The 133,771-nt window shown below is 41.1% G+C and overlaps 1 protein-coding gene across 1 annotated transcript; it reads right to left on the reverse strand.

The window, feature by feature from the left end:
* Positions 1-9,139: 9,139 nt before the first annotated feature.
* On the reverse strand, positions 9,140-69,681 carry KLHL14 (kelch like family member 14). Its single transcript, XM_083854424.1, has 9 exons — positions 69,622-69,681; positions 67,158-68,140; positions 53,071-53,192; positions 26,325-26,414; positions 21,777-21,855; positions 15,527-15,717; positions 15,202-15,360; positions 12,317-12,474; positions 9,140-11,858 (listed from the first exon to the last, which is right to left on the reverse strand). The coding sequence occupies exons 2-9, from the start codon at positions 68,093-68,095 to the stop codon at positions 11,718-11,720; spliced, it is 1,878 nt and encodes a 625-aa protein (XP_083710550.1). The 5' UTR covers positions 68,096-68,140; positions 69,622-69,681; the 3' UTR covers positions 9,140-11,717.
* Positions 69,682-133,771: the final 64,090 nt, after the last annotated feature.

Consider the following 133,771-nt stretch of genomic DNA (forward strand, 5'->3'; position numbering starts at 1 on the left):
ACATTCAGATCTATATAAAGCATTTTGCTAAGTAGCTTTAATGACCTAACATAATCAAGAAGATTTCTGACATTCTCTGTTATGCTTGCACCTTTGGAAAGATTTCTTTCTTTTTTCTTTTTTCTTTTTTCTTTTCTCTCTCTCTCTCTCTCTTTTTTTTTTTTTTTTTTTTTTTTTTTTTTTTTTAATTAGAGGCATTCAGATGTTTCAAATGAAGACAAAAGTATAATATTGTGAAAAAACACAAAGCCCTCTCATCTGTGATTGATGGGAAAGTATTAAAAATGTTTATTGTGAATGCTCAAGCTATTATAGAGAAAAACTACAGCCTTGCCACATTTGAGAATCAAATGGCATTACTGCTGACAGGGATCACAGGTGTGGTTCTGCTGTGATGTTGGGAGTCACCACTGAGGGTAAGGGAAGGAGGGCTGGGTGCCCTTCTGTGGAGAAAGACTGCATCCTTTTTCTGATGTGTGCCCTCCCTTCCCTTCAGGGTGGCCACCCACAATGTGTATGTTTGCCTGTTTTTACATTTTTTTCTTCATTACTCATAACACTGCAGGCATCAGGGAAGTGTAGCAGTGGTGCTAGCAGCCATCCCACACTGCCTGGGATGCTTTAGGTCCTGAACTAAACAGGGCTCATGCAGCCAGGAAGCCCAAGTCTCTGCTCTGAAATCCCTGTTAGATTTCCGAGTGCCTGACATGGTGAGAGGAGGAAGCACCAGACCTGGCTCCCAGTAGCTGTTAGTGATGCAGCCTGCACATGGCATTTATTCATGGCAGCACCTGCAGCAGCCCTTTGGACACCATGAGGCTTGTGGGGACATGCTGCACATGCACATGGGAGCCAGCAGGGAAGTCAGTCAGTGCTGCAAGGAGGCTGGTGCTGGGCAGAAGTTCTGAGAGAATGATGCCCAGGGCAGTTCTGTGATCTTCAGGACATCCTGAAAAAGCACAGGCCTTGCCACAGCCCTTGGGCACCGAATTCACCATGAAAATATTTTACCTTAGGCTTGCTTTTGAACACATCCTGTTGACTCATTATTTCCCAGAAATAGTCTTTTTTCTTAAAGTTTGTTGACTCTTCCGGTCTGATAGCAAGGCAGCAGCTTGGCAGTAGAACTGCTAGAAGTGCTGGTTCCAAAACCCTGCCTTCTTTTCTAACCCAAACTCTTCCCAGTGCCACTGCAGTGGGCACCAGTTTCCAGCCCAGAGGTGGCTGCACTGAGGTGATTGGTGAAGTGATCCTTATATATATCCTTATATATTTTTTCAATTCTCTGAAGTGCCTTGAGGCATGCAAAAGGCACTATATAAATCAATTAATAACAGTATCAGAGGTCAGTCAGCCAATAAGAATACAATTTAGTTTAATGAGAGATAAATAAGACAGACAGAGTGAGAGGGAAAGGGAGCTACAAGGCTACAAGCTGGCTCTAAGTACTCCAGCTCCTGGCTTTATCACGGTGATCATCAGAAACACAGAAGATAATTGTGTCATTGCCATTTCTTAGTCCAGTGTAATATCTATTACTGGTTTTGATGTCTTATTCAGCTCTGTACCAGTATGATTTTAGGAAGAGTGTACATTATTTTCATGAAAACAAATATGAGCATGAGGAAGCATTTTTCCCTTGCGTGCAATTCCTACTAAAGAATTTACATTCTTCTAATTTACTGGTTTACTGCACCACTTAGTGCACTCCTGAGATGTGCAGAATGTCCTCGCAGTTAAGAATGTGCAGATGAAATTTACCCTTTTTGCACTGAATCACTCACTCTTCCCTTGGAAGTCACCATGCTCTTTCCTCCCTCTAAATCTCCTTTAACCACTCTAATAAAAGAACAGATTGTTCTGCACAGTTACAAAATGGATCAAAAACGGATGGTTGGCAGTTTATTTGGATTTTAGGGTACTTATATATTTTTGTAACCAGTCTGGTACTAAATAGGTGAATGGAAAGACACTGTTTTACATTTGATTTTTCCATTTATATGGGACTGTGGATGTAGGAATGAAAATTCTCCATTGTAGACCCAGACAAAAAGCTGGGCTACACCACCCTCATCAAAGCAGTATTTGTTAAGTTGCCAGAAGATGCAGAGAACATGGAGCAATAACCCTGAGGGGGGCATGACAGGGGATGGGGGAGGCCTATGTGGCTAAACAGGGAGGTGTTCCATGTTTGTGCCACAGGGGAACACAAGCAGCACAGCCCATCACTGTGTCTGTGTCCACATGGACCTGTTGGAATGCACTGACCAGCGCCTTGGGCCCCACTGCCCTGGCTGTGAAGCCTGAAGAGCTGTCAGGGAAGGCAGCAGCTCCTGTCCAACCCCTGCATGTGCCCTTCCCATGGGTTTGGAGGCAGCCTGTGCATTACTATGCATTGGTACATGGAACATTGCTGGGGAATGTTCCAAGGCTCGGTAGTATAGAAACTGCCATTAGCAGCAGAGCATGAAACATGTATCTAAAGCAGAATTAAGCACTATGAAGCACTCATGGTGAGCAAGTCCATAGCTGTAGGGCAAGGCTGACTTGGGTTCAGATTTGACACAGTTTAGTGTAGCATCATTACATGCAGAATTGTCTCACCTGGTTATTCCTAGAATCTTCTTTTTTTTCAGCTGTGCCTGCACTCACTGCATCTCTCTTTGTCTGGCAGTTCCTACATCATGCTTTAGGGGGGTACTTGTTCAGATAACCTGTGGCCATGGCAGAGGGAGGCAAAGGAGGAAAACCGACCTTCCTAAAGCTCTTTCACAAGAATCCAAAGCTAAATGATGCTGACTTCAAGCACATTAGCACTTCCAATGTTGTGCCCCCCAAAATCTCACTTCTATTTTTGAGTCCTTTCATGTGCCTCGAAACAGCAGCATGTTCAAATCTGAGGCTGTCTCCTTCACACTTAGGTAATCCATTTTCAGTCACTCAGACCTGGACATGAAAACATTTCTTCTGCAGGGAGGACTGCTCTTTGTTCTCTCTCCCCCATGCCAAAAAAATCCAGCCCTGAACACTGTGACAAAGGATTAGCTCAAGCTGAGGCCAGGCTTTAATGTAAATAGCCAGACAGAGAACAGAATGGCTTCTTTTATCAAACTTAACATCCCAAAGCTCTACTGATTTCATTGTCATTATGGTGGTGATTAATTTGACCCAGAGTACTGCCACCCACTGTTAAAGCCTTCGCTGCATCCCTGTTGATAGCTCTCATGACAGAGATTACAGTCTGCCACTGCGTTGTCCATAATTAGTACTTGTCAAAATGAGATTTGCCTATGGTAGCCCACTGCTCATGAGAAACCCATTCAAAATTAAACATGCTTTGGAAAACAGAGACAGTTCATCCTCTAATTGGAACCAGTAAGTACAGAATGACAACTCTTTTTCTTATCTGTTAAGTGTTTTTCAGGTCTTATAAACGATTTTGTGAGTTCTCTCCATAGCTATCAGTAAGTGCCCTCTGGTGAAGTATGAGGGTGTCAATCCTGTTCTGCATCTGGGTCCTAAAATGTCTGCACAGTTAATTCCCCAAAGCAATGTCTTTAAATTACTTCATCTGAAACAGGGACACGGTCAGGGCACAGTGGCAGTCCCTGACACTTGGCCAATGCCAGCCCTGCTGCCCATCCATGAGTGACGGCAGGTCCTGCAGGGTTGAGCACAGCCTGGGGAATACCATGAGTGACACCAGGGAGGGGGCATTTGGAAGAGCTGTTGCTTATCTCCAGGGAATGGAGGAGAGAGAAGGGAGTGAAGCCACATAGCCCATGGCCTGCCTGATGGGCTTGCATGGAAATGGGATGTTTGTAGTGACTTGGATGTGGGCAAGTCCAAAGCTTCATTCATCGATGCTTTGGGTTGGACTAGGCGTGAAGTCTAATGCACAATTCACTTTACAGACCAAGGCTACAGCCCTTTGGATTTTTTCCCCACTGTAAGAGGAATAGACAATGCTATTGCAACCCTGAATACTAAGATTTAGTTACTAGATCCAGTATCACTAAGGATTGCAACAAAAGGTTTTCTGATTAAACTCTGAACTATAGGGCCAGGGATGGAATAAGTATCCACACTGGAATCAACTGAAGTTGATGTCCAATGACATTTTTTACAAGACAAGCAGGAGTGCTCATGTTTTTCACAAGCATGAATACATCTATCTATGGAAATAATTGCTCTGAGCAACTGCCTAAAAACAAGTGGAGGTGATCCAGAGCACGACACCCTTGTGCTAGTCAAAACACACTGTTGTTAGAGAAATATATCTTTTCAATTCAGGTACTGGAAATGCTCAGCAGCTCTTGAAACCACTGGAATATATCATGGCAAAAGTGAATGCTTGGAGAATAATTCACAAGAGGTGATGATGTGCCAGACATAATTCTTCACCAGTATCTTTCATTTTATTCCACTAGAAGAAGCAAAAGAGATTAAAAGACATCAGTATTTTTTTCAGAGTGCCCACCCACTGATTAAAGTGCCACACTTTCTTACAGCAGGTTAATTAATCTTCACACAGTCCTGTATGTAAACTCCACTCACTAAAGTTTATTGGATTCTCTACCTGGATCTGGCACAGCCAGATGACAGCTTTCATCCTTATCTTCAGTGGAAGTGCTGGTAAGAGGGGGACATTTTGTCTTGAATAGTGCCAAAATATCAGTCTGATCTGTTGTGACCTGGGCAGGTTACAGGGATGTTTCCTAGGGATGGGAGGACCTCATTGCAAAGATTCAGTTCATTGCAACCCTGGGCTACATTACTGTAAGTCAGACAGAAACCTCCTGGTCACTGTGCAGGTGAAGATGTGGGCCAGCTGGAGATCAACTAAAAAGGGAAAACCAGAACTGCTGGTGCATATAAATTCCATGGTCAGGGAGAGATTGAGTCACAGGCTTAGAGAAAAGTGAAGACTGGTAGTCTCTGGGTTTGCAAAAAAAGCTGTTCCAGAGTGGGAATAAACAGTTCTCCTGTTTATTCCACTGAAAGCAGGAGAAGAAATAGCAGCTTTGAAGATTCTATTGTGTGTTGCAAAAGTTTTCGAATATTTAATTTTGGACTTAAATTTTTGGAAAATATTTGTTTTCTATGTTAGGTTTTTTTTTTCCCAGGAATCACCTCTTTAAACTAATGAGACATTTAAGCTAGACATTAGGAAGCATTTTGTGATGATGACGGTGACTCCATCCCGTCACACATGGCTACGAAGGTTAGGCAAGTCAGCAAATGTCTGCTGGGAGCGCGCTGGACATGGCCAGCCCCGCCGGGCCGTGGGGGAGGCAGGGGATGACCTTGGCAAGCCCCAGCCAGTCCTGCTCCCTCTCACTCCGGCAAGTCTGAAGATTTACTTTCACCCTGAAGGTAATCAGTCAGTCGTGATTTTGACCTACAGTTTAATGTGCTCTCTTGCTATAGTTACAGACATCCTCCTTCTGGTTATGCTCCCTGCTGTGACTAATGGCATCTTTGCAGTTAAAGAGGTGGTTTTTAAAGAAAAACATCCAAGTTTCAGTGCTGTTACTGAGTTAACAGTTTTAGCAAAAACAATGGCACAGCAGTCCTTGCTATGGCCTATGAACTTGTCATTTTCTTGGTGTAAATGTGTACATGTATATTTGTATACATTTTGCAACACAACTACATACACAAGGAAGCAACAAATTTTTTCTGTTAGTGTTTATGAAAAGGATGATCAGTGTTGGTATTCACTAGTCACAGTGAAGTAGCTTTTAAGTTCAGCCTCCATTCATACAAAATAGTCTTGGTCAGCCAAAGTTTTTTGAAAACTGAATTATTTTGCACAAATGGAAACAAAAATGGAAATGAGTTTGAAAAGATCAGGGACTGAATACCACACAACATACTGATATATTAAGGAAGCTTTACAAATCTGACCCTGCAACTGTGATTTTCTGGAAGATGTTTAAGAGTGACATGAGAAACCATTTTTTAAAGATAAAACCATAAGGATTTTAATGATATTTTGCAAAATACCTTAGCCATTCCTAACTACTCCTTTTTAAAACACTGTGATTATTGAAGGGAATTCTTCTAACTGAAGAACAGGCTTTTAGCTTTAATGATGAGACCCCTTTAAATATATATATATATATATTATTTTTTTTGTCTGTGTAGATGCTGATGAAAATTTTGGGAAAATGTTACATTCATTTAAATCTCCTTCCCTTGTTTTCACTTTCCAAATAGGTTCCCTGTATTTGTTCACCTCTAAGCCCAATTAAATTCAAGGGCAGCAGATCACAAAAGCTAATGTTAGTAGACCAAAATTTCTACTCTGTGTGGCAAAAAAATCAGCAGAAAGTAGCTCAAGTTTTTTTTTTTCTTTGCAATATAAAACTGCAGATGTCATTTGGATACTAATTGGAGTCATTGTACAATCATGTTAGATGCCCTGTTCTCATTCAAAATGTGGCAGGTAACATAGTACCTATGTTCTTCAAGAAAAGATCAATGACAAAAAGGTAGTTTTCTGCTGCAGGGAGAAGACAGACAATTAGAAAATCACTATTTGTATTCAATCTCTGTTTACACTGGTTGACCACATCTCTTGCAAGTGCGCATTTCTCTCCAGCTTCAGAAATACACAAATATATCAGCACCAGAAGTCTCCTCTCGTTTTAGTTTGCAATTCAGGATTGCTTTATTAATCAACGCAAGATGCATTCATTGAACTGGATTAATCCTGCATAAGTAATTTTGAAATTTCCTGCTGAAGTTATTTTTCATTTCTGGGAACAAATCATTTATTTGGATTTTCATATATCAGGATCACAGAGATTTGCCACAGTCAGATTTTAATTTTAGTTACATCTGAGCTGGCTTATATATTAGGGTGCATAGTTTTGCATGAGAGCATCTTCTAAAATCTGTAATTGGTGTGGAACACTGACATGCACAGAATACATCTGACAAGGTCCAGAGAGTTAGGTTCAGTTTCGCTGATCAACATCTATGCTGCAGATTAACTGAATCTTTTATGGCATTACAAGCCCTCCAGAATTCATTAGTGTGCTTTCCTTTCCTGCAAACCACTCTGACCTCCAGTGCTGCCGTCACTGCTTCCTTGGACTGGACCCGAGAGGCTGAAACACTGACTCCTTTCCACTGCTGCACTAGTAACAGAAATTAAATGTGTATCTTAAAACTGCCCTGGAGTATGTGCATTGGCACTTACCTTGCTTGGCCTTTTAGCACTGCTTGGGATTTCTTTCTCCTTTGTCTGTACCAGAAAGTTCTATTTAAATTGAAATATGGTCTCTCTCTTAAAAGCAAGGGAACTAGAGTGCTTTATTGATGAGTGATTATAATACAATAGAAACCAGTACATATAATGAGATTTGGCATGGATTTTTCTTAGAAATTGGCTCACAGATGCAGCTAGCAGAGGAAATCATTGTATTAAAAGCAGAAAGGGGGACAAACACATGAGGGAAAGCAACGCCAGCTTTTGGGAGGTGGGTGCAGAGTACCTTTGAAGACAACACTGTAATTAATGAAAAGCATATTTTTCAAATGCCCTCTTTGTCATTTTTAAGGGCATGAGTACAGGTTTCAAGTCACCAGCAAATCAGTCTTCTCACACTTCTCGGCCAGTGGATGGGACCATAGCTCAAGATCAGGGAAATACCTTCAGTCACCAATCTGTTATTTTCCAGGTCTCACTCTGCAAAAGTACCTAGGCAAGTTTGTCATGCTGAGGATGAAACTGGGAAGGACAGCAGAGAAAGAGAACCATGTGTCCAGCTCCCAAAGCTGACTCTCATCAGAGAATGAGAAATGGACCGGGTTCTTCCCCCCAAAGCAGCTGGGACCAGGAATTGTGGCTCATCTGCTCTTCTTATGCTTCTCACCACCAGCATCATCTCTCCTCCCTTGTCACAGGTGCTGGCTGAAGTTGGGTGTTTGCCACAGCCCAGGCCTTGCAGAGAGGTGTCACTGGGCATTTGTTTGATAGGTTTTATTGTGCTGAAGTCTGTTCATTAAAGCCTGAACATAGCAACAACTAAGTACTCTGCTGATTTATCCCTCTGCTTGACAGCTTGACCACTGAAAATGATTAGCTGAATACCATCACCCAAGGGTTTATTTAGTTAGTTTCATGTTTACCTCATGTTGTCTTCTATTGAATTTTCTTCTGCCCTTGTATTGCCTTTCCTCTAATTTTTTTCCAGCCTTGCTCCGATATGTGCGTCTCAAAAACCATCTTTGCTTTTCTCATTAATCCTGATTTTTTCTGTGCTCTTGATCCTCAAAAACTTCCCACCTTCTCCTCTCTTTTTTCCTATTTTTTCCTTTTGTTTACTTTGTTCCCTTCCTTTCTAAATCATATTTCAGCCCATTGCTTCCAGTTTCTGCTCTTCATCCTTCTCCCACATTACTTAAAAAGTGCATAAATCTCCCTTCCTTCCTCTGCTGAAATAAACTCATTAATGAAATAATTCTATTTGTTGTGCTATCTTAGTGATATCCAGTACACCTCACACCTGCTATAAACAGGGGGGCCAGTTTGCTCAGTGCACTCCCTGGTTTGCATAGGCGGGACCTGGTCTCTGACAAAGGTTTTTAGGCATGAATAAACAATGCATGAATAGAAACTGGCATTAATGGAGCTTCTGCTTCCTGGTAGAACCGTCAGCTTCTACCTTGTCTTCTCAGCCTGGCAATACCTCCTGTCCCAACTCCTCTACAGTACACCCATGCCAGCACATCCCCTCCAAGAACTGAAATACCCATAGTTAGGAGGGTCAGTTGGCCAGGGGAGGAACATTTTGGAGAAGTATGAAGTGGCCACAACAAGCACTAAATTCCCCAAAGCAAGACTGATCTTACCAAAGCAGGGACAGAGGAAGAGAGGGAACAGCACAAGGCAGAGGCATTTCTCAGGCATGCAGTGGCTTCTCCAGTGAGAGATGGCACAAGGGTGGAGCTTTCCCTGCTGGGAAAATGTACTGCTTTCCCAGGCCAGGCACTGTGCTTAGGGGAAACCAGGCTCACTACATGTTTTACTGCAGTCATTGCACTGACAATCACTGAGTAATGACACTTGGAAAACAATGAGGCTCTTATATAACACCAGAAAATAAAGGAAGTTCACACATCTACATGATAAAAAAAGTTCCAAAGAATTTAATGTAGATATTATTTATACATACACTTTATAAGTAGGAATATGGCAGACAGTTGAATTAGTACATAAAGTTTTATTTAAAGTTTCCCCCCTACAAGCAAGCTTCATTTACACAGTCTAGTACTGTACAAAATTTACATTCTTTGTGTGACTTATTTAGTTAGCATTTTTTTCCTTGGTCATGCCTTCCTGATAGAAAGATTTAGATACAGTCCTCATAAATCTTTAAATTACCTTGGTAAAAAAGAGGAACCATTTAAAAGGACAAGAAGTATCCTTTAAAAATGGTACATTTTAGTAGAGACAGGTGACAGTCAGTGTTCAGTGGCAGACCTTTTAAATGTCATACAAGGTTTCCTCATTTAGTATCTTAACAGTTTCCTTTTTTATATATATTTATATTTATATACTTTCAACAGGAAAGGAAAAAAACAAGTCATGATTGCACCAAATATATTTTACAAGGGATCCCTTGGATCTGAACAATATAAATAAATACAAAACCAACTAAGATTGCACTATGTAGGAGAAATGGATTGAGATTTCAGGATATACACTCCACTTTTATGAGTTCCTTAGTGATGCTCACTGGAAAACTCCCTAAGGGCACATTCAAATATTAGCATCTTCAGATAATTATTTTGTTTAAACATTTTTTTCCAGGCGTGCAGCTACCTCATCAATTGGATTATTGCATTTGTGTGGTACCAGTCTTTTCAGCATTACTCCAATTTTACAAGTTGTGTAATTCTGCTGCAAGCAAGGGAGTTGCAATAAAACTGGACTGATGCCAGAGAGAGACAATCCCATGATATTTGCTCTCTGTTATTTATATTGCTCTCAAGCATCAATATATAGTGTAATTTCTGTGTACATTCACCCTTTTTCTATTTTGCAAAGCAAATAATGAAGTCTTTCTCTCATCTATTGCCTCTGCAGCAGAAATCAACTCCAGTAGCTGCCTGCTCCTTACTTAATGCCCTAGCATTAAGTTCTGTCATATGTGCAGGGCTGAAAATGCAGGATCCCAGTGTCCTTTGCCTTTTATCTGGTGCAGTGAGCTACAACTAGGCAAATTAAAGGCCAGATATTTAGCTGACATAAAGTACATCCATTGGCTTCAATGGAGCAATGTCAGTTTACACCAGTAAAGAGGATGGTCCTGAGAGTAATGAATGCAGCACTAGTAAACCACAGTGGAAGAATTATGCACATACTTTAATGAGGTGCGATGATTATGTCTGTTAACCGCAAGGTGATGAAGAATCGGGCTCAGATTTTGTCACTGCTTTTGCAAAGCCAGGACAGAAAGACATAAACTTAACACATAGACAGTCTGATTTGTGCAAGCAACTATGACTTCATGAAGCAAGTCCTAAATGCTACTGGTCCTGTGTGGGAGCATTCTGAACTCGCTTTGCAATGTGTAAATAATTACACAGACTATAAGGCAGTGGAAAGTCTAGCCTTATATTACTTTGGATCAACAGTAAAACTCTCTCAGAATGCCTCTTAAGATCAACCAGACAGGACTACTTTAACTACTTACCAACATCTCTCCAAAAATGTGCATAAGCATTTCAGAGTCCAAAGCAATTAATTTATGATTAAATGCAGTCTTCTTGTCTTTGGAAAAAACTTGCACAGATGCTGATATCTAGCAGGTTAGTGAAAAGGAAGTAAGGTTTCTGGTGCTTTGTTAAGTGGTCATAGAAATAACTTACTTTACAAAGCCACATTTTAAGCTGCAGGATCCAAATTCTGTTATACTAATGTAGAAGCAGTCATTCCATGTGATTTCAGTGAAATGACTCTGACTTTACACAAGTGTGATTAGAAGAATTTGATCCTAATCCCTAAGCTGCTATTGCAAGAAGTGCTCTGTAAAGCATAGCTTTCATTGTAGTCTGCTTTCTGCTGCACTTGCACATGGGAACTTTGAAGGCAGACTGTATTAGTTGCCAAGCTGTGCAAAAACTGAAAGATATTTCTTTACCTTTTATAATCTTCTGATGCTGTGTTGCTTGCAGAGCATATGAAGTAGTTGTAGGTTAGGATTACAGAGGAGGAGACAATTCTGCAATGCAGTGTGAGCTTTTCACTATTTGAATTCTGAAACATTCATGAAAACAACATCCTCATGACTTCAACACAGATCACATGCAGGTAAATACAATGCACAATACTGATCTTGTCTCTTCAGGCTCTATTTGAACAGTTAGCCATCTTTTTTTTTTTTTTTTTAAAGTTAAATTAATTGTGAGGAGTGTCTCTGCAGCAGGAAAAGTTTAAATCAGTCTGAAATGGCAGTCTGTCAGCATGTAATGTTCGGTGTGTTTTAGCTTCTTGCTTCCTAAGACACCGGCACCTATCTGAGATGGGACAACGCTTGGTTTTTCTTTTCTTTTAGTTTGCTCCTAAAGCATAAACATGGAATGAGGGGTCAATTATGGTAGCTTTGTTTTAACAGGAATTCTGTTCTAATAAAATATTTACGTCACCCGTCATTATTTTCCCAAATGCACTCAGTGTTCGTGTCAGTGCCTCTGGCCCATCACTTGTTGTACGGAACGCAGGCCGGCAATACCACAGTCGAACACGCCGGTCCTGCAAGGGGCTCCGCAACGTCACCTTCCAGTTCTGTCCAAGTCCCTTTCTCAGGACTATAGCAAATAGTAGAAGATTTGTAGGCTCCCTGTAGAAGAACAAAATGTCATATGTGTCAAAATGTCAAATGTGGCTGTGGTAAAATCCAAGTCACACATCAGCTCTAAAGATATTTGAAAGTGATGTGGGGTCAGTCGAACTTAAAAGCTCTTCAAGAGGTTTTATTTTTTTCAGCAATCAGCCTCTGAAAATCGGTCTCATTTACAAGCATCTCATAAGCAGAGATATAAGCATATAGTCCCATCAATCTTTTTCAAAATTCCTTCTGATTTTTAAATTACTCATATCAGTGAATAGCGTGTAATAATAACGACTTATCTAAATAGAGAAGCACAAAGGTGAAAAAACACTCCATGTTCTCCACAACCTGAAGCTGCCCCTGTAGCTAATTCCCCTCCCCTCTCCATCCCATATATGCATACTCTATGGACTGTCCACAAGAACTCAGAAGGAATAGAAAGGTGATTATATAGAGCAGGTACACACCATACTCCAGCTGTAGCCTCCTACAAGGTAAATGCTGTCATCAAGGACTGCACAGCCAGGGCCACTGCGACCCTCCAGAATGGGAGTCTGGAGGATGTTCCACTGGTCACCTTTTGGATCGTAGCATTCCACAAGCATTACATCAAGATGGGAGAAACCTGGATGAAGGCATAAAGAAAAGAGAATGTGTGTTATGACATGCTGTTTTATTACTTATTTTACTGTTAAATTTATTAAATTACAGTTACAATTATATTATTACAATTGTAATTGTTTAACATTTTTCCAGAAAATATTTTCATATACATTTAAGCCAACCTCTGTAACACGAATGCTTTGTTATTTCAATTCAAATAAATCTGTTGAAGCTTTTTACCATTAGTTCTACAGTCTTCTAAAAATCATGAGTCCCTATAAAACCTGACAACATCAGGAAACACTCAGTAATAACTTATCAGTGACATAAGCAGATTCAAACAAAATTCTTCTTTGTCTGTCAGTGCTAATACAAGTTTGAACATGTAGGAAAAGACTGTCCTGGCAATCTTTCTCAAAATTCAGCAGATCCAATCTATTCAAAATTGAACAGATTGAATTTTGCTCAGAAATCAATGTCTAACAAGTCCAGGGAGAGCTTAGACAACTGATGCCACTTGGTTATAAAGGAACAAAGTGCTTAGCATGATGGACATGATGTGCAGGACCAGTTTCAATTTTCCAGCTCATTTAAGGTGTACCCTAAAGCACACAGCTGTGGTAAAGTCTTTAAGGTAACAAAAAAATGTAACCACAAAAATGGTGGTCTCATCTTTCCCTGGTAGGCCAAAAAATGCTCCAAATGACTGCTGCTGTTTGATCACCAAAGGGCAGAGGGGCCTCAGCTCAAGATTCTCAAGCTGTATCAGTTAGTATGAATTAAGTGAGCTGAACACAGACATTTAATACAGAAGTCCCAGTTCCTGCTCTAATATTTAAGCAATTCCCTATTTCAAACTACTTTCTTTATCAGAGCACTGCAGTATAAGTACAGCTTTCTTAATATGCTGAAGTGCTTTTCTTAACCCTTCTGTCTTCTCTTCAAGGTATGACAGCAAAGAGAAGTAAGATTTTTCTGTAAAAAAGTGTATTTGGTGATATCAGCACTTCATGAGGGAGCTGCTTGCTCAAATATTATTTATGTCTGGAATGAATATGAAATAATATGAAATAATTCATAATAATATGAAATAGTTATTTTCTGCTTTAAGGTTTTCAAGGGGCCATAAAAAGGCCACTGCTGTGCACCCAGAAGCTGTCAAAAGCTCTAACAAACTGCAGTATGCACATGACTAGCTGTGATGTGGTAAATGCACAGCTAACACTACTTCACAGTTCAGCTTCACAAAGGAGTGCTTTGCCATGGAGTTCTGCTATTCCCTGCCAGTGGAGAATTTGTGACATTTCATCCACACTTCAGTCCCCTCCCTCCTCCCTGTCCTTGCAGTTCTTCCTTTTATTTCACTGTATAGGAGAAACCATTTATTTCCAAAGAGTCCTTTTACCAGACAGTCACATCCTTCCAGAAGTCTGGATGTTAAACACCTCTCACAACAGTGAGCAGTTCAAGCATAACAAAGGCACCCAGGACAGCAGTTGTAGGGGCAAAAATGCAAGGTTTATCAGAAGTAGATGAAACTGGATGGGGTAAAAAAGAAGGTGGCAGAATAGAAGCAATTCAAGCCTTTGCAAGCCAAAGTATGTGCTTTAGCTTGAGGAGAGCTGTGACAGGTTTTTCTTTTGTGGGAGGAAAAGCCAACACCACGAAGCCCTGAAACCTACAAAATTTGCAGGTGTTCATGTGCAAGCAGCTTTTATCCTCTCCACCTTATAAGGTCCAGTCCTTAAACACCCATCACAGCTGGGGGTGGAGGCACAGCAGCACTGAACCTGCCTGCAGGGGTTTATGCACCAGTACTATTTATCAGGGAAAATTTACATCTGAGACTTTGTCCCTTGCATTCTCCACAGACACTCAGATCTCCAAAAGCAGCATGTGGCTTTACAGTGTCATGAGGACCCAGTGACTGGAGTCAGAAATGACCTGGTCTTACTGGCAGTTAACACTTTTAAATTTTTTTCTTTTACGTTATGTTTTTGTCTTTTGTTGTTGGGGGTCTTTTATTTATTTTTTTTATTTTATTTTAAACATTAAAAGAGAAAGAAGAAAACAAGTGATTATAAACTATCAAATATTATCACAGGATAAAGGAGTAGGAGGTGTGCTTTTTGTCTAACTGGCCGGATTAAGAAACATCTTTAACAGCAATGACATACAGGTATTAAGATAAAAATACCAAATGCCTAAGCAATAGTTATTTTAATATGAGACCTTTTCAAAAGATGAAAACAAGAATTATAATAAACAAGCTACATTTAATACTAATAAGGGATTTAAAGAGCCAAGTCCTAATATTTAATGGCTGGAAGTTTGCTTTTTTTTTTCTCTTCATTAAATCAGGAGCTTGTTTTTGTGTGTTGCTCTGAATAAAGCTCTCTTTAACTGCACATTTTGGAAAATGATTTACAGAGGAAAATATTGCTGGTACTTTTGGGTCAAAGAATAATCTGTTTGTTTCATTGAATTCTTGGTAATGACAAATTGTCCATGCCTTTGAGTAATGGAAGCTCCCATTTTTATTATCTAAAGCATTCATTACTCATATATTTAATGTACTGTTATAATTTTAAAATAATTTGCATAAAATGTTTTTAAAATTGCTGGCTCAAGTGTCCTGTTAAATGGTGTTGCTTGGCTTTTAATGTATTTAACAGTGACTGTCTAATAAAAATAGTCTTTAACAAAGATGTGGGACACTGAGATACTTTTTTGCTATTAAAAATGTGACCTTTCAAATGGTTTCCTCCAATGGCATACAGTCGATCATTCATTACAGCCAGAGTGTGGATTGCTCGTTTTGTGTTCATGTCCTGTTTTCGGGCCCAGACGTCCATCACAGGGTCATAGCAGTACAGCCAGGGGACGTATTCTCCATTGTGAACGCCTCCTGCAAAGTAAATACACATCAGTTAATTAATACAAATTAAAACATTGTGCTGCAGCTGGAACTTAGCTCTCTGGTTTTGAGGTTCTGTGGTGGTTTGTTTTTTTTTTTAATGGTGGTTTTGGGTTGGTTTGCTTGTCGTACAGCAGGAATTACTCAAGACACTGGCCTGAAATATATATCTTGCCATTGTGAACGGCTCCTGCATGGGCTGCCAGGGGTTGTGGTAGCGAAGACACGTAACGCCACTCGTTTGTCTCCAGGTTGTAGCACTCGACGCTGGACAAGTAGCCGGTTTCGTTTCTTCCACCGATGACGTACAAGTTCTTGTCAAGGCGGCAGGCGTAGAAACTGGCCCTCCTGGAGGACGGGCAGAACAGAACAAAACAAAACAAGCCAACAACAAACCAATTAGCCATGTCAAACATTTCTTTCCCCTCTCCAGCTGACTCCTTGAACTAAGAGAGCTGCTCCTTCAAATGCTACATTGGAGAGAAGTGTCCAGGAGCTTCATGTGCTTACAGCTCTCCTAGAGACTGTGGCTGCTTTGCCAAGCAAATTCACAATACTCCACGTGAAAAAATACTTCATTTTTTGTGTCAAAACAATTAGGCACACATAAAACTGCCAGGAAATACCCCTTTTCAAAGCTGATTGTTGCTTTTTCACACCCGTGAAAGATAAAAAGGTGCTCATTAATGTATGGGGCATTACCTTGTAAGGGATATAACAACTCAGTAAGACAAAGTGAAAAATGAGGTAGATAATGTAACAATAATAAATTATCTTGACATTCACTTTCTTTATGGTCCTTCAAGGGTCATTGTTCCCAATTTACTAAGAGAACCACATCATCAAAATTTTTCTTCAATTATCATTTTTTTCTTCTTTCTGCAGTACTGCAAACAGAACAACGTTCCTTATGCTAGCCACAACACTACATTTCCACCCTTTAACTCGAATGAGGTCTGTCTCCATCCAACTAACTCTGAGAAAAGTTTTAGCCACCTCTCTGCTTTTACATGCAACTCAGGTGTGTAGGAAAAGAATTAAGTTTTCTGGCCAGGCCTGTTGGGCATATATTAGTTTGTCTTCCTCGTGCCTCAAAAATTAATGGTGAGTGTTCGTTGCTGAAGTAAAAATTGAGCAGTAGATGATTTTGAGAGACCTTGGTTGGTCTAATCCACTCTCAGGGAAAGCTCCCTGGATCATTCAGCAGCAGGAAGGTTTGCTAGAGTAGCGACCTTTAATTTCAAGCTGCAAAAGAGCACAGCTGGGCTAGGATGAAGAGCTGAACAAAATATTGAATGACGAGAGTCGTCAGTCTCCAGCATAAAATTTTCTCCTGGGTGAAACCAGAATGACACGGGAGCCCAGAAATGAGCAGGCAGGCCAGGCACAGCAAAGTGTAGCTCTGACAGCTCCTGCAAAGCAGGCACTCTGAAGTGTGGCTGTAGCTTGCCAAACCCTGCTCTGTGGCTGATCCAATGCACTCTGGTTTCTGCCCAGATACCTTAATTTGAATGTGGGAGCAGCTGCATATTTCACTCCTGAATCATGCAGTAAATCTTGGGGCCTTGATGGTCACCTGCACCATCAAGGACCTGAACCTGCAGAGCACTGCAAAGCATTTGGATGAGAAATGGTACACACAGAGCACAGCATCCTCAGTGAACAGCTTCAGTATGTCCAACTCCTTCCCGGGCTTCCCAAGAGCCATCCCATGACCAGGTGAGCTAGCAAAGTCTGGTGTGCCCTGTCCCTAACCTGACATCTAGCCAGGCATGTTTAGGAGCATTTCCTTCAGTGGAGGCAGGAATAAGATCTTGCTCTTTTGCACAGCTACCTATTTTCACAAAACTTGTAGCATCCTTTAACATTTTGGAGAAATCTCCGTCTTAGTTAAAAGTGTCTGAGCCTGGCTGGTGATTTATAAGTTGGAAGAGAAGTCAAGCAGACACCAAGAGATACAGCCATGGAAACAGCAGGGTTGGCTGAGCATTCAGGGAACAGATTTGATGCATCACTGCCTGTTTCTGACCTTACTTTTTGCATTTGGTGTACACCTGACAGGGCTCCTCACCAGCCAGGTCACTGAACACCTCCTGTTCACATCTTTGCTTTCACCCTGCCTGCACATGGCCAACTTGGATGGTGTGGGACAGAACCCCTTTCTGAGTGGGGCTGGGAATTCCACCCCAGGGAAGACTTCTGAAAAAACCTGTGGAAATAGGGCAGGAATACAGGCAAGTGTCTTCAATCAACTGATGAATTAAAAAAGACCATTTAATTTATCTGTCAGTGGGCAGATAGAAGCTGATGGCATATTTTGCTCCGCATGGTCGGGCAGCAAATTGTGCATCTATGTTTTTAGCCTGATATTCTATGGAAACAAAGCTAATTTGATTATACTGTACATGTACCCATGTCTGCCTACTGTTGTCTCCTAAAAAAAACACCCCTACTGACTGATTTCACTCTAATTTGACAGAGGCTATAGGTGTTATAGGTAATCAAGTGTGTATAAGCTTTCTGAGAGTATGTGACAGGCCTGAGGCAACACAGCCCACAGTTGCCCCCAAAAGTAGAAAAAAGCTGCAGAGGTCACCTCCTATTAAACATGAGAGCCTGCACAGGCAGGTATACACTTTTCAACCCTCCTGTGTCTAGCAACCACAAGGCGCAAAACCAGAGGGTGCCTCTTGTCGGTGCTCCCACATCCCTTGTTCACCTTCTCTGGTGAACCCATTAACAAACTGCTCTCAGTGTGTTTTGCCTTTTCTTTTTTTTTTTTTTTTCTTTTTTTTTTTTTTTTTTTAAAGTTTAGGTTTAATAAACAGAGGTGGACAGAACTTGCATGCATTGTTCTCTTAACTAGGATTTAACTGACGCTATTCTGTACATGTACTCCTGGTTTCATCCACACAGTGTCACTATAAGGAGCAAAAATGAAAGCATCAGCATACTTCACTCTTCTGCTTGGATGTGAACATTCACTCAGTAGCTTCTGTCACAAATATTTTAAGCTTTTGGGGTTTTTTTAGTTTTCAATGATACTGTGTGTAAGGGCATGCTGTTACAGTGTGCAAAGGCATGCTGTCAAGTGATGACTTTTAAACTGCTGTAAAATATGATTGAGATGAAACTATAATACAGCAATCTTTGCATGACAACTTTCCCCTCAATACTGAGAAGACACTATTCATTCTAATCACATAACTAGAATGTACTTCAGGATATGGACAATAAGACAATTATTTTGTGATTTTCTTCAGGACTTGAAAGTACTCCATGTTCACTGGTCTCCTAAATGCTTTTCCTTCTCACCCCTTCACCCAACCATCAACCCAACCAACTCCTTCTTTCAAGTATACACATATAAAAGGGAAGATTTTCCTCATGATTTTCATGCATGATGAATTTATGCCCTGAAAATAGAACTACTGGTCTGAGGTTTAAAGTGACCAATGCTGTTACTGATTGTCGCAATATCTGGACCTGATTTTCAGAGTTACTTATAGAGTGCATGCTTTGTTTTTTAAAAAATGGATAATCTTAATAGGGGTTTACATTACTATTATTAAAGTAAAAGACTAAAATAAATTGTGATTTTTTTAAATCTCTTTTTCTGTGCCTTTTCTCAGCTCACTCAGCCTCAGAGAGTACACTGATCTTCTCACTTTCCACTTCCACTTGTGCTTCTTCAGAACCTGGTACAATGCCATGCTTTTTGCTGGTCTTCAAGCAAAAATGTTTAACTCAGAATGCAAGAAAAAGCAAGTTGTTTTAAATGCTGTCTTGCCCCACACACCTTGAAAAGCTCTGTGTTGAGCTGGCAAGATGCAACAGTTCTGACTGAGGTGTCCAGCTGAGGCACCACAAATTCAGATACAACTGCTACAAAGACTGCTCCTTCAATAGCCATCATAGTCTAACTCAACTGTTCTGCAAAAACCTCCCTGTTGTTATGGCATCATCAGGCACATGTGTGTTTCCAAAGCTTATGAGTCACTGGCTGGTTCTCTTAACAACAAACTCCTGAAAACAGTACATACTTTTCAAAAGCATCAAATTTGAGATGTTCTTCAAATGAAAAGAAACTAAACTTGGCTTTAAAGAAAACACACTGGCGACATTGAATCCATAAAGGGACTAGACTTTTCTTTATAGCTCACACAGTAAAATCAATCAGATATGGATTTTGGCATGTGAGATAAAAGTTTACTTATCAAATATTTCATACAGATTTTTGACTTGAGAATATACTGCCTGTGAATGAGTCCCACATTCACCTGGCAGTCATTTCAAAGGAGCTATTATAGTCTATCCAGCCAATTATTCTCAGACTAAAATTCCTAAATAGGTTTTGACTTGATGGACCATAATGACTCAGAAAAACCCATTTAACAGTCTGTCTTGTCAATGGTTCCTGCATTATGCCAGCAGAGACAGGGCATGACCCTGTACTCTTAGCACGGGGAAAATAGCCTGGTGATTTTAATGGGAACTTTATCTCACTAAAGGAGCTGGGAAAGAAAACTGCATAAAAGCTCTCTCTTATTTGTATGATCTTCTACAAACTGGGCCAGTCCATACCTCTGAAAGCTCTAAAAACTCTGAGGAAGTCATTAGGACTGAGCAAACAAACGATCAAAAACATTTTAGGAAGTGTGTGTAAAATCTCCTTTTCCCAGCAATAGCCCTAATGCTTAGGAGCCTTTAAAGAAAAACAACAGGCAAGCCTATGAGCTATGTATCCTGAACAAAAGAAGTGACAATTAACATTGTCATAGCAAAGCCCCTTGCAGAAGGAACTATGTTTGAATAGTCCACTGTATTTCAGTCTCTCTGCAAGGAGCTGTGGTGCTCATACATTGCAGTTTATCACGGGTAGGAGTGCAGGGCACAGCTGAATTTTGGCTTCTTGGCTGAAGGCAGCAGCTTCCACCAGAGCACAAGGCCAATCACCTGCCACACAGTTTTCCAGGGAAACACAACTGGCCAATGTGGAGGTGAAAAAATTCCTACTGCCTCCTTTCTCCAACTCTCAGCTGCCTAGTTATGCTTTCTGTAGTTTTGTCAGCCAAATAAATCCAACTGCTCAGCTGGCTGCTGATGCCCCTCAGGAATTCGGCTTGGAGATACCCAGAGGGCCTCACCAGGATTCAGATTAGGCTCCACAGAAGAGGTCCAGCCTCCATACAAACACCAGTTGGTCTCCTAGTCAGTCTCCCAGCTCAGCAAGGATGACTTGGACAGTGATGCCCGATCTGATGCTCGCCTCCTGTCTCCCCCATGCCAACACCTACACTGGTGGTAACTCACTCTAGGAAGCTGAACCAGAGGGCAAGGTGTCCTCTGTTTTAAAGTAAACAGTCACAGCTGTGAAGGTTATCCCACAGGGTTGGTGGGAATGAGGGAGGAGGCTAAGTGCTGCCAAAGTAGGGACTTAGGTCAATCCAACTGAATGGTGAACAAAGGTTCTTCAAAAATTCTGCTGACTCACATTTTACCCCTGGAAATTTGAAAAGACAGCCATATTTCCAAGCATCTCATAAGACACACCTTAAATCACAAGGCTGCACTGAATTCAATATATTTATGACTGCCAGACACCTGAATAGTGTAGACAGTCACTATCAGGACAGGGATTCACAAGAAGATGGGTGTTGAACTGAAGGAAGGACACTGAATGTTTTCTTCAAATAACACTGTAACTTTGGGTCTTTTGCCTTTGACATTCTTCTTACCAAACATGCACAATTCTGTTCAGGTTTATGGGACTTTTTGCTGTCAGGGTAGGATTTGGGATCCACAGTTCAGTTTACGTCATCTTTACAAGTCATTGCTCAAGTTCACATCCACCTTTGCTCTTTGGTACACAGCAAGATTAAAACATGAGCTCCTCTAATATTAATGCATTTACTGACAGCAACTTCACTCAAAGACCACCTAGGATTAAGAGTCCTCTGACAAGTGGAGACAGGTTCAGAAGAGCTTTTCATAGCTGGTGTGGTGAAACAGGATGGAGTCAACATATGAAAGTTTCAGTTCCCTCTAAGATATCTGCCTATAATTACTGCTTGTTTACTGCAAACTCATCATGACACTTCAGTCAGGGAACATGACAGGACTCTATGGAGACTTCAGGAAAATCCTTCAGACCGTACTCAGGCAACCAGTAATTGCTTAAAGTCCATGGCTATTTTGCATGAGTTAGCACTGCAGGACTTGGCATCTGGAGTTCTGAATTTGGAAAGTTTTAAAAATTAGGAGACAAATGGGCTACAACTGCATGCCACAGTTTCATCTGTGTTTTTGATACTTCTATAGGCCTCCTTACTCCCAGAATTAAGCCAAACCTCAGCCGTTTCTAGGATGAGAAAACAGAAATTGAAAAACACATAGCAGGTTTTTACCTCTCTTGCATGGGTGGAAGTTGTATCCAGCTGTTAAACCTGGGATCGTATCGGCTAACAAAGTTTGTACTGTGTTTCCCTGTAAAGATAGATTATTTTGACACTCAGCTGTTTGTTTCATGTATTTAACATCATGATTGTAATATATATTACATACACTTCACAAGTTGACACCTTTTATGAAGGGTTCCCCCTTTTACAACAATGCATGATTACACTATGTGTACAGTAATAATTCAACAAATGGGGCACTGCAAGGCTTGAATTAGCAGTCACTAGCAGTAAAAGCAGATAGCGATTATTCTTGGTCTTTGTAATAAGATCTTGAAAATGTGTATTTAAATTTACTTATACATGCTGTGGTATTTTCACAGCCACAATAAATCACAGTACTAAACAAAATTACTGCCCAAAGAGGGCATCCCCACAGTATCTTCTTTATGACTAGAATTTTGTCAGGTAAAAAAATTAAAGGGAGAACACAAGCTTTTCTTTCTCCTTACATCATCTCTGTGTGGAACATGGCAAAAACCCATTGTGCAAATAACCAGGACCTGCATAAGCCATCAGCATGGGGTATGCAGTGTTTGCACTAGATAGTTTATTCTACCATGTACTTTCAGTGTAAGTTAGAAGGAATTACAGATGTGCATCGAAGGGGGAATACACTCTTAAGAGTTTTATTCCAACTGTGTTAGCTAAAATATGAAGCATGAGCAACATACACCAGCTAACTAGCTTCTCCCTGCTGTCAAGTCCAAGAACTGTGTTCATGTCTTCACGATATTAAGATTTCACCTTATTTTACATGCAGATTGACACCAAAGCAAGAAAACTGAAGCAAGAGAGTGCATGGCAATTTCCTGTAACACCTGAGACTTCAATAGATGAGCATTTTGAAAACAGAAACCTTTGTTTATGTATGTGTGACTAAAAAATTGAATTAGAGGCTTCACAGGCCAGCAGAATAACCTAACTGCATATGTCACAGTTCTATAAATGGTCACTGGGCATTCTACAAGGTGAATATTTTTGCATCAGACAAGCCTCTGCAGGATTGCCTGGCTTTCACTGCTTCATTCCACACTTACTTCAGCATGTGTAAATAGACCATCAAGACTGTGGAGAAGAATAACATACAGCTAGAATTTGTATTCGTAGTAATTTAAGATCATGTTCTACAAGAAAACAGAGAAAGAAACCACACTGACCGCTTTGGAAGTAAACTGATTTCCTCGCCATGTTATAAGCATGTTCTATATGAGGAGAGTAAAGCAGAAGACTGATGAGTAATGCAGCATTTCCCTTCAAATCCAGCATGGTGCCTAACGAGGACCACGCTGAGAGCCACTCAAAGACATGACCATCTCAGCACCATCTCAAGACACAGGGTGAGATTCCCATACTGTAAGGGCAAGTGGTCATTCTGCCACTGTGCTTAGTGAAGTGTACTTCTTTGGCCCATATCTGGATTCCTTTAGTCTACACAGAAAATTTAGAAAAAGAGGCATCAAGAGCTATAGATTCAGTAAGCCACAAAACACTAACAGTAACTTGAACAGGCTAGGTTTCACTGTCTAAGACATTTACTAATCTATTTCAAAAAGCAGGAACTCAAAATAATATAAATATTGATCCTAAGTTTAAACTTCTATTTTTCAAAATTTTTTTTCCTAGGTTTTAATGCTGCTGTATTCACTACATCTTTGAGTCACTGGGACTTCAATGCTCATTAGTTATACAGCAGCTTATTCAGTGTTGTCAGACAAGTCTGTAATTTGGCTGCCCAACACGTGTCATACACATACTCACTACAAACACCATGTATGTAGAAGACTGTAAAGTGCAGGGTAGAAGAAGGGTTTAGTAAGCCTAGAGGGGGGATGCAAGATACAAATCTGGGTCCTTCACAGGAAGGGAGACAGAATCAAACTTGAACAGGCACAGAGAAGAGCTACTATGGCAACAGGAAGAACAGAAAGTTTACCTTATGGCAGGAGACAAAGAACTTGGCCTGTAGCACCTAGAAATACAAAAGCTGAAAGGGGATAGGGAGTGTTGTCTGTAATACTTTAGAGGAACAAATCTCAAAGAGGGGAAAAACTGCTAAACTAAAGGCCAGCCTTGGCATGAGAACAAGGTGATTTAGACAGTCAAAGAACACATATTACTGGATATCAGAATAAGACTCCTAGTAATTTAGAGCAATTGGATTCTGTAACAGCTTTCCAACAGGAGTAGTGAGGGCTAGAAACCCAACTGCTTTTCAAATGTAGCTTAGAAAATTTATGAAATGGGACTATATGATGTCTGTGATTGCAGGAAAAGGACTTGGTGACCTACTTAAACTGGCTGGTATAACTGGTTTGACTGCTGTTTAAGTCTGGACTTCAGTTTGAAAGAGAACTCTACCTATTTTTTGCCTTGCTCATCATTCAGGAGATTGAAAATGTTAGGCTGCACCTGTTCCGTCAGAACACAGAACTTGAGGCAAGCGAACAAAAATCAAGATTAGCAAATCAGGATGATGGGACAAAAGGAGGCAGACACTGTTCTCTGCTCTGCAGCCATGCTAGAAGGTGATGGGCTCTGAAGGTTATGAAGGTTGGTCTTAAATCCATGCCTATGTTGTACACCCTACTTTCATCAGTGTTTACTCATGCGAGAACCCCTTGTGAAAGGCATAGCTACTGAAGGACATAAAAAAGTGAGAAAAAATGTCTCCCATACTTTCTGGGTTGTCAGGAAGTCAGCAGAGCATGAAGAAGGCGGGAACACTCCTTGGGGTCCACACAGTTTCTCAAGAACCAGACAGTCTGATGGCTAAAGCAATGTCTTTCCATTGCCACCATCTCTAAGACAATTCTTTACACTGGAAAAACACCTGGAGCATGCTCATTTGAAGTGGAAGCTTTGTAAAGCCTTGGCAAGATGGTTCCAGGTAGGTCCATCTGAAGTCTCTCCTCTGCACTGAGGATAGCAGACAAAGGCCTTTACATAAAATCAAGTGGGCATGTGTGAGCTGCCCCTATGTAGCTGCACATTTAGAGCAAAGAGGTTTCAAGAAAGAATACACTCAGCAGTAGCACAGGATGTAGTTTATGACTTCAGGTCACTTTCAGTGACAAGTAAGATCCATTTGATAAAGAGACCAGTACAGCAATGCTCATACCTCTTTTATTGCTATCTTCTCTATGGAAAAAAATCCCAGCACTGGTATTCACAGGACAGGGAAATTGGTAGATGTCTTCAGCAACATCTTCAGCCCAAGGAGTTGATTCAGATCTAGGCAAGCTTAGGCCTCAGGTACTATTATCCCACAAACAACTATGTTTGACTCCTATCTCAGATGCAAGATATTTACCCCTTCTACCATCCCTCCATCACCTTGCAAGTCAGTTTCCACATCTTTAAAATGTGAGTAATTACATTTTTTTCTTTTACCCTTCACGTGACACGGCCATTTAATTATAAACTGTCTGAACAAGGTTTGCCTATTCATATGCCTACCACCAAATACAAGAGGGGCCCTCACTGGATGGATGTGGCCAACAATCCTAAAAGAAATTGTCCTTAGTGATACTGAGCTGTCTCCTGCATAAAATAAAGGACATTAAACAATAGAACTAAGGGGCCCATCTCCTAAGACAAATAGTGATATTCTTAACTACACCAGAAACATGCTTATAGGGCGGCCTGGATTGTTTGTCTCAGGTTTTTAGGGAGTGAACAGATGTAACAATTTTCTATAATTTGGTTTAGTGCAGATGCTGAAATGGGGCATTCACAATAAAATATATGCAGTATATGTAATTTCAGCTGGATCCTCTGGTGTTTTAAAGTAAAAATGTGTACCTGCAAGCTGTTTTATGGTTTCTCAGTCATAATTATCTCTGTTACACAGACTGCTACAACTACAACTCTTTCTTCGTGTGCAAGCTTTTTAACAATGTCTTGACAATTCTGTGAATTTTGCAAGGCATGGTATTCTCCTTTTGCTTTGCTCAGAAGCCTGTTAAATTGTTTAATTTCTCTTTGCGGTAAATTTATGAAGTAATCAAATCAAAGAAGGTAGCAGCAGATAATCTATATGAGAAGCTCTTGCACAAGACTGAAAAAAGGATCAGTTTAAGAATCTCAAAGTCTAGATAATTAACACATTAACAACTTGAGCTGAGAGTATCTTGTTTGACAATAGAAAAGAAGCATTCATCTACTGCAATTGCATTATTATATTATGACTGGAAGGAGCCTGGAAATGAAGGTTAAAATTCTTAACAGCTGCTGCCTGGTGTATGCACTTGAAAGAGTCTGTTCTGCTGCCTGTGGCATTTCTCAAGGGATGTGGGAACTGATGAATGACAGAGATGCTAATGCTAAAGTATCAGATATTTATTACATCAGTATTGAAGAGTAGCCTTTACTAGGTTCAACAATTAGGCTGAAGGTCCCCAAAATCCCCTGCTAATTACTACATCAGCTGACCTGACAGGCAGGAAGGAACAGGAAGGCAGATGCTCCCTTTGGCTTTTAGTATTCTATACATACCATTAGGGTTCCATTGGTCTTCTCCTCCCAGCACGAACAAGAAGTTTTCCACTTCCACGACACAGTGATGGGCACTGTTGTATGGCATAACTGCAAGCAAAGCGAGAATTCTTTGTTAGCTCAGGACACTGATTTTATCAAATATTTCCTCTTTACCATCTGTATGAAATAATATGAGAATAAGTCACTCCAGGCATGTATGAACACTGAGTTAGCAGCAGACAAAGCCACTTATTAGTAAACTTATGCAATTCAATTTTGCAAATAATTAAGGAAAAAAATCAGGAATTCTGGTTCCTCAGTGCCCCCTCACCTGCCCAAGTACCATACATGCTGATCTAAAAAGAACTTGTAAAAAGGGGTGAAGTTGCATGATATGTCCCTGAAAATAAGCAGATGCTAGGAATCCTAGTATGCTAGAAAACATTAAAAAAACCCCTCAGCCCAGCTTTGTTCTGCTGGTAATGTTTCCACAAGAAGAGTCAGTACGTTCAGTAGCTTTCTATTACACAGCAATGAACAAGCTGCATTTCCATACAGTTTTAAGTTTTTAAATTAAGGTCCTGCTGATTTAATGCCTTTTCCAAATGTATACGCTTAATTTCCTGTACAATGTCATTAGCAGCACAATCACACATCTTCTATTCATCTAATCAGGAAGCCCTTTGTTAACAAAGATCAAAACTGTGGCATTAGATTTGCAATATCCCTTTTTTAGGGGGGGAGGTATCCTCATTACTGTAGACCTGCTACAGATGCAAACATCTCTTTCTTAACATTTACATTTTCCACTGCAAATGCTAAAACACAAAAAACAAGGATTACATGTACATAATACACATGTATTACTGCAGTGTGCCATACCCACTATAATGATATTATATGGAAAATGTGAACTTATGCAGCATTAGTTACTATACCACATAGAGGAGTTTTGGCCCAGTGACACCAGTAGGAAAAATGATGTCCTTGTTCAGCTCATCATATGGGCACCTTAAATCTAGGTGAGGACAAATGGGGAGGTGATGTGCATGTACAGGCAGGGAACTTATTGCTTGACACGGATCAACAGAGCACTTAGGAAACCAGTGCAGTGGGAAATCAATATGACTCAGGGCCAGCTCTTACTTTGTGCTCTTTTGCCAATGCCAAAAAAAAAAAAAAAAAAAAAAGAAAAAAAAAAGAGGCAGCCTATCTCACACTTGGATTATTTTGGGTGATATATCTCTCATTTCATTTGTTTTATTATCTTTTATTTTTCTCAGAATGCAGTTGTGCAGTATAGCATATGCAAATAATAATAATAAGAAATATGCACAGCTTTGCTATTTAGGACACATTTTCTTAAAGATCAAGTGGGCTCATTTAAGCTTCTTACTGAAGTTTTTGCCGAGGCAATGATGAATAAATAAGGTATGTTTTTTAGTTCCTAGTAAAGGTCCAATATCTTTTTCATAGTCTGTGCTCTTACAAGTCATGTAAGTGAAGCAGTTCTTAAATTAGGCAGCTAGGTAGAGTGAAAGTTCATTAATTAAGGTTATTTGTTACTGATTCAATTTCTATTAACTGGGAACTAATCTTATACTAGACACTGCAAAAGATTTTATACTACCTAGAGATTCCTACAGTAGGAGGAAGGAATGAAGTCCATTTTTGCTATCTTTTGAGACACCATATCATCATTATTTAACTCTTTAGCCTTAGACATTATCCTATTTTAAAATCTTCTCTCTCAAAACCACAGAACTTTTCTCAATTTTGTGGATGCTTGTAGTAAATAAGGAATTTGGCCTCCCATGAGAAATTTGCTTCCTTCCTTAGATGCTTTTTGGGATCCCTCCTCTCAAGAAGAGACTCCCCAGGATCAGTCTCACGGCTGCAAGTTTTAAGTAATACAGTGCTCTATTATGGTTTCCAATTAGGTCCAAACTGGTGGCTGCCCCCTAAACCTCTTCTGTTGGTCAGTCAGTTTGGAGAGCTCCAGCATTTATAGAAAAAGCTGTCTGCAGGCAGCACATATGCATATTTTTCACCCTGTGTTTTCACTTTTATAAACATTTGTGTTTATCCACCATATTGACACAAACAGAGTAGAGGTAGAAATACTTCTTTAAGCTTTTCTGCTGTTCCCATACATATAAGGTATGCAATATGACTCCTGTAATTATTATGATAATTAAACCTTGAAAACTAATGGTTTAATCCTGGCTCCTACTGAAATTGATGGCAACATTCCCACCGATACAGGATTGGGCCCAAATGACCCAAACTACCATCCATAACTCACAGGAAAGTTTAAAGGAAGCTTGCCTTAGAAAGGAAGGTAGTATTTGGCCTTCAGAAAGAAAGGTGACTGCAATAAAACACTGCAGACCTTTACTGTGACCTTTGTTTCTCTCAGAGCTTTGGGGAAAACTCTGTTCTTAGTCTCATGAATCTACCCATGGGGCTGAAGGGAGCTGGACAAAACAGGGAGGATGGAGCAACACTGTGCACTCTAAGAGGGAAAGAATTCTAACTGAGAAATCAACCACCTCACAGATTTTCTCCTTGATCCCTCAGAATCAGGAGTTATACACAGAAATCAAAACTATATGAATGAACAAATTTTTTTTCTGCTATAAAATGTCCCTTGAGAACAGAGAAAACTTGCACTAAAAACTGTGATTCTTGTGAACATACACCCAGATAGGACCTAACTTTTCATAGACAACAGTTAAAATGAAATGGCAATGAGCATGCTAAATTCAGAATCTAGTAGAAGAAATCTTCTCAAACTCCCTAGGCTTGCCAGGGTGTAACAGGAAGAATTTGGCCCATCACACAGTCTGGCCAGGCTGCTGCTTTCATTAATTTTATATGAGTCTTTGTCTGTTGTTTGGCTTTAATAGTGTGAAAATCCTATCTTCTCATTTTTTATTTCAACTCATTGGAACACCTGCCTGCCCCACAAAAAGGGTATTAGAAGAGAAGTTTGTACGCCATGCTCAAACACAGCCCGGCGTGAGTTTTTAGCGTGTCAGTCAGTGAGTTAGAGGGAAAGGGTAAGGAGAAGCTAATCAGGATGAAATGAGATTAAAGGCTGTCTAATTTTACAGCAACTGTGATCCATCAGCCACTGTGAAAGTGACAGTGGAAATGAATGATGGAGACAGACAGGTGGGGCTGTACATTTCACTGATTTATCCTCAAATGCACTGGGCCTTATTTTATTGAGTGAACATGACCGCATTTATCATGACTGTCATCTAAACCCACTTCCCTCCATTTAAAAAGGTCACTTTACTAGGAGGGAGTAGGATAGAGGCACTTTCAAAACAGATTTAAAATTTAATAACACATGTTTATAAAAACCCTGTGCAAAAATTCTTAACTTTATTAAAGACCGATTTAAAAAGAAGGCGAAAACACTATTAAAAAGAGGAGAAGATAAAAAAAAGCCATGGTCATCTGAGAAACATGCCAAGGTGATAGGTGCCAGGGAAATATGTGAGATAGATGGATATAAATAGAGTGGTTGGAATGGGCAGAAACCACCTCTCCAAAGTCCCTGCCCTCACACACATTTCCCAAAGCTCAGGATGCCCATGCTTTCCTGCACCAAGAGAACAAACAAGTGCAAACAGCCCTGCTGAAGACAGCACTCCCACCAGCCTCCTTCCCATGCATTTGATGTATGATTGGTAGGAGACACTCGGTAAGGTGGAGGGAATTTCTCAGGTACAGATATGAAACATGCAAAGCTATCTAGGTCAAAACCAAATGGAAGATTCATACTTAAGAATGATCAGGAAGGTAGTGGAGTCCAAGACTGCAGTGGTGTTTGCTAATACTTTACTACACAAACATCAGTGACATTGTGCAGGAGGTGATGCTCAGTTGCTCTTCAGATACAGATGCAGGTGGAAGACACAGCAGCACTACATATCAGGATAGATATCCCAAGAAGAAATTCCTCACATATGCCAAAGTTCAGCTAATAAAAAGTACCAGACAGTGTTCTGGGACCTACTTTCAAAATCAGAGACTACAGGTTATAGCCAAATGCTTATGAAATCAAACACTCCCAATTATGAAGCCTGTGAGGTCAACCAGAAGCAATGATGCTTCAAAGGCACCTCCATGATATACCTCACATACCTAACAAACAACGTGGGCTCTTTGTCTCACCTAGTTTTGCTTAGTTTCTGGCAATTATTGCACATTTAGGAAATGGCATCTGGTTGTTCTCCATAAATTAATTGAAGGGTCATCAGTTCCTCCTTCTCCTTACACCTTCCCGTGTCTACTGTTGCTTCAACACTAACTCCCAGGGAAAAAGGGAAAACTGGAATAGCGCTTCTCAAGACAGAAGGAGAATGAGATCTGGTCCCAGGAGATATGAAATCTGTGATACAGGCTCTGCTAAAATTCCTTTCAGAAATTCTACTTGATTCCTCTACACAAAAAAAGCCCCAAAAAACAAAAAACCCAAACAAGCAAACAAAAACAACCAAAACCAAATCCAAACAACAAACAAACAAACAAACAAAAACCACACCAAAACCAAGACAATGCCCAAAACAACTCCAAACCAAAAAACCCAAAACCAAACCACAACGACAAAAATTCCCAACCTCATAGATTTTTCATTGCCCTGAAGGAGTCAGCTGCTTAAGATACAGGAGGTACTGTTAGGAAAGCCAAGAAATTTCTTCCTCAACTACTGTACAGCTTGAGCATAGCCCCTTCAAGACTCAGTACATACCAAGAAGTCATGCTCAGCATCTCTAATCACCTGTGCAGATGATGCAAGGGAAGAGTGTGTTTCCAGAACAAAGATGTCATTATCAGAGGACATACGGATCCAATAATGACCTTCCACACTATTAACAGCCTATCATGTTGACTACATAATATTCAACTACTGCTTCTTGAAAACTAGTTATTTCTACAGCTCTGAAGAGGGCAGTGCAATGAGAGATGTCTCTTTCCAGTACAAAAGGCACCTACAGACTCACTTTAGGAGACTGTGATTTGCTCATGGCAGAGACGCGATATTCATGCAGAGACACAATATTCATTTCATTCCCAACCCTACTGGCAAAATGCTGGGCAGACCATAGCTGCTCCAATTATTTCCTGAGAAAAAAATATCAGATACTGTTCACCTTTTTTGTGTTTCATACATCATTTGCAGAAAGACTATGCATTTATTACAGAAGGTTACTTTTATTTCTCACCAAGGAGGTTATATAAATAAACACTACAATTCCTCTGTGAATTGTTCTCTTCAATTGTTTGTTATTTATTAACTGTGGGGAAAGGCTGACCACAAGAAGTATTAAATTCTAGCCTTGGTGAATGTGGTGGTAGTTTTGCACTGGCTTTAAAGGCATCAGATATTCATCCACTGGCATCTTCTGCTCAAAAGATAATGACAGGAAGTTAACAGTATGACCAACATAGATGGAAAATACTCCTGTCAATATTCCTGGCCAAACTGCATTCTGTCACCTCAAATTCAAGGAAATACATTCAAGATGCTTTTTCTAGTAACACACCAATGCCAGCCTTGAGTCTGAGCTCAACTCAGTGGGGGAAGCCTGAGACCATCCAACAGTAGTTACCATAATCAGAAAGTCTTATGATGAAACACTGTGCCTCGAAGTTATTTTTGAGGGAATATAACTGATACAGTTCTGGTCCAGCTGCACCACTGAGAACATCACCAGCTCAGCTGGAAACTTCACCGCCTCCTCCTTCCCATGCCAGCTTTGTGGCAACTTCATTCAAGCCATCAGAGGTAGAATAGGCACAGAGCTGCTATGTTCATCTAGGATACAGTCCATACTTCTACTGAGGATACAGGATAACATAAGCACCAAGAAAGAGTTATCTAAGCAGATCAAAGTCCATTCACAATACAGTGAATGACATTTTATATTAATTGTGGTCTTTCTCATTTTGAAGATATTTCTTAATGATTTTTTTTTCATTCAAATGTCAAGCATTATTCTTTTATACACTTTCTGGAGTAACACCAGCCAGGTTTTTCCAGAGGTCAGGAAGTTTCTTGGTTTAATTGTTTTAGTGAGCTAAAATTGTCATATGTGACCATCTAAAATAAGACACTTAAATTCATGCTAACACACCAGATCAGGAAAACATAACATCAGGAATAGCTGGCGTACTCAGCTCCTTCCTGAGATAAATTGCTTTAAAGTTACTTGCATGCAAGTTCTGAGTAGAGACCTGTCTGTTTCCATGGGTGAAATTCACCCTATGGCAGAATGTTCGATTGGGTTTTCAGCAACATATACATTTGGCTGTTTGCATGAACAAATTTCATCCATACATTTTAAAAGCTGCAAGCACCCACTTGGATTTCATTTGAACAAAGCTGCCTACTTGGGTCAACAGTGATTAAATAAGGTGGATAAATACTGCACTCCCACCTTAAAAACTGATGTTCCTGTATCAAAAACCTGACACAATTTTCCCCATGAAGTGCATAGAAAACCTATACACACTCTGCTGTGCTCCCCTACTGCTTTCCCCATGGGAATGACTCTGTGCATCTGAGCTGCTGATGCAGGTCTGAGAAGCTCCTGTAAGTGAATACACCAAAAATCCTGGCATAATTTGGAGCAGAAGGTGTAATGCATAGTCCTGTGGAAAGATTCCAAGTGAGAATTTTTCTTGGTTTATTTCTCTCTGCTTACCCACCTACCAGCTGAAGGTTGCCCCTCACCATGCAGATGCCCCACAGATTTCCACAGACTATTTATCAAGAGACACTTGTCCACCACCATGAGTTGTGCAATGTTATCTCAGTGATGGTTGCTCCCCAGTAGAATATCCTGTGCACCTACTCAGGCCTGGGTTTACAATTGCTGAAGTGAAGCCCAACATGTATTCCTGGGAAATGACATCTTGTCACATCTTAACAGTCTCATGATGTGACATTTTGCACAACAAAAGCTTCTCATGGACGAAATGATGAATAGTCCCTGATGGGAGAAAACCACTGCAGAGTTGCTAGAAAGCTCTGGAAAGAAATACTATTTTGTCCCAGTGGGGGCTTTCATATTCTCCAAGATGTCAGCTCAAGGACATGCATTCCCTTCTCCAACCGTGCCACGGAGCAGAAAACCATAACCAGGAATTGTGTCTTAACACCCAACTGCTTGTAACCAGTTGTATTCATTTATGGCCCAATTTCTACCTGACCTTGACATGCACACATTCTCCTGGTCTCCTCTGAAAGGAACCTTTCAAGTTCAGAACAATCACAGCCCCTCCTTTTGTTTCCCTGGCTGGATCCTGTTGATGCTCCCTGGGGACCCATGTCTTTAAAGGCATTCATCACACGCAGCAATATCATACTTGGCCCCTACCACCCCAGAACCCAAGTCTTCCACAGTCTTCTCTCTGTCTCACTACTTCTTACTCTGCTCTCAGCTCTTGACTGACATATATTTTAGAGTTATTTAGGGTTTTGTTTCCTCCCACTAACTCTCAAAGTCATTCCAAGGAAAGAAAAAACTCAACATGGAGGAAGGATATACCCATATTTCACCCTATTAAAAAAGCAGTTTCGATACACCTAAGTTTGTTCATAACAGATAAAATGCAATTTACTGCTAAAATTCATCGCTACAGATTTTTCAAAGTTTTCATTTTGAATACTTAAATATTTGCAAATAAAAGGTTTTGTTTACAAGGAAGTCCAGCCAATACCTAAAGCACTAGACCTAAAGCAGAAGGCAGTGGAAGGATATGTGCAATGCCAGTCACCTGGAAAAAATCTTTCTATCCCAGAAGATATATACTTCATATGGGTATCTGAAGAAAAGTCTGAAACTCCAACATACTTAACTTCCAGCATGGCTTATCACAGCATGCAGAAGCAGGACTGTCCACACAGTAGCTAGACAAATACATATACAGAAGGAAGCACAGGAATTGAACCAAATAAATTAGCTAACACCAAAGACTGATTTCTCCAACAGAAACAAGGCAGAAATGTTTCTCTTCTAGACCTCTCTCCACAGCTGAGCTCCTAAGGAAGGGAGAGACAGACCCACAGAAGATTTTCAAATTCAGGGCAGGAAATAACCTAGGCAGCAAAACCACATAGTTACTTAAAATGTGCACAGATTTACTTTGTAAACCTATACACAGAAGACAAAATCAGAATGTATAGCTGAAAATGATTCATTAATCGATGTGGACTAAACTTATGTTAATTTTCTTCTGCTTTGTATGCAAACACTACTGTTTAATATTTTCATTAAAAAAAGCTGTGAAAAATGTGTTGTGATGCCTACTCATAACAATCCAGAAAATTCACTCCATACCAGTATTCATACACCTGCGTTCTCAAAACCCTTTTGTGGATTTAGAAAGCATCCAGTCAGGAAACAGACAGAAAACCACATTTCTCAAAACTGAATACCAAGCTGAATATCATAGCACAAGTAGCTGCTATTTAAATCAAAACATGTCAAAATTCATGGGTTGAATCATGTTCACATGGAATAACAAATAATTCACAAATCACACACTAGTGCATGGTCATGGAGTGCTGACAAACAGGATGAAAGGTCATCACTGCCAGATTCAACACAGACAGAAGACTAAAGTAAAGCTGTTGTGGTCAATACTAAAGACTTAAAATATACCTAGCTGTGTATTTTATAATATAATAATATATTTAATATAAGTATTCTCAAACAGCTTGCATCTTTTGTTGAAGACATTTATTTTGCAAAGAGAATTGTTCAGGAAGGTATCATTTTCAGTTAGTTAGGTGAAGGGAAGCAAGGACTGAGACACAGAGTCTGCATGAACGAAACTGGGACTCACCGTGCTAGTAAACACAGCTTGGACCAGATTCTGGTGGAGACTGAATTGAAGAAGGGAATGAAACTGAAATGGGCAGGGATGGATCAGGACGGGTCAGAGGGGACACAGCGAAAGTACTGGGATTGAAGGAAGAGACAGCAAAATCTGCAAACACAGCAGCACATACTGATCCAGAACTCTAAGTCCTGCAGTCTTCACATTCCTCTGCTGTCAGCACATCTGGGTGGAACCCAGTCAAACTTACACCCCCTGGTTTGCAGAACTTTCTTCCTGAAGGTCCAGTCCCATGACACCAGCTGTCTGTGGAAACTGCCACTGCAAAAAACACTTCAGCCCCTTCTTGTCTCAGGATCCATCATTCTTTGTGATGGCCAATGCACTCATGAGGCCAAGACATTAACAATCAAGAAATGACTCTATTTTTTTAAGATGCATTGAATTTAACTCTGATCTGTTCCCCTCTAGGCTTCCCTGCCAGGCCACACAAATTGGAGTGAGCAGGAGTGCAAGGCCACGAGAAGAAGGGAAGGACTGATGTATTAGCAGCAGCACCAGTTTGGATCAGCTTGTAATGGTTGTGTAGCTACAACCTCAGCACATAATACCAAGCCATTGAAATGGGTTTAACCCAGGGTTGCTGTAGCCCTGTCTCTCTTACAGCCCAGGCAATCCAGGCCACTCCTCATGCTAGTATAGTCTCTCCTCAGAACTCCCCAGTGAGTCCTTTCAAAACAAGAATCTGGCAGAAAAACGATCCTGAAAAACAGAACGTATATTTTAATTTTAGTTCAAGTTGGTTTTTTTTCTACAGCTACCCATTTCTCCTGCTCTGAGAACACTAATGATCTGTGCTTTATTTTCAGAGCCTGATTTGATCTCTGTGCTTGATACACAGGACCACTCTGTGCTCACTGCTGTAACAGAAGTAGGTGGGAGAGGCCACCTGAAAAGGATGGTCTGAGAGGTCTTGAAATAGGCACCTCAAAATAAAGAATACCTTTTACTTAATCACATTGCACCTCTGTTCCTCATCTGCAAACTGGGAACAATGACAGACCATGCTCCTCACAAAGAGGATGGTACAAAACTACCACAGTGAATGTCCATGAAGCAGCTGGCCTCTGTTGTTGTGAAGTCCGTGAAGAAAACCTTGTGCAAACATTCTGTCTTCTGAAGAATATTTCAGAAGCATGTGACAGACAGGATCTACTTGCTGAGCACCAGAGGAGAAATGCTGTGAGCAGAAATTCAGTGCAGTCCCTTCTGTGCATTGACGTGTAACAAAGAATAGTGTGTGATATCATTGGAGATTTTATCTTAGTGCTTATGCAAACACAGGCCGAATTAAGGTTGCAGAGGCAGCTTAATTCTCACATTTCTTAACTCCAGAGGGCTTAGTATCGCCGTGTGTCTAACACTGTCTGCGAGCTGGGTGCGAGTCCCCGGTGCGTGATTCAGCCCCGGTCTGACAGACAGCTGAACACCTTCCCGCTGCTGCAGCATCTCCGGATCACCCACCAAGGCGTCGCCGAGTCCCAACTCTACGGAGCCCGTGGCCGGAGTTGCAGAGCCTTCCTCCTCGTCCTCCTCTTCCTCCTGCTGCTGCCGCATTTCCCTCCGCCGGCAGTGTGAGCCTAAGCCACTAGATGGCTGTGCTCGGCTCCCCCCTCCCCGGGGAGACGCGTTTCAATCATCTTTCGGCTTCGGGTTTTGCAGCCAACCAAAAAAACAAAAGAGGTGAAACGCAGCACAAAAAAAAAAAAAAAAAAAAAAAAAAGGGGGCATAGCCAGCTTCCTCCCAAGCAGTCAACTTCTGCTTGTTCCTCGTGTTCGGCGTGAAAGGGAAGAACTCAGACGGAGTGCACAACCCCCTGTGCATCAATCCTGGCGGATGCTGAGCCCCCGCTGCCTGCAATGGGCACGGCAGGTGCTCAGGCTTTGGCACGGGCATCAGTCATACCTGCTTTGCCTCGTCTTGTCTCAGCTCCCCGAACCCAGACTGCGCAAGGATCAGTCAGCGATTTCTCTGGCAGTCCACACACATCTGCTTTTCTACTCCACGCGCCAGCCCCAGTGAGATACAGCAGGCACAGTTCCCGTCCCCACCAACACGCCGCCAAATCTCTCTCCCTCTCTCTTAAAAATGATCTGGGAGCTGGGTAAAAACAACACGCTCCCTTTTAGCAAAGAGTGTGCTTCCCCATGACAGGGGTAAGGAAGAGGAAAGAGGATGTGAGGAAACTGCAACACAAAAAGATAACCACGGAATACAAGGAAAAAAAAAATATTTTCTAAAGGAGTCAGGTCTTTTCCAATGGAAAGAGTGCTTTACTCAGTTAGTCCCCAACTGAACTGCATTATGGTGGCCAGATTACAGCTCTCTTCTCATCTTCCTGAAGAATGATCTTTTGGGGAAGGCATGATGAAGCTGAAGCATGTCTAGTCCATCCAGGAATGAGCGAGGGACTTGTATTTACCTGCATTTCCATCGCTGCTGAATTATGCCTTTTCTCACTCTTCCCCAACAGCTTATAAGAAGAATTACCCTTTTGAAGGCACCATCCATCCCAATAACAATACTTATATTAAACTTGTATAAAAAATACAACCAAACACTCCTTCTCAACATCCAGCTTCTTCCAGCTTCCCACAAAAATACCAGCATCTGAGATTCCCTGCACAGTTCCCTCTCATGACCTGGCCCAGCCTTGTAAGCTCCTACAGACTCCTTCTCCATGGCCAAGAGAAGGAGAGCAAAAAGACAGGATGATTTTGAAGTCAGTCTTTTCCTTGTATGATATGAATGGGGGAAGTCCTCCTGCTCAGCATAGGAAGACTACCTGAGATTAGCTGCTGGGGATGCTCCTAATACAGGCAGGGGGAACCACACCCCCCGTTCTCCTCTTTACCCCAGCAATGGAGCAAGATACAGACAATACTGCACAGACTGATCTCCCTGCAAGTGTCTCAGAAATCACCTTGAAAGAGCCACATGCAGGGATATACCCAAGTGGCAGTGCAGCACTTGGATTTCAGAGGATTGCACTTTAGTTGTGAACTGGGAGAGGAGCACAAGCAGACAGATATGTGCCTGCCCAACAGTGTGTCCTGTCACATACCCTGCAGGTGAAAACTTAATTTAACTTTCATTGCCAATGAATTTGGACTTTCACAAAGAGAAGCAGATGTGAAAATGTGACAGAAAAAGAAACACAAAGGAAATAAAATAAGAAAGTGCATTTGAGCTGTTGTTTTTCTAATTCATTGCAAAAATGCTGATAAAATGTGCAGCACATCACTGCTGGACATTAATGCAGACTGATCCTGCCTAAGGAGTTTGCAGTCTTTATATAAATTAATAGATAGTGTATAATCCCAAGTGCAGTGCATTTGATCATATATATTAATATGGAGACTGCTGATCCACATCTGGCTAAAATAAATGTGTTTTTACACAAATTAGGTTACCACTGATACAAACAGTTTTGGTTCATACTACAGAGCACAAACAGATGATCAACACCGTTGCTTTGGTGCAGCACTATGCTTGAGGAAGTCACCACTTATCAGCTTGGCTGTAGTAATTGCTGCCAGCCTTTTACAATTAGAAGAAGCCACTAACTTAAACTATCTTAAGCACTGATTACATTGTTTAAATGAGCACATTTTACCTTACATTTGTAACCACTTAGGAGCAGTAGCAGGCACTGCGGCTCAACTATTGGCTGCTACCTTGGGGAAAAGCAGATCAGCTGGATCTCTTGCAATCCGTTGGCCACAACAGAATTACAGAAGATCTAGACTCAATAAACTTCCACAGGTGACGAACAAACAAAAAAGCAACCTACTCTTTATGGCAGTGTACCCTGTTTATACAGTACTAAAACTCTGAAGTTTTGCACTGACTGTACATATCCCAAGAAGCAGTATGGAATATTTATTGCAGGAATAACTTTGTTAAAATTCTGTAGAGTCCTTAAAGTGAAACTTTAGCCATTAAGTCTACAAAGACAGCTCCATGCGATCAGCTGTATGTAAGCTTTCAAATGATAAGTTCTCTGATTTACTTTGTTTTCTGACATAAGTACTTTTTGGTGTTCTGCTACATGTGGGACATCTGAACGACTGCAGAAACCTTTTTGGGACACTTGGGACTTGCTGAGATCCATTTCACTGGATCTTCACAAATAAATTTATTCCTATTGCAGCACCAAGGTGCATAAACATAGTTTTGATAAAAATGAATACTAAACAAATGTAGTAAATTTTTGTCTTCAAATCGTATTACCTTGAAGGCTTAGTTATTTGTTCTCTACTCTACAGTACAAGTGCCGATAACCCAAAGCATTTTCAAAAATTACAAGCCAGACACTATATCCAAGACACTACATATGCTTGATGCCCCTTCAATTTACTTTCCTCAATTTGCTTTCAATTGACTTTTAATTTTCAACCATAAGATCAAAACCTCCCATTTGAAAACAATCAGTTGAATCACACAGCTTTGTCTTAATATACTAAATGTGCAAGATCAGAGATAAAGTTGTTGGCAACACAGCTAATGTAACTCTGCAGCAAGTTCCCTGAAGTAATCAGAATTAGGTACTCAGTTACGCTTTATTTGGGCCCATGACAAAGGGTAGCATTATTGTTGTGCTCTGAGGGGAGAGTCCCACGGTAGAACTGTGAGTACCAAAATTGTTATGGTGTGGTGTAGTGATAACTGAACCAACTTCATGTTACTGACCTAGCCCCAACTGGTGTGCTCTCAAGTTCTCCTTTGTTTTAAAGGTCCCAGTTGGTCAAGGGCCTGAGCTCAGTAGGTACTGTATTCATCAGTGGCAGGAAAAAATGCATTAAAAAGGCATATATAAATGATCAAAAATGGGTAAATTGAGTATTTCTTCCCAGATTTTAGTATCTGTCTTTGAGTTGCTCTACTGGATAACCACAAATCATTTATAAGTAGAACAGACATTAAATTATCAATACATTTCATCCATAGATTTCACAGAGTGATATGAATTTGGTCCACACCATTCTCTTTGCTTACTTCTAATAGCCCAGACTCTCCTTTGCCTGTGTGTTGTTGTTTTTTTGTTTTTTTTTTTTCCCTGCTATACCTGCCTGACATTTTTGCACCAGCCTCTGGAGGCCACCCAAGAAGGATTCCAGCTGTGGACTCGTGAGCGTCTCTGGTGTCTGCCCTCATTGTCCAACCCAACCAACCAAAACCAGCCACTCCTCAACCCCAGCTGCACCCTCTGTAGGGCTCCCAACACCCCAAACTGCTGTGCAATCATTCATTTCCCTCTTTGGTGGTACTTTAGCAGCCTTGCTTTTGTGAAGAGGAAGAGGATTCCCATCCTTGCCTTTGCACCCCTGGGCCACTCCAGCAGCCACTGAGGCCTAACCCACTGCACTCTGCAAAGCCTCTAAGCCTCAGGGGAAACACAGAGCCCTCAAGAACATTTTTTGCAGACTGCTAAAAGGCAATTAGGGACTTCAGAAGAAGAGGTAAAAAATCATGGTATCAAGGTGTAGCTTCATTCCCATTGAACAGCACTGCTTTGTGCCATGTAAAGCCAGAACATTTTTCCCTCCATTATTTTGTCTGATGACAATGAATTATTTTCCCATACCGAAAGTTTCAATTGAAAGCCCTGAAGTGACTGCAACTACTTCAGGTGGGCACCAATGCTTTATCTGGGGGGAACCCCTTTCCGTGACAGCCTTGCCTCTCTGAGGAAAAGCCAGGCTGCTAAAATAAAGCTGCTGGAGTGAAGCCAAATCATGGCTTCAGGAAAACGGATGCTATGTCAGGGCTTTATTGATGTTGTAAATCTTTGCAGTTAAGAAAAATCAAATTTCTGAGTGCTGAAGTGATCATTTCTTGGAGCAGTGCTAGAGACAGCATGGGAGCTGACAGAAGGACAGTGGCTCCAATCTTGCCAGGTGAAATATGTCCTGGTGCAGAAAGCCCCTAAAACATCCTATGCATTAACAGGACTTAAGCTGGAGGCTTGAGTATTGGATAAACCCTTACATGGGATATCTCTGCCCTGAACATGTCTCTCTTTGCTGGAGCTGAAGTTAATGGGAGCCGGTAAATGCCCAGCTGATTCCAGCCGTTGTGATTCTGCTGAATAAAACAAAGTTTAAACGAGCTTGTGCAGACATTAGTGGTAATGCAGCTGGGAGACAAGGGCTGCACGGGGACTAGCTAGAAGCTGGGATTTGGACACCACAGCTCTGTGCTACTGGCTGCCATGGTACTTAAAATAATTGCAGTCCTCTGGAGAGAGTATATAGATAAACTCTGTCCTATGTTAATACACCATCATATAGAGTTGTTTACAGGCAGTACTTAGTAAAGTACTTAAGCATGTATTTAAACAGGCTGCTGAACATCAGTATGATTAATACTTTGCTGTATTAGAGATATAATATGAATACATTTTTCTGCTGTTGCAGTTTTTCATTATATACACTTATAAACTGGACATAAGGATTTTCTTTCTGTTTCACATCCAGCAAATGAGTTAATTTGAGAGTCAAATTCTGCCTTAGTTATGCCTGCATAAAGCCTTTCATATGTATGAGGACAGAAGACTTATTTTTAATTGGACTTATTTTTTGTTAGTCTATAATCAAGAAAGAAAACAAATCTTTTGTTTTTTTCTTTCTGATCCTGCAGCTCTTTGACATTCCTTTCACATCACTTCAATCAGAAAAGTATCGTTTACATATGGTGTATATGTTGTGTTGGTTAAGGCCATGCACACACAGCAGCTGCAATTCTTGACCAGCAAGCAAGCAGCTGCTGTTGAGTGCAGACTGGAGCCACACACTTTGTTATTCTGCATGTAAAACTGGGTGGGGGGGAGGGGGGGAGGGAGGAGAAGAGAAGAAACATGGCTCTTACATCTCTCATCATGGTAATTCTATTTAAATATATTTTAATGATTTCTAACAACATAATTTACCAAGCCTCCCCACCTCAAAGTGATGCAAGCACATTTCTCTCTCAAATTTTCCTATGCTGCTTAGCCTAGGAGGAACATTTACCATATTCTAGTAAGTTTTGGAGTCAAAACTTTTCTCAATCCATACCTATATATACACACACATATATATATTTAAAATAATCAAGACTCAAAGCATTGGCCTACTCATATGCATTAATGTCATCACTGCAGAACCATCACTTGAATTTACTTGCAGTTTCTGCTCACAAGGAAATAAGCTTGATTTAACAGTTTTAGCCACAGTCATCTCGAGAGTTGAAGACTTTCCCCCCCTCCAAATTAAAGCTAAATCGTGTGCATTAAATACATTATCTACTTGTAATAAAATGGGAATATTTAAAATGATTCAGTCACAGATAATTTGTTGCTGCAAACGACAGGCTCACATCAGCCACTGGCCGCTCTGAGCGTTTGCTGAGCCCAAGGAATGCTCAGGTAGGCTTACCCACTCCATGGAAAACAGATGTTTGCACTGTGGAAAAGATTCCTGCTCCTGTTTGTGGTCTTAAGGATCCTGAGTGGGATCTCCCATGCCAAACAGCTGGAGTGGGTGCTGTGTTTGCTCACCCACCTAAGCCCTCACATACAGGTTAGTCCAGGGCACTGCAGCAGGAAACCAGCCACTATTCCATGCCAAAAACACAGTTTATTTCACACTCAGCCCTGCAAAAGCCATTCAGAGTAATTCTCCAGAACAGCTCTAGAGGGGCTCAAAGGCACCCTTTTCTTTCAGCCTGGGGGTAATCAATTCACAAGCAGAGGCAGCACAGCTGTGGGGCAAGGAAGCGCAGCTCATACTACAGCTGTCTTTGTTGCTCCTGCCTGGCAAATATGAAAAGAGACCACTTGTCTAGACTGATGGGAAAGCATATGTTAAAGCAATTAATTAATTTGCCCTAAAAGATTGAGGCCAGGCCAGGATTTGTCCCTTTCCCAGTGCTCAGTCTGATTGTAAGCAATGGGACTTCCACCATTTCCCATGGGAGATTATTCCACAACCTAATAGATCTCAATGTCAGGAAGTTTTTTCCTGATATTCAGCCATAATTCATATCCATGAATTATGAGCTACTGTCGACATCACATCCATTGAGGCATTCCTAGAGCCTGCTTCATTTAAAATTATATGCTCTAGTTATGCAGGGTTTCTGTGTACTAGGGCAAAATGCTTTTTCTGCAGGTTAATTCATTACTATTCAATTTGTTAACACTTTTTTCCTCGGTGTGAACAGTCATTCTGCAGTTGCATACCCTGTATAGTAGCACAATCCCCATTTGGGAGTAGAATCACAATATATAAATATGACAAAACAACATACCAAAACCCATCCCTGTAAAGACATATTACTTTTTTCCTGCAAATATTCCAGCATTCAGCTAAATCAAAGCAGTAGCTTATACAACACCTGGTATGAGACAGAAAGCTTAGAAAAAACCCTTCTCAAATATGTAATAAATTTTATTTCTGTCTTAAAGAGAGGGAAGGCAGGGGAGTAAGGGGGGCAGTAGGGAAGGGGAAAAGGATGGGGAAGGGAGGAAGGAACTTAAACTGTGAGAAAATAGAGGAAAATTGAAAAGAGAATGACTTCCTATAAACAATGAGCCTCTACAACACAGTAAGAACATACAACAGCAAATGAAGTCGAGGATGCAAAATGTTCACTTCTTACCACTAAAGCAGTTAGAAAAATGGAGAAAGCTAAGGCAGGCTTCAGAAATCTGTATTGCAAATAATTGTGTACAAAAAATTTCTGAGAAGGAAACTGCTTTTTAAGAGCATTTGAGAGGAGAAAATTCATGAAATGTACCAATTTCTCAAAGAAATCGGAGGATTTCAATGAGAATTTTTTATTATTACATTTTACCCAGCTAGCAGTGTTCTGCCATCCTGTTTGCAACCCATTTTACATAAATGCCACATTAGCCACTGGAAAAGGAAATGTTTCCCAAAGTAAGAAACTGGAAACACACCTGAGTTCATTTTCATCTCCATATGTGCCTAGGTCCCATTATTGCTATATAAATCCCAGAGCAAGTATGTAAGAATAAATACACAAATTTTACCTGGAATCACCTAAAAACCAGAAGGCAATGTTTGCAAGGAGCACTGAATTTGCACAGTGACATATAATTCTGTGTTAAAGTTATTCCAGACAGTTGGTTTTTTAGAGACAGTGGCTAAATAGTATTGAGGGACCTACACAAACAGGTCTGGTGAGAACATTTTGGCAATGTAGAAATTCTGTGACTTTACTGAAATCTGTATCTAGCCAGGAGGGACATTTGCTTTGGGCAGGAGAGAGGACAACACAGCTCCCAGTTCCTACTGGACCAGATGTGTGTACACAGCAGACAGATAATGTCCACAGGCTGAGATGGACTCAAAATGTTGCAAAGCCTCAAGGACGGCATTAAGCACACGTATCTACATTCTGCTGATTACCTGGTGAAGTCATAGCAACTTGTCATTTGTAGCTAGGCAGTTTCTGGTTTGCAGTTAGCCTTGCAAAGCTTGACAAAACTTTCTTTAGTGGAGCTGTGAAGTACCCCTTGGGACATACATGAAGAACTCACAAGCTAAAAAATTGTGTTCTAACTGCAACCCTCTTCCACAAGAGATGTTGAGAAGAGAAGGGATGTTCTGATGTGACTATGGTTTTGCAAAAACACTTGAAATATTTTTTTTTTATTTTGCTTTGGAACTAAGCAGCAGAAATTGCTGCAAAATGGAACTGTCATCCTCAAGCCATCTGTAAAGATATGTAACTCAAGTTGAAAGATGACTCGGAAAAAGGTAAGCTCTGTGATCCAGGAGGAAGGCTTTGAGCCAAAGGTTCTGATGCCCTTGCAAGGATGTAGCAAGGAGTGGCATCTCCAGGAGCCAGCACCTTTCTTTGTAAGGTGTCCCCACAGCAGCCTGACATCATCATCTGCTGTGAAAATGGCACTGATTGTGGGGTAACTCGGCCTTACATCTGCTGCCTTCTTACTCAGCTCTCCACTGCCTCAGTGCTCTGCCTGAAGAAGAGGCACTCCTCAGTGTTTTAGAAGGGGGTTGCGCCCTGGTCTCTCATCCCACTCAGGTTTTCAACCACAAAGGGTCCTGGCTGAGCACAGGCAGGGAACAGGACATTCTGGACTCTCCCTGCAAGTAACTGTTTGCCAATGGCATTTTTGAGGATGAAGATCAGTAGGTAGATTCAGGCATCTTTGTATATGCAAGAGGAAATTAACAGCCTGGTTTCCACAGAGGTGGGAGTTCACAAGTTCATAACAAAAGACTGAGAGCAGCCAAGAGAAGCTGAAAGACTGTTGAGAGCTTTAGCACAAACAGACTGAATGCAGTGAAAAGAGTTGTTTCAAAGATACATCACAGCAAGATGTGTAGGGACAGGGAACACAGGAATAGAAAGCTATCCAGAATTTACAACACATCATATTTACAAGTAAGGCACAGGGAATGAAAGAAACAATCAAGTAACACTTGTGTAAACGGAGAAGCTGACGACATTGTAATCAAAAACAAAAATGTATACAAAGAGGGCTGACATTTCTTGAAAGTTATCTCAAATGGCAGTGCAGAAGAAAATAATCTTTAACACATAAATAAAGCAATCATTGTGAGAACCAGCTACGTTTTCATCTGCTATGTTTGACTCATTCTCAGACTTCTGTCTTGCTCTTGGATATGCAGGCGTGCGCCATTAATGGCACTTGCACAGTTGAACTCCCACGCATCACCCTCAGAATGGGAGTTGTGGTTAACCTCTGCTATGTCACATGCAAAAAAGTACTCTTCACTGTATTCCTGTTTCTCACTTCTATATTCTTACTTCCCTCTAGGTGTAAAATGTGTGGCTTATTGGCAGTGTGTATGCCCACCTTGAATTAATCTCCTAAATCCAGGCTTAAAGCTGGATAGTCATACCAATCAGCCAAGTTTTCTGTGTGTGAATCTTTCTTCCTTTGTGACCGTATTTTCCTGCTTCTGAACCTTTTAAAAGGGCCTAAATATAAGGAAGAAAAATATAGATGGAATTTATGTTTAAAATTACCTTTCAGTGCAATCCATGTGTTTTTTTAAGGAAGACACATAGAAGCATGTGCACACGTGTACATGTACAATTTCTACATACATCCACCACATTTATTAAACCTGTCTAGTGGGTAATATAAAGACTACTGGCTTAGCAATATGCTAATGCTTGCTCAAGCTTTTCAATGCAGTGCTGAAACCATCCTTGACACAGCACTGAAGCAGAAGCTGCAGCATCCCCAACTGCTGGATAAATTGAGTAAGAGAGATGAAATTTATCAGGGCTGCCAAGAAGTGCTCATCAAGATACATTTTTTGACTAACATAAGTGTGCACTATTCTCACAAGTACAAATAAAAAAAAAATAAAAAAAAAAAAAAAAAAAAGAAAAAAGGAAGGGGAGGACGAAATTAGAACAAGCATTTATCAAGACAACCTGTCCATCTGATTTCATACATTTTTTGCAAACATCACTTCTTTTTTTCAGTTACCAATTTTTTGGGGGTAAATTGAAGGAGGAAACCTTCACTTCTAATACACTATCATTCTTCAAAAAAGTAGAAGCTTTACAGTGGATGAATGTATTTACTTGAAAGACACCACATTTCCAAAGACACAATGTGTGCTAGGCATCTAGTAGTACTCAAGCTGACACTTAAGCCTTTGAAAATTTCTCCCAAGAACCTCTGATGTGAGCTATAATCATACTGTTTGTCTTATAAGTAGCCAACCTGGAAAATAGAAAACTGGATAACACACTCCAAAACATGAAGGATTGAGAACTTCTCAGAGACTCCAAAGACATTTCAGATAAAGAGGAACATGAGTTTTGTTATTAAATTTGCTCAGAAAAGATGAAGTATCATTCAGTATAGGAAAGGCTGATACAACTGAGCACCATAGAACTGCCAAAGAAAACATGGAAAAAAGAAATATAACCTATTCCAGCAGAAAAAAAATGCAGACTGGGAACTAGAGTGTCCCAGGTTCTCTGCTGATGACTTTGAAGTAAACCATTCTACTTTCTTTTTACTTGACTTCCCTTCAGATAAAGTATATAAATAATGATGTTCAAAGGGTTTTGAGAACCATCAGTATGCCTAAACGGCGGCTGACATGCAAAAATGTTGTTACTGCAAATAACAAGAGGACTGCTGCACTATCACAGAACATATTCAAGGGAAATTTAAAAAGTCAAAATGACAGAAATAACATATGTTGCATTCAGACCCAACTACCTGCAGGGGGCTGATTGCTTAATGTAAAAACGAAAGCACAGCCAACCTGGGGATGGAAGGAAAAGGTGGACTGCCTTTATCAGAGCATCAAGGATGGAAAGGCTTCTGGCTGCTCATTATGGTCAGGGAATCAGATGAAGATGACAACTCTGTGTGATTGCTGCTGGCAGGAAGGAGAGGGATTGGGAAGGAAATCAAAGTGCCTGCTTCATTGTTTGTCTTTACAGATGGACCAAACACAGCTGACTTAAATATATCTAGCAAAGGGCAGGAAGGACATGACAAACAGAAAAAAAGACTAAGGGATAACTAGGAGAAGAAAAAACCTGAAAAGAGATGCTGGTCATCCTGACTAAACTCTCCAGTCAGGCAAATTTCTGGACAATTTCCCTGTCTTTACAATTAAAAAAAAAAGACAGTTCTCATTGGACAATGATGTTGGCCTTTACACTGGATTATAATCCAAACCTAGTGCAACCCATAAGCATAAATGCATCATGGCCCATACACATATTTGCCATTATTGTGACATTCACTGAATTCTCTCTGTGGTTCACCCATATGACGTGGTGAAGTAGGGAGGTTAAGCAATGTTACAATTAACATCTTATTGAAAAACAAAGTACTGATATGAAACAGTATCTGCTGCAGCTGCAGCTTCACATGGATGGAATATGCCATTAAGACTTCAGTAATGCTTCCAACATTTTACCTTTTGTGCTTCGGAGAAAAAGGAATTTTAGATTGAAGCAAGGAATTGCTGTATACTAGAAACCTGTAAGACACAATTTCTCTTCTAGTCATCGCTTCTAATCAGACAGATGGATAAATTGCTATAGAAAAAAAACACAAAAAAACCTCACCTAAAACAATGACTGCATCATTTTTATTTATTTCTTGCATTCGCTGTTCACATAGCAAGAAATTTAATTCCAGTTAGATCATTCTCTTGTGATACTTTTTTCTTTCATTTAATATATTTTTAAATGCTTAGAAGCATTGTGACAGAAAAGCATGTATTTTTTTGCCCTGGTTTATACTCATCATCCTTACCATTACAACAAGACAAAAGCATTAAAGTAAAATTAATCATGTCAAAAGATTTTAGCAAAAACAAGGGAGACCATGCATAAAGCATCGCTTTGTCTAGTGTGAAGTCATGCTCTGATTAAAAACATATAATGAAAGTGAAAGTAATACATCATTGCCTTAGCAGTAGGGTTTTTGGGAAAGCTATGCAATTCTGAACACAAAAAATCTTTATAGGCTCTGGATTTTGCAATTATTATAGAATAATTCTAACAAACAAAACATTGTTTCACTTCCTTAAGGTTTAATTAATCTTAAACATTGTAGTTAAAACAAACAACCAAAGGAGTTCTAGAATTAAATATGGACTCCAGGCAGGACCATAATGAAAACCTAAGCAGCAGTGGCTGGTTCTGAGCAGTGAGGCATGAAGTGGTGACACAGAGACCCACCCCCTGCCCCACATCCGGTAAGTAGTTATGAAGACTACAAAATATCATGGAATAATGAAAACCCATTAGTAGAGGAGAACTTTTGCTGTTACTGAGGACTGTCACACACCCATCAGGTGTCCCATTTCTGTCACTGGGCAATGGTAGCCTGTTGCTGCTATGTGACCTATCTAGTACTCAGCTAAAAAGTGAATTGGTGTTTGTGCACATGTAGGCAAGCCTGAAAAGAAAGCATGCAGTGAAGATATTTGCTGTACTTTGCCAAAAAGTCTATAAAAGCCTCAACTTTGCTCAGGCACAACTGTGCAGTAAGTGTTTCAAATTAAACACCAATGTGCACATTACGATGTATTAATATATGATAATAGTATCTGTAATGTATACATACATAATGTATGATAATAGTATTTATAATCTCAGATTAGGATTGTGCACATATCAAGCAAAATTAGGTGGTAAAAAAATATTCATAGAACACCATTTACTTACTCCTTTTTTTTCCTCTTTATTCTGCCTCTACGTTGTCAACACAGAAACAATAACTCTCTGAGAAATACCAGACAGGAAAAATACACAGTAATACTAGACTGTGAAAAATCTACCAATCCCCTGAGCCATAGCATTCTTGCCTATAGATGATGACATTAAAAAATTGGAAATGGGTGCATGCTTCCCCTCCTCTCCTGGGTCTATGAACAAGGCAAGTTGTTTTCCTGATACCTTTCGAATTACTCCCATTAGTACTGATGCATTTGGTGCTTTGGCTATCCAGGCAGAGAGAGGTGGGCAGGATCCCCTGCCAATAGATCTAGTCTTGTCTAGGGAACAAAATGAGATTGCTCCTCTGCTGAGCTGTCATACTCGACAGCTCGTGCTGCTCCACCTGCAGCCGTCCTTGCAGCTCCAACTGCAGTGCCATGGAGTCAGTAGTTCCTGATGGTTGATCTTCTCCTGTTCCTTATGCATCACACAAGGCAGGACACAGAGCCTGAAGCAACTGAGTGCTGAGAAGTGAGCCACTGTCTGTGCTGAGAAGGAAAAAGGAAACAGGCAAGCAGCTCCCTCTCAAATGGGTCTTCAAGCCCTGAGAGTAACTGCTGAGGCTCCTCTCAGTGGAGAGTGACAAGAGGAGATTCAGCCTCCTCTCATCCACCTCCTCCTCAATGGCCTTGCCACTGCACTCAGGATCGAGCGTTTGTTCCTTTCCCACCATCCCTATCCCCAAATGCCACTGGCACAGAGAGCAGAAAATGAGGAATGTAAATGGGTTTGCAGGAAGGGAGGGGGAATTTCTGTGCACAATTACACTGGATCAGTAAGCCTTTAAGTGCAAAATGTGGCATTTTGTTGGTCTGTGGGGGAGCCTACTGGCAGCCAAAATGTTAAAGAAAAACTCTGTAACAGGAGGAAATCAAATACACCTAAGGCGATAATAAAATAGAACATCTTGAAATACCAGACTACAGGAACTGAAATTCTTCCCATCACAGAACCTCATGAGCAGGACATAGCTTTTGCTCTGTCCCTATTCACTAAGGAGCAAACCCCTCATTTGCACTGACAAGTTGAGAATGAACTGCAACTTTGGGACTGAAAGCACTATCTAAATAAGTGAAAAAAAACCCCAAACCAAACAGAATAAAATCTTCTACCTTTGCTACTGATTGTATATCTCTGATAAGACAACAATGGATTAAGACAGAGGTAAAAGAGTAAAGAAAGAAAACTCCTTCCTCAACTGCAAAAAAAAGTATATAATAAATATAGAACTATGCCCTCTAAATTCACAACCCCCCTAAATGTCATAGTATATTGATTCTACACCATGGCTGCACTGAACTACCACTATGTTTTAAGCTTGTACAGCTTGTTGTCTTCCCTAAGACTCTTCAGTCACAGTTCTTCAAGTCCCTGCATTCCTATGCTGCAGTTCTTCAATGTTTCACAGAAAGGACAGAAGATCTACTTGGACTTATGTCCCATTCTCTCTTAAGTTAAGAAAAAAAAGGGATACTTGAAACTCTTATTTCAACTGTTTGTTTTTTTTTTTTTTTTTAAATAGTTATTGCTACCATTTTGTAAGTAGTAAAATATTTTCTAAGAAATAATGCTTGTTAACACTTTGTCTTTTTCAGTGTGAAAAGACAGGCATCCTCCTCTATGCTCTTCAAACTTTAGCTCAGGCCAAGAGGGCATCTTTTTCTGGCAGGACTTGCAGGATTACTCATGTTAAGAGAGGGCTGTGTATTTGACAGCTGTTATCTCAGCCAGACAGATCCTGGGACCTTCAGGACTTCCAGTGCTGAGCAGCAAGCACTTGAACCCGAGCTGGCCTTGCTTGTAGCCACAGCACAGAATGTTACATGCACTACCATAATGGAAAGAGAAATTTTCTTCCCTATTTCTGAAGGTAACACAGAAAAGAGTAAGTTCTCCACATAAAATTATTCTGAAATACCTCTCAACACCACCACAGACAGTTCACCAACAGTTACTCCAACACCAGAGATGGACATTTAACCAGAACATTAAAGTGTCCTGCCTCTGGTAGTTTCCCACAGTCTTGGAGACCACAACACAACATAAATAACCAAGAGCTGAATAAATCCCATTCTTACAAAATCTGACAATCTACAGCTAGTTAAGATTCAGAAAAAAGCTTTTTACTTTAATTCAGTTAAGAGTTCAGGTGCTGAAACAAGATGTCCATTCCTCCTGCCTCTCCTGTTGAGCCACTGGATTAAACGCCGCAAAAGAAAAAAAAACACCTGGACAATTCTGCCTTAGGCAGTATCATTGATTTTTCACTGACTTACCATCTTCAGAATTTTCTTAGAAGTAGTGTACAGAGGTGGGTAATGTAACTCATTTATCTGAAAAATGTGAAGCATAATATATTCCCTAGCACAGATGCTGTAAACTTTTATAATGTACACTTCATATAACCTTTTGTAATTGTCATTCTTATACAACACCTTCAACTATTAGTCCCGGTCATCTACCTAAACAGTCTTTATGTGGCACCACTTTGTGAAAGGCTCCTAAATTTTCCATGGGAAAAAAAATCACTCTGCAAGGGCATTGTTTCAAGTCCCGCATCATAGCAACTTAAAAAAAAAATTTTCATCCTAACATGTACATGTAATATTAATGTGGATGTATGCCATTATAGGGCTTTGGATAAGGGAGAAGAACAGAATTCTGTAAAATGTATTTTACCGGGGGAAAAAAAAAAAAAAAAAGTAGGTCTAATAGGAAATCCAGGTTTTACCAGTTGTCCAGTTTTAGAAGTATGGCTTTGATTTATGGATCAAAATTGCTCATTTATTATTTTATCTATACTGCTTTGGGCAATTTTGACAGTTAAAATTTAGTTTTATTGACCAATGCAGCCAGTTTAGCCACAAGGGGACTAATGCACACACAGCCTGCTGCACTCAAGAAGCTATGATTTGATTCCATGACCAAGTCAGACTGGGAATCACAACCAACATAACAATAAGTTCCAAATCTCGATGCTCGAGGCAAAATACTTACTCTAAAACCAATCCACTATTAAAAGAAGGTGGGAAAGAATTTTGTGATAGCAGCCTCCATGCACTGTTTATTGTAGCTGATATATTCCACCAATGCTTCTGTCAGCAATGGACGCAGGGTAGTACAGAGGAAACCTTTCTTTAATGATTGTGGACAACAGATAAAGCTGGAAGAAGGAAATGAAAATGCAAAAGAGAATCAAAGATGTGCTCTAATACTATGGCTTACCAGGGATCTGACTCTTGAGAAAAATGTCTTGAAAAAACTGCCTTTTTTTTTTCCTAAACCAGATTTTATTCATATATACATAAATATGCATGGGTTCATGTTGCAGCTTGAAAGACTTACAAGTTTACTTAAGAAAAAACTTACTGGAATGATTTTAAGCCAATGTTAATTTAGGCCTATCCTATTATAAAATTAGCATCTTCTGCAATCTCAATTTATTGCTCCATTGTGAAGCCCCTTGTGATACATAAACAAATCTCTGAAGAGAAACAAATCAATAAAGTGTCTAATTTGATTAACCGTGTTTTTAAATTCATCAAGACAACTGTACAAAAATAAACCACTTACTTGTCAGTATTTTCCACGTCTTCTTTTCATCATCATAATACTGAACCAAATTGCTGGGTAGCCGGTCAGGTCCGGGAGGCAATCCTCCAACCAGTAACAGCATTTTCTTATTGGAACGAATTCTTCACCCAAAACAAGAGAAAAGATGAACAACCACATTACTGAGGAGTATTTTTAGTGGCAACAAAATCATAACCATCAAAAGAATGTTCACTGCTTGCAGTTTCCTATTTCATCTTTTTGTGTTTCTTTTCCCAATCATGTCTCAACAATTTCTTGAACCAAGCAGAAAAATGATCAGAAAAGCTGCGTATCTCTCTACTCATGGAATAATAAGCTTCCTTTATGCAATTTGTTAGAGGTTCATTCTAGAACGACCTTTTTCTTATATTATCCCTTTAAATCATCACTCTTTACAGCTGAATACACATGAAATGCTCTGGAGTTGTACTAAGGTTAAGCATTAAAGTTGCATGTCAAAAATCGTATTAGTCAAAATCATTATTATAAGCCATTCTACACTCAAAGAACCTTGAAAAAATTAAGGTTATGCAGAGAGTTTGTGAGCCAACTCTTTAATCACACACTGAACTTCAGATATATAGTTTAGTACAATTAGCAGCATTGGGCTAATGGTTATGGGTTAAATGCTACTTACAAGCACTTTTGTTTGTTTAATTTAGTCCAGACTCTTGCTTTCATTCTCCCCCCCGGCTCTCCCCCTCGTCTTTGCTCTCCCCCTGTGCACCACTGGCTATAGCAACACCAATTGGTAAAAATGAGACTGTGATGTTGTTGTGAGCCTCCCCAGAGTGGAGCCCTGCCAATGCTTGCCACTGATCCAGCGGCATGAACCTGCTCAACTGTGCAAAGTCACTCTAATTCCCTCCCTCTGTTTTTCTACCTTCTCCCCCAGGGGGCAACCACTGAAAGGAGTGACTACCCACCCATCAAGAGCTGGCAATTCGCTGCTATTAACCGTGACCGTGATTCCCAATCTGCCTGGCAGTTCTTAAGAACAGGACTGCAATGTCTCATCTGCAGTAAAAGTGGTTATCTGCACCCTGGCCTCCAATGCCCCACCTGATGAACATACGATTTCTCTGCAGCATTAAGGGATTTAGCACAATTGTAAGTGAAAACTGGAGGGGAGGCCCAGACCCCCAGATGAGCCCCGATGCTTTAATAGTCACTTTGCATATAATTGAACTTTCACCAGTTATACTTAGCTTGGGTGAGATAACACTGAAATAAAGGTCTAGGCTCAAAACGTTCCTGTTAGGGAGGAAGGTGACGTCACCTGGAAAACATCCATCCATATGAATGACTGTGCAGCGGGACCACAAATTTGATGGAAAGCACCCTTGTCAAACACTGTTTTTCCAGGCATGACAACACCCATGTAGCACTCTGTGTGTGTGTATCTGTGTCTGCAGCAAACTCCCCAGCCAAGAAAGGCACAGAACACCACGAACCAAAGCCTGCCACCAGAGATGCTCATGGCAGGGCCAAAGCAGCAACCAGGAGCTCCAGCCTCAGCAGGGCACTCCAGCAGTGGGAGCTTTACAACTGAGACACGCTCATGCCTTCACTCCAGTTGCTACCTAGAATGTGGTGACCCAACGTTTACATTTGTAGCAGGACTGCATCTTGTCTTGAGAAGAATGGGCAAAATGAACTAGATTGTGCTGTAGACATGCACCAACGACAAGGAACATCCTTCAGGAAGGGAACACACAGCTGAGGGCTCAATCCACACAATGCTCCAGAATAAAATTTGTCAAATGGCTGTCCCAAAGACAACCATAGGCTACAGATACACCTATGACAAGGATGGCCAGGGAACCATGTGGCCTTATCTGTTTTTTAAACAGATTTAGTGCTCAGAGAAGGTCATGAATTGACAGTGGATGAAACAAAACCCTCAGTGCAGGAGCAGGAGTTAAACCATGGGGGCAGTGACACTGTCCCATGCTGTCCTCTCCCTTGATTCTCTCCCGACTTGGGGAGAGCCCCTGCAGTCCCTGTCTTTCTGACAAGGCAGCTCTTGATGCCTGCACTGCACCTGCTATGTGCTGTCAAATGAAGACTGTTACCTGCCCAGCAGACTGTGGCTGTGTAGGATACCAGGAACCGCCTCATGATCACTGTCAGCACAGATTCCATAGTGAGACCAAGCTCTGGGGAAAGCTTACTAAAGTACTGCCAGCGTCTTTTAATGTTCAGTCTCCCCAGCAAAGTTTTTAATGAGAGAACATTTGATAAAAACTATGCAACATGGGAGTATGATAAACTGGTTTTGATATGAGTTAGGGATGACTGCACATGTAACAAGTGGCAGAGCAAACCAGAGCCATAAGTCAGTTATGCATGGCCATCCCTAACGATAGAGAATAAATTGTTTATTCCAACCCTCCTGTGTTGTATGTTATATCACAATCAACTCCCTGTGCATTGTAAAATTCAGAATGCCCTTGCAAGGTTTACTTGATAAAGGAGTTTATTTTGATTTTCATCTTTCATCTGTAAAACTCCCTTCTAACTCCAAAGCACTGTGAAAATCCAATGAATGGCCAAGGCTCAATAGTTAAGGTGAAGAATGAAATGTCAGATATAACTCTGAGTTTCCAGACTTTGGCAGTTGCAACTATCCTTAACATTACTTTTTCAGCTAAGCAGCCTGAGAAGCTACTGTTTCTTGAGAAGGAGCAGTGCTGCTATATTGGTATGCTTAAAAAATATTAATTTTTTAAATATGTTTAAAATGGGAAGAAACAAGAACAGAGACTTTTACTAAAAGTTTAGTAAGAACTTAATAGTCAGCAAAGTCTCTACCAAAAGCACAGGGAAATTTCACATGGAAAAGAAGAGATGGGTACTTATACTCAAAATATCTAATTGATCTGCATTGAGAGCTCTTCCAATGAACCAAGTAAAGATAATACAGTGGCTAAAGACATGCAGGTTTTAAAATAGTATGTTTCCTTGGAGCCAATCTGTTTTTTAAGTTTTAATGTGAAATGTTGCAATTTAGGTTTTGAAAAAAAGATTTTCTTTATTATGTTATATTTATGTTTCATATCCACTAAGCAAAACTGCTAGAATCTTACAATGCATTCTAAAATATGAAAAACATGTCAATGATCACTGCTTATATGCAGAAGACTTTTCCAAATATTAATAAAAATGTAATTCAGTGAAACATTTTGAAGAAGACAGGATTTAAAAATACATATAATACATTGAGCAAGATAAGACTTCCCCCTTTCTTGTATCATTACATGTTTTGCTATTCGGATAAGATTATATTGTGAAATGTTCTTCATTATACCTGACTCTTTTTTTTTTTTTTTTTTTTTTTTTTTTTTTCACAGTCCTTATTTTACAGTCTAACATACCACTCAGTTTCATGCTGTGGTTCACAGGGTCCCCAGCAAGGACTTTATGATCACTTTGTATTCCATTAACAGTAGTGGGTCTTGGTCAGGGAAGGCTAAACCGTGGACAGGCAGGCTGATGTCATGGCAAAAAAGTTGAGATAAATTCACTCACATGTTATCTTGAAAGCATTACTTAGACTCCAAAACTCTAGTTCTCACTGATGAACATGTACGTGTTGTTATTATTCTGCACACACTTTGCAGTTTCTGTTCGGCTAAGATTTTAAAACACTTAATTCACCTTAATTAAGTTCCTGGGTACCTCATGTGGTGTGAAATTTATTTTGTCTACTTACAAGCCTGGAAACCAAAGTATATTTCAAAGTCGACATTCTCAAACTTGTGTAGTTTTCCTCAGGCAGACAAACCCAGGAATTTGAGTACTCACAGAAGTGGCTTCATTTCCAGAGATACCCATCAACATAACTAAATCCTACTCACTTGAAAGGTTGCAGCAAATGCCCATCAGCTCTAAAACTCAGATCACCAGTCCAAGGTCCAAACTAACCATGAATATTCATGGCAAGAGACTGAGCCTAAGAGAGTTCATAGACTCACAATAAATCAGTAGAAAAGGCTCTAAGAGACCTCAGCACTCCTGACAACCACTCCTACTCTTTTGCAACCTTGATAGCCTTATGTTAATAGAAAATGCATGAATGGGAAATACTCTTCTTGTACATTGTTTTTCTTTATTAACGTATCCATCAATCTTGCGTGGGTTTTCCTTATCTGGGCAATTAGTAGAAGTTCATTCTACAAAAGCTGGCAAGAAAACAAGCCTCAACAACAAGTTTGCTCCAGACTCTTCCAGTTTTTCAACAATGCACTAAGGCTCTGCTCTCTGCATTAGGGAATGCAAAGAAAAGGAAAGAATAAAACCATGAAGTGGCAATCCTGTGGTTCTTAATGCATCCAGTGCAGTGTTACATATCAGAAAGAGAAATGCATCTTAAGAGATACAAGTGATCACAGTCATCAATGGGAAAAAAAAAAAAAAAAAAAAAAAAAAAAGGAAAAGACTATTCAACTATACTTTTCTCTTAACTCAGGGCTATAGTAAACCTAGAAGTCTGGATCATTAATTGTCTTTTCATATAGGCTATCACCATGGCTTTTAGTATGGAGAGAGCTGGGTAGCTCTTCAGAGCAGGGACTTGACAGATAAGGCATCCTTGCTCCTGCTTCAGTGCTGACCTTAAACACAGCAGAGCCAAACTGAACTCCAGCTGTTTGCTCACTGAACTCAGGCACAAACAAAGCCAGCCCTAAGACCAGCACAGACCCAGCAAGGGCAGGTGAATGCCTGGTGAGTTTTATTTACATCCTCATATCTCATTACATCCAAGGATTTGAGAAGCTAGAGTCTGACAGTGATACTGTCAAAGTAAGATAAGAATCTCAGAAAAGGGTGCTCTATTAACCTGCAGCAGAAACAAATTATTTCAGAGAGGCTTAGATACCAACCGTGAGGTAATAGAAAAAGAGATACATACTATACTATCCCAATCAACATTTCAGTTGCAGACCTTTTGTTTGTCAGCAGCAAAAACTTAATTTCAACTTCAGAAACCAGGATGGTCTTTAACAACCCTTTTCTTTACAAAAGGTATTTGGAGGGGTGCTATGTTCAACAAAAATGTAGTTGACAATCTAGCTGCGGTCTACAAAACTGAACAAATGTTGCAAGTGTCCACTTGCAACAACTTGCAACTGAAAAAAATGTTTTGCCGTGGAGAACATGGGATGTGATCTTCAACAATTACCTTCCCAGCTCCTGGATGGGCATTTCAGTGCAACAAAAGTGTCATATGAAAATTGCTTATTTCAATGGATTTTGGCTTACATAGTTGACTGCAAAGATAGCCATGATTAGTAACACATGTTTAATAGAGAGGAAATCTAATTATCCGGGAGTTTAACGATGAACTCAATGAAAGCCATAAGGTACAATGTAAAATTTATTTTGGACAAAGGAATTTTGTGAGGTTTTGTTATCACATAAAATGAATTAACAAACATCATAACCTATAGGTGAATAGGCATCCAGAATCTCTTCCTAACCCTACAGCACTGCTAGGGAAAGGATCTGAGTTCTCACAGTTAACAGTCCTGCATAATGTCTTTCTCCTTATGGATAAAGTACAAACATTAAGAAAGTCCTGATTTTGTCAAAATGTAGAGCACTATAAGTCTCTTGCAAATCATGACCAATAAATTGTTTAGTTCTTCAGTTCAAAGAATGTTCAAAAAATTGCTGAACGTATGGAAGCTCCTTTATGAATGGATTTTTTTGCCTCTTCTAATTTGCACCTATTGCCCCAGGCACACTAGAAAGAATGTGAAAAAAAAATTCTAGAAATACTGAAAACCTGGAAACCAGTCTTATCATGAAGATTTTAGTTTTCATCTTTTCATTCTCCATGTAGGGACGCTTGGCAGAAGGCCCCAAGTACCAGTTTTCATTGCAGCAGAGAGAGCTCACAGTAATGTTCACTGAAAGATGATGCTCATTTAATACATGCTGCTGACCACTGACAGAAAAAAGTTTAGGAAGACAAATACTAAGCTGACAATGATTTGCTGAAGACATTGACTATTGGTTTTCTCCTCTGAATCTACTAGAATTTTTTTTAATACTTAAAAAAAAAAACAAACAACCATAGAAAAGAATAAGTTAATGTTTGATTTAACAGTAATCATTCCTTTTCCTGCTAAAAGCAGAAGTCTAAGGGTAAGTGAATATTTTATCTGGCAGGCCACACTTAACTGTTACAAAGTTACCTTACAAGTTTAAAGTTCCATTATTTCTAAAGTTGTCAGGCAATTTCCCACACCCTGTATTAAAAAAAACTTAGAATCTGTTTGAAGCCCTGAAAACCCCATTTTTCTTTATGAAACCAATCCCACTACTGTTGATCTCTAAGTTAATATTTAAGAGTTAGTTTGCAGCTTCTAGCTGGAAGATTTTCTAAAGTCAAAGTCCCTTCCTTTTTGGGGTAAAAGCCTCTGATGTAATAGGGTAGCAACTATCCTGGAAGAGTGACATCTATCCAGTGCTCCATTAGGAAGAACACAGAGGAGTCTCCTTCTCATCTTTGCCTCCTTGCACTGCCAGATCTGAATGTTTAAGATATCCTTACTAGCCACACACTGAGTATCTGGAGCATTGTAAGAGAGGTGAATTCAAAGGAATGTTACTAGCAAAGCAAATTGATGAATGAGACACAAAACTTCCCATGTCATGAATCTTCCTGGTAAAACTACTCAAACAACAGACTTTCCTCACTGATGGAAGTTCTGAAAAGCCTTTTAAGTAATTCCCTTTATCCTGGATACAAAAAGTCAAAGCTAAGTGTTTTTACAAATTGCTTTCCCTTCCTCAGCTCATTTTGTTTGGCCTTTTTTGGGTTTGGTTTGTTGGCTGGTTCCATTGTTTGGGGTGTTATTTGTTATTATTTTTCTGACAGAGGTTGTAAAATGGAAATGTTTTAAAGAATGCTTCAAAGTCATCAAATAATATTTTTAATTTTTTCTCCCTAGAAAATTTCAACCAATTCTTATTTTTTGATTTCCAGACTGTGGAAAGTCAAGAAAGTCCTTTTTTGTTTGATTCTGTGTCTGATGTCCATGTCAACAGAAGGTCTCTGCATCAGAGGCTGTGTTCATTCCAGCTGAGGCTCCTTCTCCTTAGGAAGCCAAAGGAAAGAAACACACCTTGCTGCCAGCTCACTCAAGGTATGACTTGTTACCTTTTCCACTGGTTTGTTTGGGTTTTGTGTTTGTTGTTGTTTGTTTTTTTTAAACTGAAAGAAGGCATCATTTGGGGAATGCAGGAAGAACCAACTGTGGCACCAACTTCTATTTACTTCCAGCTTCACTGCAAACCGTCTGCTTCCATTGAACTTGGCAGCTGACAATATTTGCTCAGTTCATTGTCTGCTTTCCAAGAATACAGCAAGTGTTGACTACTAAGTACTAGGCATGACGGTCTTTAAAGAAAATTTCAGGGAAGCAGCAAAAATGAAAAATGATGCCAGGAAGCATCTACCAATAGTTTTCAACTTTCCATAGTCTTAAATTTCTTTAGATGGCCCTTTGGTAAATGTGCAATACCAAACAGAATCTGTTTCAACAAAACCAAATGGGAGATGTTTAGAGAGCAGGGGAATCCAGTTCAAACCCTTTTTTAGGATTCCTATTCCCTGCACAATCTTTTCAGGCCATGCTGAGCAAAGGATAATAACAAACCTTGCTCTGATTTAGAAAACATCTTGGATTTTTAAAACACAGGAGTTGTTTGAAAAGATGAAACAATGTTTTTACAGATTATATGGGTATTATCATAACATGAGTTTAACAGAACCAAAGCTTTTTCCTGGCAAACTATTTTTTGTTGATTTTGTGTTCTGTGTTAGCTCTCCTCACTCCCCTTGCCCCCAAGGCTCCCTGTACTTTCTCTTCAAGTACAAATCTAAACAATTACACTACCACAGCTCTGTTCCATTTACTGCTCAGCAGCTACAGACTCAAAACCTCCATATTCTTCTGCTATAAGGGAAAAACTATAGTGACCCCAGGCCACAACATGCCCTCTAAGACCCTCTCCTTTCTATCTCTTCTCTCCACATGAAGGGGATGCATATCAGGCAAAGAGTGAATTGAAAATCTCAGACCAGTAGCCAAGACACATATGCCTGATGCTCACCATGATCCTACAACACTCCATTTGTAAAAGGTACGCCTTAAGCATAAACCATTCCAGGAGGATTTTGTCTGAAATGGGACTTCCTTGTCTAGAAGGCTCTGCACCACTCATGACCTACATACTTCCCAACAGGACAGAGATGGATTGTGTTGCCAAAGGATGGGCAAGAACAGCACAGGAACTCATGGGGGACAGCTCTCCTTTTAGCGACCTGCATGACTTGTAAAGATGCTCTACAGACTGTCATAGGTGGTGGAAAGGGGCATTTTTGCTCCAGCATTTGAGAAAGAAGTTCCTGTTTTCATAGGCACTTTGTCATCAGTTTGAGTGGCTTAATAAGATTACTTGTTTTTAAGCTTAGTTTAATTTTCCCTCTAGACCAAGCTGTTCTGAAATCCAGTGAAAGATTTCCCTGCAGAAAAAGAGTTTGGAGATGCAGATACAGGTATTCAAAGCTGCTTCAAGTGCTAAAAAGGCATGGTGACAAAGCCAAGGAGGAGCACAGTTCAGCAAACTGCAGCCTTGGAACTAAGGATCCAAGCTCAGAGCAGCGGGGATTGGTGTGTGAGAGGTCGGGGGCACTCAGGAGTCAGGGAAACAGAGGATTCCAGAGAGGGGACAGATAGAGGTGAAGTTCAGTAGACTGGATCTGGGGAAGAGCCCTGTCATCCAAGGACATAGATCAGGAGGGACTGCCAGTTTACAAAGGACACTATTCCAAGTAGTGCCTCTGACTGGCAGGGCAAGTATCCACACAATGTGCCTGGCAACCTTTCTTCCTCTGCAGCTGTTGAAAAAATGGTTGTCCATAAAAAAGGCCATTAAATGTTCTTCATAAATTATGTTTCTCCTAACAAATCCTATAACTGAACCACAAAAATAGCTATCACCTACGCCTCTGCAGCTTTTAAGGATTTTACCAGCCAGGACATATGTGCCTTTAAAAAGGCTCCCAAGGACTTTCCTGACCCACAGAAGTCTTTTTAGGATAGTGTTGTTTCCTCTGTCCATAATGTGAGCTCCAGGCCTCCCACCCTTTTGGAAACTCCACATCTCTCCACTTACACTTCAGCATGAGCTTGTCTCCAATGGTAAATGAATGCATATGAGGCAAGTAAGGAAAGTAGGTGAGACTAACTAGGATTAAACTGACTACAGGTCTGTGGTTCACTACCCCACAGCCTCTAACGAGTCAGTCTCCCTTCTGCAGCTCAGCTGAGAGAGTCCTGGCACATGTATAATTTCCTGATATTAATTCAGGCACATAAAAACTGATCCAAAGCTCCCTAAAATAAACCACAGCCTCACATCCACTTCATCCATACTGTAATGCAAAACTTAATAATTCACATACATACTAAGGTATATTTTTCTTATCAGGATGTAAATGCAGGATCTGTAGTATTTATCACTTGCAATTAATCATGAATAAGAATATTAGTTAGAAATCCAAATATTGCTGTTATGATCACACGGGGACAGGCAGGTGGTTGTAACCAGAACACAGAGAGCATTTCAATTAAAAAACATACATTCTTTTAACAACCACCAAATATGTCCTGCCTAGAGTCTACAAAAATCTCAGCAGAAAAAGAAGTTAAATTGAACTACGGTCTGTGAGATTTGGAGACAAATAGTGTATGCAAGAAGGAAATTATTTAATTGCCAAGGGATGTAACTGGTTTCTTCAAATTTTCAATCTCCTCTGTAGAAAGTAAAACAGACCAGGCATACATGGCTTTCACATAAATCCCACGGTCTCACACTATTCAGCACCTAACATTTTCCTTCTTCATCAACAGTTATCATCTTCCTACTGAATGAAAACCGTTCGTATAATCTTCATCACCCATCACTGTTTAATTTGCTATCACTCTCACTAATCCTGCCTAACACTGAACAGTCTGGATGACACCCTCTCTCCACTGAAATGAAATTAAAAAAAAAAAAAAACAAACAGCAAACCAAACCATCTCTACAACTAGCTTTAAGAGGACCAGAATTTGCACTTCTCCCCAAGGTCTGGCAGTCAAGGGAACAAAAGTATAAAAACCAGCTGGGTCTGTACATGCTGGGACTTTGCTGAACCCATAAAACAGCATGGGCAGGCTTAGCCTTCTTATCTCTTTGTCTCCTTATTTCCCCCCCCCCGCTTTTTTTTTTTTTTTTTTTTTTTTTTTTTTTTCTTTTAATTCTGTATTTTCTGCCTAGGACTATTCCTATCTTATGTTAGTTGATTGATTCCCATCCATTTTTCCTCCCCCAAATCTGAAAAACCATTTCCAGAAACTGCAATACTCAGCTGTTATTGACAACAGATGCTGTTTCTGCCAAGAATTAGTGTTCCCCCTTTTGTTTCATTTGCTATCTTCTTTTTATCTGCCAGGGTCTTGTTTTGCTAGTTTCCTTCCCTGTCTGGTATCCTATCATTACATTTTTCTCTCTTCAAAAGTATCCTTCTCTCACCTCTTCCCTCATTTGTACTTTCTTGCTTCCACTACTTATATCCCATTTCTTCCCTAGGGTATCTCAGCTCCTTTCTCTTCCTGCATTTCTCCCCCTCTCCCAGTTTTACTTCCCTCAGTCCCCTCTGCCTTCAGGTGTGCAGCTGTATTTGCTGCTCTGCCAGCAGATCCTGGGAGGGGCAGACCAGCCCAAACACACTTTGCTGGTGAGAGCAGCTGCAGGTGGCAATGCTCTATCTCCAAACTTTTAAAAAATTGAAAACACATACCATGTACTATATAAAATACATTATATTACACAATAAAGCACAGAGTCATTTTAATCAACTTGGTACTCTGGTGAAGATCCGAGAGTCAAACAAATGTCTGGAATATGAACTTTCCTCTATCTAAATGGCATTTTCTTCCCAGAACTACAGAAGATGATACAGTACAGAGCTACGTGTCTCTTTCAGGGACAGACAAACATAATTTAAACCTAATGTTTAGGGTCACTCACCCCACTCCAAGTTGAAATCAACTATGATTTTTCCTAGTGACATCAAAACTGACTGTGTCTCTGAGGCTTTAACAGCAGCTTGTATGCTGAGGCCCTGGTGAGATGAGGATCACTAAGCCAACAGTATTACTAACTTTGCTCAGAGTTGAGCATCTGATTAAATGTCAAATCAAAGCCAAAACACCCATCCCCTGTGGTGAAGTCCTAAACCTCAGAGTGCACAGCAAAGCTCACAAGTCAGGAACATAATTCCTCAACTTTTTAAATTCTGATCATTTAATGGTTGTACCTTGAAAATTAATTTTACAAAAATACATCAGGACATTGAAGCATTACCTTCTCTTAGGAAATTTAATGAAAAACCCAACTCTCTCTGTAGGTAAACAGTGTTTTTCACTGCAGCACAAAAGACAACTCAGGTACTTTGTAGCCCCAGCATCACTTGCAATGCAGGATCTGAATTTGTGGCACAAACATTAAAAAAACCTTTGCTCACCGAGCACAGATTGGCTCTTGTGAGCCCAAATCTCTTTCCTCCACAGGATCAGCTTTATAGCTACATTTCAGAGAAAAATCAGCATATTTTGAGCTTCCCGTTACATTCATTTCCATTAACTAAGAAATAGAAGTAGCCCTGACACCTATGTACTCCAAAGTGTGCATATGGATGTGTAACATGGGTGTTTTTTTTAAAGTAGCTTGTTATGAAAAAGAAAGAAAGAAAGAAAAAGTTATTTTTAAAAATGCAGGAAAGTTATTGGCAAATGCTAACACTGAGTGCAATTCTCCTTTCTTAAACATGCAGGAAGGAGGTGGCTACGGCACTGGGCTGCTTGCTTTTCTCAATCCTTACTGTACAGTGTAGGAGCTATTACACTGCACAAGAGGAACAGTTAATCTCTTTCTAAAGACATGTGAATCTTTGGCGAATGACCTTTCATTAAATTCCAAATTACCAAAGTCACCATTACTCACAGAAAAAAAGTAATCAGAGTTTTGAAGTCTTTTTCTGCGTAATAATTTTTATGTATTTCTACATGTACTTCACTGTTAGTTACTTTCAAGATTTCCTTCTGCAAATTAGTAACTTAAGGAACTCTTTGCAGATTTTCTTCCTTAAAATAAAATTTTATGGAATGAATGTCACCCTGTCCAAATTTCTACTTTAGAGAAACTATGAGTAACAGAGAGGACAAATCTGGAAATCTCTGTAGTCTTGAATGTTTCTTTTTTTTCCTCCTTCATTTCTAAGAAGGCATTTGTACACTTAGGCAGCTTGGCAAAATCTTAAAGTGATTAAGATTCAAAGATGGGCCTTCGTGACCTTTATGAATATCCAGGAATATCATCCAAGACCAAAAATGAAAATATAACAATTTCATTTTGCATTACTAAGCATTTCAACATCTCCAACACTTTAACATTTGGGGTAAGTTCTAATGCCTGCTTATAAATAAATCTGAATGGTTCTGCTCCCATTTCACTGCCACTAAAGAACCCAATCAAGAGAAGCTAAGTTACAAGACTGTTATTAGATACACATTAAAGTTGGGAAGGTGACAGCATGTTTTCACCCACTGTAGCTAAGGGTCTCTGAAATACCACTGTTTGCACAGACATGCAGACCTACAGCAAATAAAAAAAACCCAAAGTAGCCTTTGTGGTACTTGGAGTCTCCTGTAAGTCATTAAGTACAACTTAGACTCTCATCTAGGAGTACTTAAAGTGCAATTCCTTTGTGTATGCTCCCTCTTACAGGGAAAGCCAGCTCCCAGCACCAGCAGTATCAGATTCTTGCAGCATCCATGACACTTGTAAGCATTCAGTGGTCAGAACACCACTACATATCCTTCAAATGACATGGACCACTGAAGCTAGAAAGGTATCTTCACTGAACCAAGCCGGCTGGTATCTCAGCAATCCACCAGGACACGAGCATCAGCTTGCCCCCGGCAGAGTGCAGAATCCTGCCTGAGGAGTTTGTGGGGCTTGCATTTTTGAAAGTCATCACTTTTGAGCGTTGAAATGCTAAGGGTAGGCACCAACTTAAAGCAGTGGCATCTCAGAAACACTTTATGATGCAAAATAGTTGTATTTGATGCTTTTGATTTCAGAGTGAGAATCAGTTAGACAACAAGGTGATAACCATGACAGAACACTAACATAGTGAGCTAGCCAGAAATAATAAAAGAGGGCACACCATCTCCAAAGTTAAACCACCTGAGTGCCTATTACATAGAGTATAAACAATCCTCTGCACTAATGATAGTAGAGTGTATTATCTAAAATGTTTATTAATGTACTAGTTTCTTTCTCACTGCTGTCAAATCATTAGTAATATGCACCTATTAGCTAAAAAGCTTCTAATAAGCTGAATAATACGAAGCGTAGTTTGATTTCTGTGCTACCACACCACTGTATTATACCAACACTAGAAGATGGTATTATCTTTCCATCTGTGAATGAAGTACAAACATATTTTAAAAGAAGATAAATTTTGGGTATGTTTACTCCTTGTTAAACTACACGCTGTGCATTCACTTCCTAACACCAACTTCATACTGTCAATCTTTGACATCACGATTCATTACCTTATTAAATGAAAACAACTGACATGTCACAGATGTAAGGACTATGAAGCCACAAGTTTCCATGCACAAACAGGGGACATCACCTCACCACCAGCAATATCAGGGTGTGCATAGATGATGCAGTTATTTATGCAAATAACGGATTTAGGACTTGGCTATTACAGTTCAGGAACAACGTTGTGGGAGGAAAAAAAAAAAAAAAAATATGGTTAAAACTCCCCATCTCCCAAACCCAGACTCCCCAGGCGCGGGCGGCCAGAGGGCCGAGGGGAGGGGAGGAAAAGTTTGGTGGTGCAGGGGGCGGGCGGCTCTGGACCCGCGGGGTCTGTGCCCGCCGGGACTCCCGAGGGGGCGGCCGTGAGGGCATCCCCCGTCCCCGCTCACCTGCTGGCCAGGCTCTGCCGGCAGTGCTGCCTGAAGGGCATCAGGTGGTAGTTCATGGCGTCCAGCAGCAGCTTCTGGCAGACGGGGTCGGTGCGCATGAAATCCACCGACTGGACCCGCTCCACCAGCTCCGGCGCCGGGATGAGGGCGAAGCGGAGGCGCTTCATCAGGTCCGGGGCGTACTGCATGCGGGTCTCCCGGTCGTGCTCCAGCCAGAGCACGGACATCTGGAAGAGCGCCAGCTCCGACTCGACGGGGGGGGGCAGCGAGTCGAGGAGGGCGCGCATCTCTTCGAAGTTGAGCAGCAGCACGTCCTCCACCAGGTACTTGTTGGCCAGCTTCTTGGTCTCCTCCAGGCCGTGTAGGGCGGCGATCTTGCACACCTGCTTGTAGTTCTGCACCGAGATCTGGTCGTTGAGGAACTGCACGCACAGCTTGGTGACCTGCGGGATGTGCAGGATCTTGCTGACCGACAGCACCTCCTCCACCGTGTCCAGCGAGAGGGTCACGTTGGCCGTGTACAGGTACTCCAGCACCAGCCGCAGCCCGATGGACGAGCAGCCCTGCAGCACCAGGTTGTTGATGGCCCGCGGGCTGGCCAGCAGCTTGTCCTCCGGGGAGGAGGATGGGGTGCCGGGCTCCTCCTGCGCCTGCGGCGGCGGCGGCTCCTTCGGCGGAGCTCCCAGCCCGTCCTGGGCGCCGGGCCCCAGCCCCAGGGCGTGGGGGTGCCCGCCGCTCCCGCCGCCGCCCGAGAACAGCGATCGGAAGTACTGGGAGCAGGAGGCCAGCACGGCCTTGTGGCAGTGGAACTGCTGGCCCTGCGCCGTCAGGGTCACGTCGCAGAAGAGCTGCTTCCTCCAGAGCAGGTTGAGGCCGTGCAGCAGGTTGTCGCTGTGGCTGGGGTCGAAGGTGGAGGTCCTGTCCCCGGATCTGGACATGGCGAGCGGCCTCGGGCACACCTGCCTTTTAAGCCCTCCTCCAACCTGGGCAGAGGGGTGGGGAGGAGAGCGGGGTGGAGGGACACACGGGACGACACAACAATAAACACAGAGCTTTAGAGGCCCGGAGGGCGCATCCCGGCCGTGCGCAAGGGCGGCGGGGGGGACGGGCTCCCCTCTCCTCTCTCCTCTGCCGCCCCCCCTGCCCGGGACACGGGCGGGCTCGCTCCCAGCGCCTGGGACTTACTTGGGAGGGCTACAGGAGATTGTTGTTGTTTTTTTTTTTTTTTTTTTTTTTTTTTGTTTTTTTTTTTTTTTTAAACCTCTCCCCTTTTCACCCCCGCCCCCGTTCTCCTCCCTGCTCGGTGCAAGCCGGGCAGTTCTCCGGGGGAGGAGAAAGCAAGCCGGGGATCTTTTCAAAGCTGAGCCACCCCCCAGGTTCCCCTCCACCAAACACCCGAGCAACCAAACACACCTCAAATAACAACCCCCCCCTCCCGGCCCCCAACTCCGCGACGCCCAGAGAAACTACCAAGTGACTGAAACTCTCTGCCGGGGCTGCCCCGCTCCCCTCCAGACCCCGCTCCCCTCCGCCCGCTTTGGCAACTCGGCTGTGCCGGGACCCGCTTCCCCCGGGGCCGGCCGGCACCCCAGTTGAGCCCCAGCCCCGGCCCCTCGCCCCCCGAGGCGGGCCCGGGCGGGGTGGGGGCGGCAGTGCCGGGCCCGGCGAGGGGCCCCCGGCGCTGTCCTGCCCGGCTCGCTTCTCCTGGCGGCCGTAACTCCGTAACTACGTGAAGTTCGAGTTGGGGGAAGGACGGGGGCGGCGGGAGCGGGGCCGAGCCCGGTGCCCCCCTGTCCGGCCGGACCCCGCCGTGCCCCCCATGCCCGGCCCGGGGAGGGGTGGGTGAGGTCGCCCCGAGCCGCGGCCGCACCTGCGGAGGCTGCGCAGCCCCCGGCCCGCGCTGACCGCATCCCGCCCCGCCGAGCGCCGCCGCCGCTCTTCCTCCTCCTCCTCCTCCTCCTCAGCGGGATCCCGCCGAGACCCGCTCCTGCCATTGCAGCGCGCTCGGTCGCTTCTCGCCAATACTGGGCTTCCTCTGCGTCTCCTCGCCCCCGCCTCGCCCCATTTATCGGCACAGCGAGGGGCTCCCTCCAGCCGCTTCCCCTGCCCGGCGCCGCTCAGCCCCGCTCCGCGCCCGCCGCCGGCTACAGAAACCTGCCAGCCTCTCCCTTTAAGTGGACCCGGTCAGTCCCCCCTCCCCACCGCACACACACACACACAGAGGCATACATACATGCACACACATACACAGACACACACACACTCCTCCTCTTCTCCCTCCCCTTCTTTCTTTCTCGTTTTGCCCATTTCTTGCAGTCGGAGTTTATTCTGCAAACGCGTTCGTTACACAACTGCCCCCCCACCCCGCACACACAAACACCCCTTTCCTCTCCCCCAGCCACAAACAAATCAGGAGACACTGGAAAATGCACGGAGACGGTTAGACACAAGGCCAGAAACTTACCTGCTCCACAACCAGCTGCCAAAGTAAAGGTTCACTTAAGCTCCCCCCCAAAAAAATCAATTGTCCTTCCTTTTTAAAGGTTTGCTCGCTCCTTCCAAAAAAAAAAAAAAAAAAAAAAAAAAAAAAAAAAAAAAAAAAAAGGAGAGAAGAGAAAGAAAGAAAGAAAAAAAAAAAACCTTCTGGTTCCCAACTCGGAGCAGTCACTCTTTACAATTTATTTTGTCGTACATCATTTGATCACCATGAATTAGCAACAGCAAGAAAATGTACGAGAGAGAGAGAAGGAGAGAGAGAGAAAGAGAGAGAGAGCGCAGAGCTTTCTGCAAGAGAAGAAGAAGAAAAAATGTACGTGTGACAAATTATGCTACCAAGAAACAACACATCATTATCCTTGGGCCTGGGGCTCAGTGAGTCGTAACGAGAGTAATAGGAAATCCACGGTTGGGGAGAGAAACGGTCGTGCATGGCCAGTGGAGAGAGACCATACAGGGGGATGGATGCTGGAGAGACTCGCAAAATTATGGCTCAAGGCTATTGTAAAAATTGTCGAGCGTAAATGACTGCGATTTCAAACATCTTTGGAAGAAAGAAGGGGAAAAAGCGAGCCCCCCCCCCGCCTCCCTCCCTCTCGCTCTCCCTCTCTCTTCTCTCTCTCTATAAAGAACCGTCAAGTTTTAGTGCGCATTGCTAATTAGTCAATTTCTCTCTGCCTTCACAGGCTGGCGACTTTGCTGCTGAGCTGAAACTGCTAATTTCTGTGACCAGCTTTTTTCTTAGCTGTGATCTGGATGAATGAGTAGCTGTCTCACAGAGATGACAAAAATAAACTCTAATCCCCCCAAAAATTTCCACTACATCTTTCTCATGCATAGATTTATGATCTTCAAGGGCCCTGTGTAATATGCAAACTTTTTGTGTGTGTGTGTTGCTGGGGGGGGCAGGGGGGGAGTAAGTCTTGTATTCAGGTTGCACAGTACTTGTTTTGTATTTCTGCTCTCTCCTCACACCCCAAGAGCAATGGAAATAATGTCTGGTTTCAGTAGCTGATACCTTACCCCCCATCCCCTTGTATTTATATTATTGCTTTGACAGGATACATCCTCCTTCTTTGCAAGTATGATGAGGCTGGAGGGGTGGAAGGGAGAGAAAGTGAGGCTACTAAATGGTGTTAGTGGTAAAACGTTCCTTTTACATTTGTTCCCTTGCACTGTTCAAGATTTATGATCTTGTTTGAAGGCATATTTTCTCTATCGTTTTTTCTGGTTAGACAACCGTCTCTGAACTTCACTGTCAGCTCTTCAACAGATAAGGGTTCAGAAGTCACATTTTTTTATTGGAAGATTAGCATATTGTCAGATTTGTCTTTCGGTTTCGAGACTTTGCAAAGCAGAAGCCTGAACCAAATGGCAGGAAAGCAGCTGCTATTTCTCAAACATAACCTTTCAACTTTCTGCCAGAGCTGATACCCTAAAAATGTGCATAGCACAGCCCATCAGCCCATGGGTTAGGGCTTTGTTTTGGTTTTTGCTCCTTTATAGTTGTAAGAAGCAGAGGTAATTCTTAGTCTAGACATTTTTGGCTTTTTCTTTCCACCAAGGGACATTTTGGTAGAGGACATGCTCTCCACACTTTATCTCATGATATATTGTACCCTCACATTTATAGCTCTGTTCTTCTGTTGTCAAACCTCCAATTGTCAAAAAAAAAAAAAAAAAAAAAAGGTGGAATGTATGCCCTTGAATGAAATGCGCATGAAAGGAGACTAGAACAAGCACTCACAGAAAGTTTTACCTGGTGTGAAAGCCTCGAGCCCCATCCCCTTTCACAGATGATGCTCAGGCTCCTGTTAATTAAAACACACACCAGGAGTGGGACTTTGAGTGCCAGGTCTCATGGTCTTTCTCTTTGACTTGGCCAAGGATGCCAATGCATTTACAGAGCTGGAGTCAGATTGCTCAGGAATGCAAAGGACTGGAACTGAAAGGCATCAAGGCGGTTTTTGCTTTTATTTATTTACTGGTGACCTTAATAAAGAAGTTCTGCCATACCTCTCTCTTTTTCCTTGCCAGATAGATCCCTTCCCCCTCCCTTGGATGTCAATTACTTCTGCAAGAAATTTCCGAGAGGTAAGGCAGCTGATGGTGTGGGGCATGGTATTCTTCCCAAAATGACACCATCCTATGCTGTTTCTAAAACCATGTTCTTCGATTTGCTCTAGTTGTGCCTTCCTCCCTGCTATATCCTGTTGGCTACACAGATTTTGACCCTGTTGAGGTGAAGAGAAATGTGACTTACAAGATGCCTCCATTTTGATAGTAGCTGGTGATTTCAGTGATGTGAGTTGTCTCCCAGTTGTAGTAGATGGGAAGAATGATTTTCATATCACCCTTTTTATGCTGAACTTTGCTGCTGTAATGGCTGTAAATAAACCCCATAGGGTTTTGTATCAGTTTGCACTGACTGATGTATCACAGACACTTACACCATTGCAAGCTGCCATAATACGTCCTGGTAGCAAGTTTCTCGGACTAGCATACTGGTATGTTTTGCTTTTTAGTGAAAAGACCTAGTTAATTTTTATTTAACTTTGCTACACTAACTTGGGTTGAAATAAAGTTCAGTCTTAACTTACATGTATGATTTGTGGTCACTTACAAGTTACATTGGAGAAATATTTCCAAAAGTCCTGGGTATGGTATTTTCTAAATAATCTTAAATATTTTGAAGGGAAACGTTAAAGTTTCTGAGTTGGATGCTTGATTTCAAAGTGGAAAATTAAAGTTCATTGCTTAGAGATGGTGGCTGTTGGCAGAAAATACTATGTGCTTGCTTTCTTCTTCTGTTACTCCCAGACCTGCACCATGTAAAATTATCTGGTTTTTTTTTTTTTTTTTTTCCTTTGGAGCAAAAGTAGATGTACTTGACACTTGGCTCAAACAGAGACTTCATATCTTTAATTTATATACTTAAAACAGTCACAGACTTTAGGGAAACCACTGGGAGCAAAGACCATCTCCTCTGAGGCACTGAATACGTAAGAACCCTGAAGCCTTCCCTATCATAGCTGTAGAGCTCTGTTCCTAAACTGGATTTCCAGAGAACAGTGGGCAGTGGCCCATGCTTTCATTTTTTCATAGCCAGGGGTTTGAAGGTGTTGTCCTTTTAGTCATCATCCTTTTCCTCAGCTCTTTCCATCCCAGCAGATTCCTCAGTTTACCAAAATCTGCCGAGGCTTGTGGTAGGGAGGTCAATACTACAAGCTCCAAATCACATCTTGCCATTAAAGGAAGAGGTCCTGGTGCAGAAGGGGCTTTTATCAAGACAGGAAAAGACACCATCATTGAAATCCTAGAGAACAAACTCAGTAAATAAACAAGGTAAATACATTTCAGTAAGATTAATTTTATTAAAAAAAAGGAATTTCAAATGCCTTTATTGTCTGTGCTTGTAATATGAAATATATCTCTGGACAACTGATGTTTTATGGGGGATTTTTTTCAGATTTTGTTGTGATGTATACTGGTATCCTGGTACATCTCAGAAATCAAGTTACATACATAGTATCTTTATTATTAAGAACTGAAATAAGTGTCAATTCTGAACACCTGCCCTTTTGTCATTGAGACTGCTGTCAAAAACAGAGCTTCAGCTGCCTCCTCTCTCTGGGGCACAGAATTTGTCTTTTGTGCAAGTTATCTGGCCTGCTGAACTCTCCCAACAGTCTGCATTTCTGCCACTGTTTCATTTCAAATGGTAGAACAAAGATTCTGGCACTCACCAGAGCCAGCTGGATGTGGATGGGATCTGCCACCACAGGAAAAGAAAGTTCTTTCCAGGAACCTTCCAGAAAGGTAAAGGCTAGGGTTGGGCTGGGTTGTTTTTGCTGGGCAACAAGCTGTGCTAATTGTTTGGACAGATCTGAGCACACAGGTGCCTTCTGAGGTACAGGTGCTGTACAAACAGGTGAACAGGAGCAGTACTGGCAGTTGCCAATGACATTGCTAACTCTTGCTGGACGTTGTACAACCCACCCTGAAGCTTCTGACCTGGAAGTCTGTAAACTCACACTTCTGAAGGCAGACCTGGCATCCCAGTGCACTGTTCTGGAGTACAGAACTACTAACTTAACTACTTACTTCACCACTGCTGGTGTCAGTGTAGGAGCAGGGCAGGAGTGGAATATTTCAGGAGGCTATGGTGGTGGTTGTTAGACCTATGAGTCTGGGCATCTGGATTCCCACCACTGGCACACAGCGATTGTACCTACCCTGGCCTGCACACTTCAGTTTAGCACCTGGGAACCACTCAAAGCTTCTAAGTGCCTTGTTGTTCTCCGAGAAAACCATTTCCCTGGAAACCAAGGAGATGTGAGGCATTGCGAGGAGCTGGGAGGGCAAGAGAATAAAAAGTTGTCTTGAGTCTAATAATATAGATGTAACAACCTTGACCCAGGTGCATTCTTTAGTATCTCTGTGCTTCAGTTAACAAATGCTGAAAAGGGTTTTCATTAGTGCAGTCCAAGCCTCTCCCAGCTTGTGGTTCTTCAGCCCTGCTGAGCACATCTGCCCAGCTTCACACCCAGCTGGGTATTTCTGAATGTTTACTATCATGATTGTGATGCCAGTGGCTACTGCAACTATGTGACGGTAGAGACTGGCACAACTGGGCTCTGAGGTGTCACTGGTGTCTTGATTGCCTGTGAGGTGTCCGGGTTAATCCATGCTTGCCTTGTGCTTTGAGATTCCTCTAGGAGTATTGACTGGTCGTATTTACACTCACAGATATATTGTGGAGCATTGTTTCTGTTCCTGAATGTATACAAAACAGAAATTTGACTGTGACAAAGAGTCATAATACCATTAAGTATTCAGACTTTTGCCCTGTTTACCCAAAACTCTGATGGGGGTGGACTGGGTGCTGCTACAAAGTACCATAAATAAGTGATCCTAAGAGCACTGAAAGGCAAGTTGTTCCTCCTCTCACAGTCTACAAAAAAGGCCATAGAGTAAACAACATTAAAAAAAAGTCATATAATGCAATGCTGCGCAATCAAGATGACATGAATAAAGTTTGTAGAAAACCAGTAGCTTCTGAAATATCAAAATATAAGGTATTTCCTCTGAAAGAATTATTAAAATAACTTGGGGGGGGAGGCAGAACTCAGAACTGTTAAAAGAAGCAGTTAAGCTTGGGGAAATTGCAATCTAAAAGCAAGGTGGATTAAGCAAATCCTTCTGTACAGAACCATGCTACAACTAGGAACCCTCTAACCATCACTTGGAAAAGCTTACGCTCTGGGACTCGATTTTCAGGCATATAATACGAGCTTTAGTGATTGTGTCTGCACTGTACTCCCAATTAAGGGATACTCTCTTGTGCTTAAGTCCATTTCTGTTCAGGAAAGCATTTAAGCATTTCTTAAACCATATTCTTAAGTACTCTCTTGAAAGGGAATGCCTTCCTGTTGTGGAATATGTGTGTGTGCATTTGCCAGTCGGTTTGGCTGAGTTTTCCCAGCCTGGTGCACACAGGACTCATTGCAAAACTAAGAGGAGGATACATTGGTGGCAAGTGACACTGTTGATTGCTCTAAAGCCACAGTCAGGCTTTGTAAGTGTTCCATCCCAGTTGCTTGGTTTCTTGAGGCAGCGTTTTGAGACACACAGGGGAAAGGGCAAGCTTCAGAGCAACAGGAACAAACTGGATTGCAGTGGCTAGAGTACATTTTTGTACTGAAGAAATATATAATCCATAGGTTTAATGTGACTCTCATAAGCCCCAAGAGAGCACTATCAGTTTTTAAGGGAGAGAGGAGTTGCAAAAGTTTTTTTATCCCTTTCAAGCAAAATCTGCTGATAAAGAGTTTTGTTCTCCATCAGTCTAAGTGCTCTGGGGACAGAAATCTTTCCCACAGTGCTCCATTTTAACTGCCCCAGGATTATTTTCTCCCTTTGGATGTGGCAGAGAGGACTCACTGTCTGTCCAGTCCCTCATGTGGAAATAATGATGTAATGTGACATTAGCTTTGACCACCAAGATGCTTATTCATTAACAATTTGGGGGCACATGTGTAAAGAAGAAAAGGAAAGGTGAGTTAAGATTTATGGCTTCCACTTGGTTTTCTCCATCTTTCTAAGACAACACAGAGCACCTTCTGACCTGGCTGCTTGAAGTCTAAGGCTGTGCTTAAATAGTACAGTCTTGTTCTGCTGCAGAGGGGGAAGAAGGTGATCTCTCTTGATCTCTCTGTGGAGATCATGTGTCATTACTTTCTCAGTAACCAGACTTAGCACTATTGTGAAACAGTGAATGAGCTGCTTCTCCCCTTTCCCAAATCGTATTTTTAAAGTCAAGACCTCATCGTTCGAATTAGTTACTTTGCTGAGAGAAAGAACCACAAACACAAAACACAGAGACAGGGCTCCATGAGATTAAAAGCAGGTGATCTTTAATTTTATGTAGTCAGTGAAGGTCAAGCATTACTCCCCTGACTGGTGTTGACCCTCACTAGCTGGTGAGGGTGATTTTGGTGAAATCCAGCAGTGGCTCCAACCAAACTAGCTACCCAGATAAACAAGTCCTCTGTCTTGTTTCCACTAGGTCCAACTGCAAAATAGCTACCTGAGGTTGGTGTGGTATTGTAAAAATACCACTTTTTCCTTTTTTTTTTGGTCAGGGATTATATAAATTTAGTAGCAGATAATCTAGAGGGAAATTATGAGAAAGAAAAGAATCCTTTTCCTTTGCTCAAGTGTTTATCTGCTTCTCAGCAAAGTGGGAAGTTGTGTCCAGCTCTCTATGGTTCAAATCTGGCCCAGGCAGTAGAAATCAAAAAGAAGTCATCACTGAAAGGCTGGCAGGGCTCTATGTGTCACCAGCCAGCTCTTTCAGCCCAGCATCTAGTTCACATAATAAAAATGTCCTTATATTTGGCTCTGAGTGACGTTGCCTTGGAATACAAGCAGATCATCTATGGTCTGCTTTGTCAGGAAGGATATGCCAGCCATTCACAGCTGGAAATGGTTTCCCTGCACTTTTTCAAAGATTTCTATAGTGTCAAATGGGAAAAGTGAGGAAATCAACAGTAGCTCTATTTCTCTTGCACCAAAGGATTAAGAAGAGACTATAGTTTTCTCTGATATCAACAAGCTCATTTATGAGTCCTGTATCAAGGTTAAAAAAGTGAGTGTGAAGGTAGATATCATTAATTCTAAAAAAATGGTGATGAAATAGAACAAAGCAATATTTGATGTTGGAGCCCAGTCATGAGAATTGAATATTTTTTTTTTCCTTAGGCTCAAGTTCCCTGGGTGATTTTCAGGTGTTGATTGCTCACCAGATAACATCTTCCTGTCTGCCCAATGCCTCATATTCATTTACACCAAGATATAAATAAACATCCCAAAAATTCTAGAGCTGAGAAATAACACTGGAGAAAAATGAAAAAGGCTTCCATTTTAACTTCCTTTGGATACAACTCATCAGCAGGCAGTTCATTCCTGATATAAGGGGACAGTCCTGGTGGACCCAGTGACTGCTCACACAAGCTGTGGATCTGGCCCACTACTATTTTACCTATGATAAAACTGGGAGACAGGCAAAATGAAGAACATCCCTTTGCTGCGACTTTTTTTTTTCTTCAAATTAGACATATTTTAGTTACAAAAGACTGCAAAATTGTTCAAAATAATAAAAATTTAGGAATTATGTGGTGCTTGTCTCAAGAATAGCTATGATGATTAAAAAAGAATAAGATTGAAAGGGAAGTTATTTATTGCTTCTTAACTTTGGTTTTGGACCTGAATAAAATTTAAGGGCCAAGTGACAAACCCTTTAAAAAGGGATAACAATGGAAATTCTGTCTTTTTAAAGCCACCGTGGCATTCTTGTAACATCCAGGCTTTTCCAGCCTCAGGTCCATTGCCAAGAACTCCTAGTGACAGACACCCAGACTAAAACTAGGGCAGTGACCCGAGTTATTTTGGAAGTCACAGCTCAACATACAAGATTTCATGCAGTAGCTCTGATGACAAAAATGAATTTACCACATGGAATCTCACAACATATTGTGCGGTAACTCAGAAAATAACTTGGGTTACCATTGCAAATATATATATATAATACAGATTAACAGCATTTATAGACACTGATCTATTAAGTCATTTTCCTACACTACCTTCAGACCTTTTGTCTGAAGCAGAAAAACCATCATTAAAGCTATGGTTTGCCAGACAATTACTTTGTCAAATCTCAAGAAATTGCATAATAAATTGTATACATGCATCAAACATGAACAGCAGAGGGGTATAACAAGCTGTGTATTTCCAGTCCACTTGTTCTTTCATCTAAACAGTAGCTGTTGTTTTGAAGAGTAATCCTATGTTCTTTTCAAGGCACAAAATGTACATATACATTTATCTATCAAACTAAGTAGAAATAATTGAAACACTTAATATGCACAGTAATAAAGAAATGCATGAACAACTTCATTATTAATGTCTATTGATTATTTATGTTTTCAAATAGGCAAATGTAGCTACTAATATTTTATCATGTTAGTCTATATGTGCATTTTGGCTTTACCTGTTTATTGGCAAGTTTACTATCCACATTATGGGTATTTTTATTGCTGTACACTCATTTGCTATGCACATAACTGAGGTCAGTTTACGAACTGACTAGTGTTTACTCAATTTGATTACTATGTAACATTGCTGAGACCATTCTCCCTTTGGAAAATTAACTGTACAAGGAAGCCCAGTAAATCTTTACTTAAAAATTCCAAACTTTAGATTGATTTCAGCAGTGGGTCTGTATTGATCTAAAAAGCTTTGCGTTCCTAACTAAAAACCAATCTTTATTTCACCCTTTAGTGACTGCAGCCATAAATATGTTCACTCATACTGGAGTTTAGTGGATTAATGGTTATTGGAGATTGTGGCTTCCAACTGGGGTTGGTAAACCTTAACCTTTGGAGGACAACATGAAGGCATTTACCCCTTGTCATCTGTAATAGCTGGGTCCCCTTCTGACAGTTACCTGGACGTTAAAGAGGAGGCAGGGCAGGGGATGGGGATTAAACTACTAGTGGCTGACTTTATCTATCCAGTTACTGGTTATACTGACCACTGTATCCAGACCTGGCTCTTTTTCTGATGCAAAGGCATTGAAATGAAACTATTTGTTTTGTTTGTGATACCAGGACTCTAAAACTTCTAAGCACCAGAATTAGTTGTTCCTCAAAATTAATAGACGGAAGTCTTGTGTCTCCTTTAATTTCACCATATTCGTGGGAGATGTTTTATGTGACTCGAGACAGATCTTTCTCACTGTCTCTGACAGAAGATTTTCAAAGGCAGCTGGTGGGAGATATTGCCTTACATTCCACTGCAATGACTTACTAGTTACTATCCCAAACATAATTACACTAATTGTTATAAAAAACGTAATTGCAATAATGTCTTAAAGTAGGGTTTATTCCAGAATGTCATGTTCTGAAATAGATGTCAATTAGCACTTAACTTATGAACAAGCCATCCCTACAAAACTTTAATTCACTCAAGTCAGTTTAAGTAACTCAAGAAAGCAATGTGAGGGTAGAAATTATTCCCACATGCAAGGACTGAAAGATCTGCCCTAACTTTTCATTAAAGAGAATAATGATTATTGAGAACATAAAAAAATTATTTCATTAGCAATACAGAGAAGGTTTCACTGGAACACGAAATATACAAAATGGTAGATGTCAAGTGATTATATTAACAGACACAATTCAATATCCATTGTTCCAGAAAATATACTGAGCTTAAAAGAGAGATTTCTTCTGCAAGAAATATTGACTCTAGCCTGCCTAAATTCAAGGGAGAGATTTATTTTTCATAAGCAGGTACCATCTTGTGACAGTCATTTCTATAATTATTCCCATTTGAGAGCATAAGGGATACTTGTGTCAAAAAGGGTGCCTGGTTTTTGGAAACTGATCTTATTTTAAAACCTTTCTTTCTATTTCTATTAATTCTTCTATTTTTGCAAATCAAATTCCCAAGAAGGGAGATTGCTTTTGTAATAACATAGAATTGCAGTTGCTGGCAGCTGTTGCAAATGATTCCAGGCAATTTACATCCCTTGAGACATTTTCCCAACATCAAGGTAATCAGGGCCAGTAGGGTATAATCTGGGAACAGTTTTAACAACAAGTTTCCTATCCTGGACCAAAAAACACAGTCCCAGGGGAGATGAAGGTTGCCTGTTGTGCTTTGACATAAACTAACTATGTCTAAATAACACTTAGCTGCAGATTTTGCATCTGTTTTGTTTATTAAAATAAGAGCATTGACTCAAATATTTAAACAAAGGTAACAAGACTGTGGGAATACCAGACATCTGCTAATCAAAATGTTGCCCTTATTCTACCATTTCATTTATTTTACCTTTTCCATATTCCTTCTATCAGCATTCTCTGATCCATCTCTGAGCTTCACATTGTTTCAGATTTTACTCAAGAAGCTCAAAATGCCCAGAGGTGCCATGGGGTGTGGCCCTACTGTTTGCTTTCCTCATATCAGGTGGAAACAGGCTTTCTGGGAGTTTTTTACAAGCTTTGGCTATCAGCAACAACCACTGGGGTTTTGTAAAGATAATCTCAATTTTAGTAACGAAGCATTGGCTTTCTGAAGTGTATAAGTTTCTAGAAATCTTTGATGATCTGGACTGAAGTTTGTTATCTCTTGGTTGGCAAAACAAGCCTTAAACTGGAGACAGTGGAAAGAATAGAGGATCCTTCTGCTGCAGGAGGCTGAGGGGACAAATATCTGTCTCTGTTCCCCCTTCAAGCATGCAAGGAGAGTGTACACAAAATGATGCCAGTTAAGATTATCCTAAAAACATTGGCTCATTAGCAGTCCCTAAAAGCTTTGTGCCGTATAAATAAAGTCACAGTAATTGCAGGTATTTTCTGATTGCCCTTGGGGTGGAAACAAGAAAGCATGATCAAATGCTAAAGCTGACCTCTCTGGTTTACACTGAAAGCCTCCTCTGAATGCACATGTATTTGATGCCACATAGACAACAGCAGCAAGAAGAATGAAATTGGTCTTTTTGGCCCAGTAAGAAGCAAGAAAAGCACATAGTGCTGTGCAACAGTTAGAAGTGATTGTCCCTCTCTTCAGCACCTGCTGTAGAGATCTTCCAGCTTGTGGGAAATACCTTCATTTGCATGCCTGGGAAGAACAGAAGAATGGATGTGTCTCTTGACTGCCTGTTCCTCTGGTAGTGCAGACCCAGTGGTGGTGTGAGCCATTGCTGTAGAGTCAGTGTTGACAGGAGAACCAAGTGCCCCAGGGACCAGTGGTGACAGGAGACCACCAAGTTCATCTCTACTGAATCGTTTTCACTAAACAGTTCCAGGGCAAGGAGATCATCTCTGAGTCCTACCAGGCTATTGCGGGGAACAAGTCCAGTGGATCAGTGGGATAATGGCACAAAACAAGGGAATTGAGAGCAGGCAATTGATGTTTTCTGGCTGAGAAAGGAGTATATAGAGTGGGCATGGTATTTTTTGTGGGAGGGACATGCTCACAGAACATCACAGGCATTATCAGGTTAGGGGGAATATATTTCTAGGAATCTTTGTTAAATCTATGGGAGTTCATCACTCATGGTCATCTTGCTGAGATCGAGGTAGAGCCACCTAGAGTAAGACTGCTGTTCTCCAGGAATGCCAGGTTGCTTAGGAAATGCCAGGAAATGCCAGGTTACAGGAAAAAAATATAAGAAATTAAAAATGACCTCATCATTTCACACAGCAGTAAATATGTCATAAGGATTTTTTATCACATGGACTTGATGCACATTGTGCAGCAAGAAAATAGATTTGATCAACAGGAATAACTGCCCTAAAGCTAATATGATCTACTGAGTCACAAATCCTCTTTTTCATAATACTTAAATACGGATTTACATGATGGACTATAACAACTCCAAATGCACCATTTATATTTATCATGTAAATAATGATGAGCTTTCAAATTAGAATGCAGATCAAAATAGCACACTAGTTATTCAAATTGCTTCTTGGTTCAGAAACTCACTTTTTTGAATAGTTCAAAGGTATCCACTGTTTAGACTGATCATGCATTACTGAGGCCATTGTGAGTAATGTGCACATGAAAGTGGTCCTGCTGAACTTGGTAGGTTTACTCAGCTACATAAAGTTGTTTATGGCTGAATTTACCTGCAGAAGAGACATCAAAGTCAGTAATGACACTTTATTTTTCCTTGTCAACTTCCAGAGATTCTGTGAGCTGACCACAAAGACCATGTTAGCACTCACTGTCTGCTTCCAAGGGAATAATTTCTGTGTCCAAAGCATATATGATCACTATGAACTGGTATGCTAGTTTTTCTATCCTTTTCTTCTTCTAGAATTCAGTACTTTAAGAAATGCAAGAAACTTTTCTAGGCTCCTCTTTGTGTGCATGCACCTTCAGAAATCCTGTGCTACCCTCTCTCAGCCTGCCTTTGCACCCCTCAGCTGTATACAAAGCCTTCAGCTTGCATGGGCCTAGTGTAGGTCCTGCATTTGGTGTTTAAATCTTTAATAGTTAAACAGTAAATTGTTCTCCAGATTGTCCAGCATTGCTGGAAAATGGACACATTTTCACCTTTGATACTCAGATGTCAGCCAGGGGTGGCTTCTGTGTTTCTTCAGTGCTGAAAACTAGTCTTGTGCAAAAGGCCAGTACAAAGGTCTTACAAGTCAAGTTATTTGAATCCTCCCTCAGCCCTGGAAATCATTCCTGATTGCTGTAGTTTGAAGCAGACAACAGGCTTTTGGCTGCCTCTCGGTAGAAAGGTGAGGTCTAAAAAAAATAGAGGTTCAGGGGATACTAGAAAGCTCAAAGGTTATTTGGCATTATCTTTTCCCAGTCTGTACCCATCTCCCCCTAAACAGACAGAGTCCATCCCCTTCTACTTTCTCTGAGTTAATTATAACTTGCATTGAGTAGTGTCATGGAGAGAGACATAAAAAGCAGCAACACTAATAGTACTCAAGGGGAATTTAGCAGCTCTACAGCAGAACAAAAATCTCCCAGCAAAGAGTTGTGGCAATAAATGAGCCAGTTTGATACCAGTCAAAGTCCACATGCAGATAGATTTATTTGCTCTATATTGGCCATGCTTTTCCAATTTCATGAGATAGGGATATTTCTGCAGGAAGGATTCAACGTTTAGTTTGAGAGGCAGCATGTCCCTGTAAAATAAAGCATTCACTGGCCACTGCACCAACACAGGGACACTGGAGTTCAGATGAGCTTTTGCAAATCCCCAAGAGGGGAAGAAAAAAACCCACCTGGCGGCTTCTTAAAAAGAAATATTTGAAATTACATTTCAGCACAGTTGAGGGAGGGTAGATGGGGGTGTCTTGCTGTCTCTATGCCCTCTTGAGACAAATCAGAGACAGCCAGAAGCATGTTATGAGCAGAGCTGTGTGGAGGCTTCCCCAGCCTGTGTGCTTGATCTCAGATCAGGGGCAAAGGACAGCATGGAGGTGATGCAGAAAGTAATACAAAACAGACCTGTGGTGCCAACATATAGCTGCTTGCCTCTGTTTAATCTGTTTGTGCTGTTTTAGATGTTAGGCAAATTCTCAAGGTCACTAGTACCTTACCCAGGTCAACAGGCAGAGGGGACAATATTAAGATACTCATAGCTGAAATCCCAACCAGCCCATCTCCTTCCTTCCCTTTCATTACTACTAGGTTATCCAAAGTATCATATTCTTCCACGTGAAATTCAGCTGCAGTCTTTGCTTCCTTCTCCTTCTCTGGTGACCTCTCTTTGTCTCTTCTCAGCAAGTGGTTCTCAGGCTTTTCATTAATAGTCTGAGCACCCTTTTGCTTTTCTGGCATATTCCCCTTTGTAGGAGGAAAATGGGTGTTTCTAAGTAGCAGAGGCATAGCAAGAATTCCCTAGGTTCATTTAATTATATTTTGCTGCAAAATTTTTCCTTGTGGTGGCCAAATTCCTACTTGCAAAATGTGCTGATAACCATGCTCCTTGGTAAAATGTGAAGAGAATGAAGTCAGTGTTGTGGACACCATCCCAGCTCAGAATCCATATCTCAGAGACATCTATTTTCTGTGAAGTATCTTCATGTAGTGGAGGGCTTGAACTCGTGCTGTGAACTCATGTCCATCCATGACTTGAATCAGACAAAACCAACAAAAGCAAAAAAGTGTTTCTGAACCTGCACATAGTTGTCCCCAACACCAGAACAGCCCTTAAGATTTTATTCTTAAAGGTCTGAAAACATAAGGATGATCTCGAAAGTCTGGAATTTGTAGCTTATATTTGTTTTTCAGACTGCCTGTTTTTGAGACACGCTGCCTATGCAGTGTAGTTGATGGGAGAGTGTTTTCTGTCTAAAGAAGCTGTGAACCTTTTCCTCTGACTAGGGCAAAGGCAGCAGAGAGCTTTGTGAGCCATGGATCTATGGGGAGCCTGACTTCATTTGTACTTGTTTCCCTTTTTTGAAAAAAAAGATAAAGATTTTCTCTTGGTACTTTTAGCCAATTTCTACAGCAGTGAAGACATCCAAATGGCTGCTCCAAGTCTTCCAGGCACTCCATAGATTTTCTCCAGATGGAAAAGACCAATAAAGTACTGAAAACTCTGATGGAGAGGAGAAAATGTAAGGAGAAAAAAATGTCCTAAATTCTGATTAAACACAGAAGAGTAGAAGCATTTACCATGATTTCCTGTACCAGTCTTCAAGTCAAACTGAATTTGTTGACTACCACTTGGTCTTTTTCTAAGGTTTATGAAAAATAAACAGTCCTCCTGTGAAAATACATTGAACAAGCACCAAATACAGAGCTCCCTTCCCCCATCACCTTTCTGCACTGTTTCAAAGACTTACTTAATGATTTACATTGTTCACAGAGTCACTCAAGCAGGCAAAGTGGAATTCCACCTGATCGGTAACATGGGGTACTTCCCATCTGAGCTGGAGTGCGAGCTGTTTGTCAGCTCTCCTAACGTGCCAAGAGCTATATGGGAACTGCCGAGGTGACTATAGATTATAAGGGCAAAAACCTGCTTTTGTTTTTGCAATGGCATGAAAAAAAAAAAACAAAACAAAACATAGAGAATGTCATTAGGACAGGGGACAGAGTGAACGTATGCACATCAATGCATTATCCAGCTTCAATAGCACATGGTACATTGTTTCCATTACCAGACAAAAAAACCTCACAAGAGACAGAGATCAAAGGGTTAGCTTTTCAGTGATCTTGTCATGCGGCTTCTTAAATGATAATGTAAAGGTTTTAAAAAACATTTACCGTAATTTCTGCTAAGTGTCACAGCCTAGTGAACCATTAAAAGTGAAGCAGCTCACTGAACCGCGCGGAAGTGAACAGATGGAATTCCACCCTCCCTCTGCTCCAGAGCCTCCTCGAACAATGCAAAGTCTTCTTTCAAATCTCCTCCTCTGAGCTCATTACCCAGGGCAAATATGTGGCAGGTTCTACTGCCACAAAGGCTGGGGCTTGCTCTTCTTTGTGGTCAGGCTGTGCGGTAGAATTTTTTAAAAATTAAAATAATAATTTAATCTGATTTCTGCACTTTTGCAATCCTTTCTTTGTTCTCCATTTATATGGATGCTTTGAGAAAAGGAGAACATCCTGATCTGAGCTTTCCAGGGTCTCATGGATCACTGCCAATCTTATTTTCTCCAGACTTTACTTATAAGCAAAGGTATCCATTTTCTTTGGGAGCAGTTGTTTGCACCTCCATAGTTCTGAATTTTCTAGAGAGAGAAATGTAGCCCTGTTGTCGCACTAACCTCCTCCTTTTAAATCCTCCTCACTGCTTCCCTGCCTAGGTGACAAGTAATTGTGCACAGGTATGCATGATCTTGCCCTCTCACTGCTAATTTTTTAGACTGCTTTACGGGCTCATGTAAATTTGGATCATTATCTCAGGGCTGAAATTTCCACTGAGTTTTGTGGGTTTTGTGAGCACAGTGTGAACCATCTCCTCAGGCCAGCTTACAGTAGAGGCTAGTAGGGGTCCTGCAAGCTCCAGTGAGGCATTTGAATCAGTGGTGCAGCAGCTACAGGGAGAGGTGGGGGATGCTCAATGCTTGGTAGGTGCCAAAGGGCTTAGGGGGAGAGGATTCATGCAATAAACTCTATTTCCACATGGTGCCATCCTCTCTTTCCAAGGAGATGGGTGAAGAATATCACACAAAGGAATGATCTTTGCTCATATCTGGACACATTTCACACCCCAACGCAAAACTGAAAGGCCTCCATCTACTTGGGGACTTGGTAAGATTAATTTGTGCTGGGTTCCACAATATGTGACTGAACAAAATCAACCACTTTTCATCTTTATCTTTGAAACAATATGACAATCTTTTGTTCTGAAGGTGCTTGGAGAACACAGAGGCCAGAATTAGTAGCTGAAGAAAAAACCCACAATTAAACTGGGGTTTTTTTTAGATTCTGAATCTGTTTGATAGTCATCAGTGAAGCAGAGGAAAAGTCACCATTTTGTCCACAGCTTAAGCATGCTGTAAAATCATGCTCCAATGTCTTGGGGTTTAGATGCTAGCCACGAGGCCTGCTTTGAAATCTGGGATATAATATGCACCTTGGCATCTTGAGCCTTCCACTTTGCAAGTTTGTACTAAAAGAGGTAATCCCAGCCTTTCTGGATACTGGAGAAAGTTGGAGTTCAACTTCATGGTGCAGCTGGCTGGTGATGTGGGTTGAGAAATACGTGACTGGAGGGAAGGAAGAAGGAAGGCTCTGGTACCTCCTTCCCAGGGAGAAGCAGCAGCTCCTGTCACAGGCTGTGTACAGCAGCAGGAGATGCTGCCAGCTGAACAACACATCCCTACAGGGGCACGAAGTGCTGCTTAGCCAGGCATGACCAGCCTGGGCTCTGCCTGGCCAGGCTCTCTCTGCTGACTGCAGCACACTCTCCCCAAGGGCACCCTGTTTCTCCTCTAGAAGAGTCAAAGTACCTCATTCAGCACATTCCCCCTTACCCACCACACAACCTCCTGTTTTTACATGTGTCTGCTGTCTGCCCATCTCTCTGCTGTGTCTCTTATCAGGCAACATCTTCCTGTTCCTTCCCAGAGTAACACTTAGTCACATGACTCTGACCCTCCCACCATTAGCTGAGCAGAAGGAAAAGGGACCTCTCTGATATGGGAAACTGTGGTGCTCAGGAGAAGATCCACTTTGCTCAGAAATGGCAGTTGAAAGCATGAGTAAGCTGGGAAGGGCTGAGTTGGCTTACTAGGAGAGGTTACAGCACCCACCACCTGGATGCAGTGGCCATCCAAGGAAAGGCACAGTACCTGGCTGCATCTCTGTGAAATGAAATGTGTGTGTTTGAACCACATCTCTGACCATTTAACAATTTGGAGCTATTTATATGGATCAAGATACACTTTTTCCTCTCAAGTCTTCCATGTTTTCATGGCAAATGAGCATAGCCATGATATTGCCAGAGTAAGACCCTGTGCCAACTCTTATGCATCCACTTTTGAGGGGGTCTTGAGCACCACAAGGGTGGGATCAGACCCTTCTATATGAAATAGTTATCCTGGTTTCCCACTGCTAGCAGCTTCCTTAAGGGTGTACTCCCTAAATAGCCCCAACTCATGTCCTCTCTCTGCCATAGCCACAGGAGCTACTCTCAGAATGAAAGGCTGAGAACTGGTCCTTTTATTTGTAGAAATAGATACAAACGAGTGCTCCGTGTTTCACTATCATCTTTCTTTTTTCTTCTTCTTCTTTGCCATTTACATTGCATGCATACAGTTGAGCAACTTGGCTTCAGTCTTGATTGAAATATTTAATGGATATTATTCATTGTTGGTATTCTCTTGATGTTGTTCTCATTCATTTTAAAACTGCCAAACCTTCCAATTTTTCAAGGATGCCTGGCCTTTTAAATAAGGAAAGCATTTTGATACCTTTATTACATTTTTTGAGGCCACATTAGCTTGTTTTTGCTATCATTTTGACTTTGATTTTAATAAACTGAATAGAAATAGCAGTCTCCATTTCTTAAATACTGCATGCTTTTCCATTATTGTCCACAAACAGTTGATTCCAATCAACTTTCTACAGCTCATTCTGTCCTCAGAATTATTGTACTTTTATAACCATTCACAAATATTTTCAGAAGTGCTTCCAATGTGATGATATTATAACCTAGCCCTAAGGGTTTATTATCTTCCACATTATTCATTTCACCTAGTCTCATTTCCTTGGACTAAGTCCAAAATAGCCCCTGGTCTTGTTGATTGCTCCTCAAACCGAAAAAACTGTTTGGTACTGCACTCAGAAGCACGCATCCATCCTTAATGACTCCACTACTGCTATGCCCATCAATGTCAGTATAATTGAAATTCCACTGTAGTCACTGCCTCTGCCTTTTTACAGCTTACCCCTTATCTATCTAAGCATTTCCTGATCTACCACTTTGTTTTAACCACTTCTCACGTGCATGCCAGTTTTCTTTTTGGATTGTTTCATACCTTGAAGAGGTCCTTATTCATGCTTCACATTTGTCAATTATTTGACAAGCTGACTAAGAAAAGAAAAAGCATTATAAGGAGCACTTTACCTATTTTTGGAATTTCCCCTCAATGTGGGAATAGGGCATGTCTTAGAGAATTTGCCAACTTTGGTTACTCAGGTGCAAAATAAAGTGGTGAATGTAAATAGAGGGAAAACACTCCCATATTAAAGCCACATATATTCTTTTCAACAGTCAGTTTTTCTTGGAAAATTCTGGTGGTAAAATAAAAGCAGAACATTTAGGATGCTTCAAATAATACAACCCTCCTCCTGGTGAGCAAACCATGAGGGGGCTTCCTGACCTTAGCAGTGTTGCAGTGCCAGCAGAGAGAAACCACTCTTCCATTGCTTAGGCATACACTCAGCCTTTGAGATCCTAATTTGGCTTTTTATATAAGCAGATCTTCCTTAAACAGAATTTCAAGGTAGCAATCAGCTCTTTACACTGTAATTCTGTGAAAGAGAGAGCCTTTTCCCTCATTTATTAAAAAAGTAAGTTTTACTCTTACATGGCATGCTGAGATTATTGAGGTGGGTGGGTAGAATAGTTTACTTCCAAAACTGCATAATCTCACTGCTGATATTGCTAAACTGTGTGCAGTTTTAAATGGAACCTGGTGCTGCTGAGACTCAGTGAAATGAAACCCTCACAGGTCTCAAGGTCCCCTGAGCATTGGCCTGATGGGGGTGGATCTACGGGGCCTGTTGCTTAAAACAGTTGAGCCTCACTGGTGAGGATGCAGGTAAAATAAATACCAAATAAAGCTTAAGGGCTTGAGAACTCTTGCTACATGTTGCTGTCTATGAGCAGGAGGACTCTGCTGCATTTCTAAGATGCCCAGTTGACTGCCATCCTCACATCCTAACACATGCAGCCCGCAGCCATGGGAGGAATTAATCCGTGTTTCTGACCGAGGATCCTGCTTCTCAAGGGGCTAAGTCTGCTGAGCCCCTCACTCAGTCCCTTCAGTGGGGAGCCAGCAGTGCCTTGCAGGGCTGAGCTGACACAGATAATGGCATTCCTTTTGTCCAGGCACCCCTACTCACACTGGGATGCTGCACCTGGCAGGTGTTTCCAGTGAGCAGCTCACACCAGGGTGCCATCTTCTCACTATCTCAGTGCCTCGGGAAGTTGTTAGAGAAAGAATTACAAGGTCCCTTCATTTTTCATATGCCTGCCAGCATAATATTGTGCCTAACCTCACATTTGGGCATTGCCCATTCTGCAGTGCATGTCTAGTGTTTATTTCAGTGTCTGTCAGAGACCCAGGGTTAAAACTATTGGAGGTCCAGATGACATCTGGCTTCTCAGCTCCTCCAGAATATTGGCTGCAGTGTTTATCAGTGCATTATTCATCAAAACTGATGATGCAAAGTACAACATGCTGTCTGCAGCTCAGCGTAAGAGTGGAAAGAAGTTGGCAGAAATGCCTAGTGTTCTGTGAGCAGCATGTAATCAATAGTCTGGGTGCTTGTTCACTTTATGTTGATGACTATTCCCTCTGGTACGTCTTTGTATATTTTTGGGTTCTCTGTATTACCAGCTGTGCGATTTTTCTCTCTCTTTTCTTGATACCAGCTTTGATAGAACAGAAGGGGCAACCTTTTGTGCAGTGGGTGTCAAATCAAATAAACTATTTGCACAAAGCCTGGAAATGAGAGTCAGAGAAAAAAAAAAATATTTAGTTGAGATTTTCCATAACAGACTGATATTTTTTTCCTTCTTATCTTTTATTCTATATATATATACATATTTTAAGGAAAAGGGGAGAGATTAAATGTAGTAGAGCTAAAGACTGCTTTAACTGTCATTAAATTTTTGGACTGAATTCTGCTTTTCAGGTAAGGTACATGTAGCAAGACTCCAGAGTCTTCAGTGAAGTTACTCCCATTTACACCAGTGTAGCAGAGCAGAGTGTGAATGCTTATCTTTAATGCAAGAACTTGCAAAACAATAATCAGATTCTCAGCTGGGGTAAGTTGGCAAGTTTCCATTAAAGTCAATGGACCTAGGCTGATTTACACCAGCTGACGATCTGCCCCAGTATCTGCTACACTACACACACCACACACACACACAAGCCACTGCTTATTTATTTTCAGTGTTAGACCTGCATGTGAATTTGGTGCAACAACAACCAAAGAACAGTGGTAGGTGAGTCTTTTTAAAAAGCCATATTGCAGATAAGAATAGCGTTATTCTTCTTATAGATCTCTCCTTAGCATGTGGGTATGAGTATGCAAAGTCTTACTATTCGTGTCCAGTGTAAAAATTATAAAGAAGAGTGGAACTAAAAATGGCTGTTTCACTTGTGGCCCAAAGCAAAATAGCAATCTTCAAAATTCTGAAAGGGAGACTTAATATTAATTCTCCTAAGAAAAACATAAGGGAAGCAAAACAATATAAAATCTTGCTATGTCATTTAATGGCACTTCTTAGAAGGGCCATGTATTCTCTGTTTTCCAAAGGGGTTCTGTTTCCAAACATGCTAACCAGCATGGACCAGCATGCACCACAGCAGAGGGGGGCTACTATTCATCAGTTCTCTGCCCTTTTCCCAAAGCCACATGAGGCCAGACCATGCACAGAACAGATATGACTGCTAGATCTGAACAGTGGGTCAGTCCCAGAGCACCATTTAGCCAATATGATGCGATTTTAATATTTGAACAGGACTACTGATAAACAGTAAGCACTGTATGGTTGTCTAGGTAAGATGAGCTTGGGTTAGAAAACATGGGAGTGTAAATCAGCAGTATATCTGCTCTTTTAGCAGAGATCTTCTGTTGTGCTTTCAAGACTGACAAATGTGCCATAGGGTGATTAAGAAAAAAAAAATAGGGAGGAACGATGAGTTTCAGGCTTGAGAATGTTTGTTTAGATAATGTTTCTGGAATTGAAGTTGGAATGACGTTCATGAAGCTGTATAGACTCAATAGGTGCTGTCTGCAGCTCTTCTGTCACAGCATGTGCTCTTCCTACCTGAGACAGGGAAGTAATAACTTCAGTTCTATTGCCATGGCTAAGCAACCTTCCAAGACTCACTAGAGTCACAAATACAGGCCTTGTGGGCTCACATGGAGAACTGAGGAATATCAGAGGGCCTGTCTTGTACCTACTCTGTCTTGGGCACTTGGAGATAATTTTTTAGTAGCTGCAGAATCCCCAGTGTTGGGACCAGAGAAAATGGTGAGATGAGAAACACTTCCCCACTGAGAAGGAAGGGAAGATTTTCTTTTTTATTTCTAAAGGTTTGTAGTTTTAGGTCAAAAGACAAACTGTCCTTGAGGATGTGCAAGACTGAGTGAACGTGGGTTATGCTGGAGTTGGTATCTCTGCCTTGGCACTATTCCACATGCTTTCTGCAATATGTGGAGTATGTCCTGGAAGCATAATCTTTCCTAGAGGAGAGTTCTGATTAGCTCGTCAGACTGACCTGCTCATCTTATTTGTCTCAGTTCAGTAGGCATGCTGCTAAGCTCAGGCTATTTGGATCTCTCTGAGTCATGGGGTGCTCTGGCACAGCAGATCTTCTAGGCTGGGAGTTAAAGAAGTGACAATGCTAGAGGCAAGTGATTTTTGAGAACCACAGAGGAGAGGAGAAAATAAAGAGGGAAAGTGGGTCACCACTGCTATACACTGGTTGGATTTGATTTTGATCACAGCCTGTTGCCAAATCATGGCACATTTAGCCTTGTCCCTCAGGGGACTGTGATACCAGAAGATCTTGCTGTGGGCAAGAGGAAGGAAAGAGTGTTATTGTGGTTACCCATAAAACATTCAGCAAGACAGAATTTTATTGCAAGGACTGTTTTGCCTGGATGCAGACTGCAGGATTTGGACTGGAACAATTCAAGAATTTGTTTGCAGTTGTGTAACAGGTCAGGAGTTGGGTCAGACCAAGGACCAAGATCATGTGATGTGGTTCTGTAATCGTTAAACCACTTGTCACCCCCTGCTCCTGTACTTTTCAGGCTTTCAAAGGCTGAGCACACCTTCAACAAAATCAGAAAATAGGAACCCATCATGAATGTTGCAGCCTGTAACTAATGGTGTATGTTTGTATAATCCTGTGGCTCTCTCCTCAGTGTTCACTGTTCCCCTTTCAGTGAATTTCTAGATTTGTGTGATGATTCTACTCTTCATACCCAGTCCTCTTCCTTTCTAAGAACGTGATAGAATTATTAAGAATAGAAACATCTGGAATAAATTTGTTTGCCTCCTTACATATTCAAAGTATTTCTTATTCAAAATAAAAATGAAAAATCCCAAACTTGAATGCTTGCTGGGGTGTAGGATTGTGTTGTTTCATTTCATATAGAAAAGGAATTTGTTGAAAATTCTGGTTTAGCAAGGTGCTTTGCAAATGTTTTGCTTGATAGACTGAGAGAGCATGGGCAAATGGGTAGCTTTGGGAGGATCTGGGTTCACACATTCAGAAAATAAAGTGGGAAAGCTAGTGAAGACCTCTGGGATATTTTTTGTAGGAAGATATCAAGTCATGGAAGTAATATATTCCAGTAGAAACCTTCTCTGGCATATGTCTTGTCAGGTTTGTTTCAGTATAACTTTTTTCCGGGCTCTTCAGGGGAAGAATAAGACTTCAGTTGACTGGAACCTTTTACTCCAGTGTTGACTGGATAGCCACACGAGCCCAATGCATTTCATTCTCTTTTTGTGTGTGTCTTGAATATCTCACCAGTGCAACAGCTTATGCCTGGCATTGCTGTCCCATTCAGTGGGAAGATGGAGCTTCCTCAGCATCACAGGTGACCAAGGCTTCCCAAGTCATCTCACTTCCCAGCATGGATGCCCTGGTATGTACTGGTATGCCCTGCTTGGCTGCTGAGCCTGACTGACTGGTAGGAGGAAAAAATACACCACTCTAAAGCCTCCATGGACAATTTGCACCTTCCAGCAGCTGCACCATCCTCTCTGAAATGAGCAAGTACCATTGCCTCCTTCATTGAAGGCTTTACTTTGCAAGAGTACACTTAGACACCCACTTAAATTACTGGAAATGTGCTCCTAAAGACAACTGAAACATTTGTCTTCATACCTGTGGCATCCTGCCTAAACCTTTCTACTTCCCAAAAGGGTCTCTCTGTACCATGCCCAAAGAAGTATTTGCTCTACTTCACAAATTTCAGAATTGTTCAGCTAGGAAATCTTGGACTGGTGCTTTGTACTAGGGATGGGAGTACAGTCTCTCACATACCTTCTCACACAAGTGCATACACTTCTATGGACACACAGATCCTCCAAGTCAGTAATATGTGGGTCACAGCCATTTCTGTATGAGGCTTTGTGGATGGTAGTCAGAAAATGCATATTCCTTTTCATACAGGTCTGGTTTCTAATCAAATCTGAGATAAATTTAGAGTAAAGACCAGAGGAAAGAAAATGTTTAGCTTTCTGGGACTCTTACTGTCAACTTCTATCTCACATCCCTCAACAGAGCGATTTTACTGTAGCACATAATTTAAGCAAAATATCCCAGTATCAGGATTTGCCAATTTTCACTTTTTGTCCCTTGCAATGTGACTCCATTTCATGCTGTGCTCTATCCACAGCTGCTCACCACCTCCCTGATAATTCCTGCCACTTGCTAGGAAATGCTGCTCCACCTGACGTCTGTCCTGCAGGTGAGGGACCCCCTTCTCCCCTCACAGAGCTGAGCACCACGCAGAGACAGAGGTGCAGAGCACCACCCACAGCCACTTCCCTTTCCTGTCACAAGTGGTGCTTTCCATCACGTCTGGCCCAGGACTGCACACCTGCATCTTGGTCTCTGGGCCAGGCTTTCTGCTCAGGTGGGGACTCCAGCAGTTCCCCAGCAGCTCTCCCACCCTGTCCCTGCCCTCCCAGCTTCCACAACATAAACCCACCCATGCTGTCTTGCCTTCCCTTTTTGTGTTTTATGACAGCTGGGCCACCTCCAGATTGAAAATGTCTGAATCAAAAGGGAGAAGTAGTTTGGTTCTTTTACACTTGTAAAATTGTGTATGATGTCAAGTTTTGAAGTTCAGAGCATCCCCTGCATGGAATAATCCATTTTAGTGGCCTTGCAACTAAAATAGACCCTAATCCAGCCCCAGGCAAGCTGAGTATCAGTTTCCAAAGGTGTGTTTATCGCATGTGCTCTAAAATGAAAATGTAGCTATTATTCTTGCTAGACATAAACAAGATTTTTAACATTATCACCACGAGTCATTCACTGGCCAAATATCTGGCCAATGATTGTATTTGTGAGAAAAAAGCTGGCAAAATTATTCATCAGTATTGTGGCGTCCACGACCTTGGGTCAAATCCTGTGGTGCTGTAGGGAAAGAGACTCCCATTAACTTCAAAGTGGGAATGCGACTTAATGAATTGAACATACATGAAACAAGGCCCTTAGAAATCAACCCTTTGGATATTCTGTGTCTAATTATTTTCTAATTATCTAAAAGATCATCTAAGTTTGTTTTTAAGCTTCTTATAATCCAACCAAAGTTCATTACGCTACTATTACCATTATTATTACTATTACCATTATTACCTACTTACTATAAATAATAATGTGAATATTTATCTATCTTGGGGATATATTAAAAAGAACCTCAGGGAAATGAGGCCATACAGAGAATTTTGCTGCAGAACCAATATTTTTAAGAGGAATAGTGATTTTGAGTGACTCGAGTTTAAAAACTTCAGAGCACTTTTCACTTAGAATATTGATTAATTTAAGACTAACTAATCTAATTATTACCCAGTCCAGAAAATATTAGTCTATTTCTCACAAGAAGGGAGGACATAGATTTCGCACCTACCTTTTCAGCAACTTTCTCTGTGATTAAATAGTCTTATAAGAATATTTCTTATGTAGGAGTGAAATTGTGTACAAACAATTCATTCAGCCAAAACAAGCAAACAAACAAGATCCCAAAGCCATTTGAAATGCTTCTGGTTTTAGTGGCATAGCTATGGAGTGAATCAGCATTAAAAACAAAGAAAACTGAGCTTCTTTCCCTTTTTTCCTTTGTAAACCATTCAGTTTGAATAATCCACTTTTTTAAAAAAAGTGTCTACACATCAATTACCCAAGCACTTTAGAATGCCATAATCTCATTTTGTGACCAGGATGTGAAATTCAAATGTCATCCAATTCTATCAGTAAATGACATTTTGGTGCCTTGTACTAGATATTGCACTATATCAAAAACTCCCCTGCTTTTTTTGGCTTTTTTTAAACACAAGGATATGTAAGAGAAAACAGGTATAATATTTATTTTGTAGATTCATCAGAGAGATAGATAAGATTGGTTGTATCAGACACTGGGTAAAGACAAAGGGATTTTTAATTCACTTTATGAATTCACAGTATAAACTCAGTTCTGGACTGTAAGTGTTCAGGTGTGTTATTTCCCATGTATATTTTTGACCCAAATATTTTCACCTGCAGATCTGTAGACATGGTTCTGTATGGGCAAAAATGGAGCCTACTAAAGGCACAATAGAAATTTTATCCCTAAATATTGATTACCTTCCTGGTTGTTAAATCATTATTAAAGCAGGTTGAAAACTCACTTGCAGTCTCTTCTAATACTACTACTGTCACAAATGACATCACTTTTTAACAAGATGGATGCATTCAGTGCTGGGCTTAGAAATGCCAAGCTGAATTAGCAACTTAAAAAAAAAAATACATTTCAATGTTTATCCATGGTGACAAGTGCTTCTCACACTGTACCTCCACATTGTTGGCCCCCATGATACGGCTGCAGTTTTTTTTTAACTCACCAGCACAGGGCAGCTCCAAGGAGGCAGGGCAGGAGAAATCTTGGCAGGGCACAGCCTGGTGAAGTGTGCAGGGGGATGAATTCCACCCTCCCCATCGCTCCAGTCCAGTGAGCTGCATCCTTCTGGATGCTCCCTCTGCTGTGGCCACCAGAATTACAATAAAAAATATTTGCAAAGTATTCTTGAATTGTCTGAAGAAAGGGACTTCACACAGAGAAGATGTCGAGCATAAAACTTAAAGCCTTTAAAAAATATTAGTGTAGGGCAGATGTGCACATTCAGAAGCATTTCTTCTGCTGCTAAGAGACGAACAACAAACAGACACAAGCTTTGCATAGAAGATGATTTACTGAAATGGAATCAGATGGTTATGACCCTTCAGACACTGGAATTAAGCAATGAGCTGTTGTTCCCCAGCTCTAGTGTGCTACCACCACTGTTGCCACGTTTCTGTCTTTCCTGTCATGAGCAAAGTGATCTCTTTGGAAAAAACTTCAGAACCTCTTCAAATCCTTTATCGCTTTCTCAGGAACAAAGTTGTCAGCACTACGTTGTCTGTTTCATTTTTAGCATTAATATTGTCTTTCACCACAATAAGTAAGTTGGCCACAGCTCCAAAGAGGGAGATTTTCCTCTCAAGCCTGGCTCTATGCTTGTTTTGTTATCCCTATTTCATAAGTAACCAGCAAGAGGTGCAGTCAATAATGTGTTCTCTCAATTGACAAGTGTAAGGGATATGTAATTCCAGTCATTTGCCAAGTCCAGAGGGAGAGGGAAAAAGCCTCTGAGGAACCAGTGAAAAATTTACACCACCAAATGCACATGAGGTACTGTTATTTGATTAAAATAACACCATGAAACTCTGAAGAATTCTGTGTCACCTGAAATATAAAAGAATCCTTCGGGAATTATTCTGCATTCAGGACTCCAATGATCTTTCCATGCTGACTGTTGGGCAGACTCTTGTTAACAGGCACTGCCCTTAAAATGCCTTCCAACATGCTTCCAGCAGGAAAAGTGTTTGTAGGACATGGGCACCAGCTGTTAGGCAGACATTTCTACTGCAAACTCCCATGCTGCCCCTGAAATGAGCAAGGTTTTATAGGTCTACCTCGAAGTCATGTTTTCTCCTTCATTTGACCCTTAGCTTTTATTGCTCTGGGAAGTAACTGCAAGTCTGTTTAGTGTTCTGTGGTTTGTCTAAGATCTTGGGGAAAGAATCATAGGAAAACACAATGAAAATAATACATAATGTAAAGAAGAGCAGAAGCTAGATGGATGCAAGCAAAGTGCCTTTAAAAGGGACTTTTTCTCATGGGTGAGGACAAAGAGGTGTGAGATGATGCCTTGGAGCATGTATTGTTGCTCTTTATGTGTTGCAGTGGGAAATCAAATTTACCTGAACAGTAGGAAGGGTGGAAACAGTGAAACCTCAAGCAACATTAGTATATACAGCTGAGCCACAGCACCCAAGAGAACAGAATCTGGGTCACAATCTTGTCTTACCTTACAACATGATGAAATGGCCTCTGAAGAGCACAACCAATGACCAAAAAGCAAAGAGAGAGGACTCTGGCTACTCTAAAGCCTCAGGAACAAGACTGCAGTTTCTTTCTCTATAAGGGGCATTTGAAACCTAAATCAAATTCCTAAAAGGGGAAAACTATGCCAGGAAGCAAACATTCAGACCTCTCCTGCTATTTTTCTTTCTTATCACTGTTTTTTGGCTTTTCAGTGTATATTGCATTGGGTGTGAAGCGTTATGCCTTATCTTACTTGCCTGCGTGTAAAAGGTACCTGCAATTTGCCAAAGCATGAGCTGAGACACAGGCCATAGTAAGTTTGCCTTTGGTGGTTATGTTTATTTCAGCTTGCATTTCAGAATCAAGAGCCATAGGGCAGTTGCTTCCAAGCAGATTTTAAAGATTGAGCTCACATGGTGAGTATGATACAACAAAATTTTCAAAGCAACTTAATGTCTGCACCTACCTTAAACTTCCAGGGGAACTAGAATTGCTCAGGATATCTGGAAGAAGAAAGGTGTTGCTGCTGTTATAAAATCTCTGAAAGAGACTGGTTAATAGCTCTGGCTAAGTAATATTTTCCTCATTAACACTTCCTTCCCTTACCAGTGAAGGTTTAGCCTACAGATTGTCAGGCACAGCTAGCACTTCTCTTTGCTTCAAACGAAGCCAACAAGAAAGCAACAAAGTCTATATATAATCCTTTGTGTATTGCTGTGCACATTAACTCAAAGCTGACCTATTCCTTCAGTTCAGCTTTACAGCTATTTTGATTAGCAACAGTAAACATCAGGTTTGCACAAGGCTTTAACCATGCTGATAATGAGCAGTCAGAGGGTTACATGGCAAAATATATTTCCAGTTTCTCACTTAAACTTTGTCTAGCTTTGTATCACACCTAAACTGTCCTACAGAAGCTGAGAGACCAGGGCATCATGCATGTAATGGCAAAGAAGATCTTGGAAGATAGCTGTGATTTTGGTTCAAACTCTCATCAAGGAAATCTGCACAAATTGTGGTGTTGCCCTCATCAGGTGTATGAGGAAAACTCTGCCCAGGACAACTCAAAAGAAACTCATGGCTTGTTCAGTTTGTCACACAGAGTATGGCCAGCTTTGCATTGTCTCTGCTGATCCTCCAGATGGGCCTTTGGCAATTCTTCCATATCAGTTTCTTTATTTTCTGTCAGCCTCATCCTCACAGAAAGAGCCAACAGCTTTGTTCTGCCCTGAAAGCAGTGCTGGAAAGGGTTAATTTTGCACTGTCTGACTTCTGTGTAAACACTGCTGACATTTCATCACTGGGATTTGTCACTAGCCAAAATAAGATCACATTCACCAGTTTAAAGGCACTGAAGAAATGTCACAGGCATCTCTGTGCTTAGGGCTGCATTACTGTCTCTGCTACAGATCTTGTTTTCACAGATTAAGAACATCCACAGAAAGTTCTGTATGCACGGCTGAAGCTATTTAAGAACTGTGTTTTAGAGGAAATGTGAGGACAGACAAAAAAATGCAAAGCAGCACATGAGACGGCATAACAACAGTCAGAAGGAATACATTAATTAAAATATTCTCCTAGAAAAAGGAATGACCTTCCTTAGGTTTAGATGGGAACTCAGAAAAACTTATTGCCAAAGGCAAGTTGGGGCTTTTTGGTCCCTTATCCACTTTTGCATACCTGCACCCAAACAGAAGTTAAGAATATAGGATGTGGGTGAATGAAAGGAAATTCACCTTTCTAAGGCACTTTGCATGGTTTGATACCTGAGAGTGAAACAGCTCAAGGCTGTGTTACAACTCTCTGGACAGTCTCTCTGACTTCTACAGCACGACTAAAATGAGGTGAGTACAGCTGTGCAGCAGCTTCTCTTATGAGCTGCTGGGGAGAGGGGCTGTAAACTGAGGGCAAACCTTGCCCTAATAATTTTAATGGGTGACATTTAAAGCACAATATAAATTTAAGGCAAACAATATGAGCTAAACCAATACAATATAATCTATGATTTGTAAGTGCTGTTGCTAGTTACTCTTTTTGTGCAAGTACTGTAAAATGACAGCCAGCCCAGGATAAGTTAATGCCAAAAGATGGGTTTGTGCTCTGAGCTCTGCTATGCCTGAGCTAATCTTCTGGGTAGGAAGAGCATAAAAATTACAAGTATCCAAGAATAAGTAACGCTTGTAAGTTTTCGGCAAGGAGATAATGAGACAAGTTCACCAGTTGGCTCAGCCTTACTGATCCAGACACAGTGATGACTCCTGGCAGGCACAAGGATGAGATATAAGAAGCAGGTCGCAACTTTTTATCTAATAAGTCAGAAAAGTGGGATTCAAGGCGGAAAAGTCTGGGGTTTGGGTATTCAACCATCTGCCCCAAAATAACATAGCCTATCCTGAGCCACAGGGAGGACTTGGGTCCCATTCTGACTACCCCCAGGGTTCACCCTGCAGGCAGTACTACCACTGGAGAGGAGAGTTTATTCTGGAAAGTCATTAGGATTTTTGCTTCCTGTGGTGGACATTAGAACCACCACTTGATCTTTGCTTTTGGGAAGAAAACCTGAGGCCTGTGTTCCTTACAAGGCAACAGTCACAGTCCATGGTCATCTGTATGGATGCCTATAAACTGTTAAAATGAAAGGTTTAAGTCCATATTCTACTTAAATAATCCCAGGAGGGAGATACTTCTGAATCAGATAATTTTAGCTCCAAGGGGAAACATTTTGTCTCAGTGCCCCACGTGAACCAGTCCTGCAGCACCCTAAAACTGCAACCCCTGCTCTGCACCACACTGTACAAGGCAGTCTGTGACCACGTGAGGAGATGGAGTAGCTGATTGTAGGGCCAGGAGGCACCAGCACATCCAGCAAGGCTGTTGGTGGAAGGGGCAGGAGGCATCTCTGTGTAGCCAAACACCACACAGGAGACACCCACCCGAAAGGGAGCAACGATGCTGGCACTGGCCATGATGGTGTGCACATCCACACTGGGGGCTAGAGGAGGAGTTAGGCAGCTGTGCACATCTCCCTCATGCCCATCTTGGCTGTTTGCCATGAACCAGAGCTTCCTTGTTCTCCCAGCTTACATGCACAGTGCTTTCCTTGCCTGTAGATCCTGGTGTAGACACACTAACTGCACACTGCATGCAATCCCAGCACTTAGAGGTGCAGCACACAGCACTCTGCCAGCGAGGGAGCTCACCACCTTCTACCAGGAGAGAGACAGTGGATAACACCGTGCCCAGAAGTCATGTGTGCCTTGTGAAAGCAGTACAGACTCTTCACACAGCTGCAGCAAGGAAGGAAGACCTTGCAGGAGAGGATGCTGTGGGAAGGAGGAAGTCTGTGGAGGCCTGAGCTGGAAAGTATAAGACAGGAACTTGGAGAATTTAATCTCTCCAACTGGGTCTCAAAGATCCAGTTTAGGGCCTGGGGCATTGAAAAGATCATAGAATCATAGAACAATTAAGGTTGGAAAAGATCTCCAAGATCAAGTCCAACCTTTGATTCAACACAACCATGCCAACTAAACCATAGCACTAAATGTCACATCCAGTCATTTCTTGACAGCTTCCAGGGATGGTGATTCCAGCTTCCTATACTGCCCATTCCAGTGCTTGACCACCCTTTCCTCATGTTCAACCTGAACCCATCCTGGTCCAGTGTGAGGCCATGTCCTCTCATCCTGTTGTTTGCAGTGGGAAGAGACTGATCCCCACCTGCTTATAACATGCTTTCAGGCAGTGGTAGAGAGTGATAAGGTCTCCCCTGAGCATCCTTTTGTCCAGGATAAACAGCTCCATCTCTCTCACATGCCACTCTCTAGACCCTTCACCATCTTCACTGCCCTTCTCTGGACATGTTTCAGCACATCACTGTCTTTTCTGTAGTGAGCACCCAGATCTGGACAGAGGCCTCAAGGTGCAACCTCACCAGTGCTGAGGTGGGGCCTCACCAGTGGCCAGAAAACTGCCAGTAAAACTGGTGGAGGCTGGAGCAGTCCCTGCTAGAGTGTTGGGAGGAGACATGCCCTAGGTCCTGACTCAGCCCTGCTAGGTAGATGTGAGAGGTCTTTGTAGGGATTTTCTGTGGCTCACATGACATATACAGCAGCCAGAGCAGCATATCCCTGTACAAAATGAGGTGACATGTTTGCCCACCCATCAATTTGATAAATGTCACCAGTACAACAACCAACCAGCACCCCATCCTCTAGGAAAACACCAACATTTTAACAGCTCAAGAGGCACCTTCTTTTCAGAGATCTCAATGGCACTCAGAGACTGAAATTGTGACGGTGTGATGAGGGAAGTAAGGCATTTCAGAAATTAAGTACATGGCTGGTGTGGCCGTGGGGCACATCTGCTAGGCAGATGAATAGGAAAACATGGTCAAGTCTTTGAGATTACACTCTTCAGGCAGAACAGAAGGAGCTGCCTCCTGGTTCAGCTCCACCAAGCTACAGCTGATAATAACATGGGTTAATATATACGTTCCTTGTCAGCCTTGTATTTTGGGTAAAAAGAATGAGTGTTGGTTAATTTTATTCTTGTGGTTTTTTGCTGGACATAATAACAAAGAGGACACACTAGGTTAGTGTGAGATGTCACCCTGTAAATTCACATGGCTTTGTCCTTAAACAGTAAAGATTTTTTTTAGCACTACTGACACCTCAATATATAGCAAAGGACACCCTGAAATGGTCATTGCTATTTCAAATGAATGAGCATCAGTACACCACACTGTCAAAAGGAATTATCCACAAAACCAGGGCATTTGAAAGCTGAACTTCCACATAGTTATGGGATTTTATGCAGCTGAGAAACTGGTAGCAATAGGAAATAACTCCATGCAGTGTTTTACATGGACATGTTTGAATTACACATACAACAAGAGCCTTCCATTGTTCACTCTGCTAGTGTGAGTATATAATTTTCCTGCCATCTTTTTCCCCCTTTTGTTCTTTTCAGCTATTTTGTGATTAACACCGTCTGGGGAAGAATTTCAGTATTTTCTCTGGTTTAGCAGGATGTGAGTGAGGTGGTGCTGCTGCATGAATCTTTTAAAAGCAGCCTAAGAAATATTTAAGACCTTAGTCTAGGAGGAACAGCTCTCCCAGGCATAATTTTTGGTGCTGGTTGCAGCAGGGAGCGTATGCTGTGAGGAAAGTATTATTTTTCTAAATGGAAGGTGTCAGATGGTCACGCAATGTGACTGCATGTTCGAGATCACTGCCTCCCATCTGCAATTTGTGACGTGTGAAAGATTCTGCCCAAATGTGCTCACCAACTGGAAACCCTCGGCACTTTTTTTTTCTTATCAGGAGAGACCAAGATAACCAATGGTTTTACAGATCAGGGATCCTATCAAATTAATATCATTCTAGGATAAAATCTGCTTTAAATACAACCACTAAACTCCAGCAAAGTTAACTAGTACATACAAGTTCATTCAACTGATTAAAAATCCCTACTAGTAAAACAAGAAAATATATGTGGAATTTTTTTCAAGAGAAGTATTCCGCTCCTTTCTTTTAGGCGAAGGTTTGGTATAAAATGTGACAGTCTTTTCCAGCACTAATTAATGCCACCTAATTATAACACTTACTAGGCTCAAGCCAGGCATTAATATATTGTGAATAGTTTCTCCTTGTCCAGCTTCCCGCTGGATCACACAAGATGATTGCTTTTTGCCTCTCTCTATTGGTTAAATGGATGCCACTGTGGCTAGGGCAGAGCCTTAACAAAGATTATTTGCCTTCATCAGAGAATATGAACCCTACCAAGAGTGGAAAGTGCTCCAGACCAGAGTAGTTGGCAGTGCCTGCCCTGCCCTCTGCCCAGTGAGGGCAGCCCATCAAAGGGGTTATGAGCCAGTGAGTCAAACCCTACCTGTGCTTGTAGGGGCATCTGTGGATGGCAGGGAGAAGGAACTCTGCAGACTTGAGATATTTTAGAAACACATGGTTTTATTGCAAGGGTCGTGCGTAAAAAGGGCTTTGCCTTCAGCCACCAGCCTCGGCTGAAGGGATGCCCCAAAGAGAGAGGGAGAGAGAGAGGGTACAAGGTAAGGGAAGTAAAAGAACTAAGAGAGCTAAGAGGGGTAAGAGCAGTAAGAGTGGTAAGAGAGAGTGAGGACCTTGTTATAATACATTATATCTCTTTTTGTGTTGAATATTCTAATTTACAGTGACCAACTGGCGCAAGATACAAAACCTACAAACTGTGCATGCAGCCCATGAGAATTGCTGTATTACCATATCATCCTATATTCTAAGCTCGAAAGACCACTTTTCTTATCTACTTTTTCCCTGATGCCCTGGCAGGGTAGAGAGGGGCTGCATTCTTGGGTCCTTTTGTTTTCTGTCCTTCAACCTGACTCCAGCTAATCACCATCTTCCTGCCTGCCATGATCACATCTCAAAGTTGGCCTTCATTGCAATTTCACTCACAGGTTTTACATCTCCAGTATTTCTTGCCAGGCAATCATATTTGTAACCTTTTCCTGTCTCACCTTTCCCAACATCACTGATGGTGGGGGCCAGGGGATGGCTGCTCCTGGAGTCCAGGGTGCCTGCTGCAAGGTTCAGGGGCTGCATGGAGCCAGGAGAGCCTGCTGGCAATTGCCCTGATTGAGACAGGACAGAAAATGGTTCTATGAGGCAGTAGTCAGGCTATCCCAGCATCCCATCTGGCCAGTGTATGGTGACAAACCTGTGTGATCTTTTCCTACCATAGGGCTATGGTGTGGCTCACCTAGTGTTATTAAAACCCAGAGCACCCCAAACAGGAATACTTAGAGTATTCAGGGGATGGATATAAACCTCACCCAGCCACTGGAGCATCCTCAAGTGTTTTATAGTCTGTGCTGACAGCTACCAGAGGAGAACTCCTCTCATGTGAGTTACTATTTTTGATGATCAGTAAGTTCTTTGCATTTTATTTCCCTTCTTGGTTCACCCAGGAGGTAATACAGCAGGTATCTGTGCCAGCTCCCTGAAAAGGAGCAGATGTGCTCATGACTCAGCACTGGATGCCTGTCCGAGGAGGGGCTGCTGACCAAGGCTGTGTGATGAACAGGGCCATTGCAGGTGTGGCTGCAGCCATTTGCATGCAGCAGAGCTATCTGTAACCTGACTGGTGTACACACACAGAGGAGCAGAAGAGGGCGGAGGCACTTGTACAAATTGGTTAAAACCTTTCCAGCAAGATACGGACTTGCCCATGTACCAAGGACACTGTTATCATCACTGTTACTGGTTCTGGGGTTAATAGATTACAGGTACCTCTACTGTCCCCCATTACCACACAGAGAGGCTTCAGGGACAGGTTCTTAAAGAAAAGACAGTGAACAAGGTGCAGGTGGAAAGCACTTGACTATCAGCCCTCCATTTATTAAATGGGTAGAGAAAAGGTAGATGACAAACTTTGCTGCACTGCCCTGGGAGAGGGTCATCACTCCAGCCTGGAAAAGAGGAAAGATTTTGTCTTTACTCCTCATAGATGCCTTTCCTAGGATAAAAACCAAGTACTAGTTACAGGTGCAGGCATCTTTGCTTGAAAAATGACCACTGGGTCTGGGAGCCCCCCCTTCTGTGAAGCAATCCCAGATATATCCACTGAGCTGAGCTTGGTCTTGCTCACCTCAGTTTAGCAGGAGGCCAGTGAGCTTTCTTCAAGTGTTTCAGAGCCACTTTCTAGTTGAGTAGAAGCCCTTCCAATCAGCTTATACCCACGTGTGCTTCTGCCTACACTGTCCTGTAGACTCTGCTCCGTCTCTGTGTTTATCTCTTTACTTGCCTTATGGATGCACACAGCCAGAGGGGAAATATCTCTTCAGAGTCTTTGTTTTTTATGCAAAATCAATGCCCTATGGTCTCACATACAAAAAGATCTTAATTCCCCTGAGGCTTCCAGCCCTTCTCTGCACCTGCACAGACCATGTTCCTTTTCTTGTGTTTTAGTCACCTCTCTGCTTTAGATGATGCCTTTTCCTTGCACGGTGGATGAGTATTTCCCTATTCATGCCACAGCTATGTGGTCTGATGCAGCCCAGGCTGAAAGGCTTCAGCAGGCTGTTTTTTCTTAGTTATCCTTTGATGTACTGTACGGGTCCTTCTTTTCCCAGGTGTCATGGTTTAACCCCAGCTGACAACTAAGTGCTCAAAGTAAGCAGTACTTAGCAACAACTAAAACATCAGTGTGTTATCAGCATTATTCTCATACTGAATTCAAAACAGAACACTGTATCAGCTACTGAGAAAAAAGAAACTCTATCCCAGACAAAACCAGGACACCAAGCAGTATCTATTCAATCAACTCCCAGTTTACTAAAAAAACTCCAAACACTGAGATTCTACTACTTTTTTGAGCAAGGGGAGTGGGGAGCTTGCTAAAGGAACTTCAAAATTAATTAGAAATGAAGATCCTTTTCCAAGGTGTTCAGGCATGATGGAAGATTTATACCCTACAGCACTTCTGAGCACAGTTTCCTGCACGTAGCTTGAAGCCCACCTCACCCAGGCTTGATCATTGCTGTCAGTCCAGCGATGAGCACTAGAGCCCTGGACAGTTTGTTCTTAGGAAAAGATACAGTACTGCAGCTCCAAGAGAAGGTCTGTGCCATGCTCAGCACTGATTTAGCAAATCAATTCCTTACCCTAAGCCTTCTATCGTTCATCTTTCTCTGCTCTTGCCCCATAGGAAGTGATTTGACTTTTGACTGTATTCATGCTTACTTTTGCCATAATTACTCTATTTTCCCACTCATTTCCCTGTTGCAGTAGGCAGCTCACAGGGAATACTGATGGTTTCTCTTTGGTGACCACAGAGCCACCATGTCCGTTTGAGATGCTGAGCAAGGAGCTTGCTGTAAATCACAAAAGTGCAGTAAATATGTTTTGTCAGCATTCAGTGGTAGGAAAGTCAAATGAAAAAAGGGCAAATAGGCACTGCATTTCAGGGACCAAAGCCTGGTAGGATGTTTTCCAACAAAGACCATACTGTAGGATCCTTTTTTTGTTTGTTTTTTTTTTAAAGCCTGAAACAAAATAGCCAAAGTTTTAGATACTCTAAAGAAAAAAAACACCCAAACAATAGGCCAATAATTTGTTATCTGCTGTATCCCAAAACATGGTGAGCTGAACTGACAAGTGACCAAAACATACCCAAATATTATATTATGTGCATGAGGCAGGAAGTTTGGTGGAGACAGATTTGAAGGAAGATTTTGTATTGTTCAGAGAGTCACCCAAGCATGGCAAGGCTGGAATTCCATCTGTTTGGCTGTGCTCAATGAACTGGGTCATTTTCGACGGTTCACTAAGTTCTGACTATCTAAAAAAGTAGAATTATTATGCTTTTAAAATCTTGGCTGCAAGGCGAGTTCACCTTACTTTTTTCACCATCATCCATGAGTATAGCATGTCTGAAAGAGGGTTAAAATGTAGTTCACAACCTAGAAGATGAGTCCTGTGTGATACACAATACCTGGGTTTCTGGAAAAGAGATGGGAGCAAATTTACTCACATAATGAGCACACTTGTTTCAGAGAAATCCTTGGCAGGATTTGTTTCCTGAAGAACTAATCTCTAGCATTTGGAGAAGCTGACTTCCAAGACTGATCTTTTTGTTTTGGGCCTCGTGAAGGTCTCCGCACCCTTGAAGCTGATCTCTGGATGCAGTGAAAGACTGCAAACATTTGAATGGCCTTTTTTGCACTGTTGTTCCTGTTTAGTGTAAGAACAGCCACAAAAGCAGTCAGAAGACATGGAAAGATAATGTCTTTGAGGGCAAAAAAACCCAACTTACTCAAAGGTGGAAAGAGAGATGAGAGAAAGGAATACGTCTACTTTTGCAAAACTATGAACACCAGGGTTTAAGAAGGTGATCTTCACTTCAAAATATGGAATTCACTTCTCATTTGTAGATTTAATTATACTTTATCCCAACAAAGATTTCACTGGGGCAAATGTATATTACTATTTTTAGTGTCATATCTTGTTTTTCCTCTGTCCCGAAGGGCTAGTAACAGTTAGCTGCCTTCCAAAGGTTATTTATAGTGTTATAAAAAAAATAATGTCAACAAACCAAGACAGTTAAAGAATGAGCACAGTTCACCAACAAAACTATATGGACCTCTAAACAGAATCCACTGAAATCAGCACTTTGGAATTTAATGTGAAGAACACATTATGGAGCCTGCAATTAAAGACTTTTTCCCCCTAGATGGTCACATAAATAAATGAACCATTCAGAGTGAATCAGTTCACTGAGGAGAAGGAAAGTGCACAGCATCAGTTTTCTCATCACCTCCTGGCATGAGTACTACAGCTTCCACATCCTGACCTCCTCCATGCCCAGGTTCCTCCTCTTTAGCCCATTTGGGTCACTGGCAGACAAGCACCCAGGATAAAACTCCTTGTGGAGATATTTAAGCTGCTAAGCACTAAGTGTACCTATTGACTCATTGCAGGTGCTGTATGTTTCGTCTTCTTCCCACCTGGCAGACAATGGGGTTCAGTTTTTGGTGCAAAGCAGCAGCACAAAATAATGGTTCCTCCCACCCAGGTATGGATAGCATGGTGGAGAAGCTGTGGTCTCACATGTTTGGCAGGAAGAGGAGGTCTCTCAGAAGTTGAGATAGTCCTGTTGTTGAGGTGCAGTGGGCAGATGGTGCAGTGAGATGGTTTGGGTTTTTTCTACATAGGAAAAAGGTCTGCCATTTATATTGTTGAGGAAAGAACACAGACTGCAAACTGCTTGAGTTCTTGCAGGTTTGGAGAGGTTTTTTAGTGAAAAAAGAGTGTCAAAGGCAGTAAAATAGACACCAATGTCAGGTGGGGTTTTTTTGTTGGTTTTGTTTTTGTTGTTTTTTTTTTTTTTTTTTTTTTTTTTTTTTTTTTTTTGTTTTTTGTTTTTTTTTTTTTTTTTTTTGTTTGTTTTTTTTTTTTTTTTTTTTTAGAAATTAAAGTGATTTTAAGCATTATTGGCTGATTATTATGTGTTTCTCTTCTAAATCTTAGTTTCCATTTTGTGACTAATCACATTCAGTTTTGTTTTACTTTCTTGCATATATTTTTTCAGTCTCTGACCCACATAACCAAGAAAATAAAAAGAAAGGAAAGAGCTTTTCCATCATTTTGAAGTTTACCTCCAAAACAAACCTTCAGATACATCTCAAGAGTGACCACTACCTCTGTTGATTTTGTCCTCTCCTGTGTCTAGACAGATCTTGTATAACTGCCCTGTAATTTCATTGGTTTTTCTCATTCTCTATTTCTCCTCTGGTTGCTGGTGAGGAGATGAGCCCTGCAGTGCAGGATACTGCACCAGCCCATCAACTTGCTCTTTAGTTTTTCACTTAACAACTGTAGTAGAGATGCAAGTCTCAGATCTGGGCAGTGAGCAAGTATCACAGATTTGTTCTAACCCAATATCTGATGCCTTGCAGAGTAGTTTCTCCAACCCTCATTTAAAGATACATGCATTATTTCTCTGATTGAGGAGGTGCACGTTATTTCCCTCTGCCCATGCAGCCAACCCAGTCATTATGGGAGGGCGACAGGGCATAAAGCTGCTCTACTTGCTTAGCTGTGGGGATTGTTGGAAATCCTGAAGCTGCCCAACTGACTTCCAAGATTCAGGCAAGTAGAAAAATGGCAGAGGAAGGAAGGGTTTTCTTCAGAGCTGCTCTAAGAAATAATCATAACTCATATGCAAAGTAAGGGGAAGCAAACAACGAAACAAACAGAAAGTAGTATTTGACAATAGATCAGGGCCAGCAATATGCTAAGTTTCATCAATGCTCCTGACCTTCACAGCAGGCAACATGATACACTTTTCAGAAGGCACCACTGGAGCTGTAGAAGCACGTTCTGTAATCATATTTTTATATATGTCCCTTAGGATGTCAGAGCCCTCACAGAATTCTCTCTCCACACCCACTATTCTCACCATTTCTGCTTCATAGAAGCAGGTGCTTTGAAGTGTAGAGAAGAAAATAGCCACATCACCAAAAACAGTCTCTAGTTTGGGCTCATTAGTAGGAACTGGAGGAGCTGCCCACATGGCCAGTGCTTGACTTCTACCTCAGAGGCACCTATGGCTGAGAGAGAAGGGAATGGACTCCAGACTAAGAGATCTTAGTAGGTTACAGTGGGAATGGGATGTGTGGTACCTCTGATAGTGCAGATGCTCTCATGCTGCTCAGGTGCCAGGCACTGAGGCACTTGGAGAGGGACCATCTTTGAAAACAACAGTGTGTGTAATTTACCCTCATTTTAGCCTGATTCTGCATTGTCTTGCATTTTGCTATTGCTTATGCTTTTCTGCAATGAGGTGAAAGCACACGTTGGACAGTCCCCCTGGCTTGGGAATGTCCTGAGTCTAAAAGTAAAGCTATGTAAAAAATGTTTCTATGAATCAATAAAGCAACTGTGATTTTCAAACTAAAATAACTCTTTTATTTGAAGGAGTGGTTATTATGAAATAAAAATAATTGAATGCCTGGTTTGATAAGGTTTTGTTTTGTTTTGTTGGGTTTTTTTGTTTTGTTTTTTGTTTGGTTGGTTTTGTTGGTGGTGTTCAAATTTTGGGGGGTGTTTTTTGTGAAGTTTTTGGTTGGTTGGGGATTTCTTTTGGCTCGTTTGTTTTTTGGGGAAGAGACAGATGTGCAAAGGAGCAGGAGGAAAAGCCCTCTGCATCAACTACACCACTACTTGCTTCTGAGTCATTGGCAACTCTGAAGGAAATTATCTCAAATGCTTATGATCAAAAGTATAGCAGATGAAGAATAAGATGAAGTGACAATTGACAACTTCTCTGGGCCTCCAAATCACTCAAGAGAACAGGATGGTGATTCCTTTAAACATCTTTCTTTATATAAGATGTAGGAGGAAAAAAGCTATATTACATGAACAGAATTCAGTGTGATTGACATGTGCAGGAAGTATCTGGCTGCTAGAGCTAAAATGTCCTTGGAATTTTTTTAAAAAGTGAATGAAAGCTTTATAACTTCCAGAACAACAAAAAACCCCCATGTTGGTTGTATCCAACATGGTGAAAGTTATACAGGAATTCATCTAATAGAAGAAGAGAAATTTACATCTGAAATAAAATCTGACAACTGCTCAGGATTGTAAATTGGCTGTGCTTGTTATGTGAAAACAGAATACAGCCCAACCCCCATCTGCTTGTTGCTTTAGAAAAGGTGTATTTTACACAACTTAAAATATCTGAGCTGTGTAATTTAAGCAGAAAAATACGAATGGTTGCTGCAAACTGTTTGAGAAATTATTATCTCACCAAATTCACATAAGTCCGGAAAAAAAAGCTATATGAGTTAAAAAAGCATGGAAAGAGAAGCACTATAAACACTGAAACAAAAAGAAAAAAGTTATAAAATGAGATGCCAATATTAATGAACATACATTAAGCAGAAAATGAAAAAAAAAAGTAGAATCCAAGCTAGTGAACAAGAGAAAATTTATGGATAAAAAATTTAAAAGAAAAATAAAAGAAGAATTTTCTTAGACTTAAAAGAATAAAAAGAATTGACTTGAAGGGTTTTATAATGAAAAAGATGAAGCTATTAGAATAAACACTTATAATATAAAATGGTGGAAACATTCAAAATTCTCTATTTTTCATTTAGGGAAAAAAATAGATCTATATCCAAATGATAGGAAACTGTTGCTGAACTGTTTTTATGCATTTCCAGCAATGTTTTATGCTGATGATAGATAGCCATTGTGAAAGCTAAATATTTAAAATCATCAGGTATTTTACGTAGATTATTCAGATGTCTTATTTAGATTTTTTCCTTTAGATTGATTTTCAGTAATTTTTGAAACAAGACAGATGTTGCAGAGGAGAAACAGAAAGGCATCATTTTGCCAGTGTTTAAAGAAGAGAAAATACTATGGTTCCATTAGCTATAGGCCTCTCAGTCTGATGTTAATCCTGAGTTTTGAAATGGGACTATTGACAGAGAATTTGATTGATAGATAACGTAGTTTAACTAGTGACAATTAACATGGTTTTATAGAAAACTGTTCTTGTAAAACTAACTTCCTAAGGTGTTTATGAGATTGCTAATTTAATTGATACTTATATTGAGGTAGTATATATGAAATTTTGTAAAGTATTCTACTTGGTTATGCAAAGTATTTTGATCAACACAGTACAGCAACAGGAAACCAGTGTGGCTCATGTTAAATGCATTAAAGCTAATTAAAAGATATGTCTGAAGATGTAGTTATAAGGCACAATCACCACTGCCTGTGTGTGTGGTTGCTAGTAGGGTTCTGCAGGTATTGGTTCTTGGCTGTCTATCATTTAACATTATCAGTGACATGGAAGAAAAGATAAAATCATTACGAAAGAGTTTGCAGATGGCGTGACATTTGTGGCCATGTTAAATAATGACCTGCAGAGATCTCTGCTGCAGGAGGGTCTGATTGATGGGACAATGGGTGCAAAACACCAGTAATTTCAGTGAAGCCATATATGCAGTACCTAAGGGGAAAATACTTGAAAGGGAGGCAATATCTTCATAACAGAGCCAGGGAAAAAGATGGGAATTGTGATGACAGGTCAGCTGGGTCTGAGCATATAAACAGGAGACTGCAGTGTCAGCCATAAGGCTGTCAGAGTCCTTTGTCCTGTCCGTATACCACAACTCACACAGGTTGAGGCCAAGCTGTAGGTGTGAAGTGGAAGAGTATCAAAGATAATTACATTAGAATTACAGGAGAAAGCTTCCACTTACCTGGTCAGGATGGAGGCTAGAGATGTTTCTGAATGACGGAACATTGATGCTAAATGGGTCTTCAGATTTCTAGTCAGAAATACAACAGCTGCGGGGCTGAAGGGGGAGCCTCAACATTCATGAAGGTAAACTGTGAATGAATGACTTTGCACTAATGAGCAGTCAGTCTGGCCTGAATAAAAACACCTTCTTCTATCTTGATGTTGAATCCTGTTGATTTTGCTGTTTAGAACAATAGAATCATTGGAAATCTAGGTCCAGAGTTAAGGTAGAATGTTCAGGAATCAAAAGTTTAACAAATCCTACTAATAAATCCATTATTTCCATTCCCTAAACAGGGTACTGTAGATCTTACTCTGCCTGGGAGCTGGGTAAAAACAGCCAGTTAATGTACTAAAGGTCAGAATTTCAGAAGTGCTCTACAAATGCATTACAACCAACTACTAATAATTCTCTCCTTTTTTTTAAGGGGTCTGGTCATGTCCAAGGGAATGCCAGCTACATTTTTCTTAATGTATGAGCACAAGTTACACATAACAACCTAACAACACAATACTGCCTCTTTAATGCTAATCTATTCCTTGCAATCTACTAGATACATGTAGAATCATTGGTGTGTATCAAGAGAGCAAAATCAGATTCTGAAAATATCTGAAAGGATGCACTAGAGTGTACATAATAATGTATTTTAATCTGCCAGGCCTTAAAATTAATCATGAATTCCCACAGAGATTTTAATAATTTTGAGATGATGGGGTTTTTTTCATATAGTGATATTCTTGGACAGAGTTCTTGAAATGCTACATGGAAATGGATGGGGGAGGGAAAAATTTGGGCCATTTTTCAATTATCAGGTTAGCTAAGATACAGATACAAGAGCTACTGTTTAATTGGTTGTTTTATTCTTTTTCTTCCACCTAATAGATAATCAGTAAGGTACCTCAAACACAAACTTTTATCACATCATAAAGTTGGCATACAGCATAAAGTTTATCTCTTTGGGCATATCCTTATGGGAACAATTCTTGTCAGCAAATGCCATCATGAATGACTTGAAGCTTTCTGGGGAAAACTGCACTTCTAGGATCTCATTTTGTGTTTTGTCCTAAACATTTTGTCTCTTTATGGAAAACAATATGTTGTGGTTCATCATGGCTTCAAGACACACAGAGCCGTAATTTTTGTCCAAATACCTGCACCTCCCACTACTAAATATATTTTACCAGAGCCACTTTGCATAGCCACAGCAGAAGCACTATAACTACCCCAAACCCAAACTATCTTACTTTTTCAATTAAATGCTCTCTGTCTTTGATATGTGACCATGAATGATGTGCAGTAAACAGCATCAGTATTGCTGAAAGTATATAATTTCAGGGCCAAAACAAAGGCATTATTCCAAAAATTACTCTTATTACTGTGCAGCCTCTTACTGGTCTCTGGGAGATACTAATGTCAAAAGGGATCAAGCACGATAAGGAAAATGCATTTAACTCATTGAAGAAAAAAAAAACAAAACTCTTGTATTTTTTTAAATTAAAGAATATTATTTATGTTCCATCACTTATATGAATTTTGCACAGCTGTTTGCACTAATATGCGTTAAAATGGGTAATTACCATAGCAATCATGGTGTGAGAAAACACTCTTGCTCTATTTTAAATATATAGCCTTGTTTTTATCTCTCTCTTGCCCACAGACACACCTGATTTTATGCTTTTTGCTTTCTTGTTTGTTCCTTTCTAGTAGATGGAGCCAAGAAATATTTCAGACACCAAATATTTGACACATTTCTGGATCTTATGTTAACAGCCTATGGGCTGCGGTTTTGGTTCCCTGTTTTAATGGTTAGGAGAAGCAAGAGGCAAACAGAATAGTGATGTTTATGATGAGAGGGTAGATGAAGGGGTGAGGAAAGCTGGGAATAGCTGAAGTGTGTCTGACACAGCAGTTTCTCTTCTGTATCACTATTTTATTTTTATGAGGCTGCAGCAAATTGATAGCTTCTGATACCATAGTCAATAAAACGTTGTGTAAATTCCAGCGATGGGCTGGAAAAAGATTGAATTAAAAGGGAGGTATTGGGTCACATCCATATTTCAAGTCATTTGTGTGCTGCCTTATCTCAGTACCTGAGGGAAACAGTTTCTTCACAACTAACCACCCAATTAGTACCTGCTGAGCACCCGATGTTTGATTTTCTTATAGCTGTCCCCCTCTTTCAATGCAAACCAATTTCCTAACAGTTTCTTTTTCAGCCCATGGGAAAACTCTTTTTTTCCTTAGCAAGTTTGGACAAGTTGCAAAAAGGGATTTGAAAAAGAAAATTAATCAGAAATCTTCCAGAAAATTTTCTTTTGTAAACATGATGTGGCAGTCTCTTTAGCCGTAATTATTGATGCAGTTGTTGCTGCTTCTGCCACAAAGATTCCTACAGTCACAGGATAACTCAGGTTAGAAGGGACCTCAGCATGGTCCTCACCCAACCATCTTCAAGCAGGCTCAGCCATGACCTCAGATAGAAATCCTTGGGGATTTCTCTTGTCAAGTCTTGCAAGGCTCCAAGGATGGGTACCGCACAAGCCTCCTGGGCAGCCTGTGGCACTGTGTGCTCCTGGGGAAATTCTCCTTCTTGTATCAATGTGACAATGTCATATTTTCAACTTGTCCCTGTTGTCACTTGCCATCTCACCATGCACTGATATGAGACCAGCTCCATATTCTTCATGAATGAATGAGGAGGTCTTTTTTTATCCAAATCGTATGAACTTGAATATATCCAGTTTACAAACATCACCCTCCTCCCCAAGCCCAATACCATATCTCCACCTTTGAAAATTGTACTGAGGAATTTCAGAGGTGACTTTTTTTGCCATCAACCTGGCCACAGTGTAAATCTAGTACAGCTACCTGTTTTTTTCATACTTAGTAAGGAAAAGAACAAGAGCAACAAAAATCTTAGAGAGACATCTTAGGAAGACTAAAATGGGGCTTTTTGGACTATCTCTGCATATGGATTTATTCCATTCTCTTCAGAATTTGAGAAAAAATTTACATCCTTCAGCTGGTTTCTGAAAGGTCTTAATGTTCATCATTACATTAATTTGATAGGCTACAATAAGTGTGAAATATATTTAGAGCTTCCCCTGCAAGTGATGGTGCTCATAATACTAAAATATAGTTTACACTTTATGCAGCACCTTTACGGAGAGGGATCGCCAAGCATTTGCAAACACAAAGAAGCACAAACCAAAAGGACTCTGCTTACCACTGAAATGCAACCTGGAGCTGGAGGTAAGTACTCAGCAGTGCAGAACAGAAGAGGAGTTTATGACAGAACATAAAGAAAAATTTTGCACCTACCAGAAACTGCAAGGGAAATTTAGCTAAGTGAGATGAAATTTCCTAACTCAGCATCTGGAAAGGACATCCTGCTTATGTACTTTTCCTCCTGGAAAAATGTCTCATTTCTGGCTCTTCACACTCAGCCTTTTACACCATGCTGACTCACCACGAGCAGTGGAACTTGGAGAAGATAATAGGGGTGAAATCGATGGGATTCAAAGAAATTGCTCTGAATAACAGATGGGATTTACTAGAGAATTATTTAAATTTTGGAGAAGTGAAGAGCTAACCTATTGAACCAAGCAGCATTTATAGCTCACACTTCTTCTAGGATGTCATAGGGTGATGTAAACACCCTGTGGAAAGAGGCATCCCCATGTCAGATTTTTCCACAAGAGCAGAATTAAGAAATCCATACATAAGTGCCTTCACTCATTATGATGCCACTGCTAGCACCTTCAGGATCCTCTCCTCACCAGCCGCCATTTCCACTGCTCACAGCCCCAGCTCCACACAGCACTGCTGGGAGCACCAGGAGTGCTCAGATGGGTCCTGCAGGCAGCCTGGGGAATGCTGCAGGCAGCGCGGCAGCATGGAAGTGCCAAGGGGTGAATGGCAGCCACAGTGGAGGGGCTGCTGTACCCCAGATGCTGCAAAGTGATGGCTGCTGATGAGCAGGGCAGCCTCTGCAAAATAAGACAAACTGTAACCACTGCATAATCATTCATAAGAGCTAAGCAATCTTTAAAATAACAACTATGAGTGCAATTTATGAATCTTTCATTAATGCACATTTAGTAATGACATGATTTTAAATTAATGTGATATTTACTGAATTGCTAACATTTTGTCCTTTTAATTAAACACCTGCTTAACCAAAGCAAGGTTAGATCCAACATATCTAAATGAAGCACATAGCACTGTGCAACTCACTTAAAAAATCTCAGATGTTTATTAGTGAGCACTGGTATCGTAATTTGGGAGACTCTTTTGCTTTTGCACCTTGTATGGCCGATGTGTCACTATTGCTCAGACAAGTATAAATGACGTCAGAATAAAAGCAGATAAAGCAATGGTGAAAGAAGAAGAAATTTCAATGGAGATCTCCAAGTGATTTTCTCTCTGGCCCCAGCTATGCATACCAAAGTAATCCATGAACAGAGGTCATGTCACAGAGAGTATTTTGTATTGCCACTTTGCAACTTAATTCATTATTTATTGCTTGTTTAAAAATGAGGGTCTATTACCTGCAGGGGTATTACCTGCTCCTTTGCATTCACACCTTCAGTGTCACATTCATGTAGTTCTGCATATTGTCCTTCGTAATAGGCAATACCAGTTATCCATCTCCTTTTTATGCCTGCTTTTTTTCCCCAAACTTTACCTCTTTTTCACAGGGAGATGTTAGCTCAGCAGAAGACTATGGAAAGCTAAGATGGCATATTACTGATGGAGATGGGAGGCAGCAGTCATGACCATCTCATAGTTAAAAGCCATGGATAAAAGCAAGATTGTAAACGTCAGAGTGGGATAGGGCATCTCTCCAGCAAGCAGTGCAAGAGACATTCCCATGGTGTTGTCACTGCTGCAGAGCAGACAGGACAGGCTTTCGGTGCTGCTGGGGGCAGTCCTTTCCTGGAGAGGGGACAGTGGTGGGATTTCTCTTGTACTTGGTGGCCCCCATGGGACTTGTGCATCCTGTGTGATTTTGTGCAGTGACTGTGGTGGAAGGCAGAGTCCTGCAGACAAGCTGGTGAGCTGGATGTGCTGGCAGACCCACTGCCCAGTGGCAGACAGGCTGTGGAAGGATGTGGGCTCTACAAAACCCTGTGCAACACATCACGTTATTTCACTCTTTTAGCCTTGTAAGTGCATGGAGGATCTTTGCCTGTGCTACTGAGCCCAGAGGGAAACCTGAGATGCTGCAGCCTCCAAGTAGCACCTGAGACTCACAAGAGTGAAGTCATTCATGGCCAGAGCAAGAGCATTCACTGCTAAGGTGATACAGAAGCAAACATGGCCTTAGTTTGGTATTTTACACGGCCAGATCAACTGGGCATGGCAGTATCCTCTCCTGTCTGACAGTGGTGAAAAGTCACAGAGTACCTCTGGGGCAGAGAAGGGTCCCAGAAAAATGGCATTTTCTCCCTCACACCTCAGCTCTTTCCTGCAGTGAGGTAATCAGGGGAGCAGATGATCAGCATAGTGTGGTTTCCAGCCTAATTGTCAGGAAAGTGAAGAGCTCAGCCCAAGCTACACTGCAGCAGATTCAGCGTGTCCTGCAGCCATCACCAGTGCTGCACAAAGAGGAGGGCAGTAGTCAGTCCTTCTAATTCCTTAGCCTCAGTGATATATTTAACCCCATTCATAGCCAAGCCCTGTGGCATTTTTGCCTGGTGGGAACATCCTGGAGGTGCAGGAGAGTAGTGAGGTGCTTCTGTGCCATGATGCTGCTGTGCCCTGGAGCTCTGAGACACAAATAACATAGTCTGTTCATGAGCTTTCTCAAGCTCAGCACAGGCACATGCACACACATTTCAGTGCACCAACAGAGATATGTCCTGAAACTCAGGTCAGTGCACACTGCCTTTTGCCTGGTGCTCTCAGCTGCCTGGGAGCTGAGGCTGAGCAGAACAGAGCAGCTCCTCAGCACAAGAGCTGCTGTAGATGCCCATCCTTAAAGTGCAGAAAACAACACTGACAATGTGCCCTCACCTCACAAACCTGAGGAGGTTAGGACAGATCTGGGGCTTTGCTGCATGCTCTGGTGTTGTCCCTCCTTGCTGGCAAGGGTTTCTCCTGCATTTGGAACCAGAGAAGAGAAAAGCAGCAGAAACACAGGTTCTTGCAGCTTCTTGTCCATGCTGGCAGACACCTTCACTGTGTTGAACCTCTGAGTTATATCCCAAGCTCTGCATAAGCCAGACTTTAGATCAACAGTTCTTTGACCTTTCTAGCAATTTTCCAGTCTGAGGGTCTGCATTTTCTGAGGAGTCACTGAGCCCACTCCAAGGATAATCAGGGCCATTTTCAGGTACATCCCTGCTGTTCTCCAGGATTTTATTTTCCACTGTGGAGTTTAAGTCTTATATCTTCATTCTAGGAGCAAAAGATCTGCCCCTTGTCTAATCTCATAACTATTCACAGCATCTGTCACAAAATTATGAATTGAACAAATTTCACCAGCATTAAGAACCTAGGATTCTCAGGAAATTCAAAATTTCTGATCAGACTTTAACAAAGGACAATATATAGACCATTCAGTTAGTGCGATTTCATTATAGAACAGTAGTCTTCTCTCAAATAGCAATAGAATGGTTTTATAATAACTTGTCTTAGCAACACCCCTAAATAGATTGAATATTTCTTAATTAAAACCCATGGAATGGGCAAAATAATGCATATTTCAAAGTCAAACACTGAAGTGCTAATTTGAGGTCACAACCTAATATTATGTGTGTCTTGGTCAAACCAGTCTTTATTAATACATTTATTTTCAAAAATGTTTACTGTAATTTGCAATTGATATGAAACAATATTTAAAATCTCTAGTAGATAATATTTATAAAAATATTTTAGGAGCACAAATACTTTGTAAGTTACTTTTGCACATTATCCTGGATACAACAATATTGTCTGTCAAGACAATATCACCACTATAATAATTTTGGTGTAGCCATAAGCCAGTTACTGCCTTTTAAAGGCCATAAATGTCAATAATGACTTTTCAGCACTTCCAGTTTTAAGGACTACCTATGACCTGAGATAAGCGAATTCCAAGACTGAAATTAGAGGATTTTTATGGAACAACATGGTTACTACCATGTCCTGACTCTGCAAAACTATAAGTACGTGCTCAGCTGTAAATCCACAAGTGTCATTGTCTTTAATGGCACCATTTGTATGTCTAAAAATCAATCATGTATACACATGCAGAATTGGAATCACAATAACAGAAAACAGAGGCAATGATTAATTACCCAATTGAAAGCTGTTCACGAATACCGTGTCTGACAACTCTATAAATCCATTGAAATCTGTGTTAACAATAAATGATCAAAGCCTAATGCTAAGAGTATAGCCTAATTGGTAGCACAGGAAGTGCTTAATTCAACAGGTATTAATGAAAATGATATTTAGACTTTGGGGAAAATCTTTCTGGAAACAAGAGCACTGAAATGTGATTAGAAATCATTCAAGTAAATTATGGAGTTGCCACCACTGAGGAATTTTAAAGAAGAGGTTGGGAAAATTTTCCATGTTTGGGTTTTTTTCTGGTTTTACTCCTGTGTCTTGTGGCAGAGGAGCAGGCAAGGTGATCTCTGCAGCTGTCCTCCTACAGACATGGTGTCTGTGTAGAAAAGGACCTTGGTCTAGCAAACTGGGAGAGAGCTGGACATCATTAACACATGGGTAGCAGCAGACCCTTAGGGGGACTGTGCAGTCTTCTGCTGAATCATCTAGTATATACCCAGTATATATCCAGGCTATGTATTTATCCAATATATTCTAGGAAAAGTACTTCTAGCCTGTGAGGCAAAGATCCCCAGGATGCCTAAATCCAACACAAGTGAAAAGACAAGAGCACTTTGTCCTGGGCCTTCAACTATGCTAGAAAAGAAGCACACTGTCCTTTCTGCATATTCCTTCTAGAGATCTGCATGGGGTAACAAAGGTCTCATGCCATGTTTTTAATATGTCTATTTAAGACTTTGCTGGGCTATTGGATTTCCCTGGGAATCAGTGCAGATAGTGCAAATTATTCTTTTTTCTTTATCTTCATCCCATGCAAAGCCATTCTATAAGGCAGAATGGATGTAAGATATGGACCTTGTTGAGGAAGCTTGCAAGACAATGAGATGGGACAGTAAAAGGGTGGTTGGCTAAGCAGGAACACACTGGAACAACTTTAGATAAACCTGAAAATAGCAAATTCAGTCTGCTTTGTGTGTATATTGTTTACTCTTTCCTTGTGCAATCTAGTTTGGCTGACAGCTGTGCTCTATTGATTATAATTTCATATATATACTTTATACTATATTACTTATAGCTATTATTTATAGATTAAAGAAGTAACTTTGTTAAGCTGCTTAAGGTCTGTTCTTTTCCCACTCCTTTATTCTCTAGCTCCACAGCTCACCCTTGTGAGCTGGCATGACCTGGGTGCCATGGTGAGGACAGCAAGAGTTCGCAAAGGGTCAAAGCCCTCACTGTTTCCCAGCCAGCATGACAATTTTTAGAGGTGGGGAGAGAAGACTATTTTGGCTAAGGAGTAACAAAAATAATATGTAAATAAGGAGATTTTGGGCCCATTTTCAGGCAGCAGTTTTAACTGCATTATCCTGTGTGGTGGTGCTTAAATTCAATTCCAGTTGGGTTTTCACTGCTCCAGTTTGGTTTTATAAGTTGTGTTTTATAATTTTGTAATTATTACTATTGTTTAAGATGGCCTCTCCTTCCCTCTCCTTCTCCCCTTCTCTCCTTCCCCCAGACTTTCCCGCCAAAACCTTGGTTGTCCTGGTAACCCTATCCCATAATAGTTGTTTACCACTTTTCTGTTAAGTGTCAATCTTTAAGTTATATAACTTCCCCACCCCCTCATCATGTATTCCTCCTCCCCAAGTTACTTATTATTGGTTCAAAAGTTGTGCATCCCCTCATTATACGTTGGCAAAAGGTTGTGATTGGTCCCACACAATCCCACCCCTGTAACCCACTCAATAAAGAGCCGTGGCATTCCGAGGTCAGTGTCTCTCTCGGAGCGCTGCCTTGGGGAACACGCATCCCCTTGTTGCACATCCTGAGAGTCCCGCCTTTCTATTCTGCGCACTATCCGCACTGTGGTCGGGTTTGCCCACGCCTCTGGCAAAGTGGCCCCCGGGCTGTAGTGGCGGCAGGGCTGGCCGGAGCTGCACCCATTGGAAAAGCCGAACCACTGCAATCCTGAAATCTCCTGCAGTTCCTCTGCTTTCATTGAGCCTCCTTTGAATTTTCTCTCTTTCTTCTTCTTTCAGATATCATCTAGAAGTTCCTTGTCCCCCTTCAGATGATCTCTTGTTCATTTTTCCTGGACAAACAAATTTGTCTTTCAGTCCTTCACACATCTCTATGCCAGATCCTTCATACTGTCTGCTTTTCTGATACCTCCTTAAGGATAACTTGCCACCAGTTCAAGGTCAGATGACAAAACCAGAGATCTTATTTTTTCCTTCGGATGTCTCCCTGCTTGCTCTGTTTTTTATCTACACCATCATCAAGACATTGGTCACCGTGGCCTGGGCCAGCTTGGACATAGCTCTTCTTATATGTGCCAATGCCGTATCTAAACCTGTGTTCATGTAATTTTCTCAAAATTTCTGCCTTCCAAAAAATACCTCCGTGTCCTATATGTCCTTGGCCCTGTGAGGTGTTGATTGCTCCCTGGCCCATCAAGGAACTCCCACCCACCCAGCTGCCACATCCAAGCAAGCACTACCTCACATTCTCTGTTGCTATTCTTCAAGAGTGGGAGGAGCGCTATGCCGACATCAGCAGATTCACTTCTTTGTTTTCTTTGAGTTGTTATGTTTTTGGGTTTTTTCCTCTCAGGTACCTGTAAAAATTGGCACCAGTTCTACAGCTGCTGTGCTGACTGCTCTGCCTTGCCTTTATCTGAAAGTCCCCCTCTATGCACCCTCCAGCCGTGTGCTACCTCTCACTTCTTGGTTTGCTGGCTCTCTGGGCTGTGATTCACTCATAGCTCTGTGTTGGGGCAGCATCTAACACGGTGGGTTCAGGACATATGTAGCCTGCCAGCACTGCTAAGATCAGATGGAAATGTATGAAGTAAGTAGCAATATATGCTTCCACAAAGTCATGTCTCCAACACCACCCTTTGGATCATCTGAAGGTTTAATAAGCTGTGTAAGTGCCTTGTAACAGCTACTCATAGCAAAACCAAAATTCTTTAGTGCCTTGTGTCAAGGACAAAAAACAGAGAAGGGGATGTTCAACAGCTACTGCTATCACTTTCTTTTACATTGATTTTGTTCTCTTACCAGAGAAATCCTGAAGTCATGGAAGAACTGAGGACATCACAGGTTTATATGATGTTTCTGGTGTGCTGTGCACGATATTTCTTCTGTACCAGTGCCACTGTTTGCTGGCATGGAATTTTGGTTACCTTTGTCTGTGCAGAGATTTCATGGTCAAATTGCCCAAGGAGACAGAATTTTGTGTAACTGGGAATGTGATGTCCAAACTTTTTCAACTAAAGTTTATGGATGGTCTTTAAATCTTTAATAATTTTGTAAGGAAGGAAGCAGAAAGCATTTTTCTCGCTCTAGTCGGAAAGGTGCCAGATTGCTGTTTATCCGTGATCTTCCAGCAATCTATGAAATTTGAAGCCTGGATTGATGCATATTTAGGTCTTGGAATCAGCAATTTCAGTTTGATGCCACTTTCTCATCAAGTGTAGAATATAGTGTACATCTCCAGATGGCCTATACAAATGCTCTGCTGTACTTCACTCACTTTTTGAATGTCAAGCATCTCTGGGATTCAGCATATCACCAATTAGCATCTTATATCCATTTGACAGAAATGGTTCCTCATTATTTCATACATTTCTTCTTTAATAATATTTGCACACTGAATTCCCCTTCTGATAAGAGAAAGGAAGATAACTCTAAGGCCAGGGGCTGTTTGTAAAACATTTTTCTTCTGTGCTGTCCTGAGTTTTCACTTCTTTAAGCTAGTGTCCATCTCTTTGTTGAAGCTCTCTCAGTGATGGGCTACATGACTTTATTTTGGTCTTAAACAGCACTGAGCAAACACTCAGCACTTTTTAATTTTGTTATTAACATAGGAAATTATTAACTGTATTCTACACCCAGATCCTCTCACCCAAGAAGCAAAGAAGTGCAGGGTACAAGAAACTGCCTTTCCCCTTAAAACTGCCCCCAACCCCCTTCTGTCACTGATTGCTTCTCCAAAATCCACATTTATCCACAGTCTCTGATACACTTAGACCTGCCATTGCTCTCAAGGCTGTTCTGAAATACACCTTTGTACATGTTTGCTTTGCCCACAGTATACACTTGGCTTCCACGTGTGCCTTAAAGTGTGCACTTGCACCCCTCCACATGATGCCTGATAAAAGAACCACAACTATAGACACAACTAAGCAGATCTGACTCTTAATACTGCAGTGCCAGAGCCATTCAGCTACATGCTTTCAAACCAGAGATGCATGTGACAGAAACCAGCTTTTGTTTAGAAGCCTTAACTGCTCACATCATCACCCAAATCCAGGAATGAATGCTTTCAGGGAAAACCTATGAGTGAGATTTGCCACTGAGCTGGCAACATTGGTGACATTGCAGTCCAAATCCTCACTATGTGGGCAAGCTATATTTAGCCTCAAAACTACACCAATCTCCATGGATGAATAGGGGTAATTAATAAGGTATTCTCCTCTATGGATTGCAGTGCTTAATTCTTTTATGCACATGTGTATGAATGTCAGAGCTCTGTAAAGGTGTAAAGGAGGAAGCCAAAGAGTGAGGCTGCAAGGGTGAGAAGGGAAAATGCTTCCTGGGGACAAAGAGTGCCTGCAAGTCCCCAGGAATTCTCAGAACAGGAATTAAATCCTGTTCTGCATTAGACTGGTGAGAGTATGGGGACACCCATGCATGCAGATACAGGTGGGAAAGGGATGAGGCTGTTTGCTTGTATTTTTAATATGTTTGCATGATAGTGGTAAAAGCAAAGGTCACTTTTCAAAAATAGAAGTACGTAGGTGTCTTTTCTCTGCATGTCTACTTTCCACTCCATGTCTCGTGGTGAGGATGGCTGAACTTGTGTGTCCTCTGCTCACAACACACAAAGCAGGTCAGGCAGGCCAGCAGCTGCAGGGGGGAATTGCAGCATGTTCAGGAGAGCTGGGGCTGTTCAATGCCTCCCACAAGCAATGTCTGCAAAACTGAGGGGAAACCTCCATTTGCCCTGTGCTCAAGGCCAGACCCCAGCCTGGGCTGATGCTTGTGGCATCCTAAAATGAGGTCCCCAGGTCAATTTATTCCTACCTCATAAATGCAGGGCCACAGCAGTATTTGCTCTGTCTGCAAAACCATGGGATGCGAACCTGGTCAAGAGAGGGAGATGTATCCATCAGTATTTTACAGCTGAGGTCCCCTGCATCTGACCCTCTCCCTGTGCAGCTCAGGTGGCCTGTGAGTGCTGGTGGCATCTCAACACACTCTGCCTTCAGTGCGTGTGTGTGTGGGTGCATGCAGGGCATGCAGCTCACCCTGGGCTGGTGGCACAGCCAACAGCTGCAGTGGTGTAAAACAGCAGAGGCTCAGCGATGCTCTGCTGAGATGCTCACTCCTCACACCTGTTCAAACAGCAAATGTACTCACAGAGACATGAAACAAAAGCTGCTGGAGAGAAATGCAAAGGGAATGGGGACACTGGAGGTGGCACTATGAGGCAACAAAGCCCAGTCTTCATCAGCTTTTCCACTTATTTTTGTTTTGTTTTGAAACAAACATGTCAGGGGCAGACACAGAAAATAAAATATGTCCCTGCATTCAGCTTCTCAGGTATAAACGTAAAATGTATGCAAGCAGTTTTTTAAAATGCATATTATGTTTCTGATAGACCAGAACTGCTAGAGCAGATCAGATCTCTCAGTTAAATATGCATTCATACATTTTTAAAAAATGTATAATATTGACTACATCAGATGTAATGGTTCCTGTAGAGTCATTACAGTGCACAGTGCAGGCTCTTTATTTGGTATTGTATCAATTTGTAGGGTGGACTGTCATGGTGTTAATACAGATGTATGTTCATAACAGTATGGAAGCAGAGAAAATGCTGCATGCCAGTAGCTGGATTTTAATTCCAGCATTTTAGCCTGTGTAAAAATATATCCAAGCTTAAATCCTCCCTTCCCCTCTGCCCAGTCAGCAGGGTCTGAGGCATGGTCCTGTGTTGGTGTTACGTGTGGGTCACCAGCACACAGCTGGGGGCAGGTACACACTGGATGTACAACAGAGAGCTGCAATGCAGGGTAGAAGAGAGGGAATTTGGCCTGAAAAGATCAGGTGGTTCATATCTTCATTGGCAAAGGAAGGCAACAGCACAGGATGTGTGAAAAGATCAGAAAATGGCTTGATTTGTGTTTGCTTTGACAGGAGATAAAAATGTCTCATGTAATTTCAGTTAAAGTATGAAAGGAAAAATATGTTTACTGAGCTCAAATACAATATTGCATGTCTTGAGCACGTGAACAATTTTTACAACCAATTCATAAATACTTTAAAAAACTGGTTTTCTGAAGAAAAACAAACAGCTAAAGAGAAGTAAACAGCATCCCTGCAATAATTCTGTAACTTCATACTGATGTAACCCAACAGCTCACAGAAGAAGCCCTCCATGTAAAGGAAACCAGAGAAACTATAATGATTTTCAGATACAGTTGACAAGAGACCATTTAGTAAACTTTTATTTTTTTTAACTAACAGTATGCAGGGATGTTGTATTCTAGGCTGCTACTAATAATCTCATCAGAATGCAAAAGCAGTGACTGTTATAAAATCAATGATCTGTTATATTCTGCAAGAATTTACAAAAGCCTAATGTCATTTACTACACCATGAGAACCATACTTGGATTAAAAAAACAAAAAAACCCAACAAAAAAAAACAGAATTAAAAAAAATTATTACCGCTGATGAAAAAAAAATCTGTTTACTAATGCCAAGTTTTAAAGATATGATACATCTTAGGGTTAAAAAAGTACAGGAAAGGGAAAGGCATTTATGTTTGGGAATGTGTCAGACAACAAGTCCATCTGAACCCCACTCACATCACAGCTCTGCTGTGGCTGGTCAGTCTCCATCACCCTGCAGTGGCAACTGGCTTTGTGCCATAGGCTCAGGCTCTGGAGAGTTTTGCACAAGAAGTTTGGGGGGGGTGGTGGTGTTGTTCCCTAACAGTTCTGACAGAAGGATGAATGCACCATTGCTAGAAATAGGTTTTCAAGTAATTGCAAAGGAAGGACCTTTTTTTGTTGTTATTTTTTTTTATTTTATACAGAATAAATGAAGCAAAACCTAGACAGACCCAAGACCTTGCCATGCACTGAACACATCATCATCATCATAATGGTTATTTCTTTTCACCAGCAATAAGATGTGTTCTGCAAACATAAACTAATTAAGCCCCACAACCTTGGAAATGAGTCTGTAATTTCCTATAAAAGGGGAAACTTAAGCGAAGGCCAGATTGTGACACACTTACTAAGTACAAGTGCTCCACAAGTAGCTCCATTGACTTCCTCGAGACCCTTTTTGGTGTAATGTGCAGTGCAATGAGAGGTATCACAGCCTGGTGTTAAATGTGTTGCCTGGAGGTGCTCAGTGAGTCAGAGCGGGGCAACACCAGGCTCCGGGACCCAATTCCATCACTCCCAGGGTTGTAAATTGTACCAAAGCTGATTAAAGCTGCATGCCTACACCCAATGGGACTAAAAGGCCTCTCACAACTCCTACCTGTGAGCCTTGGTCTCAATCCCTCAGTCCAGGCTGGGGAAGAAATTAAACTGCAAAGAGCTTCTTGGGAACATCCTGTGATGAGTTGTGCCACTGTGGAAAAAATTGGAGGTGCCTCTTCACCCTGGTGGCTATCTGTGTTAAAGGTTAAAATCAGTCATGCCATAAAAAGCAAAAGATTTTTGCCTGGAAAAGGACTGAGAGGGAAGGCAGCCAGGCTGCTCGGGGGGCTTAGCCTTGGAGCAGCTGGGGAGGGGCTCTGGGCTGGCACCCAGCAGGTGATGACCCTCCTGCACAGCCCCCAGGTACCTCAGGGGAAGCCATCTCCTCTTGGGCACAGGGTGCAGATGCTGCAAATAGTGCTAGGCTGGGATAAAGAAGTCTGTAAAAGGGAGATTGCACCCCCTAGGATAAAGAGACGGGTTCTGACGTGTTCTGCAATTACAGGAGAAAGAAAAATGAGAAACAAATGGTTGATCTGTTCTTGAATCATAGTTTGAATCACATGCTTTGGAAATAGGAAGACAGGCCCATGTAGCACAGTAAGGACTTAATATCACACTAAGGAATTGCTCCTTGGGAGTGATAAACACTGACTGCCACAGGTCTCCTCTTAGAAATAGCTCCCAAGCAAGACATTGGATGGTGCAGCAATGCAGTCACACAGGTAGGTCAAGCAAAGGAAAGCAGTCCTGGATCTCCCAAGCTTCTGTGTTTGACACTGGCTCCTCAGAACTGTTCTTCTAAGTATCATTTTCCATGTAGCAATATACAAGGGTTGGTATTTGAGGTGAAGTATCTCTGGAGAGCAGACAGCCTATATTATAAAGAAGGAATAAAAGTTTCACGCTTTCAGACTTGCATATTCTGGACATGCCAAGGTGCTGTACACCTCTGCCAGCAGTGGCAGCTCATCCTTTGAGGTCCTCATTAATTTTGATAAATTTCAGATGTACCCTTAAGACCGAGCAAAGAAAGAAATATGTACTTATTATCCTAAGCTTTCAATGTAACCATCTCATGTATAAGAGGATGCATTTAATATTGGTTAGATTCTCTTTGGTGGTAAGAAGCAGAGAATAGATTCAGACTTTATGCAAGTGGACTAACAAAACCAAGGGAAAATACATTTGCATATAAAAAACAAAGGGAGGAGTCCTCATACATTATTCAAGAGGTCATATTTCAGTCTAGTTTTGAGTTCATTCTGGGGTTTTTTAAATTAAAAAAATACGCAGAGTTTTCTGTTACAGAACAGTGTGTAAGTTTGGTTTGCATTTCTTTCCACATTGGAGGCCAATATGACAATAAGTGAGAAGATCAGAGCACCAGCAGCTCTAAAAGGCTGCATTTTATCCAAGCCTTCTGAGACATGCATGTCCTAATGTCCCTTTTCTCCCTCCTCCACTGTTGCTATTTTCATTTGCTGACAAGCCCGACATTAAACATTTGCCAGAGTTTTCATATTGATAGTACGTTATATTGCCATTACTGAACAGTTTGGGGCTTTGTGGCTAGCTACCATGACAATAGATGCACAGCCTGGAACCAGTTTTAGTTAATTAGAGTCAATCAATCCAAACTTTGCTAACTTACTCATGTGAAACAATAGTATAATGAACCAAAGTCTGCAAGATGATTGGGAAACACAAATTATTGCACCCTGATAAATTAAATGTGACTATTGCAAAATCTTCCTTCTAAATGAATACTCAGAGAGAGAATGTATGGGTGAATAAGCATAATTTAAAATAAAGAAAAAAATTAAAGAAGCTGTTAAAACCCCACTTCAATGTTTTAATTTTTCTTTAAAAGAAATGGAAAACCAGATTGCTGTATATACAAGACCAAATGGGTATAACGCTTTTAAGATTAAAATTTTTACACCAAGTAGTCCTGTAAAATTGACTCCTCATCATTTGCAAGCTAAATTTCACAATACACGTGGTGTCTAAAGAAGTGCAATCATTCTGTTTCTTTTGTCCTTCACAACCACTTATTTTTCAAAGCTGTTTGCTAAATGTTTGTCTGACCTTGACAGGGCAAAGCCCTGAACCTTTACAAGCTGGTATACTGCTGTCAGACAGCCTTTCCTCATGGAAAAAAAAACCATTTTTTGCCCCTCTTTTAGGGTGATAAATATTTCCCCAATTCTCAGAATTCAGCTGATGAGTGAAAAGAGAACCCACCTTCCCCAGCTCTTTTATTTTGATTTTCTAAAAGTGATATTTTTAAAATAAAAGGATCCAGCTGATTAAAAGACCACCAGGATGGCATTTAAACTTTTGTATTAAAATTGCATTTTGGGCATTGAATTGGTCTATAATAAGCTACTTAAAAGGTTTACAGCTTTCACAGGGTCTTAATTTTGTCCAGTAATGCCTCTTACATTTTTATTCTAAGTATGTGAGAATATGTGCTACAGTGTACAAAAGGACCCCTATGACAAATGACTGAGGCTCTGTCCTAAAGAGATCATGTGTAGACATGCAGTAGATGAAATATGGTGCACACATGGACCAGCTGAGCCACAAAGGATCCTCAGAATTAAGGCCCATGGGATTTAGGAAGTGAGTTTAAATAAAAGGGAGAGGAACCCTTGGTTTCACAAACCAGAATGAGATTTGAAAAGCTGGATGCATCAACAAAGGTGTTTTCTGTAAATATTTGATACTATTTGTTTGATCAAACAGCCCTTTCCAGAAGGAGCAAACTATTTCTATATGTTGATGTAGTAACACAGGTTTTTGGGGGGAGATGTTTATATAGGGCAGAATTTTATCTATTCTAAAGAAAAATATCAGATCTTGAATCTTATAGGGTGGGAAAATCTGTGCTCGAGACTGCAGATTTTTCCAGATGCCACCCAAACAATCAACAGTCAGGGTTATGAATATGTGTATTGCTCAATCACAGGTGTGTTAGGTAGGAAAAACTGGAATATTTTCTGTCCCCTTACAGAAGTAATCACATTTTCCCTGCCTCGTGTATTTCTGTATTATTTTTCATGAACTATGCTAAAGTTGTACATTGTTTCAACCAGACAAGGGCATATTAGGAGCTGTTACAGAGTAAAAAATCTAATGGGTATTTCCCCTCCTACCTAGTATTTCAGTGTTACATAAACTCTCCTTCCCATTCAGAGGCTAATAGGAATTTGCTTTTGAAGGAAGATAAAAATCTGGACGTCGTGTACACATTGCTCATGTCCAGGTTGCACTTACACCAGAAGTTCTGGATAGGTTCTTGGGGAAAATAAAAAAAGAACTGAATCATTTAGAACTTTGCAAACTGGACATTTGGCTAAAAGAAAGATTTTGAGATACCACTTTTAAATATCACAGTTGGATTCCTAAAGCTAAGGCTGTGAGCTGTTAACAACAAATTCAATCAAAACCATCTGACAGACATTTCTAAAGCAGTTTAAAAGCTCTAAAATGATAACTTTTTCTGCCATGCAGTGAAGGGGTCAAGAAAACTAGTGAAATTAAAATATGAAGGTTAATACAGAAAATTTATTAGCACCTGAAAAAATTTACAGTACAGGTTTTTCAGAAATTTTCCTAGAACTTTTCTACAGTAATTACACTCTTTTTCATCTGTTTCTTCCACGTTCTGAATTTTCCTTCCCACATTTGATGGCAAACACACCTGAAATACAGCTGTTTCATATAAAGGAATTAAAGAAAGCCCTTATCTAATATGTTCAGTAGATGCATAGTCCTGATTTCAGCCAACCAGTACTTTTAGTGTTTGTTCTACCACAACTATGTATTAGTGAGCCATGGGAATTTTATTAAGCAAACCTCTGCTATGACAAGTATTGGTGGGGAATTTCAAACAGAAATGAAAGAATAAAGTGCATGGAAGTTATAGCAAACAAAATACAATGTTATTTCATTAAGTGTATCTGGGAAGGTGGATCTCAGAGCTCAGGTCAGATTTTTTTGTTAAGGGTCTAAAATAAGGTCCTTTAACTCCTGGAATTCAAGGTTTGATTTAATATGCAACATGAGTCTAGACAACGCTGTTTTGTACATATATTTAAGGAACTCACTGCTTTAAATGTCTCTTGGATGGGAACTCATCTGAATCCAGTTACCTTCACTGATACGCCTCTGAGTGAATAAGCTGCAACATGACCTTGCAAATTTAATTCTTTGGTAGAAAAATGATGAGAAATTAAACCATCCATTTTGCTCTAACTTTCTGTATTCTTCATCCTCACATTGCTGCTTGGCATTCAGATCCTTTTTCCTTCCCTCCACAACACTTTCTGTTTTGTTTTAAAACAGAAATACAGAGAGAGAATTATTACAGTTTTCCCAGATGGGGACAACCACAAGGGCCTATCAATATCCCAACACTGCTGTGCTCTTTATATATGGCTTTTTCCTTACCCATCATTGACCTGACCATGTCCTTTTGCAGTTACTTAATAACTGTGAAGTCTTTGCTGATAGCATGCTGTTCGCAAAATAGGTTTCTCAACCTTAAATATACAATAGAAATACCCTTTGTTTACTTTACACTAGTCATACCAGTGAACACAATTCATATTTGCATCTAAATTTCTATGCAGATGCAAAGTTTAGTTAGCCTCTAGCAATGTACACTAGGAATGGGACCAATGATTATGCACAATTATACCACTGTTAATGACCGTAACTAGGAAATGGGGGAACCTGTTTTATTTTCTATAAATTACACTGGTTCCTCTCTTACTTTCTTCTCTTCCCTGTCAAAAATCCCCATATAATGCAGTTTAGATCCACATGACTGCAACAAGGAGTCAAACTGGTAAGTAATTCTTCCATCTTGTGATAACAATGTCCTTTCTTAAATAATTATCACCCAGTGAAATAAAGGGAGCTTACTGCATTTCCTAAATTTCACTGAGGGGCTTGATCTAAATTCATTTAAATTAATAATTATTATCTGAGGATACCTATCATCTTGGTAACTTCAACCAAAAAATAAGCCCATCTAAAATTCTGCCTAGGCTTCTCAGAAATCTGTGGAGAATTGAGACAATCTTTTTTGTATTTAAAATAAACCTTTGGGATTAAGTTGTGTCCATTTTTCTTTGGTCTTTACCAACACAGACTGGACACTTTATCAAAATTACAACCAGCTTTCCTGCATTGATGAACTGTCATATCAAAGGAAGAAATGCCATGCATTTTCAAAGCTCTTGCTTATTTCTTCTGTCTTTGCCAGCAGCTTGCTAGCGTAAACATGGCAGGTGAGATTAGTAGTATTCATAGCCAGAATGAGGAGGAAGGTGGACAATGAAGCTGCAGTTCCTCTCACAGGTCCTGGTAAGATACAGTACCTGGAGTCTGTCCACATGAGTCTCTGTACTCAATTCCCACTGATACTGCTGTGGGAACCCTGTGGTACTTCCATCCCTGGCACTGACTCCTGGTTTTTCCCAGCTTTATTTCTTAGTGTGCAGCTTTTTAACTTCATCCTCACCAGTGCTGAGGTAGTGCTCAGGTGTCTAAAGCCCTACTCACAACCCACACTACTGAGTTTTCTCAGACTGATACATAGGATGTGCAGAGGGCTCCAAAAATGTTCAGGTCAGAGCACTGCTGAGGGCTGGACACACCATATCCTCACCTCCTTTGGAAGGAGGAAACATGAATATGATCATGGATACCATGGTATGTTGCAGTGGGAAACCCTGAGGGTTGAATGCACCCTGATGGGGCATTAGGAAAAACCAGCATGATGAGAGAAAGTCTCTCTTTATATTTATAGTCTCCCAGTGTTTCTTCACTGATTTTCACACATGTCCAGCGCCAGTCTTCTAGCTATTAACTAATAAATTCTGTAAGAAATTTATGTATATGGCAAAGAGCCTTAGGAAAGGATGTATACTGAGTAAAACTCATAAGATTTTAGTTATTTCCATATCTAACCAAAATGCATTTTAATGCACATGTTTTAACCCTGAAGATTTGCAGCTATCATACATTTTCAGAAGTTAGGGAGCCTTTTTTTCCCATAATATACTTATAATATATCACAAAATATAAAGAATATTTACAAAAAAATTGAAGCAAAAACTGTTAGATGAGTATTCATAAATATAAGAGCACAAAGTAGCACTTTCATGCCCTAAAATTGATTACTTTTACAAAATTGAGACCACAATATCAAATGGAAAAGACAAAAGAAAGCCACTGATTGATAAAGTTTCAATATAATTCATTAAAAGTCCAGCAAACATAGATGTACATACATGAAATTAATTGCTATAATTGTTGAAAACATCTATATAATGGATTTTCAGTAATACATAATCTAAATTTTTTCATTGAAGGTAAAAGCTGCCTTTCCTTTCATAGAAAGGGAAATGGCAGGATCATAGTCATGATCCGCTGACTATTGACAGCAAAAGGAGTTAACTTCAATGTCTATTGAATCAGCCAGTCATTTATGATTATTATTTATTCATTTTGCTAAATGGATTCATTACTCAGATTAAATATGTAATACTTGGCCCTGTGTCTCACAGAAAACCTTGCTATCTTCTACACAATGACCACTGTATTTTCTGCTGTGCAGCAGAAATAA

This window comes from Zosterops lateralis (genome assembly GCF_965231275.1).
Source record: "Zosterops lateralis genome assembly, chromosome: 1".
Classification (NCBI taxonomy): domain Eukaryota; kingdom Metazoa; phylum Chordata; class Aves; order Passeriformes; family Zosteropidae; genus Zosterops; species Zosterops lateralis.

Excerpts from the sequence above, each read along its gene's own strand:
- KLHL14 (XM_083854424.1), bottom strand. The coding sequence starts at position 68,095 with ATGTCCAGATCCGGGGACAGGACCTCCACCTTCGACCCCAGCCACAGC. Across the intron at positions 53,193-67,157 it reads CGGCAGAGCCTGGCCAGCAG|AATTCGTTCCAATAAGAAAA; the intron begins GTGAGCGGGGAC and ends TTTTGGGTGAAG. Across the intron at positions 15,361-15,526 it reads TGGCAAGATATATATTTCAG|GAGGCGTTCACAATGGAGAA; the intron begins GCCAGTGTCTTG and ends TTTACTTTGCAG.